The following is a 144,179-nucleotide window of genomic DNA, read 5'->3' as shown; positions in this document are numbered from 1 at the left end:
GAAAAATAGTCTGGAGCCCCAAAACATAACACAGTTTATAAACTTTTAAAAGTTTTAATATTTTTTTAATTTTACCTGTTTTTTTAATTTTACCTGTTACAACAAGTGTGCATGTGTAGGCCTACTTTGAAATAAATTAAACACTGAACTATGCCCCTAGAAGCCTCCAGCTTCTAACGTATCATCCTGTTACATTAGAAGCTGGAGGCTTCTAACGTAACAGGGTAGATTTTTTTGATGGGCAGAGTTCTTTATGTTCTGACGATGCCTTAGCGATGAAATTTTAAGGGGTGTTAGCCGCAGGTGTCCCTCATTTGCAGCTTTAATTTTGTTCACCTGTACCCCCCAATCTTGAGTAATTGGGGTTCAGGTACTAGAAGCCTCCAGCAATGTGTAACAGGGTAGATTATTTTGATGGGCAGAGTTCTTTATTTTCTGACGATGCCTTAGCGATTCAATTGTAGGTGGTGTTAGCCATAAGTGTCCCCCACTTGCACCTCTATTTTGGTCACCTGTACTGCCTCCCCCCTGTTCCAGAGAAATTGGGGTTCAGATGCTAGATGCTTCCAGCAATGTGTAACAGGGTAGATTTTTTTGATAGGCAGAGTTTTTATGAATTTTTAGGAGGTGTTAGCAACAGGTGTCCCGTACTTGCACCTCAAATTTTTTTCACCTGTACCCCCGTTTCCAGATAAATTGGGGTTTAGGTGCTAGAAGCCTCCAACAATGTGTAACAGGGTAGGGGTTTTTTGATGGGTGGAGTTTTTATGAGGTGTTAGCCACAGGTGTCCCCCACTTGCACCTCTAATTTTGTTCACCTGTACCCCCTTCCTGTTCCAGAGAAATTGGGGTTCAGGTGCCTCCAGCAATGTGTAACGGTAGATTTTTTTGATGGGCAGAGTTTTTTATGTTCTGATGATAGCCTAACAATTAAATTTTAGGGGGTGTTAGTCACAGGTGTCCCCCACTTGCACCTACATTTTTGGTTTTGTACATCTCCCCATTCCAGAGGAATTGGGGTTCAAAGGAGGGGGATGTCATTGTACACACCCATTTGTACACGCCCCGTGGTAGATTTATTTCACTGGTAGATTTTTTTCATTAGAACACCGGATAGGGAATCCCCCTCCTCTGCAGTGTCTTGGGAGGAAGGGGATCCCCCATCAGAGATCTCCCCGCGGCAGCCGAAGGGAGCCACAACAAGGAGGCTGAAGAGCCGCAGGTTGCAGACCCCTGGCCTAGGTGATCGAGAATTAGGGGGCGGTGCTTCACCCCTTTTTTTTTAAAGGGGTGTTGCACTTAAAAAAAAAAACAAACACACAGAATTTTTACTCTACATAAAAGGATTGTCTACCCTTTTATGTAAAGTGGAAATTGTGAGTTTAGGAACGCTTTAACTATCCCAAATTATAAAGGGATTTAGTTTGGTGGAGGAACGTGCCCAGTGATGTCATAGCCAACATTCCTAACATATTTTCATGTGTCATTTGAGACTTTTACCTTATCTATCAGCACTACCTAATGCAAGAGGCTCTTACACATTACCCTCGCAAAATATGAATCAAATTCACGATTCATGGGCTCAGGATTTAAAAAATATTCAATTTTTAAGAAGTAATTAAAATAATTCAATGTTAACAAAATATTTAGAAACTGAACAGATATACAGAATACTCACAGCATCAATAATTTCTTTTTGTATTGGACAGCCAACTGACTGTTTCAGATTATTTGCCTAAATATTTATTGAATATTTTTATTTTCTGAGATTTGTTGTTTTATACATATTATGTTGTAGAACTGTAAACCTGAAAGTAAAAGTTTGAATGTAAATGTACCCTTAAATTCAGTTTTCCTTTTCCTTTTTACAGATTTATAATCCCAAAATTCAGAACAACATTGTGCTACCCTATGTAAACATCTGAAGCTCCTGCGATGCATGCATGTTGTCTTTCTCTAATACTTAGGTATTGCCACAGCCTGAGTAGAAAAGCCTGTGTCCTGACAGCATTCTGCTTAGTGGGAGTTTTCCATTGTGTGGAAGCAAACAGTGATCCCTTTGCAGAACTCTGACTTGTCAGCTGCTGAGTCAAATGAATCATTCTTCAATCACCATAGATCATTAGCATTTAACTTCATGATTGCACATCTATATGTCTAACTTGCTAGGAGGACCTTTGCACAGAGAACAAGGGTCCCACTCTGCAGCTGTTAGCAGGGAACAGGCTTTTCTACTCATACTGTGGCTGCCTTTTTAAAATAAACATTGATTCAGATGCAACTGGAATGTATTTAGCCAATGTGAACTAAAGATTTAGTTGTTTTTTTTAGATGACTTTTTATTTTTTTAAAATTATTAGCTGAAGTCCACAAAGGATGGACCTGCGGTTAGAGCACATGGCAGGAAAGGGAATTGAGCCCCATGACATCAAGCACAAACCAAATTTCTGGCACAATTAAAAGCAACTATACATCTATAACATACACATTAAATTAAGATGTGGCTATGTATAATAAAAACAATAAATTCAGTGTATATTTCCCTTTGTATATGGAAAGTAGCATTAGCACACACCTTAGTATGTTAGCAAGCATGGTTGCCTTAGTTGACATGGTTAGTGAGAAGAAGCACATGGAGGGTTTGGTCTAAATAAATAGTAGTTGGAAATATAAGAAAAATTCCAAATGGTTATGCCCTAGGTGCAAAATTTCCTTCTTAAGCCCCGGGATTAGCAGCTAGTATTTTAGAGAAATTGGGATCTATTCCGGTTTTAAAGAGTCTAAAGTCTTTGTACATTTTCTAAATGACTGCTCACGTGATGGAGATTTGAGTGATACAAACATTAAACATATGTTAACTAGGAGCCAGAGCACTTTCCTCAGGAAATTCAGGAGGAAGAATGTGACTAGCAAGGGAAGGAGAAAGTGATGTCACTACAGGCTGGGCTGGTTGGCTCCCCAAGTAAAGAAAATACAAGTTAGGGAAATTAGTGACAGCATGGTCAATCAACATGGAAGAACAAGATAGACATCAGTTACAGGAAAATTTTACATTTATAAGGTGTATGGACATCCTAATATTTTAATAATAACACACATTTTTGCAGCTCTGTAATCATTAATAAATTAATACTATTTGCTTGTTTATTCTGAAAGGATGATCCATCATATGCACGTATCTTTAGTAAATAATGCTCATTGCTGTAAGCAAAGCCTGGATTTCCAGCATGGATATCTTTGTGGTTTCTTTTCACAGAATACAATACAGAATAACATTTCTCCACCATCCCCTGTGAAAGTAATACCATGTTTTGTTCAGAAATAAAATATGTATTTAGGACTAGGTAATGTTAATTTAAGGACTAAGGATTGTAGATAAAAAATATTTTGCCTACAACAATTCCTTTAGGTCAGAGGTTAGCAAACTTTTGTGGCCACTAGGCTATTTCAGGGGTGGGCAGGAGCACACTAGGCCGGACTCTCTCTCGAGTCCCGCTCTAATGGCTCTGCCCCCACCTGGAACACCCCCTGAAGGGAAATCCCTCTCCTCCATATGCAATGCGGAGAAGATGGATTTCCCTTCAGACGGCGTTCCCTGTTTATCCCAGCGGCGGAAGTGTTAATGCCGGCCGCGGTAAATAGGGGAGCCACAGCAAGAGGAGGCTCAAGAGCTGCATTCAGCTTCGGATGTCCAGTGGCTCCCGCTTTGGTAGTTTGTTCTTGCCTAACGCCCCCTGGCCAATCCGGCCGGCAACCTGCGGCTACGGAGTTGTGGGTTGCCCGCCGGAATTAGGCCGGATCAGCCAGGGGGCGTTAGGCCGGAACAAACTACCGGCTAGGCCGTATCTGTCATAAAGGCGGGAGTTTGCCGACTTCTGCTTTGGGTCTATACTATTCATTCTATTACCTGTTCTCCTTTGGACAAACAAAGTTCGGCAACCTTGGACTTTTTTTCACGATTGACTTGATCAGCCCCCTTGTGAGTACTCAAACTGCAGCAGAAATTGTGATTGATTGTCATAACAGTCAAGTATACTCTTATTTTATTGATAATCTTCTCTGTCCAACACAGAGTTAACTTTTAGTTACCAATATTTTCTTTTTAACAGTCAACTTACTTGCAACTATCTAGTGTATGGAACACACAATCTGTATGCCAGGTTGGAGAACTTCAGGGGGGTTTCACACCAGCCCAACCTTTAGTTTAGCACAGTTGTGCAATCTCTTATTTTGTACTAAAATTGCTTACTCTGATTTCACTGCACACTGTAACATTGTCATATTGTTCATTAGAAACTGCTGTCAGATAGAGCTTACCTGATATTATGCACAGCACCCAGCCAGCCCTCAGATGAGCCAGGATTTGACACCATTGCATAGAGAAGCACAAACACTCAAAAAGTGGGTTTAAAATAGGTTATGTAATGAACCTCACTCACAAAGACAAAAACAAAAAAGAATGGCAGATTTGTAAGTAAAGTTTGGTAATCAAACATGAAAAAGCAACAAATAGCTAAATCTCTTAACCCAACAATTCTTTGCATTCAAGTACAGACAGACTAAATATACTATGTATATATATTTACTAGTTAAATTATAATTAATGTATTTAATCCCTCACCAGTCTTTGTTTATCATTCTAGGTTGGCCCTGAACCATAATGCGTTTTTGGCACTATCAATTTCAAAGGAGTTTATTGTTGCATTTAAATGAAGCATTTGAGTCTCTCTTCATTTTGTTTACAAAGAGTGAATTAAAATATCCCTCTATTAACTTTTCCAACTGTGTTTATTACATTTACTCTTTAATCAGCGTGCTTACAGTAATATATGGTAACTAGGAACCCCTATATGATTAATGTGGATCATAAGGAATTGATTATCTTTAATTTTGTTTAGGTATATAGTAAACTACCATTGCTTAAAAAACTCAATTCAGTGGGTTTTTTTCCCACGCTCTATTGTGTGTTTTCACTTGATTTTACCAACATATGTATGGGTTTTTATCATGGTGTGTCTATCATGTTGCCTATTTATACATTGCTTTGTAAGTGGTGATTTCCCGCAGATCTTTTAGAACCTCCACAGAAAATCAGCATCGTAAAAAAGAGTGTGAACAAGCTATTAATCTGTTCTTACACTCTTCAGTTACTTTTCCAGACAATTGCTCACTCCTAACTTGGATTGAATTGCTCTAATATTCTGTAATACTACCTTAAGGCTACATTCACACTAGAGACTGCACAAGTTGCATTCCAACAGAACAATTCAGTGGTAATATATGGACTTCACATAATCAGTGGGCTGTTGCTGTGCTTCATAGCCAGAGGACTCTTGTGGACATGTAGGGATTGGTATCAGGAGACAACACCAGGGACATTACCAGGTAGGTATTTTTTCCCCAATTATATGGGCACTCCATCTGTGGACCATTGTGTTTCAGTCTAGTAAAAGAAATGTTTAGAGGAGTCATACAATTTTCTGAAGATCAATAATTAATGTACAGCGCTGCGTAATATGTTGGCGCTATATAAATCCTGTTTAATAATAATAATAATAATAATAATAATAATATGCAACAATAAAAATTTACTATGTGTTGTAGAGCAGAATGACTTTTAGTCATAGACCCTTGCTACTATTTTGCTACTTAAGACCAGACCAATTGAGTTGGTAATAGCAAGGTACAAATTAGTTGGCAAATCACCTAGTACCAGATTTATAATGGCATGACTATGACAGCTATGCCCTCTAAGATTGTAATAAAACTACAGCACAGCAATGAATTCCTACTACGTCATACTTCTGCTGCTCACCACTTATAAATTGTCAGTTAACCACTTTATGTTACAATATAACAATATTGGCCAAAAGTGGTTTGTACCTCACCAATGGCTGGATTAGTGCTTTGTGCACATCCACACCAACTGTTTTGTGCCACCCACCAGCCCACCCACTCCCGACATACACTGCACTGGGAAAGAGAGGTAGAAAGAGACGATTTGCCAACTGAACATTAGTACATTTAAAGCTGAAGACTAGATGAGACTAACTCTCATGCTACAATGCTAACATATGGGATGTAGCTGAATGGACCTAAAGTAGAAGAAATGCAGCTACACAACATAATTTTCCACCAACAACACACCAACACCAACAAATCCATTCCAGGTTTGCAGGCTCAAACATGTTCTACCACTTTAGTCTATCTTTTTCGTTCTTGGAGAGCTTTAATAAATCAGGCCCATTGGACAGTAACACACTCCTGTCATTGTGTTGCACTGTATAATTTCTGTGCATTGACAGTCATTGAAGAATAGGCCGTCCCAATGCACTACATATTAAAGCATAACATGACATGCGTTAACTTGTGTGCGTTTACTCAACACATGGGAACTAAAAACTGTAAATCATCTCTTAAGGAGTTCTTTTAGCCAATGTGATTCTCATTTTTTAAATTGATTGTAGTTTTTTTTTAATAATAAACCTTATTTTTTTTCTGAGCACATGGATATAGATAGACATGTTTATGTATTGACTATGCTTAGAGGCCTTTACATCTTGGTACTTTGTTACAGTTGCACCCTATAATGGTTAGTTCAACTTACACTTTCAAAAATTTAATGGTAAGAAATATAAATGAAAAGCAGAAGAAGTGTTCAATCAGACCTTGCAGAATTGCTGAGAGGCTGATGAGACTATTCCACCGCATGTCCTGTATGGTTACACTTGCAGGACAAAATTTACATTTACCCGCTTAATAGTTTGTGCTGTGATTATTTCACTTTAGAAGCTCTGAGTAACAGCAAAGAAACAAGTCTATGAGAAAACCAGAACTGCACATATGACACATATACGCTAAATTCTAGAAATGCCAACTAGAAAAAAAATAAATGAAGAAAAAGTTTTACAGGCTATCAAGGGAAGAGTTTAAATGGCAAATAGTAAATATCATGTGCTGTCATGATACAGAAAGCATCAATAATCAATATAATAGTCAGAAGAGCAATACTAGGTTGAAACCTATAGCAACCAATTAAAAGCATGCCCAATATATTAGGTTTATTGCAGTTAAGTCGAACAGCTGTTAAACAGTCACTTTTAGCAAAACTTCTGACTTTTATAAGCTGTTTTAAGCAATAACTGAAAACATTCAGAAAGTTATTAAAACTATCCAGCAAACACTAAAATTGGAATAACCACTAAACCTACCTGGATCTGACATGTGCTGTTTAAATTTATCTTTCAATTCATTCTTGTTTGGCTTGGAGTGGCATGGCGAATCTGAAATGTTTGTAGTCCTGCTATTTTAAGGCTTTTGGTATGTAAGAAACAGTACGAAGCATGCATGGGAAGGGGTGTGTTTGGGAATACATCTTCTGAATCACATACAGGGGATCTCAAGTCACTGGCAAGAAATACAATTACATTCAACATCCTCATCTTTTTTAAAACTTGTTACAGATAGTTCTATGCCCTTTGATATCCTGAGACTTAAATACGCTCTACCCACCCACCACTCCCTTTATTACTTACAGGTTAAATCCACTTTTTTTGGACCTCAGGCTAGGCAACCAAATTTGGTACTCCCAGGTTTTGCAACTACTGGGTGAAGCCGCATCCAGACACTCTATATCCTATTATTATTCTTTGTTAAGAGACATCCCTACTGATACAGTTTCGGTGCTACCTTCTGTACGCCGCTGGGCTTCCTTTCTAAAAAACGTCCTATTCAGACACTCTTGAACTTTTGGAATTTTCTTGGTCATGTATCCGCAAAATAATAACTAGTGAACAGTGGCGGGACATTCAATTTAAAATAATACATAGAGCATACTATGCATTCAACATACCCCCTAATCCCCAAAATTCGGCATCTAGGTTAACAGCGTGCCCTAAGTGCAGCCTGGCTTTGGCCCCTCTAGAACATTTATTGTGGGATTGTCCTATTATTTCCAGGTTTTGGACTAAAGTTTTTGTTTTCTCATACTCATTCACTGGACAAAATCGTCCATTTTGGCCCCAATTACTTCATGGCACCATAGGGGGTACACCTACTACTGAATCATCAGTGACCAAATTCGAACACCTCTGTCTCTTAGCAGCAAAAAAGTGTATCCTTAAGGTGTGTCTGGAACCCAATCCCACAGGTATCTCCCAGATGATGCAATATCTCCAAGATTTATTGATTATAGATAAAACTGAAGCCACTCAGCACCGGGATACTTATCCACAAAAATTGTTTGGCACTTGGATGCCCTATTTGCCGTACCTTATCCCCATCCCAGCTGCAGGAAATGATAGAACTTTTCCGGCACACCACATGGAATGATCGCAGGGCCTTAGGTGCTTCCTAAATAGGGACAGGTCCAGCCCATCACTTCTATAAGAAATTGTTATTCGTCCAGGCAGGTGATTACCTAGTACTGTATTTGAATGCTGAAATTGTTGTAAACTTATTTTGACCATCTTGTATAGGCGAGACAATATGTTTTAGTAAGGTATCTGATTTTAGTTTATTGTTTTTTTGAAAGGGGTTTTTGTTTTATGGTTTACCCTTTTGTTTAGTTATTTTGTTTTTTGTTAAAAATGTATACTGTACTGTACGAAAACGGAAAATAGAGGCGGGGCAGTAGTAGTTACATGTGTCTGAATTGTACTGGCTTTTATGCATTACCAATTTGATTGTTGTCACTACTTTCTGCCAATTAAGATATGTTTAAAAAAAAAATAAACTTGTTACAGACCTCATTGATAAGCACTGTTCCTTTGTCAGACTGTGCAGGTAAATTATCCAATCTTTATAATGTGAAATGTGAAGTTTGGGAAACAACTCAGACTGCAGCAGTACGGCTTTCATTCAAAACACCGCTTTTTATTTATAAACTAAACAAAACTGCTTCATCTCAGCCACAAAAGAAAACAATATAAAAAATAGGAGGCTTACTATAGCCTAGTGGTGTGAAATTTCCGCAGTCCATCAGCATGACCCCATGGTAAGGGGAAGTCCAATCTAGGTCTCTTGTGTAGGTCCAATCCCCCAGCCTGGGGTTTCCACAGTCCAACAAACAAACAAAAGATCCACATTCACAGGAGCCCCTACTAGTTTGAACTTCCTACAAGCTCGCTCACTCACAGGCCACTTCCTCCCACACCATTTACACACTTGGACCACTTATGGGCTCTCCACCTTCCTGTCGGGCAGGTTCATTTCCTGGTCTGGATTTTTGATGAACTGAAGAGGCCCACCCAATCCTTCTCCTTCAGTCCGGAGTCCGGGTCCCTTGACAACTAGGAGAAAAAAAAAAACAGCAACATCGTTGCCTAATATAAAAATAGTCCCAAACTCCTTACTAAACACACCAGATCAATGTGACCCGCATCCAGATATAGGGTATTATACCTGTTATCCAGGATCCAACCCTGTGATCCTGTACAGAAAGGACATTGGTACTCCCTCCTAAAAAAAAAAAAAAAAAAATGATAGAATTTTTAATAGCATCTACTGAATGTTTATGATCAGGTGCACATATCTGCACTTCACATTATTGTTCATTGACATGATTCCTAACTGAGTGAGAATCCTATAAAATATGAACGTGGCACATAAGACTAATGTACACCTGCCCTGTGTTCTTTGTGCCATTCTGAACCCACAAAACACTATGCACATAAATTACAATTAGTTTACAGGAAGACTTATGAAGGATTATGAGTGCATACCATTGTGGAACACAATTTGCTATCAGTAAAAAATATTATGGCAAAAACAAACATTTGTCATGCATCATTTTCTATTTAACACTGTGGGTACACATTCTGCTAATGATACTGGAATAATACTGTTTATGGAAAAACAAAACATACTGTAATGTATCACTTTTGACTGACCAATCTGCTTAAAAATGTCTCCCACTTGTAGTTGTATAAAGAAATCCACTTGTATGAAGACCTTATGGGACACCAGCAAACACTTTAAAATTTAGTAAATAAAGCTGTTTGGAAAGACTATTAAATTGCTCATGTAATAATAAACAGTAGGTTTTTTATGTTTACATGTTTTATTCTTTAGCAGCCCTTTGGCTTTACCAAAAACCTTAAAATAATTTTAAACCATTTAACTCTAAAAATTACAGACAACTAATAATAAATAATAAATAATCTTTGGTATCTGGTCATGTTTAAGGATGTTTCAGAAGATTAAGATGCCTAAAGGATTTTAGATGCATGTCTGCAAGTCTAACCACCCTCTAATTCCTATCCCTAAGTCAGCCTTACCTTCAGTCTTCCACAACTGTACAGGCTCTTTTTCTATACTGAAAATTCATACTCTGATTCTACTGCATCCTGTTTGCTTCTCCTAATGTGCATTATAAACTAAGTCAAAGAAAAGCCCATCTCATTTTCTGGCTGGACGAGTTTCAGAGGCATCTGGCCTTTTTCCCAGCCTTACTGTACCTGACTCACTATTTGAATTCATTGCATTTGAGTTATTCCAATTATGGAGGCACAATGACACTTGGAGCTTCTTGAACAGTCTTCTATTTTTATAAAGCTATGTACAACCCCCTCCACTACCCATGATCTGCTGCATTACAGAAAGTCATTATTTAAAATCTCATTAAAATTTTGGTAAATGAGGGGAAGAAGAAAGAAAGAAAATAAAATATAGGCATTTATTAAATATCAGTTTATTGCTCTCAGCTGTACAAAGAAAATGCACAAGGCCAGTGACATGCAAAGAGCATAAAAAGATAGCTGACTTGGGCTGGCCAGTTATTTCACGTGAGAGTGGTGACAGGTGATTTGGCTGGGAACAGTATTTCTTGGAAGACAATACATCATAAACTGCAGTAGGACCCCAGACAGTAAATAGTTATATTCCCATAAGGCTTCATTGTGATTTCAGCAGAATCCTAGACCATGCACTTTAACAAGCAAAAAGATTCTAGTGGCATTAATGAAAGTGTTGTTAGAGCACTAAATAACAGTTTTTTGGGGGGTAGCACTGAGAGCATTGGATGTGTACAAACTCATGGTGGTGGATAAGTTTAGCTAAATGCTTTCCTCCTCTTGTAGCTTTGGTTGAACCTTATCTACTGAATTTATATAGCGCCAACATATTACGCAGCGCTGTACATTAAATAGGGGTTGCAAATGACAGACTAATACAGACAGTGATACAGGAGAGAGGACCCTGCCCCGAAGAGCTTACAATCTAGTAGACATTGTTTTTAAACCAGGGCAATTCGGTTACAGTCTAAACTGGCTACAAAATAGTTACTGAATTTAAAATATCATAGTCACTTATGAGTGCAATAAAAGGTTTATTTAAAGTGAACAATAGGCTACAAGTGCAAATGTTTATCTATGTATCATGTCAGTATAAGAAAGTTTTACAGCTGGATTATTTCTGTCTGAGAAGCTTGAATACACTTGATGAGTGACATTTCTTGAAAATGACATTTATATCATTACTGTATTTATCTTCATGACTATTTTGCTACTTTTACAACTTGTTCCTGGATAACAAGAAGAAACTATACACACAAGCAGTGTTTAGTTAGCAGTGATGATTTGCTTCATTTAAATCCGTGTAACCCAAACAGCATCACTATATACAAGCAAATCAACTATACACAAAGTGAATCTAATGTCATAACATTACTAGATAGGGTAGGGTATGGCACTGTCTGTGGGTAAATACCCCCATTAAACCTTGTCTTGGAGACACAGCAGGAAGTAAAATGAAAGAAAATGAATGAAAGTAAGAAGTTCCCTATTAGATAGATAACAGGAATCAACACTGGAACAGCCTAAATTGATTTAGTAAATCAACCCTATTGTGTTTTTTCTATGCATGATTACATGGCAAGGTCTGTTTTCACTGGAGTGTAAAGGGATGGAGAAAAATAAGGATAAGGTTGTATATTTCAGCACGTAGCACTTTGATAAATTTGTTGGAATGGCCTGTCTGAATTGACCTCTTAGCATCTGAGTGTAAGATGACCCTTGCTTTTTCAGCTGCTATTATAGTGAACATGTTTGCAGTAGGTCAAATATCTCTTGTGTATTCACTTTGCACTCTCAACCTGCAGCTATTTAATTTCCATCAGTTTGCTACCATGTAATACTGAGACAGTATTTTAGGTCAAAACGTTTTAGAATAGGTAAAGTACGGAAGTTAAATTCCTTTTTAGGAGTTATCTGCATTACCCTCTCTTATTTTACTGTAATTGAGATGTCGAGTTAATATTGATGCCTAAAAACCACATTGACAATGTTTCTCCAGTATGGTCTGTCCTTTTTTAGGGTCTTCTGCATTTGTCTTTTGCTTTGGCCTCTAACTGGAAGCCATAGTTTCTTAAGCCTTTTGGATAGACACTTAAGTTTGATTCAGACTAACTTTTCCCATCAATAACTACATACCTAGTGTCACCCAAATGGCAATAAATATAGGCCAATTTTTAGAAGAGACATCAGTTTAACATGTCTAAAATGAAACATGTAATAAGTACTTGTTTCCCATTAAATGTATCAGCAATGCCATTTTTTTTATCTCTGAATCTTGACTATGCTTCAAGATTGTAAACTCTTAAGGGCAGGGTCCTCTCCTCCTCCTGTGTTTCTGTCTGTATTTGTCTGTCATTGACAACCCCTATTTAATGTACAGTGGTGCGTAATAGGTTGGCGCTAAATAAATCCTGTTTATTTAAAATAATAATAATAATAATATGCTAGATAATACAATGTCATCAAGCAGTTGGTCATGGCTGCCTAATTTCTGCACACAGGTTCTTTGGAATGGGAGTTAACAAATACCAAGGCACACACAATAGCTGTGTTGGCGAGTATAGGGTTTTTTTTTTTTTTATTTATTTGCTGTTGTTTACGTTTTATTGTATTTGAAAGAAGGTAATATACTGTACATTGCATAGTCCAATGGGAATGGAATGTGATAAGATAAAGGGTAGAAGATTGAAAATTCAGAAGAACGAAAAAGAAGCGGAAGTCAGAAAATTGGGGGTAGGGTATAAATGTATTTGAACCATGGATATGGATCGTGGTGTAAATAATTGTGTGTTTCCCAATCCAAATATACCCCTGGAAGTTAGTTCTCCCTGTCCACCAGGGTAAACAGTGAAAGAATTTAAAGATTTCAACTGTGAGGTGGTGAAAAAAAGAAATTAGTTTTCCGGCTACAGGGTGATCACAGAGGAACATAACTGCCCTGTTACCACCCAAACATTTGCTTCCTTTTTCTCCCCACAGATCAGTTACCCTTTCTAAATAAATTGGCTGGGAGTTATTGTATCACACGTAACAAATGTTTGGATTTATGCTGATTGATTTTTCATTTAAGAAACATAGAATGATTATTGGACTGTGATTGAGGAGGAGGATGATTGGGTGAAAAATACCTTCATTCTAGAGTTCAGTTTTAATGTTCTAGGATCCCTTCCCAACATGAACATGATAACTCATAGAGTATCTAAGATATTTTGGTCCAGATGGTCAGAGAAGAGCTTTTCTTCAAGGAACATATTGAGCAGTAATTTAAAACAGGGAGCAGACAAGGACTAAACAGCACATAGCAACTGTGTTTACACTTGCAGTTCCTCACCAAGCAATGTCTGTGACACAGATGGTCACTTTACTTTCTTATGGGTATGAGACACGACTGCAGTAGTGTCCAGTGGCACTGGCTAATCAATGCCAATTCCAATTGGGAATCCTCCAACTTTAGCAATGTTCAGAATTTCAGGCACCCACTATAGACCAGGTTTCTTCCACTATGGCTTCCTACAATCAGTTGACTCTCCTCTTCCCCAACTCACCTCTTGGTTTCTTAGGCCTTATAATTTGCAAAAAATAATGGATGTTGAACGCATTCGTTAGAAAGTGTGATCATTATTTATGAAAATGTGGTTTCCCACGTGTCCAACTGTTTTTCTGTTTACCAAATTATTATTTTCTTTCTTGTTTAGGTTAACCATAAGTATTAACCAAGTAAGAACCATGAGATAAATTTTCTTTTATAACCCGGAAACGTTTGGATAGTGCTAAAGTCAGGTATTATCAATGATCCTGACAATGAAGGGATCCTCTTAATTCTGCATGTTCAGTTCATACTATCCTCTCTTATGTGTTTTTCTTCTTGTAGAAGGTCGCATGTGGTTTTCCAGCTGTTGTGGCCACAGATGTCTTCCCTCTGACAAATAAGGCATTATGCATTTTATTTGCTTATTTGTTCACACAGTTTTGTCCTGTAAGTCACATTTTTCCCTCACATAACAACATCATCTGTCATCAAATATTTAGTAAAAATGAGAAACCTAATAAGATAAATTGTCAGCACAGGTATCAACGCAAGCAAACAAATGTCACCAAACATCAGTTGCAGTGCAGCCTGTAGTGGCTTTTGAATTTTACTTTATCAGCTTGTCTTTTGTTTGTCATTATCAATGGCAATGATACCTACATGTATCTACTTTATGAGGGGGAATTGCAGCACATTTAATACAGCCAATTATAAAACCTCTACAAACACAAAAATGCAAATCACAACGTGGCTATGGTGAATGCCAAACTGCATGCACTTGAGGCTCAAATCTCAAAAGTAGCATGCAAAATTTTCAGAACAAAATGGCTCTTGATAGGGTGCTCACGTCATGGTCACCCTCCAACAAAAAGATATAGAAAAATGCACCAAAACTATTCACAACATTGAAGGACTGTATATACTGGATATACTTAAACCTTTTGCCTGTGTAAGTCCAGCGTAGATTTTCTGCTTGAACGAGCATCAAGTAAGATGATCATTAGTAGTGAGGATGCACCAAGAGACACATCTAAATATGGACACTGATATGTCACTGAAAAGTGATTAAATATGAATTCATACCTCTTAGAAACAGGATACTAGTGGACTTACAGAACAAGTCTAGTGGAATGTGACTTTTTGCTATACTATGGCCTGGATAGTTGAGAACATTCACAAACAGACCCCTTCATTGTTTTTTTGTGCTTCCTGGTAAGCCTGAAAAAAAAAGATTGTATTTACTTTATTTTAGATGTAATATATTAATATGGAAACAGTAAACTTCTTTGTATAAGTTACTTACCGATTTAAAGGATTTGTTCTGTGTTTGGGTATAGAGGGGCTGTGACTTGGGAGTTAGAAGTGTGTGATTTACATTCTTGTGAATGCTAGAGGCTACAAAGTAAACACAGCTTTATTTGACACAGCTCCTGACTTGTTGAGGAAAGATGTGTTTTTAGTTTAGATAGCTGACTGGCATGTTAAAGCAGCACTCACTAACTCTGCTGACTTTCCTTACTAATGAGTCAACTTGCTATGTGTGTAGTAAAAATAAAGAGGCATGCCACAAGACCTTGTAATGACTTTTAGGAAATGTGTCAAAATGTACCATAAAATACTGTATATTGTAAACATATGAATAAAATAACTGTGGTATTTTATAATGTTTCTTTGATGTAGATAATATTATAACTTTTAACAATATTATGCATTTAATAAACACTGCTATTTTTTTTACAGCTCTTTAATATACATATATATTTATATCTTTAATATCTGCATATTTAGTATATTGTCATATTACCTCAAGCTGAAATCTGGGGAAAATAAACATGTATTCATTTCCCCAATGAAAGGGTTAACTGGTTGTTTTATCTAGGTAATGATGAATAAGGAGAAAACTGTACCCTCTCCTTCCCTGTCTGATGCTTTTGAATGTGGGCAGGCCATTAGTTTCTCCCTGTACATTGCAAGACTGCAGGACCGCTGGTCCTGAATTTTACAGAATGACTTTAATGTTTCAACTAGTGAAGGATAAAAAAGCTTTAGGGGAGCAGTCATTTTGAAATGGGGAGTAAGGTACAAATATCCTCTTCATCATCAGTCCCTACGCAAAATGAGCATGGGTTTAGTTTTACCTGTCTCTCGGTGGTGCCTTTACTCTTATTTTGTCCCTACTATAGTTATTGCTAAGCTATTTCTCCACTTGAAAGATCCTCCAAACAGGAAGCGAAAAGAATGAACCCCAATAAGGACAAAAGCAGCCATAAAAACTTTACAGAGGCTCTGACCTTTGCCTTGTGCGATCCAAAACAAAATAGAAATTAAATTGGTTGGATTAGGGATATAATGCAAATACCTTATTAAACTGTGCAAAAAAAACAACAAAAAAACCTTACTTCTGTTTCCAGTTTATACTCTTGCATTATATAATATGTTGGTGATGTATGAATACTGGATAATAATATGTAATAATAATTACGTAATAATAATATGTAATAATAATTACATATAGAGGCCCTTACTATGGCTAAGTATTACTGCACAGTGCTTGTGTATTGCTGATCGGCTTTTATCACTACATGTCTCCAGACAAATACACTATACAATCTGCATGTTGTAAGGATATGAAATGCCCACACTATTACAAGCTGCCATTGAACATTTGTGAACTTTTGCCTAGAGTTTTGGTCACAAGAGACAATCAGGAACAGGGCTTTTGCATTATTAACAATGAAGATGTGTTTTCAATATGTATGTGATTTGATACTTCAGACACATCCTTTATTAATTTGTATAAATTATCAATTTAAATCATGGGTCCAATTAAAATCTCTATTTGTCATTACAGGGGCACTGGAAAGGCCTGTTTTACAACTGTAGGAAGTTGTAAATTGCCTTCTAATTTGGGAACCTGCATGAAGCAGCCCCCGGTACCACCCTCCCTGTTTAGTTTTGATATACTAGGTTTATTTTGTGTATGTCCATATTGCATAGGATGATGTTAGTGCCACTATTTATTTGTCTCTTATATATATATATTTTTTTTTCTTGTGTTTAAATAGGCTTTTAGAGTTTGAATGGATTGGAACAATAGGTAAGATTATCAGATATGATCATTCATTGCAATGGTTTATTTAACTAAAAAAAGATGTTGTCATAGGTTTTCTTTTTTATGTTGAAACAATGCCTCCAAATATCAGTGACACACGTTTGGTGGTCCTCTCCCTTATAATTTCCAGGCAATGGAATGACTATGCCCACCCCTGCTGCTTACACTGTGCTGTAAGAAAACACAGCCCACATGCTGTCACAGTCTTTGGTGGGTCCATCTGGAAGGGACCACACTAACACAGTAAGGTATAACGGAGTCATGAAGAATTCCAGCGGTTGTAAGATGTAGTCTCACTTTAGAAATCAAAATAAACTTTACAACACAGAGCAAAATACAATGAATCACTTTTAGACATACAGTGCCATTTCAGTTGTGTAATATGGCTAGGGTAATGCAAGATAATTGGTGTCTTGCTGGCAAAACTGACCATCAAAGATTAGGTTGTCATCAGGTTATAATGAGAGGCACCATCAACCTATTATGGTCAGTCCACTTGGCACTATGCTCTGCTCCTTTAACTCCCATTGCAGTGTGCAAAGTAGACTGCAAAATATATTTACAGCATTCAAACTATATACCAGGAATAGTTTCAATGTATTTAGCAAACTAATTAATATGAACTTGTTATATAAAGGTTTGTGATTATCTAGATGACATAACCTTTTATACCATTGCAAAAAAATATAATTTAAATTTGTATTTGTTCAGTACCATGGACAGGGAAACTACACTAAATTAAATAAAATATATTGAATGAGTATTTACAAGCAAATTCTTGTATATTATAATTAGCTTTCATACTGGTACTGGAATATATGCATTAAGGCTGCAGAACATTGATAATATATTAGATATTTTATTAGCAGTAAATAGATAAATAAAAAATTATTCCCTCCTCTGTAAAGATTGAAATGAATATCTACATAAGAACAGCTGAAGTGCATGTTTTAGCATTTTTTTTAAATATATACCTTTGCTATACATAGTGTATCTAAACCTATATCTAACCCAAGAAAAAAAATGTAATATAATTCACCTTGTAATGATGTAATGCCTACAACAGCTTTCTTTTTATGTCTTTTTTTTTCTTCCTGCCACTAACACACTTTCACTCTTACAGTCATACTGCATTGATGGCGGAGCAGTGTTGTCACAATTATAATAATCTTCTCATCATCTCAATGAGTATCTTCTTAAGAATTGGCAATCAGTTCTCTGTTTTCACAGAATTGGGAACTATGCAAACTGATACCTGTCAGCACAGGCAGAGAGTTATTAGCTCACCAGGTATTTTTCAGCACAGAAACAGCAAAACACTTAGAGAAAAATATAACAAAAAACAAGGAAACAAACAAAAAAAGATGATTGTTATAGTTACCAGCTAACTTTCAGGTAGGCTTTACATCTGTGGCTTGCATTGAACCATAATAAAATCCCCGTTCTGATGTAAATCTGTGCAATGCAGAGTAACCCATTATTAGCACAGGTGCAAATAAAAAATGCATATTTATAGGACAGGGTTGGGGTGGTGGGAAGGTGGGTAAGTAAGAAGTAGGCCCGGACATTAGATCAAGTTCAGGGCTGGTGGATTTGCTGAGAAACGCGTGGGGTGGAGCACAATGGGTGCTGTGAAAAGATGGGGAGGCGACATTAGGTGCATATGCATTAAAATTTTTAGTCGAAAGCTCAATAAAGCTGTTGTGTTTTGATTTTAAAATCTTTAAAGGTTTTGGACAAGGCATACCAAGAGCTACTTCACAGCCAGAGACATGTTTTTTTCAGAGGTTATCTCCTTTCTCAGACTGTCATCCCATTCTGCAATGTGCATTGTAGATCCAATACTTTTAAAGATATCAAGATCAAATCATGACTGATGTGACTCTATCTTCAAAAGGAAACAAACACCAAAACAGACAGTTTCCAAATCCTTTCCTAAAAAGTAAACACAAAAAAGTTTAGACTTTAGCTGCAATTTAATGAACATTTAGAAAAAGTTCCAAATTCTGGTGGCATTGATTTTTGAATAGCAATTTATATTTTACTTAAGCCATAGCTCTTTTATAAAAGTCAAAAATAAAACATTAAAGGTCCATGGCTATTGTTGTCCACCTTTGTGCCTTTTAGACCAGGAGTTTCCCAAGAAGATATGGCAGGTGGCAGAATGGTGGAGATGGGCCTACATGCATGAGTGCTTACAAAGACTACCTCTGAATAGGAAAGGCTATTCAGTTTCCATATATTTGGGTGATATTAGATATATTCTTCTGGAGAGTGAATGTGGCAATCCCGAGGGTCTATTACATCTAATTTCCACAAAGATGCATAGATTCCTGATGTGTTTTTCTTTTCATCTTCCGCTAAGTGTTCTACAAGGTAAACTACATACAGCATATTTACTAGGTCTGCAAACAGCAGCATCTATTCATACCAAGGCTCAGCAAGGAATGAGAGAAGTCATGTGAGCGGAAATAGGAAACTCAATATTGTATAAGGAACTCTTTCACCTTATCAGATCATCACACACAAAGGGGGTTTCAGCTTTTTGCCTTAATAGAGATAAAACAGAAAAACAAAAATGTAAAAATAAAACTCTGGTGCACATACTTAAAAACTGGTCTACAACAAAAACTATGTGATTGTACAACAATGTATTTCAGTTGGATGTAAAATTATCTTTCTAAAAAAAAATTCAAATAATTTGTCTGCCATCCTGCAGCACCTCCACCAAGAATCTCATGCACAGTCTTTGCACTTATAAGTGCCCACCAGGATGCCCCAGAAGTGACATCGCTACCCCTATAAGGAAACTACCCTTTATCAATCATCAGCACATAGTAAAGAAGTTCTGGCTTAATATCAAATAATTGCAGTTGTCAAGCACTTGTTTATATTGCCTATTACCTGTATACACAATGCAAATATAGGACCTAATAATGGTAATTGTTTGTACGTAAAAGTCTAACTTCAAGAAAAATAAACTACCCTTGCAGTGGGGCTCCTCTGCTTTGCAAAGGGTTAAATGCTCTTTTACCATTATACCATTTTACATTATAGGCAGCATGGTGGCTTAGAGGATAGCCTGGCCTTTGCAGCGCTAGGTCCCAGGTTAGAATTTCAGCCAGGACACTATCTGCATGGGGTTTACAGGTTCTCCCTGTGTTTGTGTTGGTTTCCTCCCACATTCCAAAAACAGGTTAATTGGCTTCTCCCCAAAATTGTCCTTAGACTGAATTAAAGACATATGACTATGGTAGGGACGTTAGATTGTGAGCTATTTGAGGGACATCTAGTGACATGACTATGGACTTTGTACAAGGCTGTGTAATATGTCTCGCTATATAAATCCTGTGTATTAATAATAATACTTACTATATCTATCACTCCAGTAGATTCTTCCTTTTTTGCAACCCAGTCCCTTCTCCAAGGTGCTCCATGCTACAGGACATGTGTTTTCTTATTAGAACAAAGTTCTAATTACACTGACAGAGGAACACAGTAGTCATAGAGCCCTTGCAGCCATTTTGCTCCATATGTTTCTAGGCCAGCATCACCCAGAATATTATATTTCAGTTTGGGATAGAAGACTACAGAATAAGAGTAAATATGGGCAGGTTTGCAATTTAAGGATTTTTGTGTGGAAATTATACTTGCTACAGTTGAAGGGACAATTCCACCACTTGTTCTGATGATAATTTTCAGGGGAGGAATTTCCCCTCATTTTTGGGAAATTTTCTTGTTTGTGTATAGGACAACAGTTTACATTTAAGATTCCAATTACTGTACAAAATATAAATTATTTAAAAAAGAATGAGGTTCCTAATTCCACTTTGACTGAAGTTGGCTTCTATTACTAAAAAACAAATCGATAAAAGACCTATGTATTAGAAATGGAATCTTCTAACCCAATGTATCCTCTGCTACCCAACAAAACTTTGGATACATTTTATGGACTCAAGACCAGAATTACTGATTTGTAAAGAGATTATTATTTTATTTTTGTAATGAATGTTGATAGAGTGGTTTAGCAAGCATAAATCATAGGTGTGGGAATAGGATATAGCTGAGGCAGATTGTTTCTAATGTTTAGTGCATGCAAACAGACTGGAATGTTACGTCTTGTCTGTAGGTGGTGTTTAAAAGCAAAAATTACTATGTACATCCAAGTGCAGAGTACAAAAACACTTGACCTTTAGCTTGCCATGAATCCACAGTGCTGTTCCATCATGCTGCTGACCAGTATACCTGGTAATTCACATTCTAACAGCATTACTTACAGTTTTTGATGGAGTCTCGCAGACAAATTGTGTTCATAGGTGGCTAAGCCCTCATACTGTTTTTCATTAAAGTGTATTTCTAGCTAACCTTCTTTTTAGTTATGGATAAAATTGTGAGGGTTTACAAATCCTGTTTTTATTCCAGACTGTGTCCCATATACAGATGAATAATCTCTCTTTCTCTATTTGTCCTGATGACTATTCACATTTTATGGTTGTCAGGGGACCAGGAGGTGAGGGTAAGGACATTCATTACACTGACAATTGTCTAAGCAGGGATTTTTCATCCCAGAGGTACAAGTAAAACTCGGTACAAGTAAAACAACAGGATCTAAAGTGGAAATATGGGCAAAATAAAAAATACATATAAAAAAAAATACACTGAGTGCTAAATATCTAAAAAAATCTAAATATCTAAAAAATATATAAATTCATGTAACTGCAGCTGAGAAAAAAATATTTCTTCCTACAGTGAAATCCCCAAATTTAAGGAGAAAAGCACACATGTTATGTTCCCTCCAGGAATGAAGAATATTACTATTTCTACAAAGGTGTAGGGACCTACCTTGCTTTTCCCCTGTTCTCCCTCTTACACAATATTCGTGCTGCTGTCTATAAATAAATTGAAGGAATTGCTCTGTCACAATGCCAAGGGCAATTCTGACAGTTATATACTGTAGTTAGCTGTGTGTGACAGTGAGAACTTTATATTGTTGGGTGATAGTGACAACTGTATAAACAAACAGTAACCACTGTCACAACAGGACTGGAATCTAGAAAAACATGTGAAAAGAAAGCCTATAGAATATTTAACTAGCCAACAATGGCTGGGACCATGGAACACAGTAGCATTTGGTCATTGTACTAAAGAACGGGTATTCAATATGAAGAGTTCATGAAGTTCCATAAACTAATTTAGCAAGTAGCAGAGGAACCTGCTAACCTCTGATGGATCTTTTCTACGAGTACTATACAAAATACTATATGATGGGAGATGAAACAGCCTAGTATTTAAAAGCTGGTAATATGAGGCAAAACACAGAAAATGCCTTTGGATGTTCACACATTTTCCCAGTCTCTCAGTGTAACATGGTATGAGTTTCATCAGTCTCTGATTTATCACAGCTATTATTTATAAAAAGCTAGACAATTGATATATATTAAAAAATGGCCAATGAGAATGCTACTCTGGTTTACGCCCTCATACTTGGATTAGGTACAAGCTCTAAACTAATGAAGGCATAAGACATGTAAGCTCATTGACCAGGTAAACAGTATGGAATATTCCTACTGGCTGCTGGCTGTAAGGGGGAATCGATTATATAAGACCGAGGAATCATCTTCAATCTCTGGAGATCAGTCTCTTCTCACCAAGTAGTGAGATGTCCCAACAGCAAACGAGGGACAATCTCCCCAATTAGAATACAAACATCAATATAACCCCAGCAGGACCTCTTGTTCTATCCAATTCATTCTCTATAACTGGAGCTGGAGTTGGGCTTTAAATATATTTTCCCATAGCAACCAAATAAAATTAAATCTTCTGAACATTAAACAGTAACATAAAGATTCTAGGTGTTTACCATGGGTTACATCATTGATTAAGGTCATTATATTCCATTTTAAAATGTTTAAATATTCATTTATTTTTAAAAATACATTTTATTGTGGTTAACCATCAGTAATATAATTACCAGCAAAATAATTGAACATGACTGAAAACAAGAAATAATACAGTCTTTTAGTGCAAAGAAAATGATTACAAGATCACACATATAAACAATGAATAATTGCTCTTGCACTTTTTCTTATTTCGTTACCCAGACATTTCACAGAAAACATTCATTTTATACCATCAGTATCAGGTTAGTATTTAGTCATTTACAACACTTTGATCAGTGGATGTCTTTCTAGGGAAATATTCATTTTAACTGCACAATAGTTGTTACAGAAAACCTGAACCTAGATATGACTATAACATATTAGATTTACCATTAAATAGCATTAAATATCATCATACAATCATCTGTAGTCATGCCCAAATTGTCCAACAAAAGACATTTTGTCTAAGGTTTCTATCTGAAATTATTTTCATTTCAAGCTCTACAACACAGCTATAGTAAAGGATTATTTGACATTTATTCCCCTCCTTTTATGAAAAATATTGCAGTGGAAATTAATACATTTTGTAGGTCACTTGATTTGGAAAATGACATAACCACAATGACATAACCGTTTGTTATAACACAATGAAGTTACTGTCAGGCTTGTAGAGTTCTGTTGTGTTCATTGGTGAAGGTAGACAATACAGCAGATTGTCCGAGCATTGGTGACCTGGGGATGGAATTATGGTGTGGGCACCATGTACCATGTCCCATTTATTGACACTGGTACTGGGGATTTCTGTACAGTTCAGTGTTTCAGAGGTGAAAGTAGAGAACTGTGGTATAGGGCATGAACTACCAAACTCACAGCAGAAAAGTTCAAGTATTAAAATGAAATGCCCTTAACATAATGACATGAGGGTGATTCTTAGGATGGGTAAGATGTGAGGTAATAACGATGTTATGCGCCTGGTTTATTAAAGCTCTCCAAGGCTGGAGAGGATACACTTTCATCAGTGAAGCTGGGTGACCTAGAAAACCTGGAATGGATTTCCTAACAGTCACCTGCTATTTGTTAGCAAATGTTTTCAATCCCGGACCGGATCCATTCCAGGTGTGCTGGATCACACAGCTTCACTGACAAAAGTGTATTCTCTCCAGCCTTGAAAAGCTTTATTAAACTTAGGCCCTATAGGTGCAACATATGAATTGCAGTGATAGCAATACTAGACCAGTAGATGGTCTTTATCTACATACTTGTGAAGGTTGGTGACTCAAGGCTTTGAAGCAAAATCATTTTATTTTGGGCCTGATTTATTAAAGCTTTCAAAAACTGTAGAATTTAGTATCTTGGGAGAACCTGTGTGATCCAGCAAACACAGAATGGATTTCCTAACATTAATTTGCTATCGGTTCGTAAATGTTTTAAATACTGTATCAGATACATTTCAGGTTTGCTGGTTCGCCCAGGATAGCCTATCTTCTCCAGTCTTGAAGAGCTTTAAAACATCAGGTCCAATACTTAGCTGAAGCTCTTACCAATTTTTATTGCTCTTAGAACATCTTAATCCATAAATTCTTGGGATTCAAATTCTTTAAATGATTGACCAAATGCATACACAAAGTTCAGGATGTTATCGGTACTGTAAACCCTAACTGAATGATATATATAAAAAATATAGTTTGCTAAAGCACTGTATACATTAAACCTTTTTTAAAATAAAATATTGTTTGGACCTGTTTTTCATCTTTTATTGCATCGTATTGCAGCTGATCTCTATATTGTTTTTTCCTATTTTTCATTCTTTGCTGATGTATGCTGTGTACTTGATCCTTTGCGGTCTTGCTGCCTGTCTACATACATTCTGCTCTGAAGTAATTGCTCAAAGTCATCCAGGTAAGATCCTTGATTGTGACAACAGTGAACCATGCATACACCATTAGAAAGAGAGAGAGTTTGTATAATATGAAAAATACATATATTGTAATTGTCATGTAACCCAGGGTTCCTGACTTGTAAAATCTTGTAATAAATATTGCTTAAATATGCCAGCTTGACCTTAATTAGCCCCCTTTCTGACAGAATCCATAGTGTGTAGATTTTCCGTGTCTTTTGGATCTGGTACAAGATACTCAGTGGCAAGAAAATCTAGGTAACCAGATTAGGGAATTTTAACACTGGTGAGTGGCTGCTTTTGATGCTGGCAGGGAAAGCAAAACAATAGTCTGCATTCATTAGTAAATGCAGGAACTATCCAATAGCCTACATTTGGAAAAAAGGATACAAACATTTTTAAAAAGTTCTTTGTTCTAGTTCCTATGTCACCAACAACCAGCCTCCAAAAACTGAGATCAGCCATATCTTTTATGCTCATGTGTCAGTAAATTTAACTAGGACTAGGTAGGGAGATAAACTGGACAAACACTTCACAAGCAGTGAGTCTCTAGCTAAATACGTTGGTGCTTTTATTTTAGTGTACAGCATCAGGAACCCTAAACTATTCTTTAACATTTTTCCCGATAGCTTTGGTCAGACCTCAGTCTGCATGCATCTTGTAAAGCTGTCTTAACAGCCCAGTCATCAACACATACTTTTAAAATGGTGGCATTTCAGCACACAGAAGCAAAATAATATACTCCCCAGCAAGTAGCATGATAATATAAGTCATCAGCTTAAGAGATAACTCTTCATTTAATATATCTTGGGACACTGGTACTAAGAGATACCAATTAGGTTTTAAATAGAAATTCTTCTATCTGCCCTTACTTTTCTTGTGGTCTGAGATCTTTTTCACAGACCCAGGCTATTGCTTTATTTGCATTTATCCTGTCTACATTGTACTCTGTGCACCATGTGCTGTAGGCCAGGACTGAAAAAGCAAAGGGAGCATCTGCTCTACACACCTGTTTGTTTCAGAGTGTTTTCAATGCTGAAGGCATAAAAGTTGATTTCTTTACTGCACTTGTACATTCACCTTGCATGAAAATAAGTAATCCCTGACATCCTCTTACCCTTATTTAAAAAAAAAAAACAAATCTGGAAAGCAAAACAGTAAGGAATTCTTGCTGCTTCCTTGAACTTAGTCATGGTCTGCCTACATATGCAGAGATCATGAATCCTCTTTACTAGATAACTAGTGGGTGGCATGGTGGCTCAGGGGTTTGCACTCCGCCCTTTGCTAGCTGCTAGGTCCTAGGTTCAAATCTCAGCCAGTACACTATCTGCATGGATTTTGCAGGTTTTCTCCGGGTACTCTGTTTTCCTCCCACATCCCCTCCTCCTGTATCCCTGTCTGTATTAGTCTGTCATTTGCAATCCCTATTTAATGTACAGAGCTGCGTAATATGTTGGCGCTATATAAATCCTGTTTAATAATAATAATAATAATCCCAAAGACATGTAGTGAGGTTAAATGGCTTCCCCCCAAAATACTGACCTTAGACTACATTAATGACATGACTATGGTAGGGACATTAGATTGTAAGCTCCTTTGAGGGACTGTTAGTGACGTGACTACTTTGTACAGCGCTGCGTAATATGATGCCGCTATATAAATACTGTATAATAATAATAAATAGTAGTAAGAAAACGTTCTTGCAGCCATTGAAAGAAGTTTGGGGTTGTGTCTGGAAATGTCTGAACGTCAGTGTAGGGGAATACACAATATTAGCTAAGTATGTGAAAGCATGCTTTACTGCTGCCTTGAGAAACACAATCTGTTCTTCAATGTTGCACTTCTCTAGGGCAATAAGTGAGACCATGATACCCTTTCTGGTATTTGTAGTAGGTACATCACTACCATATGAATTGTTTTTCTGCATTCTTCTAATGACACAGTAAACAGTTACAAAGCAAATACTTATACGTTGGTGGCAATTTTAGTCAGGTCACATATACTTGTAAGGTACCTGCCTAACTATTACTAGAGCCATATTACTGGAACACTGTCTCATGCACAGGATGGCAGGGCAATTTAATAAAAACCAGGCTGTCCTTGCAATTTCAAGATAGTTGCTAGAAATAAAATTTGGTTTGTGTTGGTGGTTCATCACCAACTTAGGGGTCTAATTTTGCCAATATTTTAGGTTTTAAATACTGAACCAGTGATCCCTTTTCTTAAATATCTCTATATGCTTAAGTAGAAGGCAATTCTGGGTATGGAGCTCTATGGAACTATAAAAAGGGTTATCTGGAAGCACACACAGTTCCTTTTGTATAGTGTACAGGGAAAATGTGTTTAAAATGTTTATGCATTGGTATGTTATGCCAGACAAATTGCATGAGATATATCCTACTGCTAATCTTTGCTAAAGATGTTGGTCCCAAAAGGACTCCCTGTATCATATATTGTAAACCTGTCCAGGTATTATTAACCTTTGTTCCTGAATAGCAGATCATTCCAGTAGACTAGATCCTCTAAACCCCTGAGGCTACCTATTTAGGGATTATCAATGCATTAGTTCTGACAACAGTTGAATACCTAATTAGTAAAAGTGAGCTGGTATGCATACATTTGAGCTACTTATTTGTGTAAAGGATGTTTCACTATTAGAACTGCCAACTGCCCAATGCCTGATAACTGATAGACACCAGAAGCTTTGGGCCACTTTAGATCAACCTATAGTCTAATGACCACTTTGAGGAGGGGAAACCTCCAATATTGTGCCTCACTGTGCGACTCCATTCCTCTTTTTTATCTCTCAGTTCTTTTTTTCTGCTTTTTTTAAATTTCTCTTTACCCCCTCTAGAAAGGTGAAAGAACTCCATCAGTTCATTCTTTGTATCTTGGCTACTATTATGCCCTGTCACCTTTGGCAATGTTGGAGTTTTTGGTAGGGTTTCCCATAGGAAATTTACTATAAATATTTTAGTATGTTTTGATTTTTTTCACTGTTCTTTCTATGTTTTTGACTATTTTCAAATTTTAATTATAAATGTAAATAAAAAATAAAACAATGTTTATGCATTTTATGCAAATTGCTTTCTTAATAAACACATGTTTGCATGATCAATGCCATTTACAGATGGAATAGTCTGGTTTCAAAGGCTGAAAGTGCAGGGGGAATTGATGTACCCACAAATTATAAGACAACAGGGATGACACGGTCCATAGAGATTGATTTACTAAAGGAGAAGAGACTGGTATGGTTTATCCATGGTATAGGATGGAGATGTGTTTACTTTTATATTTTCAATGATATACAACAAATGTTCATACTTTTGTAATAAAAATTAGTGTTCTAAAAATATCTTTTTATTAAAAAGATGATTTTTAAGAAAAAAGAGACTGTATTGTGCAGTGGGCTTTCTACCTGTTTGCTTTAAAAGAATACACTGAACTGCTAATGCACATTTATTATTATTATATTATTATTATTAATATTAAACAGGATTTATATAGCCCCAACATATTACGCAGCGCTGTACATTAAATAGGGGTTGCAAATGACAGACTAATACAGACAGTGATACAGGAGGAGAGGACCCTGCCCCAAAGAGCTTACAATCTAGTAGGTGGGGGAATTTACACACAATAGGAGGAGGATATGTAGTGGGTAGGAAGTAGTGATGGTTTCAAAAGACATAAGAAGATGGATAGGCAAGTTTGAAAAAATGGGTTTTGAGTGCTCTTTTAAATGAGCAAAAAGTAGAAGCAAGCCAAAAAGGACGAGGAAGACAATTCCAGAGAGTCGGGGCAGCTCTAGAGAAGTCTTGTATCCGTGCGTGTGATGAGGTTATGAGTGAGGAAGTCATTAGTAGGTCATTGGAGGAGTGGAGAGAGCAGCTGGGGGAGTACATTTCATTGTACAATCTTGGTACATTTCTGTATCAGGACAAAGGAACTCTCATGCGACCCCACTGGAGTCATGTTATCATAAATGGCTTGGCCATCAGCAAAGCCATTGATGATGGCCAAAAACTCCAAACCCAAAAGATGACTGGAGGATGATGAAAGCACCAGTGTTAAAGGAGAGCCCAGACATCCCAGTACTCCAGGGGTTTCTTTTGTGTAGTGGGTGTGCCATAATGTGCTAATATAGTGTATATATGTCTGCTTTAAATTCCCTTTATACATGATCTAGTATTTAAAGTAAAGAAGTTTCACCTTATTTACTTTATGTTTCCAGTCTCTATCACGCTAGTAAATGAGAGGATGCCAAGTTTATTTATAAGTGATAGCATTCCATAACTAAAGCAATGTAAATCTTGTATAAAGCAGTACTGGAAAATAATTTACAATTCACTGTATGTTCTCAGAACTATAATAAATACATTGTAGTAAGAAGACATAGTGATTGGTATGTAAAATGATACAGTATGTTAATAAGTCAACGTGTAGGGGTGCCAAATATGGGAGGTTTGATGACAAGATGTATGGAGTTTTTAGGTTTTTTTTTTACTGAAATATTATACCATAGCCAAGTGTTTCAGGGCTCTTCCAATGGACAATATTCAGGGTTTATATTCTGGCAGGCTGCCCAGAACAGCTCTTGACTGACAACATGAGCAGAAGTTTTATAATAATAAGTTAACACCGAGCCTTACTGAATGTATGCAGTTTATGTAAAATTACCTGTTTAGTTTATGTAACCAATAACATGAAAATATGAAAACACCATGAAATACAGGTAATAATTTGATATAAAAAGAATATTTACATACAGTGTTAATTCACAGAAGTGCCTTCATATTAAACTCAGGCTCGTCTACTATGCTGATAATGAGCATACCAACAAAAAGAGGAACCCAAGTGAGCAAAGGGATAACCTCCCTTGTCCTGCTGTTCCCTCAGTGTCCAACTAACAAGCTTTAGAGCTGGTTCATTGTTTGCTAAAGGATTGGATTCATAAAACTGACTGCATAGTATTCATTTTGTACACAGCAAACCGTATCATGAATATATTTCAAATGTGCATTTACCTTCATGGCTAGGAATTGGTATGTAGTAGCCACCTATCATCTAATAACTGTTTGCTATTTATGTTTTATTAAAATTCATTTTTTTAGACCTGCATTGCACAAACTGGATTGCCCTTTTGATGAAAAAATAGTCCAAACAACCTTGCTGTAGCCCTTTCACTCCGGAATCAGCTGGATACAGTTCTGAATTGTTGGAGCCACATTCCAGAAAGCCAAGAGTGAAAAGGTAGCTAGTGGGAAGTATTATATGACATCATGCTGCATGAGTAACCAATAAGGCTCTCCCAGCACCTGATTCCAAAAGGAGCAAATCTTATGTCATTGCTCGAGTCACCTGATGGCTATTTAGTGCAAGTAAATTTGTCTGCATATTATAAGACTTTAAAAATTTGCAGTTTTCATTATCTCTATTTGAAACCATGTCCCTTTTTTATTTTTATGACTGGTGACACTGATGACACTTTTTCATTATGTTTATTGGATGTGCTTTATGTACTCCTCCTGGGATGTCGTTTTACTGCAACACACGAGCCACACAAGACAGGAAACTGAATGATAACATTTATTAAAAAGTAATTTTATCTCAAGTACATTTTTCAGTTACAGGTAAAAACAGAGGCTGTGCTTAAAAAGAATCATAGGAATTGCATCTTCTTCAACTTGATTTACTACTTTGTACATCACTGGTCCCAGTGCCCAGTGCTGCTCCAGCTAAAAAGAACTGTCATGTGAAACTTGTATGTTGTTTTTGAGATGTAAGACTAGATTGTGCATTTCTGTGATTCCTATTCTCCAGCTCAGTTCCCCTTCAAAAACAAGGCAGTAAAGGCAACTCACATATTTTTAGTGCTCTTTTTTTTTCTTGGAATACTTACCAACTTCTAACATGTTTTTAGAATACAGTAAAAGGGATCCTAGTTCTTTGTACATTTAACATAAAGTCTAATTTCTCTCTAAAATGAGAAAATGATACCTGTGCAATGACAGGTGGACTACCCTAAGTATTCATACGCTACCATACTACCACTAAAGTTGGTGCTGGGTAAGTCAACTTCTCCCCAATTCTGTAATATCAGCAGTGAGAAGACTGAACCTTTAGAACCAGAACAGCCACAATAATATCCCTTGTGAGTGCCTGGTCTTGTAATCCCATTATATCTCTGCAAATATCAGAGAACCCACATTACCTTAAACTAGATCCAGCCAAAGTACATTTTTGCTAGAATTGTAATTCTCCAAATATTACTTAAAAATTCAATGAACCAAGCAAACAGTGGGTGCTGTCAAAGGACATTAGCAAACGGAATAAAATGTGTGGGTGAGCAATTTGGATAGAACTCCAGAGAAGACTTGGCAACACAATTATCCTCTAAATGAAGACGACAGTGATTGGCTACACAGCTCTCATTGTAATTGGTTCTCTCCAGTCACACCCATGAGACCAGTTTTATCCAATCAAATGTGGAAAGGAAATAAATTGGCACCGATTTCATATGTATGTAAAAGGGCATTGACTATGCTAAATATCTCAGACCCAGAACTCCACATTTTTAGGTGCCAGCTAATGTGAAACATATTTTTCTGGAAAAAAAAATATCAAAAAAGAGAGACAGTGTCATTTTGTTGGAAAAGTTTAACTTAAAGACATTGTCATACCCTTCAACAGAAAGTTAAAATTTTACATTAAATCTAATAAATTTATAAAACACTTGTGCGGCTATAAAAAAAAAACAAAAAAAAAAAACGAAAATATCTCTTATTAGTTATGTGAATAGACATACCTGATTACCCAGGCTTACTGTGATTCTATCAGAATTGTACCAACCATCCACCCAGCTACCGCAGGAGAAATTTACTGATTATTAAATCAATGTGCTATTAAATCTGTTTGATGACTTATTGATGTAGTCAGAATAGTTGCTGCCAACTAAATAAAAAGTGTTGTCTCATGGTCCATGGAACATCCAACTTTTCAGTGGAACATAAAATGCAATTTCTGACCCTCCCTTACAGCACTTAGAACCCAAAAGGGAAAAGCATACAAACATAGATCCCATTCAGCAGGACCACCTGGCCAGTCCCAGCATCAGCTTGAAAACCAATTCCCAACTTTAGCAAGAGTCTGCCTGCAAAGATAGAAAGCTCATTCATGACTCAGTGACATTCTTGTGATTACACTGAAGGCATTTTCTGCACTAGAAAGAGAATATGCAATATGCTTGTATAAAGGTGTATAATAAATGATGCTGAAATAATGTGCATAGCTACACATACACACAGGAAAATATATATTAGATGGGAGATACATGAAAAGTATTAATTGATCAGATATAGAAGATATTTGCATAGACAGATAGATAGATAGATAGATAGATAGATAGATAGATAGATAGATAGATAGATAGATAGATAGATAGAAATATAGATAGCTAGATAGATAATTAGATGTAGGTTGATATTTGCATATTTAAAAATTGCAAATTGTTAATCCATGTTAGCATATGTACTCACTGCACTGTGGAGATTAATAAATGGATGAATAGATAGATGTAGATGAGACAGAATCAGCAGCAGGCAGTAATTACAAAAATACACAGGGAAAGCTGAATAAATTTCCATGATACATGCAGAGCCCTGAGCCTTTCCAGGGTGTCCCATACCAGCAGACACCTGAGAAAGTTGGACCGATCCATTGACAGCCAGCCACTCTCTAGAGCCGTATGAACCTAGGAGACCTCCCTAGACCATCTGTGATTCTTCTAAAACTTTTCTCCTGCAGCAGAAACTCTCCAACAACTTTTCAGCAAACCCAGGATAGGAGATCTGCTTTAGCAAATTGGATCTTTTTTTCTCTCTTTCTAAATGAAGTTTTTTTTTTTCTTGACTGAGGAATGAAAGAGTATAGGTGATGGGGAGGCAGAGAAGGAGAGGTTGGGACAGTGAAAAGGGGAGGGTGAAAGGGGACCGAGAGTGTCAAGCTTAGGAAAGGGACCCTACAGGAGAAGGAGGGGTTTGGTGGGATGGGGAGAGGGTAGAGAGGAGTGGAGGGGCTCAGATTTCAGCACTGCTGGGGGCAGGGGAGGACTAAGATGTGGGCATATACGTTGACTTCAAGGCACTCAGGACTATAACTTCAGTACCTTGGCCCAGAGCAGGTAGTACTAAGTTCTGCTGGGGCCTGGTACTGGATTCTCCCTCTTTTCCCAAGAAATCGGCTGCATGAGGACACATTAACTTTTGGGGACAGCCAACCTCCTCTCCTCCCCTCTTCTTCTTTTTTCCCACAAAGGTTCTGCATGTCTAACATTTAGACATGTTCAGATTTGTGGATTCAAGGACACTAGTGCTGTTCGCAGCCACCCAAGTCATATTATTAGCGCTTGTACGATGCCAAGACGAAGAAGATGTCCGTAAGTGCAAACTTCATTTTAACTATTGAAACTTTTTTGGTTGAGATTAACTTTTTACTTTGATTGCATTTGCTAGAAGAATTGTGGGTACCTGTGGCATTTAGTTGTAATTCTCTCCTAGCAGAGAAGGGATTTATATTAAGCAGACAATTCATTGTGATTGCAGTTGTAGTCCGTAATTGCTTCTCATTAGGGTACAAGTGCAGGAATGTTCCTCAAGGTTAATGCATCCTCTGTACTGACAGCATCCTGCAGCGCTCACTGTACTTGGCAACTGTAGCGCAGATCGGACTGACTGCTATATCAGAACACTGAGCTGCTGATATATCAGTACACTGAGCTGCTGGTATATCAGTACACTGAGCTGCTGTTCAATCGGTACACTGAGCTGCTTCTTCATCAGAACACTGAGCTGCTGCATAAGCAGTACTCTGAACTTAATCAGAACACCAAGTTGCTGTTCATTCAGATTTGTGAGCTGCATATTTATCAATGCATTGATCTTCTTCTCCATCAGAACTCTTAACTGCTAGCTCTGACTAGAACAATATCAGAGGTCTAAAAGGAGTTTTACTACTGCAGGCAAAGTGGTTAGTAACTGACCTCTAGTGCAGCCTCAATCAGAAATGATATACTTATTTTTTATAATGTCATTTGAAAATCCTTCATTTATTTTCCAGTTGTGGTAGTGAGTGGAAACTAAAGGAGTTACAAAAGATACATTTATTGACACTGGGCTATTTCAGAGGTTGAAATTCCAATGTTTCCACTGAGACCAAATTTCAGCATTGATTGATAGTAAAAGCCTAAAGGAGCAAGACAGTCTAGAGGCCACATAGACATTTAGGCTGCAGGTTAAGTGTAGTGGGGAATATACAGTGTGCTGAGTGCAGGAGCTGCATTCTTTCACAAACTGAAGGAACACTGAAACCTCCTGAGACATTCTGAATGTTGAAAAGCATTCCTGGGTCACACATTTGCTACCAGAAGAAACCCTAAAATAGCTTCAGTTCATACTAAGCCATTGTGTAATACTGGAAGCCATGCAATTTTTTGGGTAGATTTATTGGTTTAGTTTTAAGACTACAGTGAAATGTAGTAACCCATAGGAACCTATCATAACTTAGCAGCCAATGGCTTTACAGAAAGCAAACTTCAAAGGAACAAAGGTGAACATTCTTTGATTGCTACTGCAGCACTGTTTTTGCATCCTGATACTAAGTTAGTCAAATGACATCAAAAAATTTTATTTTGTCAAATATTTCATTGATATTTGATCAAGTAGATTGTGTATTAGCTAATTTAAAAAAAATAAAATATATGTATATATATATATATATTTATATTTATGGCATTTATGTATCTCCATACTAAAATTACTCGAATATTTGTAAAACTGGCAAAAAATTAGTGGAATATATGAGAAAACACCTGGCTACGGAAATAGTCTGGGCAATTCTTCTAGATCAATGCTGGAAGCTTTATTTCTTAGCAGAAATGCTTTAACTTGCTTGGGCAGGTCCCCAATGTTAAGAAAAAAAATTCTTTTACGAGCCTTTTAAGTCTTTGCATACTACAGATTGTAAAACCATTGCAGAGAGAGTATGGAAAAGGCATGTTGTCTTGACTATTTGCCACTTTTTAGCTGGAAGCAGTCTCTTCTTCCATAAAGAATTTCTTTTTTTTTTTAAGAAACTGACATCTGCAAAATATTGAAATAAGTGTACAATATCCTGCAGAAGCCAACTACAAAGATTTAGAATTAGAGGCTCCTCTAGAAAGATCTGTAAAAACATATCTATAGACACATTTTTGCAACATGGAAAATCTAAAAATGTAACAAGTTATCATGTATACAAAATGTCCAGGAAGGGTAAGAGACCTTTCAGAGAATTGTAGCATTAGTGTTTAGGTGAGCAAAGGCCTAGATGGGGTGAGATGTGGGATTTGGGGAAATGAACCTGCTGTGAATTAAAAAAACATTTTTTATGTAACTATATCGATTGAATCAATTTTGTAAGGAGCCTACTCAGAATCCTTGGCATGCTAGGCATGTTTGAAGTGAGTTAGCATTTAAGACTTGTAAATAGGGTTTAGCTGGGAGATGTAGACTTATTTGAAGACTCCAATTGACTATTGTGATGGTTTATTTGCTCTACAGGGATTGGCAGCAATGGGTTCCAGATGGAGCTGAAATGCTGCCCATATTTATTTAAACTGGCCCCTGACAGTGAAATGTGAATTGAAACCTCTGTGTATTTTACAGAAAGGCCCATTCATTAAGGGTCCTCTGGGCTACCCAAGTCTAAGCATGGGACCTAAAGGGAGCTGCACTCAATATAATGAAGGGCAATTCATGGGAACAATGCTCCCATCATACCCCATTTGTCATTTTACAACGTTTATTATTGTTTATGTTTTCCTAAGGAAATTTACTTATGCAGACATGCTTCATATGTTGCCTTGTTTAACTACATCTTCTTCTTACAGCTATTGCACATTTGCATCTGATGGACACAGTATTAAAATATTACTTAATTTGCTTTTTACTTTTTTATTAGCAAAAGTGAATAAAAGGCCTTATGGATACTTATAAACACTTTTCCCGATGACCTTAAAGAAACTTTCTGTTATGAAGGAGGAGCCATAGTTCATGCTGTAACATTATATTACAACTTCCTTTAATTCAGGCCAACAAATATTCTGCTTGGGTATTCTCCTCCCTCTTACCCCAAGCAGCCCCTTTACAATCTGAAGTTAGGTCATCCTCCTCTGTCTGGTACAACACTGCCCCTCACTGGTAAATTACAGCATTACACACAAATTTAATCCACCTGCTGCTTCTAATGCAACTAATTCAATAAACTATTATTATTAAAGCCAATTTAAAACTAATTTATAAGTAATTCTGCATAGGTTTGCAAATAATTTTTATACACATAATATGTTTACTCAATTCTCTAAATATGTCATATATGTATATATACATATGCACTTGTGTATATATTATAAATGCTGCAATATATGACAATTTTATATGACTATTGTATTATATTTTACATTTTATATCTGCCTCTGCTCTCCTTTCTGCTGCCTCTTTCTATACTTATAACCCCCCTTCCCCTTTGCACCTTGGCACAGTGGATGCAGGGAGCTGCGTGCAGGATGGGCAGAGGTATAGTGACAAAGATGTCTGGAAACCCGAACCCTGCCAAATCTGTGTATGTGACACTGGGACTATTCTGTGAGATGAGATAATCTGCGAGGAAAATAAAGACTGCCCCAATGCTGAGATCCCATTTGGAGAGTGCTGCCCCATCTGCCCAACTGAATCGTCCACCACCAGTGGTCGTAATTTATTTATTTGTCTTCCATAAATAAATTACATGTTTGTGCCTATGGATGGAATACCTTTCTCTAATAGACTGGGCATCCATGGGTACCATCAGCGATTAAAAAGACCATCTTGTGCTTAGTCTTCTGCCTTTAGAATTTTCAACCTTTGCCAAGTTTACTAACCTATGTACAAGCGTACTACAAATGAAAAGGCTGAATATATATATATATATATATATATATATATAGCCTTAATAGTACAGCTGTGTACAAGGAAGTCAAAGTTTTGCTACTTTTTAATTAAAGATTATACTAGGGTAGGAATAGTACTGTGTCCTTTTGATGCCTTCTGTTAAAACCACAGCTCTGTACTCCTGCGGTTTCTGTTGGCAGCCAGAGTGCAAGCACACAGAGCACAAAACCACGTGTAGCTATAAATATGAAAGACACATTAACCTATTTATGTAGTTTGTTTAAAAGGCAGAAGATATATAATCACAAAGGGACCCTTTTTAATAGCTTATCTGCAGAACTAGCACTGTGATTGTTGCACCTAAGATTACAAGCTCATATGATTAATGAGCTGTATCCTTGTGTATAATATGCAGTGCTATGTGCAGGTTGAATTAACATCTGTAATCATAATAACCATTGTTTGTATTTCTTTGTAACTAATAATTTCTCTCTTGCTTCTTGTTTAACTGTTCATGTGAAAAATTGCAACTAAGAGCCAGATAAACTAACCCACTTTCATATTGTACCAGAAACAAAAGCTCTTTTCATTTTTCTTTACAATCTTGCACTGACCCTGTGCTGCAGAGCTCTGCAAGCAAAAATGTATAGGCATGTAGCACCTCCATTGTTATGTAGGCGTGTGCTGGAACACTGGTGTAGTAACGGAAGTCCTGTGTCATGTGATTTAACACTTACCTTCTTCAATTGAAGAAGGCCTTCAATGTATCTGACTTTTGTCTATGTTTTGTTCTCTGTGTTTAATTGTAGTGTTTTATGTTTTGTCATGCCTCAATATAAATCACTCTATAATAATACTTTTCTTTTTGCATTTTCTTATAACAGGGAAAGAAATACTAAAGGTAAATAGATTTTCATCATTTTTTTCAAGAGAGTAAAAATTAACTGTAGAATAATAAGCAATAAGGCCCAAATCTAGGATCCAGTGACTTAAATTCTAAAATATTATTTGTCATGTGTTATTAGATATGAGAACTATAATTGTCAAACTATAAATGCTGATCCAAAGTTATGTGATAATCACTAATAAAAATCCATTATGTTTTACTGTAATATGTCTTTGTTATATTAGTTATACTCATGAATAAGCCAACGGGGCTAAGTGATGTTCAGTTATCCTACTGACATAGATTAACCCTACTAATATTGTGTTTCTTGTTCATTTAATTAATATTTTCCTGATCTTCTAGGGACAGAAAGGCGAACCTGGTGATATTAAAGATGTAAGTACTTCATATTTTTTTATAAAGGTGTTACACTTTCATACAGTTTTATTTTTAGAGAAAAAATAGCAGGAACCTTTTTTTTTTAATACATTTGTGTTTTATTTGTACAGATTGTAGGACCAAGAGGACCTCCAGGACCACAGGTATAATAAACCATTTTCAAAAGCCCAAATACATGATTAGAAATTTTCCTTTCCTGTCTCCCTTTTTATGAACATTTAATTAATATATATTATTGTTGTTTATCAGGGGCCTGCTGGTGAACAAGGTGCAAGAGGCGATCGTGGAGAAAAAGGCGAAAAAGTAAGGAAAATAAGTGTATTGGTAATTTAGCAATGGTTTAAATATGCAGAAATTAGATCAAATATAATAAAATTTAGACCTATATATACCAAACTTAGTTAAGCAGCTTGCTGTAGATAGATGGACATTTGTGAATAGTTAGCTCCTTTAAATTTGCATACATACCTTCAGCAATATGCGTTTGTTTTGTATATTGAAAATTTTAAACTGTACATTTTTTATGACCTGAAAATAATGTACCCACTTTATGTACCATTAAGGGTGCTCCCGGACCCCGTGGAAGAGATGGCGAACCCGGTACTCCTGGAAACCCAGGACCCGCTGGCCCACCTGGACCTCCCGGACCCCCTGGCCTTGGCGGAGTAAGTAGGCTAATTTCTGACAACCAGCCTATTCCACAAAGCCACAGAGTTCACAACACAGGGTCATATCAAACTGGGACATTTACTCTACATGGCTAAACCAACCTGACAGTGCTGAAAGACTTTGCTGTTACAAAGTAGCTCATAACAGTCACTCTTTGTAATCAGGCAGTTTGTTTGCATTCCTCTGACACAAAATATCTTCTCTGCCCAGAAAGTTTTTTTTCTTCTTTGGCTGGACACTGTACAAGCGGATGATTGTACAACTGCAGACACAGGCAGAGATGCCTCATGATTATCACCAATGTGAAAACCCAAATGAAGACCAAAGTCATGCACTTAGACTTGCTTGCTTTAGTAGGATTGCAGGATTTACAAGGAACTACAATTACACATTGCATATTGTAGTATAGCAAATCTTTTTTTCAAATATTATTTCCAAACATTAAAACAGAAACCTTATACATAAAACCCTTTTACAGTTTTCCAATATATAAGATGTAATAGAAAATGCCCTAGGGTTCACCCACCAAAAAACGTGCAATGCATTTACTTCATATATCCAGTAATGGTATGGTTAAGGGTACATGTTTAATACTTCTTCCTTAACTGAAATCATTTGACAGTGATTCAAATAAGCACTATAATATATTTCCATATTACAATATTTATCTTCTAATAGGTTTCCTTTATGGTTACATTTAATTATATAAATGTTGTCTTGCCAAATATGGCCATGTACATGAATAATCATATTCAGGGTTGGGTTTTACCAATAGGCCCTATAGACCTGAGTAATGTAGCAGAGACAAGGGTATTTCAATTTATAGTTATTGGCCAGGCAATTTCCCCATTATTTTAGTCAATGTATTTACACATTGTAACAATATTCTAAGCCAAGTTACAATCAGTAAAGCCAGCAAAGGTTTATTGTAGAAAAGTTAAGAAGTGATCTTACTACAGGGATATGGTTTTGAATATCTAAGGTTGCATACCTACAGAGTCCAGTGAGGGAACTGCTACACATCCCCATATTTAAAATACATTGATGTCCAGGGCCCATTAGAACATTAGAGGATCATTTATTGGCCACAGGTGTAAAACAGCTCAATATCTTTTATATTAAAAATCTGTGTGAGCGTCTTTCTTTTTGGACCGATTAGTTCCAGCTATAGAACTACAGGTCCCAGCACCTCTTATTGAAGGGCCTCAGCTTGCATAAATCAGAGATATACTAATCTTTGTTCAATGCACTTACATGTCTATGCTGCATATCATTTCTCATTATTGTTGTTCATTCAATGCAATGAACTTAGAGCTGCAATGTGACTGTCTACAGCACTGTTTCATTTATTAGGCCTTAGAGAGTTTAAATGTCCCAAGCACAATAGTTACATCATTACAAATTTTAGATACATTTATAAGGTAAAATATATAATTGTTTAATGTTGGGCGGCACTGTGAAGACATATCATGAAGGCTTATTTACCCATGTGAAGACTTGGAAGTGTAAAAATAGATAGAAGCATCTACTGCCAAATGATCATATAAATGTCCTGTATACATAGGATCAGAAGAATAGAAGTGTTAAACACTTCCTGATAAAACATGGAGGCTGCAGTTACTTTGCTTGGCTTTCTTTCTGACCTTCTAGCATGTGTACTGTTAACCCAAAATACAAATGTAGATATGGAGTCAAGACTACTATGAATTTCCTGATCTGCATATTGAGTCAATGGGCCTAATTTATTAAAGCTCTCCAAGGCTGGAGAGGATACACTTTCATCGGTGAAGCTGGGTGATGCAGCAACCCTGGAATGAATTTGGTCTAGGATTGAAAACATTTGCTAACAAATAGCAAATTACTTTTAGGAAATCCATTTCACGTTTGCTGGATCACCCAGCTTCACTGATGAAAGTGTAACCTCTCCAGTCTTGGAGAGCTTTAATAAATCTGGCCAAGTGACAGAGAGGAGTGAACTGAGATGGTCAGTATACCAGCTATGCAATGAGCACAGCCATGTTCCTCCAGGAACTGTATGTTTAGGCAGTACTTAAACATAATTGTATGCTGATATAATATAATGTAAAGTTACCAAGCTAGACAGCTTCCATTAGGATTAGGGAGAACTCTTTAGATTTTGGTACTTTTTAAGATAACTTACCCATAAACACAGTTTTCCCGTTTACTTCTAACTTGGATAAGTGATGTTCTGAAACTTAGAACAACTATTTAGAAATTACTTTCTATTGTTCTATCAGACCCAAATAGGGCAATATATGTGTAAGGAGTGGCCCCTGACCACTTTATACCGTTGTTGGCCACTCTTTCTCCCATGCCTTACATTATAACAGTGGAGAAAGGAGTATATGGTGGTCAAGGTGTAATTTTTGCACAGATCCTGTGACTTTTCCCTAAAAAGAAAGCTGGTATTTTGCCACACTAGGCCATGACTTAGTCTTTCCCAAAATATGTACAGAAATGTAAGGACTGCTATTGTTAAGCTTTCTTTCTATAAGTGCAATATGCCTTACTGTCTTCAAAATTTTTGGCATTGCTGCATCTTCTGAATCCAGTCTGCCTTTACCTATATGCACAGATGTCCCAGGTTAGTTACTTAATATGTATTAAAGTCAGAACATTAGCATGGCAGTCAAACAACTTGCATTTTTAGAAGGCCAGTAAAGTCATTCTCTAAATTTCTCCCACATCATGATTCTTGGGGAGCTATCTAATAAGAAATGCTTTGCAATTGTTTCTTAAAAGAGCAAACATTCCAAGAATTACCGAAATTCACAGCTCTCAAGATATCAGTACATGCCCAGGACAATAGATGACATAGGGAAGAAAAAAATCTAACACAGAAACTCATTTTAGTGCTGCAGGGAATTCTGGAGTTGTGTATATCTATTATAGATTTACAGGTAAACAATGCAATGAATACTGAGTTATGTTTATAAACTCTAACTGGGATATTTGTTTCTGCAGAGCTTTGCTGCTCAGATGACAGGAGGCTTTGATGAGAAAGCTGGCGGTGCACAGATGGGTGTTATGCAAGGACCAATGGTAAGAATAACATCAGTGCCCTCTGCCTGTAATACACTAAGACTAGAGAAAAAGAAACGCGTGGCCAATCAGAATCCTGCATCTCTACTTTTAGAGATATTCAAAAATGTGAATATTTTATTTAGATAGTGAATCAAATTTTACAATTTTAGATATGACTGTTAGAGGATGCTGCTTTAAGAAGATCACATTGTTTGTTACTTTTATTGCAGTATATATTTTGTGTGCCGCATTCAAACACAGGCTTTATATCCAATTATATATTTTCAGTTAGTTTATATATTTATTTAAATTCAAAACTGATGTGATTTCCAAATGTTTTCATGTTAGCTCTTTTTTCTTTTTTGAATTGAATATACAAAAGTGCCAATTATTTGCCTTGTATGTGCCTTTTAGTTTTAGTCCATATATTAGCCAAGCATTCAGCTTCTTGGCTATTAATATACTGGCATGGTTAGTACAAATAAAATGTATTACTAATATTGATAATAGTAGAGGACCACAAGTTGGCAACCCTGTCTTCACATGATTCAGGTTTCAAAGCCAAAGTGGTCAGTTACCAAGCTAGGCCATGAGGACAGAGAAGGGTCTTTCGACTTGAGCTCCAAGATTTCGCTCTGCAGTGCTGTTACAGACAGGTTAGCACAAGAATGATGTCTGGTGGGCTAACTGAATATGTTACCCCTTCAGGCCAAATTACAGGTTTCTGTCAAGCTTCTAACAAGCTTTCAGTATTGCTTTTATATTTATTCAGAATTGCAGTGGATACATCATAGGCCAAGTCAATCCATGACTCTCAATTTCCTTGGACACAAGTTTCCTACTCATGTTTTAACTAAATGCATTTTTGTTTGTTTGGACGAACATGAGCAGCACATTACAAAAAGCACAATGTCTGCAGTGTCCCAACAAATAACCAGTCTAACTTATAACAACTTTACATCTACACAAATTGGACACAATGACTTTAATTATTTCCTTTCCTTACCAAGTCACGCATAAACAAAACCAATAAAAGCAACCACAAAACTGTAAACATAATGGCCGATTTGTAAAGAGCTGGACTGGGTTTCTCCTAAACATCCAGACATCGGCTGCTGCTTCATAGAATCCCCACTAAATTCCTCCAGGAAATGTCTACACTCTAGCATTTCTTGGCAGGCAGTAAATGAAATCTAGAGCTGGTAAACATGGCTGCTGTCCAGCCCAAAGCCTCTAAGAAGCTGTGCTAAATAAATATAGATGTGTTACTGAGTATAAATAAAAAGCATACAGTTACAGACCAGCAGTGCTATACAGAAAGCCATTCATTCTCTTTTCAAATAAGACTTCACTATCTGGGTTGTAATTTAATTATGTTTTATTTATATCATAGGGCCCCATGGGACCAAGAGGACCCCCTGGACCATCAGGTGGCCCTGTAAGTATACACATTATTTACATTTATTAAAATACTTATTTAATTTGTATGTTTAATAATTGGTTACTAACTTTAATTGGTTTATTTTTTAGGGACCTCAAGGTTTCCAAGGAAATCCCGGTGAACCTGGTGAACCTGGTGCTGCTGTAAGTAATATTTTATGTGTAATTAAACCTTAAATGCCTAGTTATTCATGTACACAAATGAACCTAAAATCAAAATGGTAATATATTGAAATTTAGCAGTCCATAGATGGTGACTGCATTATTTTTTAGGATTCTTTTATTTTCACTAGTAACACACCTCTTGTCTTAGGGTGACAATACTAACTTATTGTACTGTACCAAGGTGAAAAAGTATATTAATCCTGCAGAACACCACCCCATCTTTTTATCTTTATACCCTAGGGAAGATGTCTTGTAATTCGCAGGACAGGGCTGATAAATGTAAAAATATCTTTTATATCAAGTACTTATATCAAACTAAAATAACAAAAAATAAACACGTTCAGTGTTATATTAAACAGACCAAAATAATTACTATACTAAATAATACATTAACATATTGCAAGTCAATAAATGCAGAACATCCATTACCTACAGTGTATACACATAAGTACATGCATATATGTAGTACCTTTATGTATTGGACTTTTAAAAACTGTCATTAACAATGTACTTACTGTATCAAACTTTTACACAATTAGAATGCAATCTTCAGTACAGTGATTTCGTCCACTGAGCAAAGCAGTGCTGGTGACACCTTGTCTGCATTCATGATTGGAGATACAGTACATTTTCATGGAACATTTGAGTTATGGCTTCAACATGACATTCACATTGTATGGTCCCAATGGCAGGCATAGACTGTCTCATGATGTCTGTTGAATACTGTAAAGCATGATAATGGTGTGTGGGTGTTTTAAATGAGCCATGCACCACTTAAAAAATCATTTATTCACAGTTTTTGCCTGTGCAAGTTCCTTTTTGGTGCACTGTGGATCTCCACTAGCTTTAATATAAAGTTTCTAAACAACTTGTACAGATAGTCAATAGACATTTTCTAGGATTGGAAAGTAAACCTGGAATAGAAATTCAAACCTCCGGACAGTGGAGGGGGAACTTCTGTATAACTTGCCTTGTTCCTTTAATTGTGTTTGTATTATTCTCAGACTTTAATTTTCTTTCTTGTTTAGGGCCCAATGGGTCCCCGTGGTCCTCCTGGCCCTTCTGGAAAACCTGGTGATGATGTAAGTTTTATGATTTTTGTATTTCATTAATTCACAAATATGTGTAATAGTAGTGACAGGGCAGCCATACTAAGCATAAAGTAGGGTGTATGCCAAGAAAAGTTCTGTTTTTAGCTAACAGTGTATGATCAGAATTGAAATGGTGATCCCTGTCATTTGTCTATGGTTAGCCTATGTCTTGGGTAGAAAATCTTCTTGGGGAGATTGATATCCAACTATACAGGTGTATGATGACTCCACCTGTCTGTAAATGTGTTTATTATATAAACATTTCTCTGGTCATCTCTATGATCTAGAGTTTAGTAAGATCTTCAATGGTTGGTCTTCTGTATGGACCAATATGAACATGTTTGGCAGAGTTGGAAATAATTTAGGACATAGCTTATGATGTAGTAATGATGTTCTAAAATAACCCAGTTAAGAACAAAAGACCAAACTGATCTTTCATTATTTCATTTAGGGTGAAGCTGGAAAACCTGGCAAATCTGGTGAACGTGGACCCCCAGGACCTCAGGTAAAAAGATTTTTATTAAATAAATAAAAATATATCAAAAAATAAGGTGGCCCCTTAGTAGCAGTTGTTATTATAGAATTATGGTTTCAATCACATAGAACAGATACCAGATGGCTCACTATATTGCCAGCATGAAGATGGTCATTGGAGGAGCTTGTGCCATTTGTCTGACCATAAGTCCAGTGATCTACATATCATTAGGGAAGTATTCCATGAACCACTGGTGAAATATAACAAAACATATGGAATATAGTATGCTAGTGGACTATGGATACTGCTATGGTAAATGGTGGAAATAATTCAATAGTTTGCCTGAATCAATGATGTGTAGACCTAGCTTTTGAGTCCATAATGGAGTAGAACATTCCAAATTTGACCTTAGTTTAAAATTTTGTATATATTTTACCAAATTCCCTATTACACATACATTGCTTATAAAATGGCAAGGAACTCACGTAACCTAACTTAACATAACTTAACTCAAACCTAAAACATTAGTGCTTTAAATGTAAATGATATATACTGAGCATAACCCAATCTTTTTTTATTTTTAGGGTGCTCGTGGATTCCCCGGAACTCCTGGACTTCCTGGTGTAAAAGGACACAGGGTTTGTATTAAAATAGGAATTAGATACTTTTATATAATATTCAGTTCAAGTTGAACCTGTAAATATAATGATATATTTATGATTGCAGGGTTACCCAGGTCTGGATGGCACAAAGGGTGAAGCTGGTGCTGCTGGTGCAAAGGTAGGTACTGCTCGTCTTATTACCATTTAATAGTTTCAGTATAATGGTTCACATAATGCATGCTCTGCTTCTAAACTGGTAATGGTAATTTTCAACATACAAATACACTGTGTGCAAATGTTAAAGTTAAGAATGGTAGTTTGTTCCCAGAGCTGCCTTCATGGGAATTAATAGTAGGCAATGCCTCCACAAACTTAAATAGTACTATCTCTCTCATAGTATAGATACTCACCCACTAAAGACACAAAGCCAACCTTTTATTGTCTTGGTTTTGTTTTTCCTACTATAGTGATTTAGGACATAGTGGGTGTAGTTATTTAAACTTCATGATAACACATCTTATTAAGCTAACCTAATGTTCTTTTTAAAATTATAGGGTGAAAGTGGTGCTGCTGGTGAAGCTGGTGCTCCTGGTCCAATGGTAAGTCAGCTGTTTTGATTCGGCCTTTATTGGCTCTCCATACATACATATGTAATAAATGTGCAATAGGATTCCCCCAAACTTTTAATTTTCTTACAGCAAAGTCGAAAACCTCTAAGAATATATTCTGATTTTGGCTATTGGTGGCTTCTGTTCTCAGACCCCCATAGATTATCCTTTCACATACTTACAAACAGTAAACACAGACAAAATGTAGCACTATATTGAAATCATCCCTGTACAAGATAGATTTAAATTGTCTGCTGTGGATAGTTTATTTAGCAGTTTGCTCCTTGCACTTAATAATTATGGAGTTTATTCTGTCACAGCATCTTCAAGTTCTCTGTAGAGTAATACTATAATATTGTATATGTATTCTTTTAAGACAAGTTTCTGCTTATCAGATGGTTTTTAATAAAATGCTCTGATTTTGTAGGGTCCCCGTGGTCTGCCTGGTGAGAGAGGACGTCCTGGACCTTCTGGTGCTGCTGTAAGTATTAAGAAAATGTCACTGGAATCTAATCTCCAAGGAAGTATGGTATGATAAGGTAGAAGTTCAGATGGCTACTCTTGGGCCAAGAAGCTGTATGGATTATCAAAACCTTCTAGATTTATCCAACCTCTCCAAGTGAAACATATAAATATGTCCAGTAGGCCCTATTGTCAGATTGGGATAAGCATAGGTTGTAGATAGTGGGTAAATGATCCAATCTGACACCAAATTGCTAAAAATAGGACAGAGAATATCCTTTCCGTAGAATGAAAATCATTTATCTAAATGTAATCAAAACCCCATTAAACTAATGCAAATATCTATTACAAGACTGTCAGGCACAAACCTGTGTCTCAGTGTTTTGCCCACAATATGGCTGCTGCCAATGTTTACACAAAGACAATTACAATTTCCTTAAAATAATCCTTTGGATCGGACATCCAAGCCACAGTACAATAATTGTTTTCATAGTACTGCAGTTGCCTCTGACATAGCTTGCAAGGAGCTAGTCTTAAATTACAATTCATACATCTTTGAAGTTACATCTGTGAAACCTGATGTGACTTGTAAAAAGAAAACAATTAGGGGTGTGAATAAGGATTATATTTTTCATTGAACCTGCCTCCTACATGTACAGGCTAGCCACTGGCATGGCAATATGTATTTATATTCACAGTGTGAATATAAATAGTCTGAGACATTTCCAGATTAAAACAAATCATTGTACTGATTGTTAACAAATCTCTGAAGTAACACAGATGAATACAGGAGCTTTCCTGTGTAAATATACAAGAAAGCATTTATAGAAAAATATAAGTTAGCAGAACTCTTCCTAATCCCCTGCAGCTTATAGGTCAATGCTGAACATTATCTTCTCCAGTGACTGTCTATGTGTTGATGGTCTCTGTTTAGGCTTGTTTCCAACATTCCTATCTTACCTGGGTTCACATCTGCCCTCCAATAACCTTCACAAAATCAAATCTAAAAGCTGTAACATAATGTGCCTATAATTCTGATATAGAAGCTGCTCTTGCAGGGAAAAAATACATTACCGGATTCAGATGAATAATAAACAGTGTCTGAATTAAACACGATAAAAGTAATTTAGATCTTCATATTAAAAAAAGGGGTAAAATTACAGCACAATTTTTTTTAAACCGTTGCCTTGATCTTTTTCAAGTTTTGCAGTAGATGCATCATAAAAGATTCAATCAGGTGGTTGGGGGGAGAGTTAAAAATCAGAATTAAAACTACTGAACTATTTGTTCTATCTTTGTTGATAAGATTTCCCATTTCTTCCTGTCCCAGTGACACTCATTATCATGGCAGCAAGTAAGGGGGCATCTCTCCAATTAGAATAGACAATAAAACAAGACAAGTTATTGCTTAAACAAGTTCTAACTCTACCCTGTAAAATGTTTAGTTTAGGAGAATAGATGTTTCAATCCCACTTAGTGGGGCTATAAAAGCCCCACTCAGTCTAGTAAAGGGAATGTTTGCATAGTTTTTTTTAACAATGTTTAAATATTGTCTGGAGCAAAAGTTTCATAAAGTTTTCATGTAAGCTCTAAAATAGTAGATCAAATTTAAGGCATTGCTAAAAATAAAGCAAAATATACTATTTTTATAGGTTTTACTTTTACTGTAAACCTGTTACTGTTTTATTCAACTTGTTCTAAAGCAATTTTGACTCAGACTTTTCGATTTTTAGTGCAATGTTGCATTTCTCTCACTGGGTGGCACTATATTGCCTCAGCAGGGTTCATGTAATGCAGATTGCTGCATGCAGTGATGTCTTTTTACCACTGGATGGCAGTATAGAAGACAGACATTGAAAAAATGGCCTATACCAAGGGGTGCCAAGAATTAAATTCTATTGGGACCATCAACTGAAAACACCAGATACACATCCTTACAAATATTATTTCAATCTAGTAGCTGCAGTATGTGGAGCTTTAAAATGATACAACAGGTGTACATTTACAAGCAGTATACATCAGATATTTCAATGTATAATTTAAGAAATCATGTTATCTGATAAGGATGATTTATTACCTAGCAGAATTAGTTATGTCTTATATACAAAAATAATAAATTTTAGTAAGTCTCCAAACCACAGAATGTACGGAATTTTGCTGTCTACTTTGAATTATCTACAGATGTAAGCCAAATGAATACACGGTAGTGGATTATATAGATCACATTAATAGTAATCTGTCATCCTCACATAGTAAACAGAAGTGAAAGCTTAAACCAAACAACAAAGTCAGTTTAGAGTCATCAAACATTTCTGACATTGTGTATTATTACAGTATATAGCCATGGATGAGATGTAGCTCCCATGGAATGTCCTTCTGTAAAATACAGACAGGCATTCAGATGCTATAAATCTTAGCATAATACAGTAAAGCAATCAATATAATATAAAATATTACCTGATACTAAATAATTATGTTCTCCCTACAGGGTGCTCGTGGTAATGATGGTCTGCCCGGTCCCGCTGGTCCACCTGTAAGTAACGTTTTGTAATATTTTATTTGAATTTAAAATTATTTTAGATCCATATTTTCTAATACATGTATAGGTTAAGGACCTTTCTCTGTGTAGTAAAATATAGGAGTCTCTAGTTCAAGGTAACAGCAGTCCTATTTCAATTTGAAGCCTGAAAATTATAATAAACAATATTTTTTTTTAAAAATTATATAAAAATATGATTCTTATCCAGAATAAATGACATTAATTTACAAAAGTAGTAGAGAATGTTTATTTGGTTTACTGAAATAAAATGCTATGTTTGTGCTATGTTTGTCAATCATCAAATTATATGCAAAGAAATCATTTTTTCAGTTTCCCTTCACATTGGATTTTTAGAATGAACATAGCTTAACCTACTATTTCACTGTACTAAGTGAACATTTTCTACTCTTTCAGTTAGCCTATTTAATGTACAGCTCTGTGTAATATGTTGGCGCTATATAAATCCTATTTAATAATAATAATAATAATATTAATAATAATAATGTCATCTTCACTGAGTTATACCAGACTTCACCAGCAGGTGGAGCTATAGATCAATGAATTGCTTTATTTTATTATTATTATTATTATTATTAATATTATTATTGTTAATACTAGAATATTAATAACATGTATTTATATAGCACTGACATATTATACAACATCTTTTTAACATGAAAGAAAAAAAAACTTAAGCATGCAATGCTTTTTAGGGTATACGGTTTTAAATTATGAGCTTTACTAAGTGTCTACAAGTGTTAGTGATTCAAACTGTACAACAACCAATAAACATTTCTACTGTCCACAGTGCCTGGCCACAAAAAAGTGATCAATTAAACAACAAAATTTGGCTGCAATCAGTGATAATGCATGCCAATATTAAATCTACTTTTCATGAACAAAGACCTGATTGTTATGGCTGCTAATGTACTAAGCTTATTTTAAATAATTAGAGTTGCTTAGAGTTGGCAGCAATAAATGAATCCATTCTGAAGCAGGAGAAGCACTGTGGCACATATTTGTCAGATTGGGTACAATGTATGTGGACTGTACTTGCAGTATTCTCATTTCCTTGACAGCTGTAAAAATACTTAGGGCTGAACAGCTTTAAGATGTGTCTGGCGGCTTGGAATCACAGCTTGTCTTTGTTTACAGGGACCTGTTGGCCCAGCTGGAGCTCCCGGTTTCCCAGGTGCCCCTGGCTCTAAGGTATGTGTTAAGTTACAACAATTTGTCTGCACAGCCGCTCACCATGACATGTAGATTTGCCGTAAACCAGACATCTCAGAGAACCAGACAAAATACATTCCTTAGAAGCAGATACATGAAAACAATTAAAAAGTGCACCATAGGACCTAAACAAATTGTCACAAATGTACTGATGTGCTCCCGATATGTAAAATGATAAAAATCAGTGGTGTGATGTCTGGAATTCCAGAACTGACGCTTAGGGGAACAAATCTGGAAGAATATAAGTAATAGAGACATACATAAAACCTGAAACTTCATATATGACACAAAAAAGGGGGAAATAATATCAATAACCCTCCTCTATAACATGTGTAGGTGTAGAATTTAGATATGGGTACATGTCTTAAAGCAAACTTTATGAACTTTACACCAAAAATGCAAGATTTGCCTATTTATTTCATTACTGCAAGTGCTGCAAACAATACCACACATGTCACGCTTCTAATAGCCACATTTTGGGAATTCTGAGTAGCCTGGATACATTACTATACTGTGATTATCCCACAAGATTTTGGCTATCCCAAATTTCATCAGAATCATGTGACATTATCCCTAACAATAAATAATAGGCAGACCTCGCTTGTAATAAAGGTTCACCAAGGAAACCAGTGAGGACAGAAATATTGGGGCTTATAAGAAACTAATAATAATAATAGTTTCTTGGCACTCTTTGATTTCAATAATAGTGGTGTTTTTCAGTACATATTTAGGTATCCTTTTGATTTGGCAGCATACAAGCCACCATATAGAAGGCTCTCCACTTGAAAAGGTGTTTTTGTAGTGATTTGATTGGTTAGTTATAGCAGATTTCATTATTCTCCCATTAATTATGAGTAATTTAACATTACTTCACATAATATCCGACCTAATAATTTTCTGTCATAGCTCTCTGGGTATTATTATTCTATGGCATTCAGTTTTGTGGTATACAATGAATGTGAGAGCAGAACATTTCTTTTAATAATTGCGCTTTGACCTTACACCAGGGCAGTTCATGGTGGACAAATTCTTCTCTAAGCACTTAAAAGGATTAGAGGGAAGCAGTGGGGGGCAAAGAGGTTCAGGCTAAGGACAAATAGAAGAGCACAAAGAGGTTGGGGAACACATTTCCACAGGCCCCTCAAAGTTTTCAGAGAGGACTTCAATAGGAATCTCTGTTATTTTTGGTCTCAAGTTTGTATTCCCAGGAGTCTCAGTTCAGCGGTGACCATAGTAACCAGACAGCACCGGGCTCTGGCCTGGAATTCCTATAAACAAGGCCCTTTGTCTAAGGAGACAGAGAAAAAAAACATCAGTGCATGAATAAAACAATGACCTTAACAAACTAAGTTCACCAAACTCCATGAGTCACATAGATATTTAACTAAAAGATGCAAAGATCTCAGCAGAAGGAATATTCCGATCTACATGATGCTATTTATCCTAATTTAACACAATGATCACTGTACAAGAGATTCAGTTAGGAAAGCAAACAAAAATAAAGAAAAGATAAAATAAAGAAAAAATACAATTCCTATATCTATAAGAATAGGTATATAGAAGTAAAAACATCTGAAAAGTTGTCTGTGTTCCCTTTTATTTTCTAAGGTGTCAAAAAATATAGGTGGGATGAACCGATTGTACGCCTGGGGCAATACAGACTGTTTTATGTATAATGCAGAGTCTCAGTTTTCTAGTCCTATCATCACATAATAATAATAGGTCACATTTTTAATAGGAATGTTAGCCCTTAAGGTGGTCAAGGAGCAGATACATGTTGTAGTAAGGTAGGCCTCATTAAGAACCTTGACTGCCAGTAGTAACAGTTTAGTTACAAAATACATTTAAAATCAGTCATAAAAAGGGTTTTGAAAACATACATATTGTTTTTTTCACATACATGTCATAGGAAGTGGAAAATATACTGTATTAGTAAATCAGAAAAGGGATGGTGAACGCTGACATAAAGTGTAATACACCAAATGAATCACTAGATGGAGACATCATTCATTTTTCCACAGACCATACGGTAGGAATACTGTTCTGTGATCATAATAAACATAGTGGTCAGCCACAAATCCCCAAGATTAGTTTGGCTGTGTTCATTTTTTTCTGTTCAGAAGTTTCATGTACCTATTTAACAGGAGCACACCTTTTTTTATTATTTTGATGCAATATTATTTTTATGCATTTGATCATTTTATGAATGTTAAAGTAGACGGAGGAAATTTTAAAACTTAGACACTTTTTATCTTTTAGACTATTTACATTTCCTAATGAAGCTATATTAGCCATCATAATAAGGAATATCAGTAAAAGATATAAAAATATATAAGGATAATATTCATTATCTATTTATCATCTCTTTTGCTCAGGGTGAAGCTGGTCCTACTGGCGCTCGTGGTCCTGAGGGTGCTCAGGGTCCTCGTGGAGAGTCTGGAACACCTGGATCACCTGGACCTTCTGGTGCCTCTGTAAGTATCCTGATGATGAAATAGCTCCTATGACACAAGGTTTATAGTGTTAAGGTGTAAGGTAGTATAGTATAAGGTGTTAAGGTCTACCCAGTATTTAGATTACTAAATGTCTAAATAGACATATAGGTTGAGATGTACCTACATGCTTCCTGGCGAAAAATCTTCATCAGAGTCCTCAAAATGGAAGCAGTCAACTGTAGGTCAAATGCCCTTGTTAAAGGATTTCGATGACAAACTAATGCCATTGGCACAAGCTTAAAGCCCATCATTACAAGCCTATAAGGGGCCACTGTCTAGCTAATTTCTCTGCTGCCTTTGTTGTCACACTTAATAATATGAAGATAACTCTGAACACTGAATTATTAACCAGTTCATGAAAAGATTTCTCATAATTCCATGTTAAACATAAAATTCTATGGACATAACAGCAAGGAGGCAAGAAGTCCCCCTCCCACAAGTGTGATAACATTAAAAGATGCAATACATAATGGCTGAAAAGCAAAAGTGACATCAAGCCAATCTTCTATAAAGATGTTTCAAATAGGAGCTGGTTAGGGTATGCTAATGGTAAGCAACACCAAACAAGTAGGATTGTTGTAATGTATATCCTTTAAAATCCAAAAGCTAATATACTGATATACATGTAGTCAAGATCAATTAACACTTGTTGTTTGCTCATTTTTTTCAAGTAAACATTGTAATTTATTAATCATTTGTGTTTGCTTTATAGGGTAACCCTGGTACTGATGGTATCCCCGGATCTAAAGGTTCAACTGTAAGTATCATATGCTATCAAAAGTAATGTAATTTTAAATGATCCTTAGTAGTCATCATTTAATTTATATTAGTATTTCTTACAGCTATGTCATAAACTAAAATATTGTCTTATCCCATAGGGTGCTCCTGGTATTGCTGGTGCTCCTGGTTTCCCTGGCCCACGTGGTCCACCCGGGCCACAGGGTGCAACTGGTCCTCTTGGTCCCAAGGGTCAATCTGTAAGTCCACTATCTACATTATTACTTTACATGCTGCATTTCTTAGGATGATTGGGGCAGATAAAAGTCAAACTTACATAAGACTTAGGACTAAGACTCACTTAGAACAGAAAAAATAACCAGATAAAAAAAGATGGGGTGACATCCTGTGTAAGCTTTGATCTGCTAGAAAGACATCTAATTGGGTTGTCCATGTCTGGACACAATGGGAAAAAAGCACAATTTTCTAAAAAAAAGACAATATATGTCATTTATCTGTAAACATATGACTCTTACTTATGCACACTGTGCTTTTTCTAGACATGTGAATGGAACTTGATAATTTGAAATGCATAGATATGTATTCTAGCAACAGGTCAATAATATGCATCATACAATAACTGATAAATTGCTTCTAATTGTTTTAGGGTGAGCCCGGTGTTGCAGGTTTCAAGGGCGATCAAGGTCCTAAGGGTGAAATTGTAAGTATTGAAACCTTAAATATAATTTTATCACTAAAAATGACTTTATGCATACTTAAAAAATGTAAACATCAACTACAGACACAGTTAAATATACAAACAAAAACTGTAAAACTGGACATCTTAAAATTGTCTTTTGTCTCCATTACTTTTGCAATTAAGTTGTAATATATGAAGTAGGGCAAACTTTATTATCATGTCTTCTGAAACCATACGAGGCAATAAAGCTTAGTTCATTTAAAATCATGTACAGTGCTAACTGTACTTTAGCATTTTCAATCTCAAAAATTCTTGCTAAGATTTTATTATTAGCATTATCATATTCTGCAACAGTTTATAGCAAACATGCATACATTAACATTAGTTTAAGTGACTGATAGTGTTCAGAATTGTTAAAGTTTCAGAGGAACATTACAGACCTTAATAGCCAAGTCACATAATATTGCACACCACTTTGCATTTTTTATTATTTATGGGTCTGTCTATTAAATTTCAGGGGCCTTCAGGTCCTCAGGGTGCTCCTGGCCCAGCTGGTGAAGAAGGTAAAAGAGGTCCCCGTGGTGAGCCTGGCGCAGCTGGTCCACTTGGTCCTCCTGGTGAAAGAGTAAGTTATTATAGTTATTAAAGTGTTAAGGGCTAAATCTGAAAATAACAAATAATGAACTAATCATACAGCATAATCTCTGTAGCTCTTTTGAATCTTAAAATTATGCTTATCTTTAGTTATTATTTTCTATCACATGTTACTTAATATCCAAAATACATAAGTCGATTATTTATATTCTCTTCTACACACTGTAACCATATAATACATCTGTTTTTGTGCTGCCCTTTATCTATCTATATTGTACAAATAATTATTATTATTGCACTAATTAATTATTATATTATTAGGTTTTAACTATTCTGTTATATTTTTCTTCACTAGGGTGCACCCGGTAACCGTGGTTTCCCTGGTCAAGATGGTCTTGCCGGTCCCAAGGTAAGAGCATCAACAAAATAGGAAGTGTTGAGATGCCACGTAATACTAAATTGTTCAGTGGCAGAGTTTATGTAGCTAAGCAAGTATTTTTTTCAAGATTACTATATTTCTAATACAAGCCTTTTGATTCCTATTGACAAATTCCCTCTGTTCTTAGGGTGCTCCTGGAGATCGTGGTGTCCCTGGTCTTTCTGGTCCAAAGGGAGCTAATGGGGATCCTGGCCGTCCTGGTGAACCTGGTCTCCCAGGTGCTAGAGTAAGTACAAATAAGTTGCTCAGGGTTGATATTAAATTGTATAAGTATGGAAATCGATGCTGTAATATTCAATTTCAGTACCTAAATCTTTTGATGTACATCAACACATAATATCCACACAGTGTTGCATGTTTACGGAAGATTATATCCATTACACCCAATTTTAACTTCAACTATCTTGTCTCCTAAATTGCAGCCTATTCGTTATTTTTATATATATATTTTTGATAAATAACATTAAACATAAACAGTAGATGACAGTAGAAGACCTAAATAAAACAAAGCAATTTAGGGTACAGTTGGCTGGAATACATGAACTATTCCCAGACAACTTTCTATAATGATACGCAAATCTAGAATGCTTGGCTGCTTGCAGATTGAACAGCAAGGGTCCCATATTTTGGAGACGATCCTGCCCAGGTTATCCTCAGGATATGATTTGTTGACACAAACATCTACATTTATATTCAGTCTAATTTCCTATGCATTGGTTGCAAGAAAATTGAAACCTTTGCCAATTGCTTGGGAAAATACAACATTTAGGCACACCTATTTAATGATCCTAAACTCACAACTGATTTAAACTAATAATGGTGAAAATTTGCATGTAGGATAAATTCATTTAAATTACATTTTCTTTTTTAAAATAGGGTCTTACTGGTCGCCCTGGTGATGCTGGTCCCCAAGGAAAAGTTGGTGCAACTGTAAGTATATTTAAATCTCTAATTTAATATATACCTTTGCTCAAATATCCTTATGTATGATTGCTTAAATAGGAAGTCAATAAAAAATACCGGACTGATGAATGACTCGATATTGTTGCTTTTAGGGTGCTGCTGGTGAAGATGGTCGTCCAGGACCTCCTGGCCCACAGGGTGCTCGCGGACAACCTGGTGTCATGGGTTTCCCAGGACCTAAGGGTGCTAATGTAAGAAAACATCCACATATTTTACCTTAAACATGCATATCAGTATACCTATGTGACCAATTAGTAGTACCCAAAGTTCAGTATAGGAATTAAAATAATATAGGATAAAAACATGTAGCAATATGTAGAATAGAATTTCTGTATAGGTATCATTTCCCTGTTCAATCATAACTGTCATTAGCCTGTTGGGTTATGATCTGTATTCTATTCAAGGAAAAATGCAGATACTCTTTCAAAGTGAGAAAAAAACTGACAGTGATAGTTATACAAGCCAACACAAAAATACTTCAGGAGAAGTGCAGCTTAAAGTACACTTGTACAGATACACTTGTGGTTACTATGGCAGCTTTACTACTTTTTTGTTGCTTCTGCTTTATAAAATAAATGGGATATCATGCCATTTTTATTCAGGGACAAAGGAAGAACACCTATACTTAGGGGAAATTTAGAAAAAATAAGCTAAAGATAAAACATTCTCCTCCTTTGCTGTTAGATATGGACTTGTGAAAAGGCAGTGGTACATTTTTTCTTAGAAGTTGCTCCTTATTAAATCATTACCTTCAAAATATTGTAAGATAAGTAATAAACCATATAGGGAATGAAAAATAAACATTTAGGCACTGGAAAATGTAAGAATAATTGATTTCCTCTTGAGGCTTGATGAGGCTGGAGCTCTGACTATTACCATAATGGTTCATATTTCAGGGCTTGAGTAGTTTTCTAATGGTCTCTCAAATAAAAGCCTTCCAGGCTCAAGAAAAAATAATTGTGAGATGAGATGCTTTTTTTCCCTCCTTAGAATAATGTCATCTCAGACACAAACTTATGATGTTCTATGTCCTATTGATGTCACCAGTGTCATAGATGAACCTATAATAGATATGCCCCTGATAATAGTGAAACATATTTAAATGGAGCCACAGGGGTTCAGGTTGTCAATAGATAAAATGGCAGTGCATACATTCAAAATTTATAATATAGAAGACCATGTCAGTTTATTTTGGCCTATTGTATGGTATTAGTTGTTTTACTAATATTGATAATTATATTCATAATACAACATATTTTTGTATTGTTTTCTAACAGGGAGAACCTGGCAAGGCTGGTGAGAAAGGATTGGTTGGTGCTCCTGGTCTAAGAGTAAGTACATATACTTTTTAGGAAAAAATACTTTTTATTTGAAATAATTGAAGAAGACAAATGTTTTCATAAAAATCATGGCTATTTTCAATAGTGCAGGCCATTTGACCCTTCCTTTCTAAATACTTTTTTTTGCTAAACTTTTTTAAGGGAACATGTAGAAAGGGTAGACATTGGATTAGAAGGGGAAATAGGGAAGAGAAAAGGATTCCTGTTGAAGAGGCGGAAGCTTTGATGGCATGCATGCTCACATTGCCATTCCCCTAAATTATCAAATTTTTAGTTTTTAGTATTTGGTTAAAGATGGTTATATTAAAACTAACAATAAACATTTTCTCTTTAAGGGTCTTCCTGGAAAAGATGGTGAAACTGGTTCTCAAGGCCCACCTGGTCCAGCTGTAAGTTATAATTAATTTTCTCTTACTTTTAGTAAAGTTTTAGTTTAACTTGTTCATGGTAGTTGTACTTTATCCATCCAAATAGAACAGTATTTTCAGTGTCATCCTTTGAAAAAAAACATTTACACATTGCATAATATCATTATGCATTTTAGTTACGCACTTTAGTTCCAAGGCCTTCTGTTGAGCCCTTTCACTAAATCATCACAAAGAACAGTAATCTCAAAGAGCACTTATTGATTAATATAGCTTAAATTGCTCTGGAGGTTATGAAGTAGGCCTTTATCTTGACTCTTGCTACCAGATGCTGGAGTTGAAGGTGTGTATAATAAGCTTGCGAAAAACATTGATTCATCAAAAAAGCATCCATTTTGCTTAAGTGGTGTTGTGCTAAAGTGAAAGCTTTGATTTTCCAGTACTGCAGTTTTAGATATATGCTTTTATCCAATGACCATGGAAATATAGAAACTCTTTAGGTTAGTCCAACAATGTACTAATATTCAACTTAAAGTTTATTTAAATGAATGTATTTCTACTGTTAGACATTTAAAGCATTGTCATACTAATTACTGTATCTCCTTCAAGGGTCCTGCTGGAGAAAGAGGTGAACAAGGTGCTCCTGGTCCTTCTGGCTTCCAGGTAAGTCAATGTAGATGCTGCAATTGTTTCCATTAATAATTTATAAAACTGTGTGTATTTTTAAGTCATTAAATTAAAAAATGTATTGATTTTTTCCTCTGTATTTACCAGGGTCTTCCCGGACCTCCAGGTCCTCCTGGTGAGGGTGGCAAACCAGGTGACCAGGTCAGTAATTTTTAATTTGTAACACCAAATATTGTGATAACGAGCTACAGTTAAGGAAGTGTATTATTCCTTCAAGTTATTAACAGCTATGGACACACCATCACTGATCCATAAATCTCCAGCGATTCACATAACTGTCCTGTAATGGATTATTCACTGTTTATGTATTCTAGTCATACATACTGTGATAGCTCCGTAGTTTATGGCAGAAAATCACAGTTGGCAAACAAAATATACCCCAATTCTTTAAAATTGCATTTTTAGTACTGAATGTGCTGATAAATGTAATCAAAAAGTATGGCAATAACTGATAAATAAATAAATATATATATATATATATATATATATATATATATATATATATATAGGTATTTTCTGGGCAGAAATAAAAACTGACAGCAAAACCTATTCAGCAGTGTCGCAAATATAATACAAGTTTAATTGTTGAACTTCCTTCTGTTTTTTTCCACATGCTGGAAAAAGTTTTCACAATTTACTCTATGTTTGCCCAGACAGAAGATCTTCAATCTACTGTAGTTATTTCATTATGTGGTCATTGTATCAGTAGGTGACCACTTACTCTATTACTGTAAATAACATTTTGTCATTCATTTTTGATTGACATTTGTAACTTTCAATTGGAATCCATTTAAAAATTAGTAAAAGTATCTCATACTCTAGTTTATGTTATGGTCACACATATTTTACTATTATATAGCATGCACATCATTAGTATTTAGGAATTAGAATTTCTTTTACAATACTTTGGCATTTATTTGACATTTTCATTATTACTTTTTATTCTAGGGTGTTCCAGGAGAAGCTGGTGCTCCCGGTCTTGTAGGCCCAAGAGTAAGTACACATTTATATGAAGTCTCATTATTAGAAATAAGAAGAAATTGACTTCTTCCATACAACTATGTGGATGAAAAAAACCTTAATAAAGCTAATATTTCTACCTTATAGGGTGAACGTGGTTTCCCAGGTGAACGTGGCTCTTCTGGTCCTCAAGGTCTCCAAGGTCCTCGTGGTCTCCCTGGTACTCCTGGTACTGATGGTCCTAAAGTAAGTAGAAGGCATCATTCTAATGTTCATTACTTACATACCTGATACTGAATATGCACAGAAAGTGTTTTATGAAACAATTTTTTAATAAATGCTTTTTTAACAGGGTGCTACTGGTCCATCTGGTCCTAATGGTGCCCAAGGTCCACCTGGTCTTCAAGGTATGCCTGGTGAGAGAGGAACTAGCGGTATCCCTGGACCTAAAGGTGACAGAGTGAGTAATCAAATTCTATTTTTATTTGTGGCCATCCAAATTACATTTTGATGATTCCTGTACTTATATATTGGATTAAGACATCCAATCTTAATCTTTTAGATCTTTGCCAAAGTAGGTCACATAAGTCTTCAATATTCAAGAGCAGGCATGTTCAAAAAATTACTTGTACCAGGTCTGACCATCTTCATCAGCCTTTTTCAACCATGATAACATAGAGGAACCTTAGAATAATTTTCGGATCTCAGAGAACTGCTACTTAAAATTACACTTCATGGTAAATTTGGTGGATCAATAGGTTGAATACATTATGATAATCAGCAAAAGAATGTAGAATACTTAGCATATATTACTGGTAGAAGAACTCCTTTAGCTTTGCAAGTAGAGGGAAAAGGGACCCTTACATTAATGATCAGTGAAAAGAATGCCCTCTTATATTATTAGGTAAGTAAATAGTAAGAAGAATGTCCTCTACTTTGGTAGTGAGTGTTGTGCTCTGTTACAGTATAAAGCAGCTAAAGAGGGTATTAGTGCCAGTGGTTTGATGTTCATTGCTCGGGGAACCTAGCTCCCCTAAAATCCTCTAAGATCCCGCTTAATCCTGTTTGAAAAAGCTGATCCAGGTAATGGGATCAATCTAAAGGGCTTGTTAGGAGGTACCATTGTGAAATCTACTAAAACAGCTTAACACACTTTTTTATATCTACAGTACACTCCCACTTTGTATTAAGTACTTGTCACTAAGGACCAAGCTAATGTTGTGTACTAATGTTCAGCTATGCTGATATTCAGAGGTTCATGAAGACACAGTTTACTGGTTACTATTTGCACCCAGTAAATTGCATTTTAAATTATTGGTCATAAAATCTATTTTGTTTGTACTAAAAGGTTGTGGGCTTTTTTTTATCATTATCAAAGCAAATCAAATATTTTTTATTTTTGTTGTGAATAGGGTGACTCTGGTGAGAAAGGCCCCGAAGGTGCTCCAGGAAAGGATGGTGCTAGAGTAAGTATTAATATTTTAACTCAATTCCTTAACGTAACTTAATTGCTTAGTAGTACATAAAACTTTATTACGGTTTTGTTAAATGCATAGAAAAAATTTGATATGTGTACAGTTTGCACAAGACTCTACCTGAAGGAAACATTGCATATCATTGAAAATATTTCATATCAATTTACACTACAAAAATTACAGTCCAAAGATAGTATCCTGAGGAGAGATTTCTTGTGTCGTTGTTACAGTAAATGCTTACATTTAGTTCTAAAAATGGCTTTTAAACACTTAAAGTGTTCCTATATTTTGTAATGGAAGTGTATTATGAGATATCATGTTCTAGTATTATAGTTAAAAGAAACATGTACTACCAAAAGGGATGCAAAATGTTATTGCATCTATATGTAACTTATTTTATTAATCATTTTCTTTTGTAGGGTTTGACTGGTCCTATTGGTCCACCTGGTCCATCTGGTCCTAATGGCGAGAAAGTAAGTAAAATTTAATGAACAGATTTGTTTCATGTGAAAAAAAAACAACATGCACATTATATAGATCAATTGATATTGGGCTTTGTAATGTGACAAGAGTCCCATAATAAACAACAATAACACAATCATCCTTTCATTTAGTTGGCTGTCTCATTAAAGTTTAGAAATGTATTATTGTTTGATAGCACAGCACCACAGAACCTTCAGAAACAGGTAGATAGGACGATAAGATAAGAATCATTATTAGCTCATGTTTCACTATTTTATACCTTAAATTAGTTTTATTGTTTCAGCTGTATTGAATTGACATTAACACAAATGACATTATCATCAATTATATTATATATGCTATCTAAAAAAACACATTAGAACCAGATATCTGTGCACAATGTGCTGATATTTTAAATGTGGCTTAGACTTATTTAGTTCCCTGCCACATATTTGCTGCAATCTGTAGACCTCTAACTGTTTAGAATCTTTAAACCCTTTAACAGTATTCCAATAAATTTACATGGAAATTGCAAGGAGATATCCAAAAGAAAAACCTACAAGTGCATTGCACAGATATGCACAGCTTTGTACAATTTTTATGTAAGAAACAATATATCTTTAAAAATTATCTTCAGCAATAGACAAAGAATGGTGTAAAGAAACATACAGCAGTATAAATATTAATTTAGTTTAAATATAGTTTACAATAGGAAGTTACAGGTAGATAAAATGTAAGTGACATAGAGTAAGAATGTTATTTATTATAATTGATTGCATTGTGGTAACTTTGGAAAATTAATCTGTACATTTTGTTTTTATCTTTTAGGGAGAGTCTGGTCCTCCTGGCCCAGCCGGTATTGTTGGTGCTCGTGGTGCTCCTGTAAGTTTCTTTTAATAATATGTATATGATAATAATATAGTGTATAAGTCAAATAGTATTGTGGCTAAAATATCTAGCATTGAAGTGTCAGGAGTAAGGGTTCCTTCAGAAGTGCTGTGAGGTTGTGGTGTGGTTACCACTTCCTTACACCTGTGAACCATGCCAGAGGTTCAGATGGTACATGTAGTGTATCACCTGTGGTTGCCCATAGGTAATGAATGGGGGTTGCACAAAGGTCTGTTCCCACCTCTGAACTGCCTTAGACCTGGCTTTGAATGACCAATTGCATGCCATTTGTATTGGTTTTCAGTACTCCATACATGTTCTACTACTAAATACATATAGTGGGTTAGTTAGTAAATTCATCTCAGTATGAATTCCTTCATGCAGAAAAAGCCCAAAAATTTACTTTCATATGCTAATTTCATCATTAAAATCCAGCAGATAATCGCAATGATGCGACTCTCCAAAAGTACTTAAGTTGACTGATTAACACAAATAGAAAGTGTATTTTTGGTTGGCTTCTTGGTTTAACCATTTGTAGGCTACTAAGAGTTTTACTAGTACCAGCCAATTTATTTCTAAAGAAACACTTTGGGTATGAATAATATTTCAGTAAAATGGTGCACCACAGGTATACTATAAACAAAATTTTGTATTACCAAAATGTATACCTTATAACTAATAATAACCTAATAATTAATCATGTATATGTTTTCTTTATAGGGTGATCGTGGTGAGACTGGCCCTCCTGGTCCTGCTGGTTTCGCTGGCCCACCAGTAAGTAGAAAAAGCTATACAATAATTTCCTTTTATATTGTAATGCCTTTTTTAAAGTGGACTCTTCATAAGTGTAGTCTTTTAGGTTGAAACCCTCAATGGTATCTTACATCTCCTAATGAACCTTGTCTTCTGGGAAATTTTTCTGTTTTAAGCCAACTTTGGATTTGGGTGTTCACTCATTGCATTGTCCACAATGTAAAGTAAATATAAAATCCAAAAAATAATTGTGGCACTATCTCATAACATTCATAGCAGGTGTTTAGACATCCACATGTCGCAGTCTAGATCACATTGACTCTGACTACCAAGAACATTTTGCCATTTCATTTCATTAGAGACTGGGTTTATTGTGTTTAATCAGACATGTTTACACTAATAGATTACACATATGCCATATTCTAATTTATTTCTCTATCAATTGCTCTGCTCTGCTGTCTGCCATTGTAGAAGGTGTCCTGAGATATCTATGTCTTTTTCTTACAGGGTGCTGATGGTCAGCCTGGTCTTAAAGGTGAACATGGAGAGGCAGGTCAGAAGGGTGATGCTGGTGCCCCAGGTCCTCAAGGTCCATCTGGTGCTCCTGGTCCTCAGGTTTGTTTGTTTCCCTTCATAAATGTCTGTATTTATAGTAACAATATAGAAAACATCATAATACAATATTTTTTTTTTTAACTCCAGGGCCCAACTGGTGTTACTGGTCCCAAAGGAGCTCGTGGTGCCCAAGGTCCAGCTGTAAGTATGCCTTTTTTTTAACTGGTTGAAACCTATTGGTCTTGAACAACATGTGGATTTCGGTATTTATATTCACATTGTAAGATTGTTAAGGAATTAATACTGTTACAAATATCTAATTAATACACATTAGATCCATAAACAGAATATTATTCAGATATTTAAGCAATACCTACTTCTATGAAAGTTACCTTAAAAGATTGAATAGGTCATAACTTATAGTAAACAGAATACAGTTTAAAAATACCACTTAGTAATGCTAAGCATGTGTTTTAGGAGCAAACATTAAACTGACTTGCTGTGTGAACAGTTCAAATAATGCTAGAAAAGCTCCCAACCTATTATTTTTCTCAGTCTCACCCCCACTGTATTCCCCACTACTCCTATATGCCCTGATTTAATTGACCTGCCATAATTATTCTAAAAAAGCATATACAGAGACTGCAGTTAAAGACCTTCAAAAATTGTCTGGCCACCTCTGGTTTAATACATTCTGAATCACTGACCTAACAAAAGTTTGCAGACAATGTCTTCTATTTTAAATTTTCCTTTATGGATTAGCATGCTTGCTTTGAATCACTGACTTAAAGCAAATCTACTGGACCAACATAACAGCAAAGCCACAGACATTTTCATAGGGAGGTCTATAATGAAAGCAGCTGTTCATACCCTCCATTTTAACCCTGTAAAAAGGACAATATTAAGGTCATATATATATTTAAATGATGTACTGATGTTTTTACTTATCTGTTCATACAGAGGACACTATTTTACAATTATTAACTGTCTGCAATTTCTCATTTATAGGGTGCTACCGGATTCCCTGGTGCTGCAGGCAGAGTTGGTCCACCCGGTCCCAATGTAAGTCACTTCACTGATGAGTAAAATGAATGTATTAATAAATATGCATTGTTTTTCACCATTTAGTGGACTTTCAAATGGCAAGATTTGCACCTTGACCACCTTAGGCCTTTCTGCTTCCCACACCGCCACCTAGTTAAAATGATGTGATATATACCAACATCATCTGACTTTGCTTAATATAACACATTCAGCTTCTGACTGTAACTAACTGATTTAGTATGCTGATTGTTATATATACTACTTGTTATATAGAAAAGCTACATGTGGCTTTACACAAGCAGTCATAAACATTTTTGTCATTTAGCCACTGACAGTCCCAAGTTATTTTGGGTAAAGCAAGCCTTAGTGATCAAAGCCTAAACCCTAGGCCCAGGCATTTCTTAATCTTTAACTGTGTTGGGCATACACATACAAAAATATTTAAGAAATACTTGCATTGCTTAAAATGCAGAATAAGCTACTTTGTACAGTTGTGCTTTGAATCTTCTGACAAAAAGCAAAATACTTACCATTATATTTAATAATTAGAAAATATCATAAAGTGTGTGCTGAATCACAATGTTTTGAATAAAACTGTTTCATGTTATGCTAATCTATAGCTCTTGGTACAGGCATCATAGATCACATGTCTCTTGCTGCTAGTCATTTCTTCAGAAAGTCTAATATTTTCAGTCAACAGGGATAAGAAAGTGTCCAAGAGGTTAACTTTGACTACTTAGATAATAGCAAAATATACATAGAAGTAAGGCTTTTTTAATTAGAACACACAATAGTAAGATGTATTACAAAGTTTTTTATATATAGGGATAAGTTGTCTAACGAAATAGTTGCAGCAGCAAATAAAACAACCTTGAATTAAATAATATCTGGAGTAAAAAACATTACATTTAAATGTAACTATTGATTTCTTATTTATTATAATTTAATCTTACCTATTTTTATCCAATTTTTATAGGGTAACCCTGGACCCCCTGGTCCTCCTGGAGCTTCTGGCAAAGATGGACCAAAGGGTGCTCGTGGTGATGGTGGTCCTCCTGGCCGTGCTGGTGATCCTGGTCTGCAAGGTCCTGCTGGTGCTCCTGGTGAGAAGGGAGAGCCTGGTGAAGATGGTCCTTCTGTGAGTATAAATAACATTAAAACCCAAAAATTACCATTGGGAACATAGAGTAATAAATTAAAATCTGGTGACTTAATAATATGGATCACCAAGTATTACATATATAAGTAATCTTCTTGTTAGTATATATAATTGGTCAGTCTGTAGTTTTGCTACTTACATAGGCCTATCTTGCTACTGTGGCAGCTCTATAATTCTGTTGTTATTCTCATTCATTAGGGTCCCGATGGTCCCCCTGGTCCTCAAGGTTTGGCTGGACAGCGTGGTATTGTTGGTTTGCCTGGTCAACGTGGTGAGAGAGGTTTCCCTGGTCTTCCTGGACCTTCTGTAAGTATAGAATAAAATATAAAACAATAATAATAAATAATAATCACAGCAAACAGAAAAGTTGTTCTGATAGTCAAAACGCCAACCCTTCCCAAGAGCCAAAACTTGCTCACTTTTGTCTGGATGGGCCACTAAGAAAGTGGGTAGGAAATTGCTGAATCTTTGCCTATCAACATGGTCTGATGTGGATCATAACTACAAACTTTAGAGGCTGTTTTAGGGATGTGCAGACACCTTTAAGGACCTGTATTTGCATATTCTATAGAATCTTTAAATGATGTGACCAACTAAGAGAGATCTAGACATTTAAAGTGTATCTCTAAATCCTTTTTTAAAGTTAAATGGAGCAATGCTAAAACCCCTCCCAGCATTTTTTAATGTTGTCTATCTCCCTGTTGAACAGAAAGTAAGAATGGAACTTTGTATTTGAGACCTGCAAAGCAGTGAAACCTGACAAGGACTCTATCTTTCCCCATTCTAGCAAAATTGTTTAGTCTTGCTTTTAAAGAGTTTCTTTTAGTTTTTGTCTGGTAAAAATGTTGTGCCCAGAAGCCAGTAAGGGTGAATCTCAGAGTTTAGGGCATCCATGCAATGTTCTAATCCTTACCTACTTATTCAAAAATAAAAAAAACTTCTATATAACCTTTCATTGTGTACTTTTTTGTCATTTGCCATCCACATTCACCACTTATTGTAAGGATGGAGGCTATTATGGCTGCAAATCAGTAATATGCTAGTAAACTTTTCCATTATTGCTTATCAAAAACAAGTATATAACAAGGATATGATAGAAATTTAATTATTTTCATTTACCATTGTTCCCAGCTACCATTTATATTGCTTACTTAGTAAGATGGAAGTCATTGTGTCACAGTTAATTTACAATTGTACTGCTGCCATTCTATATCATTTTCATGAATACAATTGTATTTTGTAGGGTGAACCTGGTAAGCAAGGAAGCCCAGGAGGTGCTGGAGACCGTGGTCCCCCTGGCCCTGTTGGCCCACCTGGTTTAACTGGACCTTCTGGAGAGCCTGGACGTGAAGTAAATACTCTTTGTTATAACCAATAAATGCTTGGAATCCAGTTCCAGTTTTGCAAAATGTATTTTTTAGAACAATTATTAGGGGTAACATACAACCCTCTTTAACTCTACATATATATTGTTCTCATCCCCTGGTCACCAAACCCAAGTACTATTTATTTTAAATTCGGGAATTATTAAAAAAGTTCTAGCAGGTAATTTATTCTATTCAAACCAAACTAGACTTGTTTTAATCATTTAGAATAACAGGGGGTTCTTCAATACCATTTACCTATATTTACTGGGTATTGACAGTAAATTTACAATCCATCAAAGAAACTTTATATACAATACAGTACATTGTATTTGGTAAACATAGCATTAGGTAGTCCAGGGGCCTAGACTTGTTTGCCCATTCATAAACTGACTTGTTTGCCCATTCATAAACTTTTATGGTTAAAAAATAGTACATATTATTGGAAAACACTAAACAAAATGTAAGTCCGGGAAAAAAATAATTATAATAGTATGTATTGGTTTAAAAGTGCCTATGCTAAGATATTTGCTATATAGAGATAGATATAGAGATATAGATATTTAACTATCAAGAATCACACAGTAGCTGTTTTTGTTATCAGTGTGGCTATATAAAATACAAGTTCCCTAAATACAAAAAGACAGTCATGTAGTCATAAAGTACAATCATATTAATTATTTTTATGAAAATTTGTTATTGAAATATACTTTATACTAAATTGTTTACCTTCCTATAGGGAAACCCTGGATCTGATGGTCCTCCTGGTCGTGATGGTGCTGCTGGTGTGAAGGTGAGGCTCTGACTTAAACTTTTATGGAAAACCCTCAGGAATGGTCTGAGTGTATATCAGGATAATATTTCTGCATGAAATAAATTTATTAGTTTCCTGAGTCAGTAATAAGTCTAGACCCATTTATTCATAGTTTTCAAAGACTTTGGACATCAAGATAAACCTTTCACAATGCCATCAGTTTTGGCTTAGATAAAAACACAAGGCTAACGCTAAACCAGACAAAAACATTACTTGTGGATCACATTAGTTGCAATATTGATTTTGCCATACCTTATCCAGAAATACATACCACAGCTTAACCACTCTTAGGGCCTGTGTGCGATGGGCTTTGCATCCCTATACAAATCTATGGCAACCCAAAACCTGCATGAAGCAGGTCAAATGCAGATCATAAGGAAATCAAATGCAGGTCAATGTCAATGAATTCTGAATGACTCAAGAAACTTCTCATACCGATATCAAACCATATGCACAAGCCCAAAACCTGTCAACAGGATAATAATTTGTCCTTTAAATTTAAATATATACAAAACAACATGAAGCACACAAACATTGTCATATAGATTACAGCTGATACAATGAGGAAATTAGAAATGCTACATAATGTATTTTACTACAAAGTCTGTCTGTAATCAAATGACTCAAAATCCTCCCTCCTAATTATATACACATGGTCTAGATTCCTATGTTTATAATCCCAAAGCTTTCACAAACCAAATATTAGAATAGGTCGTACCATTTATTGGTTTTAGCAGACCCAGTACCAATAATCTTATAATCATAATCTCATAATCATAATCACATCATAATCTCAAATATAATTTCTTCTATTCAAGGGTGACCGTGGTGAGACTGGCCCTGTAGGTGCTCCTGGTGCTCCTGGTGCCCCTGGTGCTCCTGGCCCTGTTGGTCCAACTGGTAAACAAGGAGATAGAGGTGAATCTGTAAGTATTTTTTTAATTACCTAACAAAAACTATATATTTTGTGTAAAAAATTGGTTGGTCATATTATATTGGTCATATTATATTGTTTCACATTGCTGAGAAAATCCTTGACAAGCATCTAAATTGTACTATTGACAATGATACTTATGTAAGGTTATGCAGCTAGGACAAGTCATACATTAGTATTGAGAAAAAAAATATTATCACATAAACCATAACTGTCATTATAAACTGTCAATTTATAATAAAGAAGGAGAAGATTTTAGATTAAATTGTTATATCCCAAGTCAAGTGATATTAGAATATGGCCTATTTTAGAAATAGTGGCATTTAAAGAGCCAGAAATTTTGGGGGCAGGTATGACTACATAATCTATTGAAATGCCATATATTTTGAATTGAGATTATGCTTGTATTTAATGAATATTTTATTTAATAAAATCTTCATGTTCTGTTTTAGGGTGCCCAAGGTCCTTTGGGTCCAGCTGGTCCAGCTGGAGCTCGTGGTCTGCCAGTAAGTAATGTTCAAGATTATGCATTCTTTTAATTTACATTCAGAATTTTATAGGTAAATACTTATTATTGCCTATAGAATATAAGCACATAAGAATTTTTCATACTCAGACATATAGAGTGGCTTCCCATAGCCACCACTGGGACCCATAATAATTTTAGTTTGCTACTTGATGCAATCTTTATATAGTCCAACCTATTCTCCAAGTTGCACTGATGTTCACTCTTTACTGGGCAGATGTCAGTTAGTAGTAACTGTTCTAAACTTCTGAGATGATCTGTCTCTGTATGAGACTATTTACTATATTATTTTAAATTTTGCATGTATAATTAACTACATATCAAAAAACAAAACACTGCAACATACCAAATGTGTTTATAACATTTCTAAATGTAGTTATGGTCATATTATTTTGCTCTTTGTGTTCAGTGTTTCTGTAACACCATGTTGTTTTTTAGGGTCCTCAAGGCCCACGTGGTGATAAAGGTGAAGCTGGTGAGGCAGGAGAAAGAGGTCAGAAGGGTCACAGAGGTTTCACTGGTCTTCAGGGTCTGCCTGGACCTCCTGTAAGTAAAATTGCCAAAATATTTGCATATTATTATGTCCACCTTTTTAAATCAAAACATATTTTTTATATACACAAAAAAAAATTAGGTAAATAATTCTAGCTTATTATAATATGTAAAAATCAGCTGAATACCATATTGCCACAAGGCGACAACTGTATGTCATTTTTCTGATATAAATTGGATATTTTGATACCCAATCACAATGATCATTCTTTTAATGTTAGAAATAGAATATTATGTGATTTTAAAAATAGTACATTTAATTACCTACTGCAAAGGGATAAGATGGCAACTAATAATCATTAAATTGTTGGCATGGAATACATGACAAAGGATTGCTAGAGCACTATAGGATGACTGAATACACAGCACAGGAAATGGTGCTTATCATGACCGATGAAAACCTCCTATTGAGCCATCAATCCAAGGGGATGGGTCACTGTTGTGATGTTGCATTGAGTTCTATAAACAGCTGACCTAAATAAGACATAATGCTAAACATGTAAAGAAGAATACAGTGCCACCTACCCGTTGTGAAGAAGAGTTTACCAGATAAATATAAAATTGATAAATTGATCTAAACTTTATTTTTTTTTACCACATAGGGTACTCCTGGTGATCAAGGTGCTACTGGTCCTGCTGGCCCTGGTGGTCCAAGAGTAAGCATAAATTTAACTAAAAATACATTACTAATAATATTAATTCTACTATTACACATACTGAGCATTGTCATTTTAATTGTGCCTTGATTGTTTTAGGGTCCTCCTGGTCCCACTGGTCCTTCTGGCAAAGATGGTTCCAACGGTCTGCCTGGTCCAATTGGTCCACCTGGTCCACGTGGTCGTGGTGGTGAAACTGGTCCTGCTGTAAGTAAAAACACAAAGCTTTATGTTCTAGGTATCCAAATATAAATGTACAGAACCTTTACCTGTCTTGAGAGTATTATTTTATTTGGTAGGCAATACCAAATGTTGTAAATAAAGTAAACATTAGGTTATAACAGACTATAACAAACTAAAAGTACAATTATTAATTTTAACTTGCATATTCCATTAGGGTCCTCCTGGTCAACCTGGTCCACCTGGTCCTCCTGGTCCTCCCGGCCCTGGCATTGATATGTCTGCATTTGCTGGCCTGTCTCAGCCTGAGAAAGGACCCGATCCCCTTCGTTACATGCGTGCTGACCAAGCTTCAAGCAATCTCCGCCAACATGATGTTGAGGTTGATGCTACTTTGAAATCACTGAACAGCCAAATTGAGAGCATTCGTAGCCCAGATGGTACCAAGAAGAACCCAGCTCGTACCTGCCGTGACCTGAAATTGTGCCACCCCGAATGGAAGAGCGGTACGTGCAAATCAGTCACCAAAGTATTTGGAATACCAAACATCAGAGACATTAATATTTATTTAATGATGGCTATTTATTAACTGTATTAAATATCCACCTTTTACACTCTATATTGCATACATTACATACAGTATAGCTAAATCTTAGATCAAATCATCTAGATTTTCAGCAAATGGGCTGTATAGCTTGGATAAAACATAGGAAAGCAAAGTTGTGTCATGATTACTAACTTCCTAGGCAACTGCATTTCCTGTTAGCCTATTTGAAGCAGAAAAAATAATAAACTAGGTTATACCTCATACAAATGTAGGCCATTATAGATCCAAATGCTTAAATACAAATAGATCTGATCTTCAGAGTGCAGTAATACATGACAACTAATAAGTTTTCATTTTACCCTGTTAGGACAGTTAAGAATTCTGATTGGGTGCTATAGATTCTCTGTTTGAGACCCCTGTGTTTATGTGATACATAATTCTAGGATTTTGTTTGGAATAATTCAGACACATACTAATTAAATTTATCTTACCTTTCAAATAATCTGTTTTTTCAATTACTACATTTGTAAGTACATTTTTTCAACCAACTATTGAAAATTTTCTTTTTATCCAGGTGAGTACTGGATTGACCCCAACCAGGGCTGCACAGTTGATGCTATCAAGGTCTTCTGTAACATGGAAACTGGAGAAACATGTGTAAACCCAACTCCAAGCAAGATTCCCAAGAAGAACTGGTGGACAAGCAAGACCAAGGAGAAGAAGCACATCTGGTTCGGAGAGACAATCAATGGTGGTTTCCATGTAAGTACAATTTTCTCTTGTTGGTAATTTTTTTTAAAGCATTGTTTTGAAACATTTCCTCTGATTGATGTGTGTTGTTTAAATTGTCACCAACCAACAATTGTGTTACTTTTATTATTGCAGTTCGGTTATGGTGATGACAGCTCAGCACCCAACACTGCCAACATCCAGATGACCTTCCTGCGCCTTCTGTCCACGGATGCATCTCAGAACATCACCTACCACTGCAAGAAAAGCATTGCTTTCATGGATGAGGCATCAGGCAACCTGAAGAAGGCTCTCCTCCTCCAGGGCTCCAATGATGTAGAGATCAGAGCTGAAGGCAGCAGCAGATTCACATACAATACTTTGGAAGATGGTTGCAAGGTAAATGTAAAAAAAAAATGTTTCAGAAAAACGGTAAATGCTGAAGCTGACTTCCAGACATTAATAAACAAATACAATAGATATAAGGCTTTAAGAAGCTTTTTTACCTGAATTTCTGACCATACAGTTGTGAGTTACATCCTCTATTACACAAAACAGGAAGAATTACAGCACTCACTGCTATGGTTAGATGATACCATGGTGTCATCTCTCCAGCTTGAGCCTGCTGATTGAAGAAGTAGCATCAGAAGAATATGGTCATCCATCTGCTCTCTTTTGCTGTCAACATATTCCTTGTCAACATATTTGAATGCATCTCCCTTATTGGTACAAAACCTTCCTATCTGAGGTGGTTTTACTCACACAGGGTTAGCTACAACTGCATCATTTAGTAGGCAGTCAAGAGAGTGGAATAATGTCCAGCACATACCTGCCTTCATAACATAATATGATAAATGCTTATTTATTTTATTAATATTATTGTGCAGCAGCAAATATTATATTCTGTATAAAACTAACCAATATTTTCATATCTTTTTTAGAAACACACTGGCAAATGGGGCAAGACAGTTATTGAATACAGGACACAGAAAACTTCCCGCCTGCCCATAGTGGACATTGCACCTATGGATATCGGTGGAGCTGATCAGGAATTTGGCGTTGACATTGGCCCAGTTTGCTTCTTGTAAAAACCAAAAAGTAAATAAAATAAATAAAAACCCTAAGGACCTGAGTACTTTCCAATCACTTTTAGGACTTCTGCACTGAATGGCTGAACCGACCCCAAATTTCCATTCATCCACGCGCTTACATTTTGGACATTTTTATTTTGAATTGCAAGGCCAGAACTGGGCAGACTGCGGAATAAAATCATGGTATTATTTATTTATTGTCTTCCTGTAAGACCTATGGGTCAGGTGAAGGTGTGACACTAACTGGCATGATTGAAGGTCCCTCTAAACTGATGTACGAAGTGCAGTTTAAAGCATCCCTCCCCCCCTCACAGTGTATACCAGCAGAAGTACTGTGTGTCATTGAATGAAATGGTGCTATTGTTGTAAAAAAGTTTGTATTTTGTAACATCAACTGATATAAAAAATAACTTTTTTTGGAAAGTACAAGTTGATCTGAGCTTTGTTCTTTTTTTATTTTATTATATTGTAGATAGCAAAGAAAAGTTCCAGGATTTTGAGTTTGTCTGCCCTTTGTTTTTTATTTCCAGTACAAGAAGGAAGTTTAGGGCAAAATCTACAACTTCCCAGGCTTAAGCTACCTCACACTAACTAAAAAATAAAAAAAAAGTAGAAAGACACATGTGTAATCTTGAAGCTGAACTAAACATACAGTAGGAGCTACAGAATCGTGGATGGAAAGATCATGGGACGTTATGCCAAGATAAGGTACTTACCTTATGTTTCTGGGTTCTTAATTTAGTCGAAGACTAAACAGATGGATCAAAGATCGAGGATCATGATGAATCAGTGGTGTAGAGAATGGTAACCATAAGTTTTGCTGTTTTGTGGTGGAACTTGGACAATGCCAAAGTTTAGCAGCTAGAGACATTAAAATCAGTATTGTTGTAGGCAAGTGGATGATTTATCTTATTCAGGTTAAAGCCATTCAAAAGTATTTCTTTGTTGTTTTATTCCAAATTATGTATGTGAATTACTGATTCCTGTATCCTTTCTCTAAAAAAAAACAAAAAAAAAAAAACTAAACATCATCAAGTTACTCTTTGTAAAAATGACAAGGGACAAACAGGTAGACATTTTTGGCCCAGAGGGGGTGGGGGAAGCAAAACAAGAACAGTTAAAGAAATAATATGTACTATTTTGTATATGTAAAATAGGTATTTTTTTTTTATTTTGCAATACTGATTTTTCAGCATGGTAGGCTAGCGAACATGCCCAACACCAACACTAATCTTTCTTGTGAAATAATTGTCTTACTGTATCCTATTTTCTCATTTTCCCACCCCTCCTACTCCTCCGCAATAAAGATAGAAAGCTTTTTCTATTAAAAAAAAAAATAAAACACATTTTGTTGGATTTTTTTTATTTGTATGAAATTCCATCCTATGATGTAATCTTTGTTGAATGATGTTAATCTTATCTGGGATATTTCATGACAGAACGAAACAACACAAATAAAAATTTTAATTAAAAAAATAATCATCAGGCTTCTTATTTTAATGGGATTTTATGTGATGCCTCACCTCTTTTAAGATTTAAAGGTTGAGAATCAATAACAAAATAATAACCTAGAAGAACACAGGGCTAAGCCTCAAACTAGATCTCTAAAGTCAGTAAGAGGACCAAACAATTCTGGTCTTAAGAGTGCAACTTAACCAATTAGTATAAAAAGGCTGCTAGTGGGCAACAGTTAAAAAATTATTTGTAATATAAATATTAAAATTATTTAAGGAGAAGAAACTGTATGATTTTGTTGTGTTTTACAGTGTATTATGTAAAATGAGGTGATGATAAAATGCCATTAATGAAAGCTGTGATCTGTTACATCTACATTGCAAAAAGCTTGTCTGACTTTTAATGTACACATTTCATATTTCATTTATTTTAAGAAAAGGTACGAATACTGAGTGGGTTGGGGGCTAAAACTTTTGCCTCCGTCAAATCATAAAAACAAAGTCTTGAAAAGACTGCATACTTTCATGTGAAGTATTTTTTCTCTCAGTTTCACCCATTTTGCTCTGAGGCATGTATATTTGGTGTAAATGCAATTTGCTGATATGGAAAAACCCATGCAGCCATGGAAAGAACTAAAGCCAGGTACACTCATTTTGAGATGCATTTACCATTCTTTGCATACCATTCTTTGACATACAATGACACTAATACTTCAAGTGAATCAGTTATTCTGAAGTCCTTCTGCCTTTAGTGGCTGTGCTCTTAGTAGCTTTGGAAGCCTATATATTTCTTTGGATGCAGGTAATAAAAGAATTAAAGATAGTTAGGATTTTTATTCCTCTTATATTCAATCATGGTAAACAAAGGTCATTTCATAGTTTGTGATGTTGATCATTGAGATAAGGAGTGACCTATAAGAGTGTTAAAGAAGGCAAATTCCATGTCTTCTATTAACTACTCTGCTTGTATATGACAGCTGTCATACTTTGTATAGGACAGGGTGAAAAAGCTTATACTGCCATACCCTCTGCAATCCTCTGTCCTGACAACCCTGAGTTACAATACTATGCTGTAATTTATTGGTATTTGCAACAAAGTCAGTACCCAAGCCAAATGGGCAACTTGAGATGCTGTATGTCCTTCTACACATTAAAAATGCAAACACTTTACCCAAACATATGCTTCAAGTTCTAGGGCTATGATTTGTGAATCCTGGCCCAAAACATTTTCAAATTTAGCAGAAACAAACACTTCAGAAAGACATCTCAAACAATGAACATAAAATACTTATTTTATTGGGAGAAAAAACAATGTAAAAAGGTAATACAATCAGAAAACATAGTTTCATTTTCCTGCCTATTCTGAACTATTTGAAAATGAAATCCTAGTGGAACTATTGATCACCACACACCAATTGTTGAAAGGAAAGGAAATACCATGGAAAAAACAAACAAACAAAAAAAAAAAACAGGATGCATTTGCAAACCTACTTTTGAAAGTGCAGGTGACTAGGATCTATGCAGAATCAATATTTTTAAAGTCATTAGGCCTGATTTATTGAAGCTCTCCAAGGCCAGAGAGGATACTCTTTCATCAGTGAAGCTGTGTGATCCAGCAAACATGGAATTGCTCTGATCCAGGAATGAAAACATTTGCTAGCAAATTACTTTGCAGAATTCCATTTCAGGTTTGCTGGATGACCCAGCATCACTGATGAAAATATATAATATCCAGACAGTAAACCTGGAATGGATTTCTTCAGTCATTGCTGGATCACCAAGCTTCACTGAATAAAGTGTATCCTCTCCAGCCTTGAAGGGCTTTAATAAATGATGCCCACTGACCCAGAACTCTTTAAATCAAGACTTTACATGATGCTTGCAGTCAATGACTCAAATCAATGACTCAAATGGGATACATTCCAGTGTGTTTATTAAAATGCATTGCTTTAAGGCAGCCCATTATTAATCTCTTATATTATTTTTAATAAACGCAACACACCACACATACAGAAGGTGTATTGATATGGGTGCTCAAAAACTCATGTTTTAGTGTATGTTACCATAAAGCATAAGTGTGTAAATGACACCTCCGATGAAAATACCAATTAAGTTTAAAAGGAATACACGGAAACAAGACTTCCTGCACAGCATTTTTTTTCATTCTCTTATAACTGTAGTGCAACAAGTCACCTAAAATCACTGTGTTGCTGGTAATCTGGTAGTCTTGGAACACCAACTGCAGATTTACATGAATACACAAGCTAGGTATTCCAAGCTTTCCCTATATGCTCCTTTTCTAGACAGACAGAGAGAGCGAAGGCAGTGGCACAAAAACAAGTAAACAAATTTCTGCAGTTCTGATCCCAAATAAATATAATTTATTTGCAGAATATCTTGTTAAACTTGATTTTAATTAGGGAAAACCTGTTATGAAAGAAATAAACTGGCTGCTATAGCTTACGTTTTTCTAAAAGCACTAGTTGACTGGCTTTCTCTGGTTTCAACACTGCATCAGTGGCCGAGAGCAAGCATACAGTTAGTGAAAGCATAGTGGCTTTATTATGTAAAAACTGGAGACGTATGCCAAATCAGATGTAATTTTTGGAAGGCTTTTTAAGTGAAAGTAGACATCTGATTATTTGTATAAGTAGGATCTAAGTTTTCCCTATTCTCCATTTTTTTTATAAATAAGCCCGACTATTCGTGCACAATTTCCTGGATGTAATAAATCATAAACCCCACCTGCTACATATATTAAAAAAAAAAAAAAAAAACATGGTGAATGGAACCACAGCCTCTAAAAAACCCAAGGCCAGTCAAGATAATAATATATTGTGATACATCATGGCAGAATAAACAGTAAAAAGTGCAAGTCCAAAATTTTAATGCATATATGCCTAATAAACCAAGGAGTTGGAAATCCTAAACCATTGCCTCAACTCCCAGAACAAATCTACAACATAAATTAAAAGTCTCCTTAACTATAAATTAGTATTGTACACAAGTGCTCCCCCAGCTAATAGGGGGATGAAATAAGTTTTAAACTAGTGCATATTTGCTGCATTTACTTACAATTCTATAAAAATAAAGACAGCAAATAACACATTTAAGTGCAACTAAACATAATGCCATATTGTGCTTTCTTTCATAAAAGTATTGCCAACATTTTTCTATAAACAACTCACCAAGTTATTGAGTGATTAAGCAAAAATTCTACAATTAAAAGGAACCATCTGCGCACACTACAGTTTTTTTTTATGTAAACATGCACTCGGGGCCTCCACAGTGGTATTAGGTTAATGCACTCAGGAGTAAAATGACTGGTAAGGGATGTGGATAATGTTATTACATAGTCTCAATAAAGTTTATAATGCATGATGGTCAACTAGTAGTGTTGAGTTTGCCCCACAGTCAATATATTGGTACGTCTCCAAAGAGCTCTGGGATGTGTGCCCAATGTAGGAAAACTTCACCGATGTTCTACAAGGGAAAATCAAAAGTTATTTTTTCAAAAAGTCACAAACCTAAAAATAAACATTGCATGTCATGCAAGACTATTCATCTTTATTAGTATACCAAAACATTCAAGTTTTAAATTGTTTTTCCCTGTTCCTGTTTTTTTCTAATTTTAATCTGACACAGGAAAGCAAGTGTGCAGATTTTGAACCTTGAAAAATGTACCTTCTGAAAAATAGCAGTGCAATTCCTTGTTTGGAAGGTTGCCTTGGTGTTTCTGTGTCTACAGTGTCACAGCTGTATATCAGCACTGTGAGATGATCTAGGGCACTTCTGCCTTGGATCAAAGGTGTATCAAGGTGTTTTGGTGTTAGATTTGGTGATTTTGTTGCTGTGCTGCTTGGTACTCCTCTTGCTAAAGTTTATGACATATAAAATGCAAACTTCTGCTTACACACAGGACAACGTGCAGAAAAGTCAATAATGGGGGAAAGTCTATCTGCAGGCCACAGACAATACTGGCAACAAGTTTTTTCCCCTGTACCCACTTTTTGCACAAAGCTTCTAAGGATCTGTTCTCTTCTTTCGGAAAAAGCGAAAAAAATAAAAAATAAAAACACATTTAGCTTAACAGTCTAGCTAGTTTATGGTGCTTATCATCAATGCTATTAACTGTAAAGCCAGTTAAATATATAGTTTACCATGTTCATTTAATAATTTTACAGTAAATGCACAACTATAATAGGTAGTATATGTTCATGAATGTATATGATCAGAGAACCGCTCCAAAGACATAGATAAACAAGAACAAGATCTGTGCAAATGCAGATCTTTTAATAATAGGAATTGTTTGTAAAATTAGAAGACTCTGAGAAGAAAACAGGAAGCTGCTGTACAACATAAAAGAAAATCTAAAAGCAGGAAATAGCTACTGTTCATGTATTGTGTCAGCTGCCAAGCTACATGCATAATCAGACATGCATAGATGTTTCTGTACAAGCATTTGTAATAAGTGTATTAAAACCTCGGGCCCAAGAACAATCCTTTTTGAAATACTTTAAAAAGCTTTTTGCACAGCATTCCAGCAGCATATGGATAATGTTGCACAAACGTCCACAAATATTCACTAAACTAAAAAAAAAAAAAATTATCTTTGGATCCATTCACATCTTCCCATTGAAGCAAGATGCTTTAATAAACGTAGACTTTAATAGGTGTTGCATTAAGGCGGCTCATTCAGATTGGTCACCTGATGCAATTAGGACCTAGTAATTTTTTTACAATGCAGTGCAGCAAAACATACAGTTGTGTCTTATGCACTGCAATGTACAAAAGTTGAGCTGTGTTACTTTAAATAGATGGGTGCCTTGTGTTATTGCAAGGCACATCACTGAAAAGGTGAATTTAGACCCTTAATGTACCTATGTTTTGGATATATGCACTTCTAGTCGGGTTGCTAGCTGCAGTGCTCAAACAATACATCGTGTAGTGTCCCTGTCCCTCCATGGATTCTAAGCAACAAGCCACATGCATGTGAAATCTCAATGGTGGGAATAAGCCATATTCATTAATTCAGTGACACCCTAAAAAAGACAATTTCCTCATATGAAACGAGAAAACATTCCCCAAATTATTCTGTATTTTTAGTTTAATACTGCTTTTATTTTTTTTTGAAAGAACAGTTAAAGAAATACTTGCTAGATCTTGTATTTCAGAAATCTGTTTCATATGCATTTTAATGTTTCTTGTTCATATATTCTTGTAACAAGTGAAGCAGTACATACCTCACAAATACAACAATGTTGTGCACTTTCACTGAAGATAATGTGCAAAAGTTGCTAGTGGGAAAAAGAAAAAAAAATTAAAAAATAAAGCCACAGCTTTTTGCTCAAATATAGACTTTATTACATAGTGAAATGTAATATTAAAACATTGTTATGTAAGAAATTATACAACTAGCAACCCCAACAGCTGCACATAGTAAAAGCCATTAAAAAACGTATTGTATGAGCTTTATAAATCAAAGTATTCCCCTGTGCAAAAACTACAAAGTTTTGCATGTTGTTTGTGGAACACACATTGATGTTAATTACAATCTAGGTGTTCCAAACACAGTCATAGAGAAACACTAATGTGGTCAAATTTTGGTGAAAGGCAATTAGTCTGCCTTTTTTGCCTGTAACTATATAAACTACATACAAACTCCATGATGCTAGTATACTAGTTCTGAGCATCATACCCACGACCCAACAATCATAACAGGAGTGTTAATTTTTAAAGTGAACCTACACTCAAAAAGTGAGTATTTACTATGACAGGGTTCTCCCTGGGCCCTTTTAGCTGGGCGCACCACCCGGCACTTTTTAGCACCCACCCGGCTGTTTTTGGGTGGTTACTGAAGCGTTTGGTCACAATACAGGTGCTGCCACCCACCTACAATTTCTTCCCACCTGGCTTAAAAAAATTTCTGGTTTGAGCACTGCTATGATGTATAAAGCTGCGTACACACGTCCAATTTTTATCGTTGTAAATGAACGACGAACGAACGATTGGCCAAAAATCGTTTGTAAAAAAAGTAACCAACGACGCCGACGAACGAGGATAGTCGTTGGAAATGAACGACCGGACCAGCGGATCGGATTGGACGACGATCGTTGACCATCTATCGTGTGTACGGTCATTCAGTGATCGTGTATGTTCTGAGCATGCGTGATGAACGAACATTTGATCGATACAGGCTGTATTGTGTATGTGTATATATTCATATATATATATATATATTCATATATATATATATTCACAGGCACTGCCATCTTCCTTCTTCCTCTCTTCCGCGCATTCCAATCTTTAGCCATCTTGATTGGTAGGGCCGGGATAAGGTAAATCCTGCACAGGCACTCGCGAGTTTATTAATTCCATAAGCGAAGCCAGGACTGCTAGGCATCCCTGTCAACAAACACTGAGCTACGCATGTGCAGCTCAGCAAAACCTGACTGGGATCAGGACAGGGATCAGGTAGGCCAGAATAGCTATGGACATTGCCTGTCTATTTCTGTAATTACCACCTGCCTGATTGCAAAATTTCAAAGTAGGACTTAAGCTCCACTGTAGGGCACTACAAACAATACTGGTAAATAGGGATTTACCCTCTGTTTTCCATGTTTTGGACACTGCTTTAAGTGTTCAGTTCCTCTTTAAGCCACTACTTGTAAAAACTTATTTATAAACAATCCAATTTTATGAACATACAGACGAAGTTATCAAGGCTTCAAAAAATCCCTCACAACATTTATCGGAGTATGTCTTAACAAGGACCTGAATTACAGCCTTGTGCTATCAATTGTGGTCCTAAATAGCAGAGCATAGGATACTATGTGGAATCATTCTATGTCACCCTGTGGCAATAAAGAGCTAATTTACCCAGTACCTCTATCTGAGGCAGGCAATAGAAAATATCAGAGCAAGAATCATCTAGAAATTCCTCTGCAACACTGACCTGGAACTAACAACCGTCTGCTAACATCAGAAGCTCCTAATCTGCATATTTGGTCTAAGACAGAACACAGAATTGCAGCCACTGTATCCAAAAACAAATACTTTAAGAAGAGAAAGCAACCACAATAGTACCTCTATGTATGTTTTGAACATAAATATATACAGCAAAACGCTGTCTTAATTGGTTGCTAGGTTCTAAGACAGAAGAGTGCTCTACACTCTACACATATTAATTTCTAATTTCTAATTACTCTAAAGAGTAAGCCACTGGCCCTACTTACCTACTATGTTGCAAAAAGCTTCATCAACATTTAGAACATTTAGGCTTTAGAATTAAGATATAATACTTACTATAAATAGGAAAGGCTTCCACCCAGCTCCAGTTTGACTGTGAAATTCACCTGAGAGATACAAAATTCAATTAATAAAATAGCATCTGCATATTGTAGTTTTCTAATATTATCAGAACCCAGATTAAACAGAAAACCAGGGCATTTACTGGAGCATACAATTATATTGCATTCTTTTTAAATGACTCCCATCTGGAAACAGTGCAAGTGTAATATCTAACTGATGTCTTTTGGAGCAGATTTTCTTTTTAAATCAACAATGGTCTGTGCATGAGTATTCGTGTTTTGGCAATAGAGATGAGAAAGAGACCAGGCAGTCCCTACACCTGCCAATCTTATTGAAACAATACTGTAATACTGTTTAACAAGGGTTTCTAACTGGGCTGATTTGTTTGTTATCTGGAGCCATTGGGGGCTTAACCACAGTCATCAGTAGTCCAGTTTAGTTATGCTGAGATGCTGTTAACTAATTTATATGGACACCTTGACAATGAGTCAATCTGTTTGACTACACACAGAGACAGAACTGCAAGGCAACACAAGCCAAGAAAAATTCAGATGATTTACCAATTTCTCGCTGAGTGGCTGAACAACTGACACATTTGTCTGCTGTTGAGTTCCAATAACAGTGTTCATGTATTGTACTTGGCTAATCAGGCTATCCACAGATATTGAATAAAAGTTGGAATTGGTGAACCCCAGGGTACTCTGCAATACAAAAAACAAGTGTATAAATATATAAAAGCACAGCAGACAAAAGTAGTCAAAAGTGCCCTTCATTGTCTTATTGGTACTGATTCATAACAGCAATCAAGCTTTTTTCCACCTTTATTCTTAAAGAGTATCTCCTATATAGTTGTATCTTTTGTTTTGGGTAAATAAAATAATTATAACCTTTGTCATTTTTTGGAAAATTCAAATTGGAAAACATCTGTCTCAGATACATAACAGAAAATGAGAGGAGATATCTCCATATCAATATGAAATCCCCAATTAGACAGTTGTCAAACAGGTGTCTCTATTAGACGATTACTTTTCCATAGTGGCATGTGGGGGGGGGGGGTGTCATGTTTTTTAGAAGCTATGTACAACATGCTGCCAGGCTCTTCCATCTTTCTGCATTGCTTAGAAGAGCACAGAGACCCAGGAATGACAGTCACTAGGTCTAAACTAATTTACGTGATCAAAATGGAAAAGTTTTATTCATTTCATTTCAGAATGTTAATGAGGGGTAAAAGTCAGAACTATGGAAGGCAAGCAGACTAAACTTTAATAACCTTTTTGGTTGGTTAGAAATTGACCGTACATTTAATGGGGCTGCATTTCTATTTATCGTAAAAAAAAAAAAAAAAAAAGGTAATTACCGTCATAGCAAGGTTGACAATGGAATTTTCCTTATCAAACCACACTTTTACCATTCGAATGCCGCCATCCTGCACCCCCACAGTGCGTGGAAACAGAAAGAACACTACCAATCCACATATTAAGAGACACATCAGTATCGACAGCACAACATAAAGCTTTCTGTTAAGAAATAAACACAAAACAAAATGCATATTGAGTTGTGTTGGGTACATGTTTTTTTAAGAATTATTATTGCACCAAAGCAGCAACGATTCAAAAAGTATGGCTATACATAAAAGAATAATGTAAAGGTAATTTTCTTCCAATTATAAACAACAATCTATTTTGCAAATTATGTTTTCTGCTCATTTGTTGACTGTAACTGTAGGACAGAGACGTGTTTATTTGGTATTAATAGATTCGTATGTTGAGGTGCATTTTTAACAGAAGTTAGGAATACAAAAACTTTTATTTGTATGTAAGATTGCTTTTTAAAAAGTGTTTTTGAGTAGATAATTAGAAGATAACGTAACTATTGGCCTCAGTGGATTTTGTCTTGCATAGCAAGGTGGTCCATGATGACAGGAACAAAGATAGCATTATATGGAAAACTAGCACCAGGATATGATAAAGCTGTGCTGTATTACTACCATTACAGATAGAGGATGTACAGATGTTTAAAAGTAACTAGAAATAAAAAAAATGTGATTTAAAGAATTTTATTTTACATTTCCATAGAAAGAGTACACTTACGTCCTCTGGGGCTGCAGTCTCTGATCGCTGTAGGGTATTAATGCAACCAACTCGTTCACTTGCTCTGTAGTAAAGCAAAAATACACATAATATATTTTACAAGTATACAAATAATTATAAAAGCTACCAAGATAGGATGAACTTCTACTTCTAGGATGAACTTCTATATACTCTATCAAAAAATGTATGAGCTGTTGAAGCTTTTGGACCTAATGATATGTCAGTGAAGGGATTTATTTCAAAACTAAATAGCCATTAATGTTAGTTTTACCCAATTCCTAAAATGTCCCATAAGCTTTTATCATGCTAAATAAAACGTGTAAATGGCATGTTGTTTTCAGTCTTTTTTTAATTTAGATTTTATTACAAAAGAGTCCCTGGAAATCCTAAAATAAAGGAACTTTTAGGCATTTGCCTCGTACAATTTTGCACTTCCATGCTGTTATGCAGAATTCACTTCCTTCTTGTAGGGAAGTAGTCATACTGACACACCGCACAAGCAGTGTGCTTGCTGTTACTTTAAAGAAGAAGGTCCAGAGAATTGAGTTTCTGAGTTTTCTGCATAGAGATAGGAAATGTTTGAAATGGGCTGGAAGTGTTCATCAAAGAACCAAAAAAGAAATTAAACTTGAAAATGTATTTTATGGGGAAAACATGGCAATAAATATGATCAAAATCTAGAATTAGCACATTTTTTTCTTACTATATATTATAGAGATATTGTCACTTTGCCGATTTAGTGTCTGTGTAAAGCCGTAACTTGCTTCCACGATGCTGACTTCTCCCTTGCTATTACTCTGTCAAAGTGAGCACAAAATTTTTAGTACTTCCTAATGTAGAGGAGCAAATGACAATACAGAGCTTGGACGCAAACAGCTGGAAACCCTGAAGTACTTAACTGGGTGGTTTTACAGCTGTTTAGATCACTTCTGCATTACAGAGGAGAACCAACTGAGTAATCTTGAAACAAGCTCATGTCTTTTGCTGCTCTGAGCTTGTTTTAACCTTTTTGATTCCCCTGATCTGTGAGAGGCTTCCTTGGCAGTCAAAAAGGTAAATATTTCAAACTAAGAATTCTTTCTCAGGAGTAAACACCACCATTTGTGTGTTATTATGTTATTACCAATATTATTGTTATTACCGATTCAGAAGAAGTCTTGGTGTGTTACTAGACACTTCATTCCCTTGACTTTGGGGCTAAACCCTGCCATTATCTAATCTCCAGGTAAAAAAAAAAAAAAAAAAGAATCCTTACTGCACACAGAAAATTAGGAAGACTGTTAATGGTAAACCATAACCAGTAAATGCCATTTGAAATTACCTGTTGGAATGCATCCAGTTCCCTGACAGGAAGGACATGTAATGCTGTCCCGACCAGTAAACTCAACATAAGGAAACTGTGCAATATCTTCTTCTCCGTCTCTTCCATCCAACAAATCATCCTCTTCCACATTTGTGTTACTAGCCTGCTTCATGGATGTTACACAACTGGTATACGCAGATATTGTTGACCCCATTGTCTTTGTTCAGCATCTGTTTTGAAAATAATTACAAAAGGAATGAAAGTGTCAGGGACTGATGTAGGTGGCTCCAAAATGAAAGTGTTCTTAAAACCTAATAAAAGGTGTTATAATGTTCTGGTACATACACAATTCTTTTAAATATGATCAGTAGTTGCACAACACTTTTAAATGCATTTTGCCCTAATAAACTGGGGACCTGCTAGGACAATAGAATAGAACAAATCTAAAAGTGCTGTGTTAAAAAAGCTTTTACTGCAGTAAATATCTTGTTTGTTACACTCTTATGTATTGCATTATGGAACATAATTGACCAGTACACCCATTAAACAAAAAATTAAATAAAGAAATATTAATCAAAGATGAAAAAAGATGGAAAAGCATACATATTATTATTATTATTAATAAATAATAACAGTATTTATATAGCGCCAATATACATTATATAGGGTTACAAATGACAGACAGTCAAATACAGTGACACAGGAGGAGTGGACCCTGTCCCGAAGAGCTTACAATCTAAAAGGTGGGGAAAGAGCATACAATAGGAAGGGGATATGGAATGGTGGGCGAGTAGTGAGGGTTTAGGAGGAAAACAGAAGATGGATAAGCAAGTTTGAAATGATGGATTTTACAGGCTCTTTTAAACAAGCAGAAAGTAGAAGCAAGCCGAATAGGATGTGAAAGACCATTCCAGAGAGTCAGGGCAGCTCTAGAAAAGTCTAGAGTTGTGTGTGTGATGAGGTTATGAGTGAGGAACTCATTAGTAGGTCATTGGAGTAGCAAAGACAGCGCATAATTTAGCACAATAGATAGACTAATCCTGCAGCTAAGAGATGTAAGGAAAATAATAGGCATAGCCTAACGGTGTCAGAGTAAGAGCCTGTGTCAATAGGGTTTGGGTTTGTATGGATGGTATCAGTTTTGGTATGTTTCTAAGATCATAAGAGTGTTAATTAATTCATGCATTTCACCTGCAGTTAACCTTATTCTGACTTGCTTCACCTGGGTTTTCTATTTACATAAATGTAAGTCTGACTTGCATTTGACCTATTTCAAGTGGGTTTACCTATCCCATAGACTTCATTCTGACCTGCAATTGAGCTGTTTAAGTGGGTTTAACTACCTGATTGCATAGTTGCACAGCAGATATAAACATCACTAAAGTGTATTCCAGAGTGGGACATTGCTGAATTTAGGGCAGATTATGCATTTATGGTGAGTTAGGAAGCCAAAAAATAAAGCTTCCCTAAGACAACACAACACACATTATTATACAACACAGAGTACTAGTACATTACACACTGTACTTGGTCATGTGTAAATGGGACCAAATACTTCAAGAATATCTGTGCTGTGAGAAATATAAGGGGTCAAAATAGTTACTTCTCTGAAAATGCTAGATGCCTGGCTGTCATGATGATCCAATAGTGCCAGCATTTTCTGTGTCACTGAACTTGATGGGGCATATATATCTGTTTCGGCTTTCAACCTGAAGTTGTACCCTGCAGTATTGAGGACATTGCTGTAGATGAAGTTCGGTCTACCAGAGTAAGGGAGATTTTAGGTTAGAAACCTGACCAAGGGTTTACATTTTTGTTTGTTAATAGCACAGAAGAGTTCTCGCAGGAGAAATCAGGAAAATTTTATATACAATCCAATAGCACGAAAATGTTGAAATTGTACGACAAAGAAGATTTTCTTTAGAGAAGAAGAAAACCTTTCAGATAACCATTTAGTTCTATCAGTATATGAATGCTATTTTTGTCATTTGGAACATGTTTTTAAGTGGGAAGTCCAAGAAACAGGCGGTATTAGTGAACGCCATGTACCTTTCCGAATTTTATAACCTGTGTTTCATTCTCTTTTATAAGCCCTTGCGTGCTCCCAAATAATCAGAGCGTAAGCACCTGTAACCGCAACCACAGCAATCCAAGAAAAGAACCAAAGCTTTTCAGAATGCTTCTAATGAGGTCTGTAGCCTTTTGTTCATGCAACCAGAAAAAAATATTTCTGATAACAGCAGAGCAAAGTTTGTTTGACTTGGATTCCTGTACACTTTCATTCAGGACTCAATCTTCCAACTAAAAGAATTTAGCCAACAGAACATAAAATTGACAGGATTAAAATTCAATCAGGGCGCATGACATACTGTATCCAACATGTAATTTAAATTATAAATATTCCTCTAAAAGTACCTGAAGCAAGAGAAAAGGGATGAGAAGATGATATTGCACTTTAGTTGCAAAAAAAAAATTGACAGTAATCCTTAAATGTATAACTCCACAACATGCTAATTATTCTGTTTTGCCTAAACCAGCTATACTATAATATGCTTTGTTTTCTGTATAGTCTCTTACCAAGTAATAATACTGACACATGCCGCTGGTGAGATAGTTTGGGTGTAACTTGCATTCTTGCTAGGTGCTTACACATTGTACTGCTAAAATGATACTGCTTTATGGATAATTCAAATGCATCATTTTGCTGAATGAAAATATTTAAAAATACAAATCTAATTATTATGTTGTTAGTTCAATTCCATGAAAATCTGTTAAAGAGAAACCATATGAATCCATTCACCCTTAATTATGTGAGCTACCAAGTGTGTTGCAATGCAGAAAAGCAGTCACAAGCACCCTGCAATATATGCAATGTATTATTAGCTCTAATTAGTTCATTACCAATTTTTACCTTGCAAATCAGAAATTGTGTAGATAATGCCTATCACAAAAAAACTCTTACCGAGCTCCCTTGGAAGTAAATGTGCAGAGATCCTGAGTCAGTGTTCCTCTCAGAAAGTCAAGTTTAGCTGCAAAAAACAGTTTTCCCTGGTTTTTCCTTTTCCCTCATCAATGTGTTGACATTAAATAAAAACAGACCCGCACTAAAGTGTACCACCACCACCAGTGCTCCAAGGTGAAAACATCTGATTTGTTTTCTTAAACTGTGAACAATGACAGTTTGATAAAAAATATCAGCCAAAGTGTGTTTATAGCAAAATTATTAATATTATTATTAAACAGGATTCATATAGTGCCAACATATTACACAGCATTGTACATTAAATAGGGGTTGCAAATAACAGACATAATTAGACAGTGACACAAGAGGAGAGGACCCTGCCCCTAAGAGCTTACAATCTAAGTGGTGCAGAAGCAGAATGCAATTGGGGGGGATATGGATTGGTGGGCGAGTAGTGAGGGTTTTAAAGGACAGAACAAGATGAGTAGGCAATTTAAAAAAAATGAGTTTTAAGGGCTCTTTTAACCCCCTAGCATTCTGTCCATATTTCCACGCAAAAAGCGTTACGGAAATTTATTTTACATTGTAGGCCTGTAATTCTTAGGCATAAATCACTGAAATATGTCCAATATTTAATAAATTTATTATTAAACTATGAACAAAAAAAACAAAACACTCTGATGAAAATCTGATGAAATAAAAAAAATAGTGATACATGTAATATAACTGTACCGTAGCATATATATTATATATATAATTTTTTATATATATTATATCAAGATTTCTTTGTATTGGACTCAATACAGCTATTTTGTATTGAATCTAATACAAAATTATTTGAACTTCCCGCCACTCTTTCCGCCCGCACCAACGTCACTGGGAAACCCCGGAGATCATCTCTGCATTTCCCGGCTGGAGATCGGAGGGAGAAGACTTATCCCCAGGACCTGCGGGGACCAGCAACGGATCAAGGTAAGTGGTTTTTTAATCTTTTTACTGACCCCGAGTGTGACTCAGGATTATCGCTTTTTGTATGGAAAATCCACCCAGAGTCACACTCGGGATTACCGCTATGGGGGGGGGGGTTAAAGGAGCAAAAATTAGGAGCAAGCCAAATGGGAAATGGAAGACCATTCCAGAGAGTCAGGGCAGCTGTAGAAAAGTCTTGGAGATGTGGGATTTAGGAGGGAGTCAAATGTTGAAGAGAGGCTGTGTGAGTTGTTAGCTTGAGAGGAGAAAAAATTTTGCTTAAAAATATATTTCAGCATACCATAAAGTATGTACTGTAAGAAAAATGTTCCCATCCCAACCTGACTGAGTTTAGAGAGGATTTGCAAAGAACAATGGGAAAAAATCCCCCAATCCAGGTGTGCAAATTCCCTATCCAGGTGTTGCATCATACCCAAAAATACTCAAGGCTGAAGTTACTACCATCAGACTGTAACATAACAAAATTGAAATAAGTGAAGGCATCTGAATACTTTCTGAAGCCACTGTATATACATACACCCCCCACCTTTTTCTCCAATAATATGGCTTCAGATTTTTGAATATTAGTAGTATAGATTGCTCCTTGGTCCTCAGAATTCAGTTGACAATTCTTCTAAAGTTTCCTTCCCCATACTGCAAAACTCCATAACAGCACTTCTCAATCTGTCACTATTTCTTATCATTCCTCCTCCAAGCACAGATTATTTGCTTGTTATTATATAACATATTAACATAGGCAACATTCCTCCCTGGTTACACCTCCACACCTTGGTAATTACCAGCCATCCTTATTGTTCCTCGACTTCAGCTGTACTTTGCCTCCCTCCCCTTATGACTTGTACTTTATATGGATTTTCCATCAGCACATTGTCACCAACACAAATAAACAAATCTACCTAGAGCCTATACAGACCACAAAACAAACCTATACAGACCACAAAACAGAGGTTCCAACAGCTTCCTACAGGTTAAGGCTAGAAATACACTTCAAAAATTATTATAGCCAGAGGATCAGTATGACAGCCAGGTAAAATATTTAGGAAAGGTCAATGGCAGTCTTCATACTGCCTTCAGCATAGCCATCTCTTAAAAAGAAACAAATATTAATCCTAAAGCGGAACTCCAGAAATACAACAAACTTTGCAGTGCCCCACAAAGCAAGGGTAATTGCTCCTTTAGGTCTAGGGTACCTAAAAAAATTACTTTACTTACCTTATCCCTCGCTCTCTCTGCAGCCATCGCGCCCCTCTTTATTATGACAGACAGGTAGAATGTCAACTACAATCCAGAACTATTGGTCTTATATTGTAACTGATGACTTCAGAGCTTGCAACCACCACAGAGAGAGTTGACAAGAAGGTTTCCAAATAATACATAGTTGCAAGAAAGGAGAAAGCGTGTGGGTGATGTTGAATAAGGCAAGTAAAAGGTGTTTTTGTGATACCCTAGACATAAATAAGTATTTACCTATTGCAGTGCAGGCTACACCACACTGCCCAGGTTTATTTTTTTTTTGTTTGTGGAGTTAGGCTTTAAGTTATTAATGTTAAATGGTAATAATGAATAAAAATAGCTATAGTCTATTTATATTTTCTTCAACCCGCAAAACCTGATTAAACTGGAGTGTTATCAAAAAAAAGCCTGGTTGGGACACATGTAGTCAGCACATTAGGACACACAGTGTTACACAATGAAGCCATTAGACCTTTGTCATCAAATGAAAAGCAACCAGTATTTGTCCTGCAGCTGATTGTAGCTACATTACTTCCCAAATTCAATGCAACACAGCAAATCTGCTACCAAGAGAATAAAAGTCTCTTTGGAAATGTGGGTTTAAAAAATTAAAAGTCTGATGATTTATCCACTTTCCAATGTAAAAAATGTCTGTTACTGAATATCGAGAAGGATTGGTTTATATTGAGAAAAGGAGATTTATTGTAATGTATATTGTTTTGTATACTTATTTTTGCATTTAATATGCTGGGAATTAAAACTAACATTCATAAAGTCATAAATCATTTTATTCTTTTACTATGCAAATATGTAACATTGCATATCAGATTGTTAAGTTTTACTGCCTCCACTTGATTGACTTTACTGCCTCAAGCCACATGAATTGAATTTGCTGTGTTGACATATATATTTCTTTTTACCAATGAAGCTAAAATATTTAATTTGTGTGTATTTAATGTGTGTTGCAGTGTCTTAGACCTATTAAACACAGCACATTTTTGCAGCACGTTGGTGTAAACTGGACCTATAAAATACATGTATAAAAAAAAAAAAGTGTGGTGTACAGCACTCGTTCAATCCCACTACTGGAAACAATTACCGAAAAATTGTTTCCAGCGACAGAAACCTGGTGTGTGTCCCACTTTACAAAAGATCAGGCAGGTGGTTACTGCTAAAAGAGACAGGCGATGTCCCTTCTCCAATAACTCGACTTACCTGCCTAATCGCTCTGGTGAAATGCGACAAAAGCCAAGCTGTGCATGCGCATAGTCAAGCTGAGTCAGCTTTGGTTGACTGTGAAACCTGACAATCTTAGCTTCCCTTGCATGTGTCAGGAATGAATGCTGGCATCGGCACGGCACGGCCAATCAAGATGACCGAAGTGGAAGAAAAATGGAAGATGGCAGTGTCCTGCAATGGAATGTGGATAAGTAAGTCACAGGGCTTTAGTTTCAGCTTTATTTAGCACTTGAATCTGATCAGTAACTGATCAATGAAGAGTCCCAAAACTGCACACCTGTAAATGATATTCTGTCCTTCTGAAGTGATGAGATTTCTGAACAGACTTGTTATTTATACACAAGACATTATTTATATACATTACACTGATATTTACCAACACGCCTGATCAGTATACCCTAAAATCATTTGCCTACTATTGTTTGGTTAACAATTTCTCTTTGGATCAGGAAGCTGAACTTGAAATGAAATTCAGTGTGGGATGAAAGACACAAGAAAAAAGTGTGGTGTGTGACAAGCTAGCACTGAGTGAAAGTATTGCAATGCATAAAGTGCTGCGTAATATACTGCCGTACCTTGCACAAATGTACAGGCTTATCTCCTATACATTATCCCTGGCCTGCCACCCTGGCCTGGGTATCAGACCCAGAAACTTCTGCCTACCATTAGAATTAAGTGCTTCCAATCTTGGAGGCTCAGCATTACCTGGGGGTGATATCTGCACGAAGCAAAGTACAGCACCCAATCTAAAAGTGTGCAATGAAAACGGAAAGATTTAATTTAATAATTGGCATATTGATGAGGGGGAAAGCAAAATAATACCGCTTTATGGTAGATTTAGGAGATTCTGCTCCTATTCATTTAATGGCATATCGTTATATCATTTATCAATATACAAAAATATTTAGTCTAGCTAATACATGTATTTTTGAGCAGTTAATTCATATATTTAACAAAGTAGTTAATACAGATATTGCAGTGTAGTTATATATTTTAGTGTAGTTAGTACATATGTTTTAGTGTAAATAATGAATATATATTAGAGTAGTAAATACAGATATTTGTAGAGAGTCAGAGGGAATATGGCATGGAGTAACAACCTGGTATGGCCATGCTGTGTGACTACCAGAAAGCAGTGTCAGACACCGGGCACTGCGCTCCCCATCCGCCCCACTGACAGGCACTGCATTGCTCTACATTGGTATGACGGACAGACAGCGACTGTGAGGAGACCGGTGACGTCACTTACCTGATGGTCAGGGTTGGCGGGCGCCCAGTGTCCCGCACGGTGTTGATATTTGGAGTTGCGGATAATAAAGTATATCATAGAGGAAAAAAAAAAAAAAACACTCGTACACAGGAGAAGCCGGAATCCCGCCCCCTGTTGTGTAATTACCTCGTGACCGGAATCGGAAGCGCAATATTTGTTTACTAGCGCCTTGTGACTGGTTGTCGGTGATGTGTAAGGGGAGGAGAGAGATCTGTGTGAGCTCTGTGGAGCGGAGCTTCTCTATCTTGAGGCACAATTTCTTCCTTCGATGTGGCTGACACTTTTTTTTTTAAAGCAGTACTTGGCTACATTTGTAATGTACAGCGTGAAGTATGATATGTCTGTATATGACAGGGCCATGGCACCACTCCTATAGAATATAGGGACTACTTCAGTTTTGGGTTTCTTTCACTGCAGCTGACTTTGTTTGTTGTGATTACTCCACAGGGTACTGACATACATTCCATCCCAGTTAGCATGGCGGTTGTATGGTACACATGTACATTACAGTACCATGCTAATATTTATTATAAAAAAGCAGCATTGAGCATTATAGTGTGCTGCTATGCATTCCTCAAAATAGATCAAGTGCAATTTTTGGAGCACGGTGAAGCTAGGAATGGGCAGCCCCAAATCAGTGCATGGTACATTAACCTCATAGCAACTATTAGAAAATGTTTGGCCATGCATTATAAAGGAGTGCACATTACCTGCATTACTGTATATTGCAGAGGTAGACAAACTCCAACCTTTAGGCCGGATACAGCCTAGCCAGTATTCCAGTCCAGCCTAAGGCCCCCTAGTTATTTATTCTTGGATCCGGCCTAATTGAATTGTCACGTTATTATGAGTTCCCGCAATATTTCCGGGAGGTTGACCTTAAACGTTGTGTCTTCAACCCCGAATGGACTGACAAATTATTCCTTGTCCAACACAGCAACAAAGCCCTGTGTTTAGTGTGCAACAACACCAACAGCACTTTCAAGCGGACGAATCTCAAGGGGCATATCAATGCCAAGCACGCGTGCCCTGTACTGAGACTACACCGCAGATGAGCGGAAGACTGAGGCTGGAAAAAACCTTTACTTGGACACCTTGTTTCTTCTGGCCTAGTGTGCCTTCTTGACCTCCTGAAATGGCCTAGTAGTCCAAAAAGTTTGCCAACCTCTGGTCTATTGTAATGCTGACATGACAATGACTTCAATCAGTACAAAAAGTGGGTTAGCATAGGGAAACAGAAATTTGTGCTTTAGTGCAGTGGTTGCCAACCCTTTCGGACCCATGGACCGCTAAATTTACCGTCTCTAAAACATGCATGCGCGGGGAGCTGGGTGTCACTTAAAGGGAAAGAAACTTCCCTCATAGTGATGTCATGATGCCAGAACCCACCCACTCTCCCATCTCAGGTCTGAGCCTGAAGACGAGTGCCCAGAGACACAACCTGCCCACTTCCCTGAGCCTGCGATATGTACAGGGGACATGGTCTGTGGCCCTGGCCAGTGTGCCCTCTTCTCCTGACCCCGCTTGGAGGTGCACCAGCCAGGGCCGTGCACCACTCGTTGGCGACCGCTGCATTAGTGTGTGGACAATAGGTGCTGCAATGCAACACATGACTGGGAAAATGAAACCGCATAAAAGACAGATTTTGTTTACTGAGACAACTATTTTGCAAAACTAGCCTTTGTACAGCCATCCCACGATGTTACACACTCAGTCACCGAATGGCTGCTATTTTTTAATGGGAAGAATACAGTGAGATGCGTTCTCACATCCCCTTTCTACAATAACTAAATCAGCACTGTCTTTGCCAGTGGTAGCCATGCAGTGGTCAGTGAGAAAATTTTGGTGATCCACGGAAAAATTGGGACTTTATTTGCAATTTTTATGTTTTATTAATAAAACAAATAATATTCTGATAAATTCTTATATTCTGCATGACAATTTTCACCTTTATATTGCATTAAATTCACGAACTGTTAGAGATGGAAAAATAAGGGAGGTGCAGCATGACGTCAGCGTAGTTGCCGAGCCATACACTTCAGTAGTGTTTTCACCATTACAACAGTCACCCCCCCGCTCTGCGATTCTCAACTGATTGTTTTTTTTTATCTGTTTATCAGATGATCCTTTAGGTAAGTATGACCTTAACTGTGTATTTTCTTTGCCTGTTATTTTTAATGACATCAAATAGTTTGACTTTGATAACTATCATTTCTTGTTTAGTCCTAGATTCAAATGAAATAAACCCATACTGAGTGAGAAAAAACAAATATTTTGCATTTCTTTAGTAAGTATTTTGCATTTAGTAAATATTATTGCATATAGTATTTTTTATTTAGTAAATATTTTGCATTTCTTTACCAAAGATAATGCAACTAATGATAATAGTACCAATAGTAATACTTCACTTAACCATGAGCTGATCAATGAATCAGAGCCTCCACAGTCCTCGTCAGGAAGATCATTATTTTACAAATGTATTTATCTTTTTTAAAAAAATTCATAAGAATTGTCCGTGGGATTTAAAATTATGAATTTAGTGGTCCTTGAGGTCCGAAAGGTTGGGGGCCACTGGTCTTTGCAACAACCTTAAATTCTGGTGTAAATGCAAGCATTTATTAATAGTTGCTTCCATTGGCAATTATTAGGCATCCAGAGATCTTGGTGAGCCCATAGAGTCGTAAAAGGTTTTATCCGACTGTGACTCCTCTAACAGATTTTCTCTTTCTCTTCATGTGATGATCTAGTCACATTGATTAAAAAGACATAGTTTGCCACCAAGCTATCCTGATTATCCTTTATTGCAAATAAATTAGACAACATTCTGATCCTGAAGTCCATAGCTGACCTGTTTCATCTTATACGGTCATAGAGATAACAAACACAGGCCATTGTCTTAGTTCCTGGGTAGTTAAAAATACAGTGCCATACCTAATTAACTAGTCTTGATCAGAACTAAATGCATGCAACATTTTTTTTGATCATCTGCCAAGCCAATAATTTGGGGGACTCCTTGGATGAATGCAACTCACTTCCGCAGCTAAGTATTTTTGTTATATCTAACTCTTTGTTACTACATTGTTTTATCTGTCTTTATTATTAAATAGTATAATCTTTAAATTTTACTTGCAAGTCTCTGTGTTATCTCTCTTTGTACACTTCAAATTTAATTATATTCGTGACATAACAACCGTTCAGCTGTAAAACATACAGCTATGAAATGGCATGGGATGGGACTCTGGGTGTGTACTGAGCCTGTCGCTATGAGATTATACTGACCATGATCCAAACTGACACCGGGCTTCTGTGCCTATCCCTGAAACATCCCTTCCCTTTTAATTTTTATACTTTCACTGAAGACATGGGGGAATTGAGGAGACACAGAAAGAATCAAAGGCACAGCTGACATGGGGGTCACTGAAGACAAAGGGAACACAGGAAGAGCAAAGGAACAATGAAACAGACAGGGAAACAACAGACTGTTAAATCCTAGTCTAGCACTTGAATGATTCTCTTGCATAAAAAATAGATTATATAATAATAGTTGGGAAAGACATGGAATCTGCAGCAAAAGATCATGATTAGAAGATGATCCAATTCGTTGACGAATGTAGCGAAAAGCAAATCAAAGTAAGTTTGAAAATATTCTAAATGAAAATGCCTGTCGTTCAAAACATTGGACATGTTCTAACATCAACTGGTTTGAAAGTAGATCGCAAAAAAGTTTGAGCTGTGCACGGAAATGCCTACTCTTGCAATTGGTCAAGGGAGTTGTGCAATTTCTCGGTATGGTTGATTACCTTTCCAAATTTTGTAATATGTCTCTGATTTGTGTAAGCCTTTAAAACAATTAACACATAAAAATGTGAACAGGCACACAGGAGGCAGCATTCCAGACAGTAAAAATGTCTAATACACTGCTACTCTCAAATACTTTAACCCAGATGTAGCATTAGTGTTACATCTTGTGATGCTTGTACATGTGACCCCTTGTACATGCTCTTATTATATCTTGTCTGGACTACTTTAACATCCTCTCCTCTCCTCTATGGTATTCCACTGACCCGACTCTCTGCTCTACAATCTATTATGAAGGCTGCAGCTAGACTAATCCATCTTTCCCACCACTCCTCTTCTGCTGCCTCTCTTTGTAGTTCTCTTCATTGGCTTCCATTGCACCTTAGAATCAAATTCAAGCTCCTGTGCTTTGCCTTCAGATCTCTCCAGAGTTCTTATCCCACTTACCTTTCTGACCTGTTAAAAAAAATACTCCCCTATTCACTCTCTTCGCTCCTCCAATGACCTACTAATGACTTCCTCACTTATAACCCTATTACACACACAGTTCCAAGACTTTTCTAGATCTGCCCCAACTCTCTGGAATGATCTTCCTCGTCCTATTCGGCTTGCTCTTACTTTCTGCTCATTAAAAAGAGCCCTTAAACCCCACTTTTTCAAACTTGCCTACCCTTCTTCTTCTGTCTCTTAAACCCTCACTACTTACCACCACTCCATGTCTCCCCTCTTATTGTGTATTACTTCCCCCACCTCCTAGATTGTAAGCTCTTCAGGGCAGGGTCCTTTTAACCTCCTGTGTCACTGTCTGTATCCGTCTGTCATTTGCAATCCCTATTTAATGTACAGCGTCGCGTTATGGCTCAAAATTGATATGATTGAGAAACAGGCAAAATTAGGGTTGACAAAGCACCAGGACCTGATGGATTACATCCACGTGTCATCAAAGAGCTGAGCTCAATTGTTTCAAAGCCATTTCTTCTAATTTTTCTTCCCAACTATTCACAGAAGTTTAGGATAGAAAGGAATTCTTCACTATAAGGTCTGTGAAAATGTGGAATAGGCTCCCTCAAGAAGTAGTTTCAGCAAGTTCTATAGATTGCTTTAAGGAAAAGTTGGATGCTTTTCTTGAAGGACAGAATATAACCGGGAATTAAAGCTTTAAGGTAAAGATAACAGATTGGTTATCCAGGGAACATCTGATTGCCTCATGGAATCGGTAAGGATTTTTTTTTCCACTAGTGGAACAAAATGTACCAGGGTTTTTTGCTTTCCACTGGATCAACTGTCCATAGGGTTTTATATCTGGGATAAGTTTATTGCCCTAGGGGTTAAACTTGAGGAACTTATGTCGTTTTGCAACCTGACTTACTATGTAAGTATGTAAAATGATGGCGCTATATGAATTCTGTTTATTAATATTATTATTGCTATTGTTATTAAAAATGTTAATAATGCTTCAGAAACCAACCTTAGACATCGTTTGGATTGGACAAGAAAATCTCTATGTCAGTTATTTTCCTACTGTTGGAAAACATGTAGCCAACACTGTTTGAAGATGTAAAACCTTTTGTACTTCATGAATAAATGCATTGTGTTCTTTATCTACAGTTTGTTTGAATGATGCCTTATATTGTTTTAATATACAATTTAAAAAAAAAAATTATACAGGTAGTCCTCGGGTTATAGACATCCAACATATGGACGCCTCCTAGATATGAACAGGGCTTCCCTGCTCACTCCTGTGCAGAATGGAGGCTTGGGTGGTTTGCATGAGTTGCAGAAGAAATCTTTTCCTGAACACTGCTGAGGTTGTGGGTAATCTTAAGGATTGAGCTCTTTCTGCAGCCTCTTGTAACTCTATTTAATGACCAAGACAAACTCTGCAGTTGTTTCTTTTTGCAAATTAAAGCACAGCTTGCTCCAGAAGGGTATTGATTGTCTAGGCTCCATAAAGATTTTATACAGTAACTGACACCATGCTGCCTAATAATATGTTGAGACAAACATCTGTCCTAATTACATTTATTAAAATAATGTACCTCTTCCGACTTACATACAAAATCAACTTAAGAACAAACCTACAGTCCCTATCTCATATGTAACTACCTGTATATAAAAAAAGATGTGTAACATGGTCTGACAACAGAAAGAAACATTGCAACCACATGCAATTCTATATAGATTAGTCAAAAATAGGCATAGACTTTGGTTAATAGCTACCTGTGGACTATTTTTAACTCAAAGCCCATTTTGCAAGGTATGACATCCCAGACATATTATTCTCTGAAAGTGCTGCCCAGTTCAATCTCAATGGGTTTAAACAATACAGTAAAATGTGGGATTTTCTACATGAGACCTCATCACCTAGATATCCTCAAGTCAATAGTAAAACAGAATCAACATCAAGAACAGCCAAGAGACTGATGCATGAATAAAGACAGGCTGGAACAGATATTTATCCAAGCTTGACATAATTTAGAAATATACCTGACCAAGGCCTGGAGAGTTGTCCAACACAAAGACTAATGAGCAGACGCACCAGAACTCCATTACCAAGTATGAGTTACATGTTAAAACCAATGCTGGTGGAGAATAGCACAGATAAACTGCAGAGGAAAATTGGCAAGCACCTTACTATAGCAAAGAATCTTCAAAAGTAAAAGTTGTGCAAAAAATAGGACATAAAGAGACATTTAAGAAAGACAGGTGAAGGTGGAGAGTAAGAATGAGGCCAAGTAAATAAGATTTTGGTTTTTTACAACTGTTGCACTACATCTGCAGATACAGAAACATCAGAAAAAGTGTAAGCTGAAGAGCAGACAGTGACAGAAAGCAGAGAGATTGAGACTGGCAATTGCTGTTCAGCAGTACCACATAGATGTGAAGAGACCTCATATGTTACACAAGCAGGATGAACAATCAGAAAACCAGCCTATGTTTAGAGTCATTTACAGTTCAAAACAGCTAAAGCTCCTTTGATATCTATCCTATTTACCAATAGTAATGTCTCCTTTTTGTTTTATTTAAAACGAGAAAAGAATAGCAATATGTTTAAATGTAATTTTCCCACTTGGTGTCTTACTACTATAAGGACTAGGTTGTTTGTTAAGAAACGTGTTGGTTCCTGGGTCTGCATGATTATAGGCCATGTGGATCATGCTGCATTTTCATTAAAAAACTTAGTTCCTACAATACCATGTGTTTCAGCATTTTTAAATAAAAGTAACTACTTAAATGAGAGGGGCCAGCAGGGTGCTTTCTATAGCTTCCTGAAAACATCATAGCATCCTGCCTCAGTACTCCTTTTATCAGGCCCTTAGCCCTGATGCCAGTAGTGAGCTGACCCTTGGAGGGAACTGAGAAAATATCAAAATGCCTTGATGGGTAGATGTGAGCTGGGAGAAGTAGACATTCTTAGGCATTCAGAATAGTCTAGGTAACTTACTTACATAAAACTGGGCTGTAATTGAAAAACATAAAGACTAAAGCTACGTGCACACTTCCAATTATTATCGTTTGTAAACGAACGACGAACGATCATGCACGATATCTGCGAACGATCGTATAGCACCGATCCTGTACATACAGATAACGACACGATCGTTCAAAGATATTGTACACATGTATATATCTGCATAAGGCAACATGACCTCTTCAAGTACTTCATGTATTCAAACTGATCCATGATCCCTGGGATATGTGATAAATAGGTCCTAGGTCCAACACCATAGAGAAATAATCCAATAATATAATGCTTGCACCACCATGGTTCACAATGTACCATGGCTTGAATTCAGTGTTTGGGGGTCACCTGGCAAACTGTCTGAGGTCCTGAAACCCAAGAAGAGCATTCTTGCTTTTTTCAGTCCACAAAATGTTGCATTGGGCAGCACAGTGGCTCAGAGGATAGCACTTTGGCCTTTGCAGCACTAGGTCCCTGGTTTGAATCAGCCAGGACACTATCTGCATGGAGTTTGCAGGTTCTCCGTGTGTTTGTGTGGGTTTCCCCCTGGGTACTCTCGTTTCCTCCCACATTCCAAAAACATGCAATTAGGTTAATGGGCTTCCTCACAAAATTGACCTTAGACTGTATAAAAGACATATGACTGAGGTAGGATCATTAGATTCTGAGCTCTTTTAAGGGACAGCTAGTGACATAACTATGGTCTTTCTAAAGCGCTACGTAATATGTCGGTGCTAAATAAATTCTGTGTAATATTAATAAATAATCTTTTCTCTTTAGGCCAATCAATGTGTTCTTTGTCAAACTGTAACCTCTTCTGCACATGTCTTTTTTCAACAATGAGACTTTGCAGGGGCTTTTTGCCGATAGCTTGGCTTTGCATAGCCTAAAATTTTATTTTTCAGTTCAGATACATACATTTGATACATTTTTTATTCATGTTTTGAATTGGAATAGAATGTGCAGTGCTCCCAATAGATTTGTATATATGAAAATAAAACCTATTAAAAGGATTTTGAGCTTTTTTCACTTTTTAAAACAGAGAGGAACTTGACAAAGTGACTGTTAAATTAATAAAATCACTGAAGATGCTGATTGAACAGTAGACATAATCCTAACAAGAGCTGGCTGGGCAGGGGACAAGATATGGGAAGAGTCTATCTTTGCTGATTTCTGCTGCATGTTATGCCTGATAACCTAGGAGTTTTTTGTTTTAAAGTGTTGTGCTACTGCTTGCCTTATTCTCCCTGGATTGATCAGTATGTGCAGGTAGTATATAGTGACGAAAAGAAGCAATTATTTTAAATATCTAGTATCCAATCTCTCAGAAATCAGACATATACCTCGAGATCTAATTTGTACCCCAGGGACCTACAGGAGAAAATATGTGAAAATCTGAACTCCCCTATCCATGAGACTGTTTCAGTGACCATTAGGGGTGGCAATTGGTCATCAACGAAAAATGTTGAACTGTCGTCAGGTGTGTGCATTAGCAGTATCAATACTAATAACGCCATCTGTTTTTTTTCCTTCTACTCTAGTGCAAGCAGGCACAGCCTACATGAGAGTGGCAAACCCACTCTGAATTCAGGAGCAGTACAGCATGACCACACCATCAACAGACACTTGCTTGTGTCCCTCTTATGTATAAAGCTGTATAAAAAAATATGTATATTTAAAAATCAAGTGTTTTACTGCATTCAACACTTTATCTAAACTTCGATTTAGTTTGTTATTTTAATAGGCACAATTAAGCCTCCTAGTCTGCATTACTGGAGCATGGTAGAGGCTTGCCCTTTCCCTATAAATGTAGTGCTATAATATGTTCCTCTTTTCTATCTCAGAAAAATGGGAGGTATGACTAAGAAAAAATTAACAATTTTAATAGTTACATACTGCAGCATATCATTTATTATGAAATGAGTTCACAGCTATACATTAACAGAAAGGCATAGAGAAAAATGTTTGGTTAATTTATGTGATATATCTGCCTTATACATGGACTTGTAAACCCATGGCTGTTGGTACTTTTAACCTAATTGGTAATCAAGCACTGGTTTAATGGAAATCTATTGCAATCATTATCTAAGAGCCAGGTATATCTAAAGTAAACCAATGTATGCGTGTTTTATAACAAAGCCAATTCAGTTTCAAACCTGCTACTGTAAGACTGTGTTGGGTACCATTTAAACTTAGTACCATTGCAATACTTGCACTATAATACACCCAATGCTGTGTGTTGTGGTAAAGTACAGTAGAACATGGGGTCTGGTAACACAACTCATAACTGTTAATAAGCCCTTAATGGTATGATAATATAGTAAACCTATGAAAGCCAAACTATTTTGTGGCCCACTGGACATTTCAATGGACTACTCTTGAAGCTTTTCTTTTTAGAAATTTGACCACTACTGCTCTGCTATATTAAATAATTTTGTTGCATTACTATTATCCAATATTTATATAGCGCCCACACGCAGCCCTTTACAAAGTTCATAGTCAAATCACTAGCTGTCCCTCAAAGGGGCTCACAATCTAATGTCCCTACCATAGTCATATGTCATTAACACAGCCCAAGGTGAATTTGGGGGGAGGCAAATTAAAAAACGAAAGTTGCATGTAATTTAAATTGAATAAATATCAAAATTCATGTAAATAACCAATTTTTTCCCTTATTACAAAATAAACAGAAGAAAATGGATATGTACATAACATAAAATACTTCTGATTTTGTGTTTTATGTTCATGGATTGTATGTTTTACATTTAGTGTTTTTAACGTTTTGTTCCACTAGATGGAGCCAAATGAAAACTTTACTTAGATGTTTGATGAAACTTGACCATGGCCAGAGTTGAGAAAGACTGCCTTATCCCTCGCCATAGCCAATCCTATTTAACTCCACAAATATTTTTTTTTTTTTTTTAACTCCTAAATAAAACACTGACGCCATCTTGTGGGTTAAATTGGTCATAGCAGTCCCCTTTTTATTACCAAAATAACATTAACAACAATTTAACCATATAATAATCACATTAACCACACCGACTCGGGGACAGATTGTGGGTATCCTCCTCACTTTTTCTTGCCCCCACAACAACCTAGTGTCATGCGGAGCTCCCCCTTACTAGGAACTCTTCTACTCTGCTGAGCTCCCACCTCTGCTCTAGTTTTGTATCCTTCCTTACTCCTAAAGTCTCATGGACCTACCCCTCAACGCCTACTGCTATGACAACTCCCCCCCCCCTTTTTCTTAAAAACAATCAAAAAAGGGAGGGTGGGTGGTAAAGTTCCTTCAGCACTCTGGTCAAATTTCTGACCAGCCCCGTTTTGGGACCCTCCTTTATCACTTAGCCCTTCAGCCCAACCACTTGCTGACCCTCCCCAAAAACCCCCTACACATTTTTCTAAGTATTACTAAAGCATGTTTTTTTCTGAACCTTTTTTGACTAAATAAATAAATCCTTCTTTATTTTACTAGTTTATTTACATGCATCTTTTCCCAGACTCTGCTGATCAGAATAGGAGGTTTTACTAGTTTATTTACATGCATCTTTTCCCAGACTCTGCTGATCAGAATAGGAGGGTTTTAGTGCTGTCAATCAAGAAAGCATAAGAAAGAACTTAGTATTGCCAGGGGTTGTTTAACAAGATACAGAGGAATAGGGATCCACACGGTCCAGTAGGGACATTTTCTGTGGACAGGCTTTGACAATACTCTGTGTAGTGTATGGGACAACATTATAAAGACAACTGAACATGAAATAAACCTATATATTTTAAAGTGACCCCGTCAATCATTTAGCCTTTGAAACACTGCAGGTTTAACGGTGTTAAATATCTAGGACAGGGGTGCAAACTATGGCCCCGAAAGGAATCCTAAATATGAATTGCAGCTGGCCCGCTGCTGCATTGAGATAGCGCCGCTACTACAATTTCCGGCATCACTCGCCGGCCTCTCTGCCTATAGGTGGCCCCACATTGGACTGTTTTATAGATGCAGGGAATTGTAGTAGTGGTGCTATTTCACTTTTGAGCCCATGACTTTATCTAAGTTTTTAATTTTGGCCCACTGTGTATTTGAGTTTGACACCCCTGATATAGGAAGAGGCAAACCAATAGTAAGTTTTGGGATGTGGGAAGAATCCCACTCCCTCCAGGCAATATTGTCCTAGCTAGATAAAAACCTGGGACCACAATGCTGCAAAAAGATAGGGCTAGCCACCAGTTTGGAAGACTTTCTTGTCAGTGCCCTCACTTCTTGGTAGAGAAGTGGATGCCTAACCCACAGTATGTGTGGGGACAGAACTTTGCAGAAGAGAAACAAACACACTGGAATATAGAGGCACACTGTGCAGGATTACTGCTAAACAGAATTACACAGACTCATGTATTAGTGATGGTAATCTGAATATCCAGAGTACAAATTTGCCGTTGTGTCATTTTAAAAAAGAATGAACTATTTAGAAGCCTACACCTAATCACAACCATGCATGTGCACTGCTCATCTCAGCAGATAAATAGGGAAGGTATGACCACAGTGGGACAAAGAAACCTGAAGGACATGAAAGTCAGCAAGGCAGCATTAGAGTTGCTGAAATAGGCAACCAGCAGTGCCTAGGGAGTACGGAAGAAAGAGCAGAAATGTGAACTAGTGGACACCAGGACCTATGGAAGACAATGGGAACCACAGAAGAATATAGAAGCCTTTGACACTTGACTTGACTTGCACTACAAATGAGGGAACAGCCTGACTTCACTTTAGGTATGTTTCTAAGAACTGTTTCATAGAGCATGGTAGAAGCTAAAATTCTTATGTGATAAATATTTTGGATAGCCACAGTATAAAGGATGATGCTGAGGTGTGGTAATAATGAATGAAGTTTAGGCTGAACTTTTTTCTTTAAACTCCTACATCACTATTCTGATTTTAAATGTGTAGTTCTTTTTTTGAGGGCTTTAATGTACTCACCTACTCACCTACTACCTATCCACTTGTCTGGAAGAAGTGTGCCTAACACAGTATATTAGATTATACAGTTCTTTCTAGTAATTCTTCTAGGACATTTTAAACATGGAGTGACTTCATACCTCTGTACAGCATCATCCAATGTAGTGTTGATACAAGATCCACTTCTTCTGCACCATTACCATCACGTAAAAAAAATATGTTTTTATGCATGACACATAGGGAAACAGGAAACCATAGCAGTCAAACACCACATTCTGGAAAAAACCAAAGCAGAAGAGGTAGACAAGACACACACTGGTCCACCTTTAGCAGGTACAGCACCATGTGGATAGACTGTAAGCAGACAAGGGGCAAATAATAAAGGTAACCAATTGCAGATCTGTGAATCTTGTTTGTTTGTGAAATAATAACAGGTGACCTAGAAACACCAGCACATAGACTTCAATTAAATGTAAAAACACATAAAGCCCTATTAGTCTCCAAAAAGCAGACAGAATTTAAAGGGAATTGGTATGTCACAAGATGCTTATCTGGCTGGCAATCCCATGATCTTTACCACCTCAGTATAACACTCTGTTCCTTATATCCAGCTGTGTGGCATGCAGCAACAAGGAGGACTAAAAACTATCAGCAACTTCTGCTTCCCTTTGGTTGTGCAACATGATATGTGCCTTCCTGGCATCCCCAGCTGAACAGGATTTTAGGAGCAGATTAGTGCCTGGCTTCATCCTACCCTGAAATTGGCTGCTAGGGTTGTTTAGAATTAGGCTGGGATGACCTGCTCCTGGTGTGTTTTTTGTTAGATTTACTGACTTTGCCTGTTTGCCTGACCCTGCGAGTTTATACTGTCTGGACTTACCTTTTGCCTGTGACCCGGACTCTGCTTTCGTCTTTGCCCTTAAATACCTCGTCTGGTGGTCTGATTACCCAAGTATGACTGCCGCAATGTTTGCTACTGCATTATCTCTGGGCGCCTGGTCCTTTGTCAGTCTTTCGAATGCCATCCCTTGCACACAGAAATACTGGGGGCAACCGTGTGCTGGGTGGTGCTATTAGCTTTCTGAGCAGGGCTTGCTATAGGCAGAGACAAAATCGTTAGATTGGGGGACTGGTAGAAGAACCCGGAAGAATAGGAAGAAGATGGCGGAGCCTGGTGCCCAGCCCAGACTGGAATGAAGTAGAAAGACGGGACACAGTAGGACCAGCAGGATTAGGTATACAGAGAATTCAATGTTTCTTTTACTTATAGTTCCGCTTTAGGAGATATGATATCTCAAATAAAAAACAACCATGACGCATGAAAGGTATGATTCTTGTTAGGAAGAATGTGGCTAGTCAGATATTAAACATTACTCATCCAGATACACAAACCTCTTGCTCTTTTAATAATTCCTGAGAGCAGAACCAGTATATTATGGCACATGCAGATCATGAAAATTACAAAATAAACCATTAGTTTTTGTCTGCCACGTACAAATGTTATTCTGATAATCTGACCTGTTGCTGAACCAAAGCTAATATCATTCAAGTATCCCATAGAGCAATTTTCCACACATAGTACTCAAGTAAGGATTTTGTTTTTTAACTGGTGCATATTAAAGGGCACCTTTACTGTAAAAAAAATTCTCATATGCTTCATATATATATTAGAAGATATTCTCTAGTAGACTGGACTGTAACTTTTCATATGTGCACACAGTTATGTTGCAGATTATTTTGTTAGCAAGTGACAAGTTTGGTTTGATCCTGCCAATGTGGGCTGTAGCACTATGGACCTATCAGCACTGTATGCCCTAGAAAGCTTCAACATTTTCCCTTCTCCCTGGAGCTGATACCTCACCACTTTTGCTGTATAAGATTCTTCTAAGTAGTGTTCTGTGTTTAAAAGCTTCCTTCAGGATTGCAATGAAACAACATTACACTGGGCCTGATTTAATAAAGCTCTCCAAGACTGCAGTAGATAGACTGTTATGGGTGAATCTGGGCGATCTAGCAAACCTAAAATAGGTCTAATCTGCATATGATGTCATTTAAAGCAACCCTAACACAAGATGTTGCAAATTACCATTTGTCCCTTTTTGTATTCTTAGGGAACTAAAATCAGCTTTATTTTACTTTCTTCCCTTCTATCCTTTCCTTTTGATTTTTGTTTGTTTGTGTCACATTAAAAAAGTGAATTTTTTAAAGGGCCTTTATTTCATTTGTAAGGATTTTGCATTGAATACTATAATTGTTATTTACAATATTATTTTAAGCAGGATCAAATAAAATGTATATATTTTATTTACAGTAACACTATTTGTTTTTAAAACCAAGATTGGTTAATGTTTTAGTTTCTTGTTTGCCTATAAGTTAAACACAAAAAAAAAAAAGAAAATCACAAATGAGTATTACTTTGTTATTCTAAACAACTACCGTATTTTTCGGACCATAAGACGCTTATACACTTTTTTTCCTCCTAAAGTGGGGGGAAAATCAGGGTGCGTCTTATGGTCCGAATGCAGAAGTACAGGGGCATATTTTTTTACTTACCTGTGTCCCCGCCGGTCCCCGGCTGCGCCGATCTCTGCCTGTTCTGTGATCCAGCGTGCCGCACTTGTGCCCGCCCACGAAGGCGGCGCCGATTGATTTGATGAATGCCGATCGGCGCCGCCTTCATGGACGGGCACAAGTGCCGCACGCTGGATCTCAGGGGAACACAGGAGGAAAACAGACAGAGGCTGACAGCAGCCAGTGTCTGTGTTCCTCCTCTGTGTTCCCCTGTGTACCAGCGTGCGGCACTTGTGCCCGCCCACGAAGGCGCCGCCGATTGATTTGATGAATGCCGATCGGCGCCGCCTTCGTGGGCGGGCACAAGTGCCGCACGCTGGATCTCAGGGGAAATCAATTTTTTTTGTTCTTGTTTTCCCTTGTGCGGAAAACCTGGTGCGTCTTATAGTCCGGAGCGTCTTATGGTCCGAAAAATACGGTATATAGTTATTGTTAATAAACGTATAATGCAAATGTGATAATTTTTATGGTCATAAAGGTTATACATTTATGATAACTAGTTAATTTTAGCAAAATGTATGGACCTTGCCATAATAAATTTTATTGTCTCCTATTGTTTCTGGGTCTTTGCAAAATAAAACAAAAAAACAAAACTGGGCTGTAGGCTTTTATTTTTTATTTCTTTAAAAAAAAAACTTAGCTACACCTTTTAAAGCTTCTACTGAAGCAGAACTAAATATTAAAAATAAAAAAATTGGGCCAGGCAGGTGCTTTATTGCAGAAGGGACAGGTAATACCTGCCTTATTGCGATTTTTTTTTTATTTTCACTAACCTCTCCTCACTTCAATGCAGGCTTTCATCTTCTTCTGTTCCTCTTCCAGGTTTCAGATCTTCCCCCATCTCGATTGGCCAAGCTGGGATGATGTAACTCCTGTGAATGTATATGGGAGTTAATTCATTCCCTGCAGCCCCTGGGGATGCACAGCTCAGTGTACTCCAACAAAAAAGATTGCAAACAGGCAGGTAAGTATGTTTTATTCCTGAAGGGACATCACCTGTGCCTTCTGCAATAAAAACTTTGCCTGAATTTAGTTTTATCCTTTGTGACATGGCAGTTGGTGGAATGAGACAGTAGATGCACTCCTAGAGGATTCAATAGGTTATTTCTTATATTTATGTTTAAAGAGAAACTAAACTCAATAAATTAAAAAAAAAAGGGTGTTGCACTTTAAAAAAACAAAAAAAAAAACAAACAGAATTTTTACTTTACATAAAAGGGTTTTCTACACTTTTATGTTAAGTGAAAATTCTGAGTTTAGGTACACTTTAATTTACACATTCCATGTCAAAGATTGAACCATGAGAGAGGGTATATGTCACATGGTAATGTCTAAATATAAGCATTTATAAGTACACATTGGTCCTAATTTAGATACTACCCTGGGGTTTATGCATGGCAATATCACTATAATAACTGTTTTTTCATAACATTTATAAAAAGGTATAAATCTAATTTTACAAGCACAAAATGGCTTCTATTGTACCAATCTATTTAATGTACAGCACTGCCTAATATGTTGGAGCTATATAAATCCTGTGTAATATTATTAACAATGATGAATAATGATGAAGAAGCCGGAGGAAGAGAAGAAGATGGCGATGCCCGGAGCGCCGGCTCCAGGACGAATGTCGGGACGACGCGGGACCTCATGCAAAATGCCCCCAGAGGGACTGCCCTGCAGGATGAAGCCCTTAGATAGTGTATATATATATGTTCCCCCTTTAAATATCTCAACAAAATTAAGTACTGACAGTGATATTTTTTTGCAGTAACAGATACATTTTCACTTCAAGCTATGGTGGATCTACCCACAATATTTCTCCTTTCCAAGCAGTACTGACAAACAAAGATTTAGCAGATTGTTGAAAGATCTTTAAAAACAGCTGTTTCTGCCAAAAAGGTAAAAACAAAACAACATAAGTAAAAAAAAGTGAGAAAGTTTATTACCTAAGAAACAGGGAAATGGCCTCTGAGATTGGAGGTGGGAAAAAGAGTCACAGAATTGTGAATTAAATTAAAACTATTTGATAGTGATTTAGAAAGCTGAGGTGCACATTTAGTCTCATCTCCAGTGTAAAACAGAATTGACATTTGTGTTTTAAATAATTTTCTCTCCTGAGTATTTTTAAAGTTTCCTTGAAAAACTAAAATGATTATGTCCCATATAGAGTGGTCAGGTTGTGAAGACTTATGTCCCAAATGTGTCCAAATACCCCTCTATAGTTTCTTGAAAAAAAAACTTGTCACCTGCAAGGACCTACAAAAATGTCTTATATATTTGAAGGATTTTTCCATTAGAAATGTTAACATCATTCTTACTTTAATGGTGGTGATATGCAGCCTACACATTGTAATCTGCAGTTTAAACAATACATAAACATATCAGAATTTAGATACAGATTAATTTTATAACAATATAACATAATATCATTTTGTAACAAAATATTCAGGAAGTTTCTTTTTTCTTTCTGTCAAAACCCACAGTAAACACACATTAGATATGTATTGATGTTTATTAGGTCAACCCTATATATGTATATATGCCACATATGTAATGATGTTTGTTAGGTTAACTCTTTTCCTAAATAAAAACTAGAATTGAGCAGAATAGAGTGGGGACCTCCAACATAATAAACAGAAGCCTTGCTGCCCAACCTGATAGTACTTTGTTTTTACTTGTAAAAAGCTTTTCTTAAAAGCAGGTAAACATGTATTGCAATATCAAGCAGATAAGAAACTCAATGAAAATGTGAAGGGTAAACAAAAAACCATAGACAGCATATAAATAACAGTACAAGGGAGGCTAACAAATGTGTGACATTTCCTAGAGTAAGAAAAAAAAAACAAACTAAAAAGAAAGAAAACATACTTGCAAATTATTGTTTGAGGTCAGTCAAGACCACCAAATGTTTTAAGCTGCGTACACACCTGCAATTTTTCTCGTTGGAAAGGATCTTTCACGATCCTTTCCAACGAGAACAGACTGCAGGATGCATGAACGATGCTGTACATACAGCACCGTTCATGCTCTATGGAGAGGGGAGGCGGAGAGCGACGGAGCGGCACCCACTGTACACACGGCAGATTTTCGCCCGATAATTGGCCGATACCGATTATCGGGCGAGAAAAATTTGCCGTGTGTACGCAGCTTTATACATAGGCTTGTCTGCAAGGGAGGGAGGTATGGAACAAGAATGGACAGAGAGGGAGAAAAGAAGGAAATACTAAGTATAAGGACAGGACCTATACACCAAATTCTCACCAAAACATTACATTTCTAAATTGTTGTATGTACTACATTTTCTTTTAGTTTTTTTTAGTTCACCCACTGGACTTTCTTCAATGGAGATCCAAAGATGGCAACTATTGTAGCTCACAATGTGTATATAAACATTTTCCGGGGCAGGGTAGAATTTAAAATGGACTTGTACGGAAGATTATGGAGGCTTCCTAATTCTAAAGAATGCAACTTTTCTGGGTGTAAAGCTTATCTTTTTTTGGTAGTTTTAATCACACACCTGAAACATACTAGTAGCATATGTACAGCACTGCGTAATATGATGTTGCAATATAAATCCTGTTTTTTATTATTATTATTATTATTATTATTAATATTAATAATAATAATAATAATAATACCTGTGGTATTAAACTTAGAGGATCAGAACACCTACATAAAGATCAGTTGTGGCAGCTTAAATAATCTCCCAGTGATGTGTCCAAAGACCCTTCTACAATTTACATACCCGTAAAAAAAATGTTTAATATTTTATAATGCATTAATGAAAAAAAGAAAAGAATACTAAAACAACTGTAGAGTCCCCTTAAAGATTGGATGCAGACTTTGGAGTAATAAACCCCAAAGATTGACAACAATATATTACTTTGAATAAAACATGTTAGAGATTTATTGTCAAGCGTCAAGGGCTTCAAAAGTAGTTAAATCTGCCAGCTAGTATTGATTGACTTTTTGAAAGGAAAAGATAATAGTTGTACTTTATATTTTGGCATTTGAGTAACATGATTAAAATATCTGTGCACTCTGCTTTAACAGTGCTGAATTCTGTTTAGATATATTTTATTTTCATTGACTTTCGGAGGGTTACTTAACTTTTCATATTAATCCAACAAGGTTTTGATTGCCTAATTATAACATGTATGATGATGAAGATATAAACACATAGATGAACATATATTTAAAGAGAAACTGTATATAAAATTATGTAGCACGTGCCACAAATATAATAATATATTTTGACTTTTTTTTATCAACATAATGTTTAGATCTGCCCACATGGGCTTACTGTATGTAGCAATGCAGAATCACATTGTTCTTTCTACCTGCTAAGCCTCATTGTAGCTGGGCACAGGAGAAACCATAAGTGCTGGTATCCTGTGCTTTATAACGTAATACAGTGTAATGGATTGAACAGAGATCAATTAGGAATACAGAGAGATTTATGTAAATGATTTTAATATGTATGTACAATTGATGTGGTTAGTCAATTAATAACTGTTTTAATAAAAAAAAATAGATTTTCAGTCTCCTAAAGTCCCTATTTTTTTTTTTAAATAACAAAATAAACATATATCCTTGAGGATGAGGCAAAATTGTGTTGAAAGCACATAGATGGAGTGTTTTCAACTATTTAGATAGAAATATCAGCTAAAACCCCAGGAGCCTACAGGAAAATGTAGTTACCAACATGTCAGCTGTGTGATGTTCCAGTGGCATGGTAGTGCTCTTATCCAGAAACATTACACAGGCCTTCAAAAATCAATGACTTTAATGAATTAAAAATTTACATCTATTTTTCCCATCATGTAGGTTTTTCCTCAAAACACAAATAGAAAAATCTAGAGAAAAATGCTTTAATCTCCAGTAAGAATTTATTCATTTGCATGACTTCCTTATTCCTGATGTATTTGTTTATTCAAATTTTAAGAAAAACATCTATATTAGAACCAGTAAAAATAGAATAAAACAATATTAAAAACTGGTTTCTACACATTTACTAAATGGCAATTTTTGTTTTTCCACAGTTTATTGCCAGAGTTAATAACAGTCTGTGACCCTGGTACCTCCTTTCCATTTCTTTAATACTCTGATGGAAAATCTTGCCTTGCTTTTTTCTCATCACACCAAAGTTCTTTGTGAAGTAGTCAAGGTCAGGGTGGAGGAAATGCAGACTTGAGGCTCATTGAACAACCCAGTACTTCTAATTGTCAACATATTGTCAGGGATGGCTTCAAAGTTTGGGTCCATATGGTTACCAAGGAATTTGGTGACCACTTCCTTAAACAGAAGCCAAGCTCCTTTTTCCTTCTCATCTATTTTTGTTTTATGTTGTGGATCTTTCATAAGTTTGTGGAAGTCAGAACTAAAAAAAAGCCCCTCTGTCAACATCTCTGATAAAGCCGGGAACTTATTTCTCAGGTAATTGAAAAGCACTTACCTTCACTTGAACCCCTTGACATTACAAGAGTAAAAATAACAGTCATCACTGTGATTGCAGTGCTTCCTCCAGACCATATGCCCCCGAAACAAAACAAAAATAATACCTTGTTACCACTGTCACTGTGTAACTTGAGGATTTCGAAGCTGTGTAACAAAAACTCAGGTGAAGCACAACAATTTTGAGTAGCCATAGCACAGCAATTAAGACCTTGTTCCTTTATCTTGAACACTGCCCTTTGCATGCCCTTTTTCGTATTTATTGCTCTCTCATGACTCCTGCTGGTTGAAAAAGAAACTATTCAGTCACTTTGGTTAGAAAATGTCTAAAAACTCTGAGTACAGTTCGGACCATAAGGTATTAATACTAAGAGGAAAAGTTAAACATGGCAATATGTGGGAAAGCCTTACATGATGTGAAACAATGAATTTCATTTTCAGATTCAACGCTTAAAAAAACATAAGAATCAGTGAAAGCTTTGGAAGAATGTTTCCATCGCAGGCCTGTGCTACTTATAATCAACAGAGAGGGGACAAGAGATTTTAAGGATGAAATTCTCTTTTTCTGAACTCCCAGCAAATAACTAAATACATATATAAAACCATAAACCATATACATTTTGACTGAAGGATTTGTGTTTCGTTAAGGGCCTAACATTTTAATGTTGAAGTGAACCTTCCCTTACTACCACCTTGTGAAAGGACTCAGAAAATGAATAGCAGCACACTAATAGGCTCCTTGGGATGCTTCTCCTCCCCCCGCTTCTTTAGCTCTGATGTGAACAATATACTACGAGAGGCCTAGCTAGATACCAAGTGAAATACAGATTTGTGATGCATTAATTTTGTTTCTCTCATATTGCCACATTAAAAGGTATTGGAAATAATTAATGCCAGGATAGTTTAGTTGGAGTTTGGCTTTAAATAATATATATTTTTCACATGTTGGTAGTCACATGACTACCTCCTGATCCAGAAATGTGGAATAGGTTTTTTAATGCCATGTCATTGTCATAAGATTGTTGCTATTTATCATAACGAACGGCATAAGCTTTCCTAAAGTATTGAATCCAAGCAGTGGCTAGGCTTAATATAGACCTCCTCTAAAGTTGTGGATTTTGTGACAATGCTAGGCTTTAGACTTGGTTTTGCCTCACTGGTAAGAGTTCATAAGCTAATTTCAGTCTGCATTATTTCAGGTGAAGGCGGAAAAGGAAAACAGGAACAAGGCAACAAGCCAGATCTTTTTAATAAAATGTCAGATAGGATTTCAATGCCAAATATTGGAGCTGGCCAAGTCCCAAATGGTTCATACACTCAGCAATTGACAGTGCACCAAGCAAAGTTTCTACCCGGTGATATAATGACATTGTACTACTTTATAAACGCTACCTGACGGCTTTTCTAACACAAAGGAGAAAAATCAAGGCATTACAGTCAATGGGTATTTCAGAACATCAGTGGTTTATTTGATTAAATTATGTAGCTTAAATATGAAAACAGGAAAAAATAGACATAAGACGGAAAAAGGGTTCATATATTGACAGAATGTAGAACCAGATACATCAAGAGTACCATACAAAAATGTATTACGAAAATGAGAAGACTGAAGAGAAATCCATTTGTTTCCAAGACAACCCGGAGCCGTATCTTTCCTGCCCTCTTATGTTGTAAACAAGTAGTAGAGGAACAAAACAGGTTGAATTCTCTCAGCGGTACAAAATAAGTTATTTTGTCTGCTAAACCTTTTGAAATCTTTCAAGGCTGAAAACATGTCCTAATGGCTGCTTTCGTCTGATGGGTGAATATAGCTCGTTGTCTGGTCCATTTTTCTCTTGGTTCCATTATAACTTTCTGTGGGCATTAATTAAAGCTTGGAGAGTTCATCTTGAATTTTTTGAAAAGAATTCCATGAAATAAAGTGTTTTGTGAATGCCCCATGATTATATTGGCTCTCCTGTTACCATTCAAAAAAGCAGTTGTGTAAAACTCTTGAACAGACTTGGACCTCCTTGGCATGAAGAGCCAAATGTGCATACTGCATGGCTCATAAGTCTGGCTTATTGTTCTTCTGAATGGGCTATTTTGCTACCAAGCACACCTTTGTTTTTATAGAAACATTTGAGTGTTTGGAAAACAAGTTGGAATGCACCATTGCAATGAAAGATTTTCAAGGATCTTTAAAAAAAGTTTCTATTCAGTTTACAGATGTCTGTTCTCCATCAGGATAGAGATTGCATTGAATTTTTATGTTATAAAATTGAATTTTAATAATAAAATTATTTCTACAGTTTGCTAATTATGTGTCGAAAAAAACATAAATAATAAAAATATTTTACTATATTCTCTACTAAACAGAAATCAGAGTCTGTCAAAATGGCAACAATAATGTATTTTAGGGCTAGGACTTTGTCTGTACCTCTTTTTAGCCCACCTATTTTGGTTGGTAAACTCAAATTTGCAAACATATCAAAAAAACTTTTAAGTAAACATTATGGGACTTTTAAGGTATGTATTAAAAAATTACATCTTTTTTAATACATGTCCAAAATAAGATACCATTCCAAAGTATATGACAAATACAGAATATTCAAAATTCATACAAAGCATGTTTCTGAAAGATTAAAAAAAGGTCTTACAGAATAGGTGCCAGGGATTCAAATCCCCCTAGTGAATAAGCAGAAGGAACTGGACTTTTTCAAGATATGTGGGGTCTGAAATTTTTATAAATACGGTGTATGAGGCGTCACCTATCAAAATTAAACAAGCATTCTAAGCCCCTCAGAAAGAAAGTTGTGAACGCCAATGGAACCAAAAAAATTCAATTTTGGTATTGCACTTTAAGAGGGGGATGGATTTCAAATGAACTAGAATTGAATAAGAACTGACCAACCCAGCAAATCCAAGCCCAGAGCCAACTGTTTGATTCCTAACAAGGAACAATAAAAGTATATTGTAGGTAACTCTAGCAAATGTAGGAGTCTAACTGCATGCGTATAAAATTATAAAGCGGTTACACAAACTGAAACTCCTTGATTTGTTGCCAGGAAAATGTTTGCTGTTAAAAAAGAACCTTGGAGCAAGAGCACAGTTTGCTTTGGAACTTATAGACAAAGAGCAGGCTGGAACAATGGAACAATATGCTGTGGCCCGATGAATCATGGAGTTGTCTGTTCACAGTAACTGTTTACATATTTGGTCATTTTTGGAGATAAACCCTATACCATATGCAAAGCACTGTGATGAAAATGATAGTTTGGAGATACTTTGTTGCTGTAGGGTCTGGTTAGCATGCAGTCAATAAGTCAGCTATGAATTCCGTAATATATGAAGGTGTGCTTAATAAGAATGTAAGATCATCTGTCCAAAAGTTACAACACAAACTGATTTTTTCCAACACACCAATCCAGAGGGGTAAAGAAACAACTAGTTAGTTGTTTTAAACACATTTACATATTTCTGCACATGGCTCACCTGTATCTGTTGAAAAGAAAATATCTACATAATTATGTTCTATAATATTTATAATTATGAATATTATACAACCATGTTATATGTCATATCCATGTATATATATCGCAAAATGAAGGTTTATACACAATTATAAGAAGTAACACAAACAGTTTAGTTAAGTAGGGAAACATAAAATGCACAGCAATATTGTCAGGTACATTTGTTTCTCTTATATCTGCCATGATTGCCACATTAAAAGGTATTGGAAATTGGATAGATTAGTTGGAGTTCAGCTTTAAAGAATATATATTTTCATGTGTTGGTCGTGCAACCATCCCACTCCTGATCCTGGAATGGATCCTATCACCCCTCTCTATCCACCCTGTCATATATCAACCACTCGCAAGGGCTAGTATAATTTTTTTTCTACATTCCTTTGATTAAAAAGGCCACAATGTTCTTTATTATCCCTTAGAGGTTCCAATAGTAATTAGGTCTGTGCTGGGAAACTGGCTATCTATTTATGTCACTTCTGCTACATTCCTAGAATCTTATTGATTGGGACCCTCCAGGAGTAAACAGATAACTATATTTAAATACATACACTCATACCTTAATGCATTGTAATTTTACCTAATTATTGGGAACATAACATATAATATATACATATAAAACTTGAGGAATAAGTAATCTTCCATATTTGTTCTGTAACAAATTACTTTGCCATGCTTTGTATATAATTTTTTTTTCTTTTTCCAAAGATATAATTTTGTCATAATCATGTCTGCCCCTAGTAAATCAAAGCTTACTATAGTGACCTGTGGTTTTAACATGGCTGTGTGTGTGTGTATATATATATATATATATATATATATATATACAATTGGAACACATCATCATAGATTATTTTTTTAGCCAGATTATATGAAAGTTCGTTTTAAGTGGAACTTTAGTCCCTTTATGTGGGTACAATTTTGTAACATTATGCACAATGTATTATGAAAGTTACCTTGCACAAGGTTGCTCTCCAGCTCAGAACTATAGTTTTCAGTCTTCCTTCAGGTTTGATGTCTTTGGCCACATGATTAGCATGTGCAGCTCAGTGTTGACAAGCAGGTTTATAGAAGAACAAGAAGTTTATGATAGTAGGTACCTAAAAAAAGTATTTTGTCATACAAATGTCTACCTGTCAGCAATTTTTTATGGTTGTGAAAACACATTTGCTTTTAATATATCATATTCAGCTTTCTTACTCTTTTTATGGTAACTTATTTATTTTAATGTGTCAGACATCTTCTAATATGCAACCAATCTGAACTTGAAAACACCTGAAAATATATTAATAATCAACACTACTACCTTTCTATGTGGTAGTGTTAAATAATATTATAGGATTTCAATCTTGTAATCATGGTCACTTGTAGTGTTACCAGTATGTAGCTTTTCCATCAAGCTGCTTCAGATCTGCTGCTTGCAGTACCTCCAACACATGGTTCTCCCTGCCTTGCAACAGCTTGCTATGCTTTGATTCAACACTTTGGATATAGGCTGTCAATATACAGGTTCTCTATTCCGGGGGTCTTCTCCGAGTTCGGAGATTTTGAGCAACCATTTTTCTCAGGAGGCAGTGGTAAGGTATTGTATAGTCATCAACCCCTGCAAGAATTGGATGAAAGCTGGGATCCAAGTATATTTCTTTAAAAAATTCTTCATTTTTCTGAACTTTTAATAAGCATATTTCAGGTGGTGTCAGTACAGTACTGAATCTGTCTAATCATACATGTTTCTGGTGGTGTCTAAAGTACTAATTGTATATTTGCTGTGTGTTTCTAATGTGAGTCAAATGTCATAAATGGTTCTATTTATGTGAGCATGTTTTTGTCAATGTGCGCTGTATGTGAATTTGCAGACATGTTTCTGAATATACCATTATTATACTGATTGTGCCTGGTTGACATGCTTTTGGTGAGTAATCAAGCTACTGATAATCTCTCTGTGGACATATTTCTGGTTGTGTCACCATGATACTGACTCTGTTTTTGTGGACATGACTGCAACCATGCATGAGTTGCAGGGGCAACCAAAAGGGAAATTGGGGAATAGGATGGTAGCTGAGTTAAGAGGAAAAAGGGATAAATCTGGCCATGACCATGCTTCGTCTCCAACTGTTGACTGTCGCTATTGCGTGTGTAGCCGAAAGCTTTTTTCTGGGAATCGCCTGCAGCAAAGCCCATCATCCTTTGTAGGATGCTTAAATAAACACAAACAGTCCTTAGATGCTTTGCATCTTCCTTCATTTACATTAACCTTGTTTATTTGTGATAATATTATTTACAGTTTATCATTAAAGTCTTATTAATATACCTGGGACCTGTCATCATACAGAATTATATTTTAGCCAGATCATTCATGAAAAGTTCCCCCAATGCAAAGTGACAGCATATTTGACTATACAATTTTTCAGCTTCACTGTAATCTTCCTATTAGTAATCTATTGATCTAATGTGTCAGGTGTGTTTTTTTAATTTGGAACCAATCTGAATCTGACATTTAAAACATGTAATTATCCCACTCTACCAATTTTCTTTATGTAAAGTAGTTTCTAAGCTTGTAAATTCTTAAGCACAGCATTTTCAAAGAAAAGACCATACAGTTTAATATATGTGTAAAATATCATCGTAACTACTAGATATTTGAATAAAGAAATTATTCTTTACATCTATTAAAATGTGACATGCAAAAGCCCACAGGCTTTGCAGTCATATTCCGTTTAAAGTAGCTTCAACAAACTTAGAGCTTCCTGAGCTCTCCAGGCTTTTTCTCCCAATCCATACCATTGGTCAATTAACCAGTAATAATGCTTTGAGAGGGGAAAAGTTACCCTTGTTATTTTTTCAAAAAGTACGGATTCTTGAACACTCTGCAAATCCTGAAAGCATTGAGCAAACGTCAACCACTAATTTAGGTAGAGTAATGGCAAATGATACTACTGTATATGTGTCCATCAGCCAAACACAGTTTTATAACTCACGTTGCTCTTAGGTTTGTCAGCTTTACATTTGTAAATGAAACTAGGTTAAAGGGGACATCTTCCAATAGACTGTTTTTACTCCATGAAGTGCTGACACAGTCAGGAATAAAAAACACAGTGTTCAGACATTTTAAGCTGAATGGGAAGAAAATGTAGGCAGGTGGCAGCCCCTGTATAGTGACCTAACTCTTTAGTAACCACCCAAAAACCATCGGGTGGTTACTGAAAGATGTCGGTTGCACCACCCGACACCTTTCAGTAACCACCCAACTGTTTAACCCAGCTCAGTTAAAAGAGGCTGGTGAGAACACTGACAAAGTTAAGCCTTTGACCACTTAACCAGAAACTGGATAATATATTTTGTCTGTGTACTGCACCAAAAAAAAACAGGTTGCCTAAATGCAATGCATGACCTCATAGCAACTATTAGAAAATGTTTGGCCATGCATTATAAAGGAGTGCACATTACCTGCATTACTGTATATTGCAGAGGTAGACAAACTCCATCCTTTAGGCCGGATACAGCCTAGCCAGTATTCCAGTCCAGCCTAAGGCCCCCTAGTTATTTATTGTTGGATCCGGCCTAATTGAATTGTCACGTTATTATGGGTTCCCACAATATCTCCGGGAGGTTGACCTTAAACGTTGTGTCTTCAACCCCGAATGGACTGACAAATTATTCTTTGTCCAACACAGCAACAAAGCCTTGTGTTTAGTGTGCAACACCAACAGCACTTTCAAGCGGACGAATCTCAAGGGGCATATCAATGCCAAGCACGCGTCCCCTGTACTGAGACTACACCACAGATGAGCGGAAGACTGAGGCTGGAAAAAACCTTTCCTTTGACACCTTGTTTCTTCTGGCCTAGTGTGCCTTCTTGACCTCCTGAAATGGCATAGTAGTCCAAAAAGTTTGCCAACCTCTGGTCTATTGTAATGCTGACATGACAATGACTTCAATCAGTACAAAAAATGGGTTAGCATAGGGCAGGGGTCTGCAACCTGCGGCTCCGGAGCCACATGCGGCTCTTCAGCCTCCTTGTTGTGGCTCCCTTCGGCTGCCGCGGGGAGATCTCTGCAGAACAGAGAGCAGGTGTGCGCTAATTAATTGCTATGATCTCATCATTGACAGCTTAACAGATCCTCCTTAATCGCGCAGCTGAAACCTAATCGCCTTCATTGGCAGATTCTCCCCTATTGCTCATTATTATCAAGGCAGGAATCCGGCTGGCAGTGAAGGGCGAGTGTACGAGCACACTCGACTCCGGCCCGTGGGAAAACCGGCTCGCTGGAGGCGCGAACGTATGCGCGTCGAGCAAGCGTGCATTTCATTGATGAATCAGGGCCACAGACTGATCTGACCCATAGTTTAAACAAGGACATTCAGTTGACTGATGGCAAATAACACTGCTTCATCAATATCAGGTTGATAAATTAGTATGGAGACATTCTTCATATGTTACATAAGTGGCTTCTGACCATGAAAAACATGCTGCCTAAAGACCATGGGGCTTTACCTGTGTACGCAGCTACATCAGGTGCATCAGGTGATCAAATGACGAATGGCCAAACCAAATCCCTGGACTCTTTTGCAGTATGAAACCTTTTTTTAGAGGGACCATGACTTTAGGAAGGGGGAAATATATTGACCATCCAGGACCCAGCCCTGGTGTGCTGCACAATGGAAACATGAGGGGATCATTATAAAAAAAGTAACATCTGTGGCTAATGTGGTTGGAATAAGTAAATGGATTTACCTGGGACACAGGAGAGGTAAACCCTGAAATCAGGAAATAGAGCAGTGTTCCTGCTGTTTGCTATGTGAAGTGCAGTCTCCAGCTTGTTGTTATGTCAAGCACTAGGGTTTCTGTTTGTTCACAGCCCATCTAATTATTACATATTTATTATAAGAGATAAAATACATGGGCAACTAATTAATTGTGTAACCACTTAAGTGGGATTCACACTGCTTGTTATCATGCATTGCATTTAGGCAACCTGTTTTTTTTTGGTGCAGTACACAGACAAAATATATTATCCAGTTTCTGGTTAAGTGGTCAAAGGCTTAACTTTGTCAGTGTTCTCACCAGCCTCTTTTAACTGAGCTGGGTTAAACAGTTGGGTGGTTACTGAAAGGTGTCGGGTGGTGCAACCGACATCTTTCAGTAACCACCCGATGGTTTTTGGGTGGTTACTAAAGAGTTAGGTCACTATACAGGGGCTGCCACCTGCCTACATTTTCTTAAAATGTGTGAACACTGTGTTTTTTAGTCCTGACTGTGTCACCACTTCATGGAGGAAAACAGTCTATTGGAAGATGTCCCCTTTAACCTAGTTTAATTTACAAATGTAAAGCTGACAAACCTAAGAGCAACGTGAGTTATAAAACTGTGTTTGGCTGATGGACACATATACAGTAGTATCATTTGCCATTACACTACCTAAATTAGTGGTTGACGTTTGCTCAATGCTTTCAGGATTTGCAGAGTGTTCAAGAATCCGTGCTTTCTGAAAAAATAACAAGGGTAACTTTTCACCTCTCGAAGCATTATTACTGGTTAATTGACCAATGGTATGGATTGGGAGAAAAAGCCTAGAGAGTTTAGGAAGCTCTAAGTTTGTTGAAGCTACTTTAAACGGAATATGACTGCAAAGCCTGTGGGCTTTTGCATGTCACATTTTAATAGATGTAAAGAATAATTTCTTTATTCAAATATCTAGTAGTTACGATGATACTTTACACATATATAAAACTGTATGGTCTTTTCTTTGAAAATGCTGCGTTTAATAATTTACAAGCTTAGAAACTACTTTACATAAAGAAAATTGGTAGAGTGGGATAATTACATGTTTTAAATGTCAGATTCAGATTGGTTGCAAATTAAAAAAAACACACCTGACACATTAGATCAATAAATTACTATAAGAAAAATTACAGTGGAGCTGAAAAATTGTATAGTCAAATATGCTGTCACTTTGCATTGGGGGAACTTTTCATGAATGATCTGGCTAAAAATATAATTCTGTATGATGACAGGTTCCAGTTATATTAATAAGACTTTAATGATAAAATGTAAATATTATTATTACAAATACACTGGGTAAATGTAAATGAAGGAAGATGCAAAGCATCTAAGGACTGGTTGTTGTTTATTTAGGCATCCTACAAAGGATGATGAGCTTTGCTGTAGGCGATTCCCAGATTAAAGCCTTCGGCTACACACGCAGTAGCAACAGTCAACAGTTGGAGATGAAGCATGGTCATGGCCAGTTTATCCCTTTTTCCCCTTAACTCAGTCAGTATCATGGTGACACAACCAGAAATATGTCCACAGAGACATTATCAGTAGCTTGATTAGTCACCAAAAGCATGTCAACCAGGCACAATCAGTACCATTATGGCATATTCAGAAACATGTCTGCAGATTCACATACAGCGCACATTGACAAAAACATGCTCACATAAATAGAACCATACTGACATTTGACTCACATTAGAAACACACAGCAAATATACAATTAGTACTTTACACACCACCAGAAACATGTATGATTAGACAGATTCAGTACTGTACTGATACCACCCGAAATATGCTTATTAAAAGTTCAGAAAAATAAACATTTTTTTAAAGAAATATACTTGGATCCCAGCTTTCATCCAATTCTTGCAGGGGTTGATGACTCTACAATACCTTACCACTGCCTCCTGAGAAAACTGGTTGCTCAAAATCTCCGAACTCGGAGAAGACCTCTGGGATAGAGAACCTATATATTGACAGCCTATATTCAAAGTGTTGGATCAAAGCATAGCAAGCTGTTGCAAGGCAGGAAGAACCATGTGTTGGAGGTACTGCAAGCAGCAGATCTGAAGCAGCTTGATGGAAAAGCTACTTACTGGTAGCACTACAAATGACCATGATTACAAGATTGAAATCCTATAATATTATTCAACACTACCACATAGAAAGGTGGTAGTGTTGATTATTAATATATTTCCAGGTGTTTTCAAGTTCAGATTGGTTGCATATTAGAAGATGTCTGACACATTAAAATAAATAAGTTACCATAAAAAGACTAAGAAAGCTGAATACGATATATTAAAAGCAAATGTGTTTTCACAACCATAAAAAAGTGCTGACAAGTAGACGTTTGTATGACAAAATACATTTTATAAGTACCTACTATCATAAACTTCTAACCTGCTTGTCAACACTTTTTTGTTTACCTGTACAATCATGTGGCCAAAGACATCAAACCTGAAGGAAGACTGAAAACTAAAGTTCTGAGCTGGAGAGTAACTTTCATAATACATTGTGCATAATGTTACAAAATTGTACCCACATAAAGGGAGTAAAGTTCCACTTAAAAAAAAATTTCATATATAATCTGGCTAAAAAAAATTAATCTATGATGATGTGTTCCCATTGTATATATATATATATATATATATACACACACACAAATATTATATATGTTGCAAAGATGCAGGATTAAGAGGATAAAATGAAACATGAAAGAAAAACAACATAGATATATGTTTGCTGTTTAGAAAAATCAGTATTTTTCTTGCCAAATGATTTCCTGTAGTACTCAGGCCCTCATTAACTAAATGGAAGGTTGCTGTAGACAAATATGTAGGAATGCCATGTTAAAACCACAGGTCACTATAGTAAGCTTTGATTTACTAGGGGCAGACATGATTATGACAAAATTATATCTTTGGAAAAAGAAAAAAAATTATATACAAAGCATGGCAAAGTAATTTGTTACAGAACAAATATGGAAGATTACTTATTCCTCAATTTGTATATGTATATATTATATGTTATGTTCCCAATAATTAGGTAAAGTTACAATGCATTAAGGTATGAGTGTATGTATTTAGTTATAGTTATCTGTTTACTCCGGAGGGTCCCAATCAATAAGATTCTAGGAAAATAGCAGAAGTGACATAAATAGATAGCCACAGTTTCCCAGCACAGACCTAATTACTATTGGAACCTTTAGGGATAATAAACAACATTGTGGCCTTTTTAATCAAAGGAATGAAGAAATAAATTATGCTAGCCCTTGGGAGTGGTTGATATATGACAGGGCGGATAGAGAGGGGTGATAGACCCCATCATGATTCCCTGGCACTTAGTTAAATTACCCCTGCTGTGCTTTCCCAACAACTCCAGACACCTCAGTCCAAAATTTCTACATCAAAAGTGAATTTGAGTTTTCAACTAATTACTGTATTTTAAATAAACCAACCCAATCTTGGGAATGCATTAGCCAATAAGTATAAAAGAAATCCATTAGCCAATCCAAAGTCTCCAATGAACTGGGGGCTGTGAGTTAATTAGTTAAGTAAAGTAGAGACAGAGAAAATTGAGGTAAGTAGTTAGGGAATCAGAGAGATAGAGACAGCACCTGGAGTACTCTATAATATCATCACAGGTAGCTATACCATATTCCTGAATGTTTCTGTATTTTATTTTGTTGTGTATATGTATATGTTGTTATTGTGTCAATATACTGTATTATAGTTTAGGCGGTTAAGGTACTAACAACCATCTTTTCTTTTATTTGTAATCTTTGTTGATTTGAGTTCCTATATGTACCTGACAATATTGCTGTGCATTTTATGTTTCCCTACTTAACTAAACTGTTTGTGTTACTTCCTATAATTGTGTATAAACCTTCATTTTGCGATATATATACATGGATATGACATATAACTTGGTTGTATAATATTCATATTTATAAATATTATAGAACATAATTATGTAGATATTTTCTTTTCAACAGATACAGGTGAGTCATGTGCAGAAATATGTAAATGTGTTTAAAACAACTAACTAGTTGTTCCTTTACCTCTCTGGATTGGTGTGTTGAAAAAAATTAGTTTGTGTTGTAACTTTTGGACAGATGATCTTACATTCTTATTAAGCACACCTTCATATATTACGGAATTCATAGCTGACTTATTGACTACATGCTAACCAGACCCCTAAAGCAACAAAGTATCTCCAAACTATCATTTTCATCACAGTGCTTTGCATATAGTATAGGGTTTATCTCCAAAAATGACCAAATATGCAAACAATTACCGTGGACAGACAACTCCATGATTCATCGGGCCACAGCATATTGTTCCATTGTTCCAGCCTGCTCTTTGTCTATAAGTTCCAAAGCAAACTGTGCTCTTGCTCCAAGGTTCTTTTTTAACAGCAAACATTTTCCTGGCAACAAATCAAGCAGTTTTAGTTTGTGTAACTGCTTTATAATTTTATACGCATGCAGTTAGACTCCTACATTTGCTAGAGTTACCTACAATATACTTTTATTGTTCCTTGTTAGGAATCAAACAGTTGGCTCTGGGCTTGGATTTGCTGGGTGGGTCAGTTTTTATTCAATTCTATATTATGTTGAAATCCATCCTCCTCCTAAAGTGCATAAACAAAATTCAATTATTTGGGTTCCATTGGGGTTCACAACTTTCTTTCTGAGGGGCTTAGAATGCTTGTTTAATTTTGATAGGTGACGCCTCATACGCTGTATATAAAAAAATTTCAGACCCCACATATCTTGAAAAAGACCAGTTCCTTCTGCTTATTCACTAGGGAGATTCGAATCCCTGGCACCTATTCTGCAACACCTTATTTTAATCTTTCAGAAACACGCTTTGTATGAATTTTGAATAATCTGTAATTGTCATATACTTTGGAATGGTATCCTATTTTTGGACATGTATTAATAAAGATGTAATTTTTTAATACATACCTTAAAAGTCCCAAAATGTTTACTTAAAAGTTTTTTTGATATGTTTGCAATTTTGAGTTTACCAACCAAAATAGGTGGGCTAAAAAGAGGTACAGACAAAGTCCTAGCCCTAAAATACATTATTGTTGCCATTTTGACAGACTGTGATTTCTGTTGAGTAGAGAATATAGTAAAATATTTTTATTATTTATGTTTTTCTTGACATAATTAGCAAACAGTAGAAATAATTTTATTATTAAAATTCACCTTTATAACATAAAAATTCAATGCAATCTCTATCTTGATGGAGAATAGACATCTGTAAACTGAATAGAAACTTTTTTTTAAAGATCCTTGAAAATCTATCATTGCAATGGTGCATTCCAACTTGTTTTCCAAACACTCAAATGTTTCTATGAAAACAAAGGTGTGCTTGGTAGCAAAATAGCCCATTCAGAAGAACAATAAGCCAGACTTATGAGCCATGCAGAATGCACATTTGGCTCTTCAAGCCAAGGAGGTCCAAGTCTGTTCAAGAGTTTTACACAACTGCTTTTTTTTGAATGGTAACAGGAGAGCCAATATAATCATGGGGCATTCACAAAACACTTTATTTCATGGAATTCTTTTAAAAAAATTCAAGATGAACTCTCAAAGCTTTAATTAATGCCCACAGAAAGTTTTAATGGAACCAAGAGAAAGATGGACCAGACAGCGAGCTATATTCACCTATCAGACGAAAGCAGTCGTTAGGACATGTTTTCAGCCTTGAAAGATTTCAAAAGGTTTAGCAGACAAAATAACTTATTTTGTACTGCTGAGAGAATTCAACCTGTTTTGTTCCTCTACTACTTGTTTACAACATAAGAGGGCAGGAAAGATACGGCTCCCAGTTGTCTTGGAAACAAATGGATTTCTGTTCAGTCTTCTCATTTTCGTAATACATTTTTGTATGGTACTCTAGATGTATCTGGTTCTACATTCTGTCATTATATAAACCCTTTTTCCGTCTTATGTCTATTTTTTCCTGTTTTCATATTTAAGCTACATAAGTTAATCAAATAAACCATTGATTTTCTGAAATACCTATTGACTGTAGGAAACCATCCACTGCCCACACATTTTAATCTCATGCCTTGATTTTTCTCCTTTGTGTTAGAAGAGCCATCTGCTAGCGTTTATAAAGTAGTACAATGCCATTACATCAACAGGTAGAGATTTTGCTGTGTGCACTGTCAATTTTTGAGCAGATGAACCATTTGGGACTTGGCCAGCTCCAATATTTGGCCTTGAAATCCTGTCTGCCATTTTATTAAAAAAATCTGACTTGTTGCCTTGTTCCTGTTTTCCTTTTCCGCCTTCACCTGAAATAATGCAGACTGAAATTAGTTTGTGAACTCTTACCAGTGGGGCAAAACCAAGTCTAAAGCCTAGCATTGTCACAAAATCCACAACTTTGAAAGAGGTCTATAATAAGCCTAGCCAATGCTTGGATTCAATACTTTAGGAAAACTTATGACGTCCGTGATGATAAATAGCAACAACCTTATGACAATGACATTGCATTAAAAAAATCCATTCCAGGATCAGGAGTGGGATGGTTGCACTACCAACACATGAAAAATATATATTCTTTAAAGCTGAACTCCAACTAAACTATCCTTGCATTAATTATTTCCAATACCTTTTAATGTGGCAGTCATGGCAGATATAAGAGAAACAAATTAATGCAGCACTGTTCTTAATACATATCAAAACTTTTGATTTTAAGGCAGTAAGAATCTGTATTTCACTTGGTATCTAGCTAGGCCCCTTGCAGTATTTTGTTCACATCAGAGCTAAAGGAGCAGGGGAGGAGAAGCATCACAAGGAGCCTATTAGTGTGCTGCTATTCATTTTCTGAGTCCTTTCACAAGGTGGTGGTAAGGGAAAGTTCACTTCAACATTAAAATGTGAGGCCCTTAACAGAAACACAAATCCTTCAGGCAAAATGTATGTGTTTTTTTTTATTTAGTTATTTGCTGGGAGTTCAGAAAAAGAGAATTTAATCCTTAAAATCTCTTGTCCCCTCTCTGTTGATTATAAGTAACACAGGCCTGCGATGGAAAAAATTCTTCCAAAGTTTTCACTGATTCTTATGTTTATTGAGGCTTTGCCCCTGATTCATCAAGCAGAATCGGATGATCGCTCGCGCATTCGTATTCGCGATCCGAAATCGTATGCCGTCGCGCTATTCAACAACTGAAAAAGCTCGCGGCCGGAGCCGCGCATCTCCGACAGCTTTACACTGGCGAGCTTGCATTAAAAGTCACTGTTCCCCTAAAATCCGGCTGGCAGTGAGGAGGCGAGTGTACGCGCACACTGGAGTCCGGACCGCGGTAAACCGCGATCGCTGGCCGCGCGTACTTTCGCGCTTCCAGCGAGCGCGGATTTTATTGATGAATAAGGGGCTTTGAATCTGAAAATGAACTTCATTGTTTCCCATCACGTAAGGCTTTCCCACATATTGCCATATTTAACTTTTCCTCTTAGTATTATTACCTTATGGTCCGAACTGTACTCAGAGTATTTAGACATTTTCTAACCAAAGTGACTGAATAGTTTCTTTTTCAACCAGCAGGAGTCACGAGAGAGCAATAAATAAGAAAAAGGGCATGCAAAGGCAGTGTTCAAGATAAAGGAACAAGGTCTTAATTGCTGTGCTATGGCTACTTAAAATTGTTGTGCTTCACCTGACAGTTTTTGTTACACAGCTTCGAAATCCTCAAGTTACACAGTGACACTGGTAACAAGGTATTATTTTTGTTTTGTTTCGGGGTGCTTATGGTCTGGAGGAAGCACTGCAAACACAGTGATGACTGGTATTTTTACTCTTGTAATGTCAAGGGGTTCAAGTGAAGGTAAGTGCTTTTCAATTACCTGAGAAATAAGGTCCCGGCTATATCAGAGAAGTTGAAAGACGGAATTGTTTTTTAGTTCTGACTTCCACAAACTTATAAAAGATCTACAACATAAAACAAAAATAGATGAGAAAGAAAAAGGAGCTTGGCTTCTGTTTAAGGAAGTGGTCACCAAATTCCTTGGTAACCATATGGACCCAAACTTTGACGCCATCCCTGACAATATGTTGTCAAATAGAAGTACCGGGTTGTTCAATGAGCCTCAAGCTGCATTTCCTCCACTCTGATTTGGACTACTTCACAGAGAACTTGGGTGCGATGAGAAAAGAGCAAGGCAAGTTTTCCATCAGAGTATTAAAGAAATGGAAAGGAGGTACCTATTTTTTAAATAATAAAATAAACATATATGGCTCTTTGGGGATGAGGCAAAATTATACTGAAAGCACATAGATGGAGTGTATTCAACTATTTAGATAGAAATATCAGATAAAACCCCTGAGGCTTACAGGGAAATGTAGTTACCAACATGTCAGCTGTGTGATGTTCCAGTGGCATGGTAAGGCTCTTATCCAGAAACATTACACAGGCCTTCAATCTCCAGTAGGAATTTATTCAATTTTCATTTGCATGACTTCCTAATTCCTGACCTATTTGTTTATTCAAATTTTAATAATAGTCTTCATTGTAACTTATTTTCAAGACAAACATCCAAATTAGTAAAAAATGATAAACAGAATAAAACATAAACAACAAAATAAAAATTAAAAAACTGGTTTCTACACATGTACTCAATGGCAATTTTTGTTTTTCCACAGTTAATAACAATCATGCGCCCCTGGTACCTCCTTTCCATTTCTTTAATACTCTGATGGAAATATTGCCTTGCTCTTTTCTCATCGCACCAAAGTTCTCTGTGAAGTAGTCCAAATCAGAGTGGAGGAAATGCAGCTTGAGGCTCATTGAACAACCTGGTACTTCAATTTGTCAACATATTGCCCCTGATTCATCAAGCAAAATCGGATTATCGGTCGCGCATTCGTATTAGCGATCCGGAATCGCGCGCGATCGCGCTATTCAACAACCGGAAAAGCTCGCGCACGGAGCCGCGCTTATCCGACAGCTTTTTATAATTGGCAGATTCGCGACCCCTATTGCGCATGGCAGGAATCCGGCCGGCAGATTCAGGATGTGAGTGGACGCGCGCACTCGAGTCCCGGACCGCGGTAATCCGCGATCGCGGGTCGCGCGTATTATCGCGCTTCCAGCGATCGCGGATTTCGATGATGAATCAGGGGCATTGTCAGGGATGGCTTCAAAGTTTGGGTCCATATGGTTACCAAGGAATTTGGTGACCACTTTCTTAAACAGAAGCCAAGCTCCTTTTTCCTTCTCATCTATTTTTGTTTTATGTTGTGGATCTTTCATAAGTTTGTGGAAGTCAAAACTAAAAAACAATTCCCTCTTTCAACAGGATAGCAGCACTTATGGTTTCCCCTGTGCCCAGCTACACTGGGGCTTAGCAGGAAAGCAGAAAGATTGTGCATTGCTGCATACAGTAAGCCCATGTGGGCAGATCTGTACATTTTGTTGATAAAACAAGTCAAAATATATTAATATATTTGTGGCACATGCTACATAATTTTATATACAGTTTCTCTTTAAATATCTGTTCAACTATGTGCTTATATCTTCATCATCATACATGTTATAATTAAGCAATCAAAACCTTGTTGGATTAATATGAAAAGTTAAGTAACCCTCCAAAAGTCAATGAAAATAAAATATATCTAAACAGAATTCAGCACTGTTAAAGCAGAGCGCATAAATATTCTAATCATGTTACTCGAATACCAAAATATAAAGTACAACCATTATCTTTTCCTTTCAAAAAGTCAATCAATACTAGCTGGCAAATTTAACTACTTTTGAAGCCCTTCCTTGGCGCTTGACAATAAATCTCTAACATTTTTTTTTCAAAGTAATATCTTGTTGTCAATCTTTGGGGTTTATTACTCCAAAGTCTGCATCCAATCTTTAAGGGGACTCTACAGTTGTTTTAGTATTCTTTTCTTTTTTTTCATTAATGCAATATAAAATAATAAACATTATTTTACCAGTATGTAGAATGTAGAAGTGGATTTTTGGACACATCACTGGGGGATTATTTAAGCTGCCATTACTGATCTTTATGTAGGCGTTCTGATCCTCTACCTTTAATACCACAGGTATTATTATTAATAATATTATTAATAATAATAATAATAATAATAAACAGGATTTATATAGTACCAACATATTACGCAGTGCTGTACATATGCTACTAGTATGTTTCAGGTGTGTGATTAAAACTACCAAAAAAAAAAAGTGTACACCCAGAAAAATAGCATTCTTTAGAATTAGGAAGCCTCCATAATCTTCTGTACAAGTCCATTTTAAATTCTACCCTGCACTGGAAAATGTTTATATACACATTGTGAGCTAAGATAATTGCCATCTTTGGATCTTCATTGAAGAAAGTCCAGTGGGTGAACTAAAAAAACTAAAAGAAGAAAATGCAGTACATACAACAATTTAGAAATGTAATGTTTTGGTGAGAATTTGGTGTATAGGTCCTGTCCTTATACCTGTATATTTCTGTTTCTAGTTGGTTCATACACAGTATTTCCTTCTTTTCTCCCTCTCTGCCCATTCCTGTTCCCCCAATATACTTTCCATACCTCCCTCCCTTGCAGACAAGCCTACGTGTAAAACATTTGGTGGTCTTAACTGACCTCAAACATTCAAGTATGTTTTCTTTCTTTTTAGTTTTTTTTTTCTTTCTTTCTCACTCTCTAGGAAATGTCACACATTTGTTAGCCTCCCTTGTACTGTTATTTATATGCTGTCTATGGTTTTTTGTTTACCCTTCACATTTTCATTGAGTTTCTTACCTGCCTGATATTGCAATACATGTTTACCTGCTTCTCAAAAAAGCTTTTTACAAGTAAAAACACAGTACTATCAGGTTGGGCAGCAAGGCTTCTGTTTATTATGTTGGAGGTCCCCACTCTATTCTACTTAATTCTAGTTTAATTTCAGAAAAGGGTTAAACTTATAAACATGATTACATATGTGGCATAAATACATATATAGGGTTCACCTAATAAGCATGAATACATATGTAATGTGTGTTTACTGTGGATTTTGAAAGAAAGAAAATAGCACTTTCTGAATCTTTTGGTATAGGTGGAAACTATAAAATTAATCCGTATCTAAATTCTGATATGTTTATGTATTGTTTAAGCTGCAGATTACAATATGTAGGCTGCATATCACCACCATTAAAGTAAGAATGATGTAAACATTTCTAATGGAAAAATCCTTTAAATTTATAAGACGTTTTTTGTACGTCCTTGCAGGTGACAAGTATTTTTTTCAAGAAACTATAGAGGTGTATTTGGACACCTTTGGGACATAATTCCTCCCAACCTGACCACTCTTAAGGGGACATAATGATTTTAGTTCTTCAAATAAAATACTCAGGAGAGAAAATTATTTAAACCACAAATGACAATTCTGTTTTACATTGGAGATAAGACTAAATGTGCACCTCAGCTTTCTAAATCAATATCTGATAGTTTTATTATCATTCACAATTCTGTGACTCTTTTTCCCACCTCCAATCTCAGAGGCCATTTCCCTGTTTCTTATGTAATAAACTTTCTCACTTTTATTTTCTTATGTTGTTTTGTTTTTACCTTTTTGGTAAAATAGCTGTTTTTACAGATCTTTCAACATTCTGCTAAATCATTGTCATAGCTTGAAGTGAAAATATATCTTTTACTGCAAAAAAATATCACTGTCAATACTTAATTCTGTTGAGATATTCAAAGGGGGAACCTAAAAAATTTGCAGAGATTGGAGACATTATCATTCACTATCTAAGGTCTTCATCATAGATGTTATTTTAAACTTATTGACATAATAAAGAGGAACTAAAGTGAAAACTGGAACAAAAAAAATACTCATCTTCAATCCCACAGGGCAGTCCGATCTCTCCGGGGGCATCTTGCATCAGGTCCCGCATCGTCCCGACATTCGTCCTGGAGCCTGCGCTCCAGGCATCACCATCTTCTCTTCTTCCGGCTTCTTCATCTTACCTCACCCGACCCAGGCGTGGGATCAGGTGACATAGGATGAAAAAAAAATTTGCCAATCTCACGGCACATGCATGAGATCTTCAAATTTTTCTGTTTGTGTGAAAAAGACTCCTTTTGCGGATGCTTGAGATGCTCGGGCATACGGAGAAGGAGCACCCAGGAGCCTCCCAGGATGCCTGACATAGGTCACCCGGGAGGCTTTGCATTCCCATTGTCTACTCTTTTATGTAAAGTGAAATTTCTGAGTTTAAGTATGCTTTAGGTTGTTTATAGTAGTGACTATGTACCCCATCATTCAATATCTACTTTTTTACCCTGTTATTTACAGACCACAGTGGAAGCTCAATATCTTTATGCTTGTTGAGTCTGAATGAAACCTCTGATAAGAGATGAGTCTCTCCTGTGATTCATTTGCCTATGTGTTCAGCTTTAGCTCTGTAAACAGGCTTTTTTACAAAAACACCTGAAGAACACATATATTTACATATATTGATTTCTCATGCCTAAAATAAAGTTTCAGTAGTTTTTAGTCCAAAATTATTTTATTTATTATTATTATTGTTAATAATAATACACAGGATTTATATAACTCCAACATATTACGCAGTGCTGTACATTAAATAGATTTGTACAATAGAAGTCATTTTGCTCTTGTAAAATAAAATTTATAAAAAAGTATAAATCTAAATGAAATGAAATGCAAAAGCAAACTGTAATCAGTGGTATTATAGTGATATTGCCATGCATAAACCCCAGGGTAGTATCTAAATTAGGATCAATGTGTACTTATTAATGCTTATACTTAGACATTACCATGTGACACATACCCTCTCTCATTATTCAATCTTTGACATTGAATGTGTAAATTAAAGCGTACCTAAACTCAGAATTTTCACTTTACATAAAAGGGTAGACAACCCTTTTATGCAAAGTAAAAATTCTGTTCGTTTGTTTTTTGTTTTTTTAAGTGCAACACCCTTTTTTTAAATTTATTTAAAAAAAAAGGGTGCAGCACCGCCCCCTTATTCTCAATTGCCTAGGCGATCGAGAATGAATAGGACCGCAAAGCCTCCCAGGATACCTACATCAGGCATCCCGGGAGGCTCTTGGGCACTCCTTCTGTGTATGCCCGGGCATCTCAGGCATACGCAGAAGGAGCCTTTTTGCGCAAAGATAAAAATATCACGCATGCACAGTGAGATAGGAAACATTTTTTTTTCTTCCTACGTCACCTGATCTTGCGTCTGGGTGAGGTGACGTAGGATGAAGAACAGGAAGGAAAAGAGAAGATGGAGGCGCCCGGAGTGCCGGCTCTGGGACGAATGCCGGGACGAAGCAAGACCTGATGAAGAACACCCCTGGAGGGATCGGACTGTCCTGCGGCCTGTTTTGAGTTTAGTTTCTCTTTAAACATAAATATAAGAAATAACCTATTGAATCCTCTAGGAGTGCATATACTGTCTCATTCCACCAACTGCCATGTCACAAAGGACAAAATTAAAATCACGCAAAGTTTTTATTGCAGAAGGCACAGGTGATGTCCCTTTCTGTAATAAAACATACTTACCTGCCTGTTTGCAATCTTTTTTCTTCGAGTACACTGAGCTGTGCATCCCCAGGGGCTGCAGGGAATGAATTAACTCCCATATAAGTGCACAGGAGTTACGTCATCCCAGCTTGGCCAGTCGAGATGGGGGAAGATCTGACATCTAGAAGAGGAACAGAAGAAGATGAAAGCTGCACTGGAGTAAGGAGAGGTTAGTGAAAATAAAAAAAAATGCAATAAGGCAGGTATTACCTGTCCCTTCTGCAATAAAGCACCTGCCTGGCCAAATTTTTTTATTTTTAATATTTAGTTTTGCTTTAGCAGAAGCTTTAAAAAGGTGTAGCTAACTATGTGGTGTAGCTAACTAAAATAAAATACCTACAGCCTACATTTTTTTTTTTTTTTTTTTTTTGCACAGACCCAGAAACAATAGGAGACAAAAAAACCTATTTTGGCAAGGTCCATACATTGGATTTTGCTCAAATTAACTATTATCATAAATGTATAACCCTTATGACCTTTATGACCATAAAAATGATCACATTTGCATTATAAGTTTATTAACAATAACTATATAATTGTTTAGAATAACAAAGTAATACTCATTTGTGATTTTCTTTTTTTTGTGTCTTTATCTTGTAGGCAAACAAGAAACTAGAAACTTTAACCAATCTTGGTTTTTAAAACAAATAGTGTTACTGTAAATAAAATATATACATTTTAATTGATCCTGCTTATAATGATATTGTAAATAACAACTAGAGTATTCAATGCAAATTCCTTACAAATGAAATAAAGGCCCTTTAAAAAAATGCACATGCAAATATATTATTGAAGGTTAAAAAACCAGCAGAAAAATTCTAGAAATAAAAAACAAATAGGAAAAAATAGAAGGTGAGAAAGTAAAATAAAGCTGATTTTAGTTCCCTAAGAATACAAAAGGGGACAAATGGTAATTTGAAACATCTTGTGTTAGGGTTGCTTTAACTGACATCATATGCAGATTAGACCCATTATAGGTTTTCTGGATCGCCCAGGTTCACCCATAACAGTCTATCTACTCCAGTCTTGGAGAGCTTTAATAATTCAGGCCCAGTGTAATGTTGTTACATTGCATTCCTGAAGGAAGCTTCTAAACACAGAACACGTCTTATACAGCAGAAATGGTGAGGTATCAGCTTCAGGGAGAAGGGAAAATGTTGAAGCTTTCTAGGGCATACAGTGCTGATAGGTCCATAGTGCTACAGCCCTCATTGGCAGGATCAAACCAAATTTGTCACTTGCTAACAAAATAATCTGCAACATAACTGTGTGCACATATGTAAAGTTACAGTCCAGTCTACTAGAGAATATCTTCTAATATATATATGAAGTATATGAGAAATTTATTGACAGTATATGTGCCCTTTAATATGCACCAGTTAAAAAACAAAATCCTTACTTGAGTACTATGTGTGGAAACTTGCTCTATGAGATACTTGAATGATATTAGCTTTGGTTCAGCAACAGGTCAGATTATCAGAATAACATTTGTACGTGGCAGACAAAAACTAATGGTTTATTTTGTAATTTTCATGATCTGCATGTGCCATAATATACTGGTTCTGCTCTCAGGAATTATTAAAAGAGCAAGAGGTTTGTGTATCTGGATGAGTAATGTTTAATATCTGACTAGCCACATTCTTCCTAACAAGAATCATACCTTTCATGCGTCATGGTTGTTTTTTATTTGAGATATCATATCTCCTAAAGCGGAACTATAAGTAAAAGAAACATTGAATTCTCTGTATACCTAATCCTGCTGGTCCTACTGTGTCCCGTCTTTCTACTTCATTCCAGTCTGGGCTGGGCACCAGGCTCCGCCATCTTCTTCCTATTCTTCCGGGTTCTTCTACCAGTCCCCCAATCTAACGATTTTGTCTCTGCCTATAGCAAGCCCTGCTCAGAAAGCTAATAGCACCACCCAGCACACGGTTGCCCCCAGTATTTCTGTGTGCAAGGGATGGCATTCGAAAGACTGACAAAGGACCAGGCGCCCAGAGATAATGCAGTAGCAAACATTGCGGCAGTCATACTTGGGTAATCAGACCACCAGACGAGGTATTTAAGGGCAAAGACGAAAGCAGAGTCCGGGTCACAGGCAAAAGGTAAGTCCAGACAGTATAAACTCGCAGGGTCAGGCAAACAGGCAAAGTCAGTAAATCTAACAAAAAACACACCAGGAGCAGGTCATCCCAGCCTAATTCTAAACAACCCTAGCAGCCAATTTCAGGGTAGGATGAAGCCAGGCACTAATCTGCTCCTAAAATCCTGTTCAGCTGGGGATGCCAGGAAGGCACATATCATGTTGCACAACCAAAGGGAAGCAGAAGTTGCTGATAGTTTTTAGTCCTCCTTGTTGCTGCATGCCACACAGCTGGATATAAGGAACAGAGTGTTATACTGAGGTGGTAAAGATCATGGGATTGCCAGCCAGATAAGCATCTTGTGACATACCAATTCCCTTTAAATTCTGTCTGCTTTTTGGAGACTAATAGGGCTTTATGTGTTTTTACATTTAATTGAAGTCTATGTGCTGGTGTTTCTAGGTCACCTGTTATTATTTCACAAACAAACAAGATTCACAGATCTGCAATTGGTTACCTTTATTATTTGCCCCTTGTCTGCTTACAGTCTATCCACATGGTGCTGTACCTGCTAAAGGTGGACCACTGTGTGTCTTGTCTACCTCTGTTCTGCCTTGTTATTTTCCAGAATGTGGTGTTTGACCACTATGGTTTCCTGTTTCCCTATGTGTCATGCATAAAAACAACAGTTTTTATATGTGATGGTAATGGTGCAGAATAGGAACAGATTCCCCTGAAGAAGTGGATCTTGTATCAACACTACATTGGATATTGCTGTACAGAGGTATGAAGTCACTCCATGTTTAAAATGTCCTAGAAGAATTACTAGAAAGAACTGTATAATCTAATATACTGTGTTAGGCACACATCTTCCAGACAAGTGGATAGGTAGGTGAGTAGGTGGGTACATTAAAGCTCTGAAAAAAAGAACTACACATTTAAAATCAGAACAGTGATGTAGGAGTTTAAAGAAAAAAGTTGAGCCTAAACTTCATTCATTATTACCACACCTCAGCATCATCCTTTATACTGTGGCTATCCAAAATATTTATCACATAAGAATTTTAGCTTCTACCATGCTCTATGAAACAGTTCTTAGAAACATACCTAAAGTGAAGTCAGGCTGTTCCCTCATTTGTAGTGCAAGTCAAGTCAAGTGTCAAAGGCTTCTATATTCTTCTGTGGTTCCCATTGTCTTCCATAGGTCCTGGTGTCCACTAGTTCACATTTCTGCTCTTTCTTCCGTACTCCCTAGGCACTGCTGGTTGCCTATTTCAGCAACTCTAATGCTGCCTTGCTGACTTTCATGTCCTTCAGGTTTCTTTGTCCCACTGTGGTCATACCTTCCCTATTTATCTGCTGAGATGAGCAGTGCACATGCATGGTTGTGATTAGGTGTAGGCTTCTAAATAGTTCATTCTTTTTTAAAATGACACAACGGCAAATTTGTACTCTGGATATTCAGATTACCATCACTAATACATGAGTCTGTGTAATTCTGTTTAGCAGTAATCCTGCACAGTGTGCCTCTATATTCCAGTGTGTTTGTTTCTCTTCTGCAAAGTTCTGTCCCCACACATACTGTGGGTTAGGCATCCACTTCTCTACCAAGAAGTGAGGGCACTGACAAGAAAGTCTTCCAAACTGGTGGCTAGCCCTATCTTTTTGCAGCATTGTGGTCCCAGGTTTTTATCTAGCTAGGACAATATTGCCTGGAGGGAGTGGGATTCTTCCCACATCCCAAAACTTACTATTGGTTTGCCTCTTCCTATATCAGGGGTGTCAAACTCAAATACACAGTGGGCCAAAATTAAAAACTTAGATAAAGTCATGGGCTCAAAAGTGAAATAGCACCACTACTACAATTCCCTGCATCTATAAAACAGTCCAATGTGGGGCCACCTATAGGCAGAGAGGCCGGCGAGTGATGCCGGAAATTGTAGTAGCGGCGCTATCTCAATGCAGCAGCGGGCCAGCTGCAATTCATATTTAGGATTCCTTTCGGGGCCATAGTTTGCACCCCTGTCCTAGATATTTAACACCGTTAAACCTGCAGTGTTTCAAAGGCTAAATGATTGACGGGGTCACTTTAAAATATATAGGTTTATTTCATGTTCAGTTGTCTTTATAATGTTGTCCCATACACTACACAGAGTATTGTCAAAGCCTGTCCACAGAAAATGTCCCTACTGGACCGTGTGGATCCCTATTCCTCTGTATCTTGTTAAACAACCCCTGGCAATACTAAGTTCTTTCTTATGCTTTCTTGATTGACAGCACTAAAACCCTCCTAATCTGATCAGCAGAGTCTGGGAGAATATGCATGTAAATAAACTAGTAAAATAAAGAAGGATTTATTTATTTAGTCAAAAAAGGTTCAGAAAAAAACATGCTTTAGTAATACTTAGAAAAATGTGTAGGGGTTTTTTGGGGAGGGTCAGCAAGTGGGTGGGCTGAAGGGCTAAGTGATAAAGGAGGGTCCCAGAAGGGCTGGTCAAAAATTTGACCAGAGTGCTAAAGGAACTTTACCATCCACCCTCCCTTTTTTGATTGTTTTTAAGAAAAAGGGGGAGAGTTGTCATAGCAGTAGGCGTTGAAGGGTAGGTCCATGAGACTTTAGGAGTAAGGAAGGATACAAAACTAGAGGAGAGGTGGGAGCTCAGCAGAGTAATAGAGTTCCTAGTAAGGGGGAGCTCCGCATGACACTAGGTTGTTGTGGGGGCAAGAAAAAGTGAGGAGGATACCTGCAATCTGTCCCCGAGTCGGTGTGGTGAATGTGATTATTATATGGTTAAAATGTTGTTAATGTTATTTTGTTAATAAAAGGGGGGCTGCTATGGCCAATTTAACCCACAAGATGGCGTCAGTGTTTTATTTAAGAGTTTAAAAAAAAAGGTATTTGTGGAGGTTAATAGGATTGGCTATGGCGAGGGATAAGGCAGTCTTTCTCAACTCTGCCATGGTCAAGTTTCATCAAATTTCTAAGTAAAGTATTCATTTGGCTCCATCTAGTGGAACAAAACGTTAAAAACACTAAATGTAAAACGTACAATCCATGAACATAAAACACAAAATCAGAAGTATTTTATGTTATGTACATATCCATTTTCTTCTGTTTATTTTGTAAAAAGGGGAAAAATTGGTTATTTACATGAATTTTGATATTTATTCAATTTAAATTACATGCAACTTTCGTTTTTTAATTTGCCTCCCCCCAAATTCACCTTGGGCTGTGTTAATGGCATATGACTATGATAGGGATGTTAGATTGTGAGCCCCTTTGAGGGACAGCTAGCGATTTGACTATGGACTTTGTAAAGGGCTGCGTAATATGTGGGCGCTATATAAATATTGGATAATAATAATGCAACAAAATGATTTAATATAGCAGAGCAGTAGTGGTCAAACTTCCAAAAAGAAAAGCTTCAAGGGCAGTCCATTGAAATGTCCAGTGGGCCACAAAATAGTCTGGTTTTCATAGGTTTACTATATTATCATAACATTGAAGGCTTATTAACAGTTATGAGTTGTGTTACCAGACCCCATGTTCTACTGTACTTTACCACAACACACAGCAGTGGGTGTATTGTAGTGCAAGTATTGCAATGGTACTAAGTTTAAATGGTACCCAACACAGTGTTACAGTAGCAGGTTTGAAACTGAATTGGCTTTGTAATAAAACATGCATACATTGGTTTACTTTAGATATACCTGGCTCTTAGATAATGATTGCAATAGATTTCCATTAAACCAGTGCTTGATTACCAATTAGGTATAAAGTACCAACTGCCATGGGCTTACAAGTCCATGCATAAGGCAGATATATCACATAAATTAACCAAACATTTTTCTCTATGCCTTTCTGTTAATGTACAGCTGTGAACTCCTTTTAAAATAAATGATTTGCTGCAGTATGTGACTATTAAAATTGTTACATTTTTCTTAGTCATACCTCCCATTTTTCTGAGATAGAAAAGAGGAACATATTATAGCACTACATTTATAGGGAAAGGGCAAGCCTCTACCATGCTCCAGTAATGTAGACTAGGAGCCTTAATTGTGCTTATTAAAATAACAAACTGAATCAAAGTTTAGATAAAATGTTGAATGCAGTAAAACACTTAATTTTTAAATATACATTTTTTTTTATACAGCGTTATACATAAGACCGAGAGGGACAAAAGCAAGTGTCTGTTGATGGTGTGGTCATGCTGTACTGCTCCTGAATTCAGAGTAGGTTTGCCACTCTCATGTAGGCTGTGCCTGCTTGCACTAGAGTAGAAAGAAAAAAAACAGATGGTGTTATTAGTATTGTTACTGCTAACTCACACACCTGAAGACAGTTCGACATTGTTAGTTGATGACCAATTGCCACCCCTAATGGTCACTGAAACAGTCTCATGGATAGGGGAGTTCAGATTTTCACATATCATTTTCTCCTGTAGGTCCCTGGGGTACAAATTAGATCTCGAGGTATATGTCTGATTTCTGAGAGATTGGATACTAGATATTTAAAATAATTGCTCCTTTTCGTCACTATATACTACCTGCACATACTGATCAATCCAGGGAGAATAAGGCAAGCAGTAGCACAACACTTTAAAACAAAAAACTCCTAGGTTATCAGGCCTAACATGCAGCAGAAAACAGCAAAAACAGACTCTTCCCATATCTTGCCCCCTGCCCAGCCAGCTCTTGTTAGGATTATGTCTACTGTTCAATCAGCAACTTCAGTGATTTTATCAATTTAACAGTCACTTTGTCAAGTTCCTGTCTGTTTTAAAAAGTGAATAAAGCTCAAGATCCTTTTAATAGGTTTTATTTTCATATATACAAATCTATTGGGAGCACTGCACATTCTTTTCCAATTCAAAACATGAAGAAAAAATGTATCAAATGTATGAATCTGAACGGAAAAAATGAAATATTAGGCTATGCAAAGCCAAGCTATCAGCAAAAAGCCCCTGCAAAGTCTCAATGTTGAAAAAAGACATGTGCAGAAGAGGTTACAACTTGACAAAGAACACATTGATTGGCCTAAAGAGAAAAGATTGTTTATTAATATTACACAGAATTTATTTAGCACCGACATATTACGTAGCGCTTTGGAAAGCCCAAAGTTATGTCACTAGCTGTCCCCTAAAAGAGCTCAGAATCTAATGATCCTACCTCAGTCATATGTCTTTTATACAGTCTAAGGTCAATTTTGTGAGGAAGCCAATTAACCTAATTCCATGTTTTTGGAATGTGGGAGGAAACGGGAGTACCCAGGGGGAAACCCACACAAACACATGGAGAACCTGCAAACTCCATGCAGATAGTGTCCTGGCTGATTCAAACCAGGGAACTAGTGCTGCAAAGGCCAGAGTGCTATCCTCTGAGCCACTGTGCTGCCCAATGCAACTATTTGTGGACTGAAAAAAGCAACAATGCTCTTCTTGGCTTTCAGGACCTCAGACAGTTTGTCAGGTGACCCCAAACACTGAATTCAAGCCATGGTACATTGTGAAGCATGGTGTTGCAAGCATTATATTATGGGATTATTTATCTATAGTGTTGGACCTAGGACCTATTTATCACATATCCCAGGGATCATGGATCAGTTTGAATACATGAAGTACTTGAAGAGGTCATGTTGCCTTATGCAGAAGGGGAAATACCTTTGAAATAAATGTTTCACTTAGAAAACGACCACAAACACACCAGTGAACAAGCAACGTCTTTGTTCCAAACCAACAAGATTGACGCTAAGTAGTGGCCATCCCAATGCCCAGACCTTAATCTAATAGAATACTTGTGGGGTGACAAAATGGAAAACCAGGAAATGCAGGAGAATTGTGGAATGTAGCTCAATCCTCCTGGGCTGGAATACCTCATCACAGGTGCCAGAAGTTGGTCGACTCCGTCTAACACAGATGTGCAGTAGTTCTCAGAAACAGCGGTAATACAACTAAATATTAGTTCAGTGATTCAAAGGAAGTCTGTAAAGAACAATTGCAGACACTGAGTTTTTTTTAATACTCTGATATTCCATTTTTTTTTACTTTCTGTGAAGGAATACAACATATTTGATACATTTGTCTTCAAGGTTTGAATTGGAATAGAACGTACAGTGTTCCCAAAGCATTTGCATGTATGGAAATAAAAGCTAGTATAATGATTTTGACCTTCATTCCCTTTTTTTAAACACACTACTATTATTCTGATCACAACTGTATGTCTTTAAAAAGGCCCCAAACATAATTAAATATAAAAAAAATACCTGCCACTATTCCATCTTTTGGTGCTGATGTCACCAACATTTTCAGGGCACTCAAATGGCCAAGAAAAGTTAAGTGGCCAGGAGAAAGCATTGACGACATCACCCATACCTTCCAAAAGGTGGGACAAAAGATGATGGCATTCACCATCAATTCCTGTGGATGTGCTCTATTAGGGTTCTGCAACTTTAGATTTTTTAGAGTAACTGCAACTTTAGAGTATGAGGAGCTTAACTAAGGGTTTTAATTGATTCACCCACAGTTTATATTTACTTTAATACCACAAAACTAAAACCTAAGCTTTACTCTGCCCTAAAGTAAAGTACATCAACACTTAAGTCTTTATGTTTTTCAATTACAGCACAGTTTTATGTAAGTAAGTTACCTAGACCATTCTGAATGCCTAAGAATGTCTACTTCTCCCAGCTCACATCTACCCATCAAGGCATTTTGATATTTTCTCAGTTCCCTTCAAGGTTCAGCTCACTACTGGCATCAGGGCTAAGGGCTGATAAAAGGAGTACTGAGGCAGGGTGCTATGGTTTTCAGGAAGCTATAGAAAGCACCCTGCTGGCCCTCTCATTTAAGTAGTTACTTTTATTTAAAAATGCTG

General features: G+C 36.5%; 2 protein-coding genes and 1 long non-coding RNA gene across 6 annotated transcripts; 1 reads left to right on the top strand and 2 right to left on the bottom strand.

Annotated features, from left to right (window-relative positions):
• Window positions 1–8,853: 8,853 nt before the first annotated feature.
• On the bottom strand, window positions 8,854–21,866 carry LOC140321599 (uncharacterized). 2 transcript variants are annotated; one of them, XR_011918984.1, is made up of 3 exons: window positions 21,776–21,866; window positions 9,403–9,459; window positions 8,854–9,290 (listed from the first exon to the last, which is right to left on the bottom strand). It is a non-coding gene; the product is annotated as an uncharacterized lncRNA (long non-coding RNA). The 2 variants fall into 2 exon arrangements; XR_011918983.1 differs by lacking the exon at window positions 21,776–21,866 and adding an exon at window positions 18,315–18,358.
• Window positions 21,867–32,855: 10,989 nt separating this feature from the next.
• Window positions 32,856–74,631, top strand: COL2A1 (collagen type II alpha 1 chain). 2 transcript variants are annotated; one of them, XM_072406643.1, is made up of 54 exons: window positions 32,857–33,146; window positions 36,288–36,494; window positions 37,560–37,576; window positions 37,925–37,957; window positions 38,071–38,103; window positions 38,210–38,263; window positions 38,524–38,625; window positions 41,615–41,692; window positions 43,068–43,112; window positions 43,205–43,258; window positions 44,308–44,361; window positions 44,822–44,875; window positions 45,430–45,483; window positions 45,572–45,625; window positions 46,002–46,046; window positions 46,483–46,536; window positions 49,006–49,050; window positions 50,212–50,265; window positions 52,662–52,760; window positions 53,494–53,538; window positions 53,660–53,758; window positions 54,166–54,219; window positions 54,716–54,823; window positions 55,148–55,201; window positions 55,359–55,457; window positions 56,108–56,161; window positions 56,287–56,385; window positions 57,472–57,525; window positions 57,870–57,923; window positions 58,509–58,562; window positions 58,674–58,727; window positions 59,535–59,579; window positions 59,694–59,792; window positions 59,899–60,006; window positions 60,959–61,012; window positions 61,441–61,494; window positions 62,312–62,365; window positions 63,092–63,145; window positions 63,632–63,739; window positions 63,827–63,880; window positions 64,688–64,741; window positions 65,700–65,861; window positions 66,081–66,188; window positions 67,126–67,233; window positions 67,986–68,039; window positions 68,879–68,986; window positions 69,447–69,500; window positions 69,959–70,066; window positions 70,675–70,728; window positions 70,828–70,935; window positions 71,126–71,414; window positions 72,030–72,217; window positions 72,341–72,583; window positions 73,126–74,631. In XM_072406643.1, the coding sequence occupies exons 8-54, from the start codon at window positions 41,630–41,632 to the stop codon at window positions 73,270–73,272; spliced, it is 3,918 nt and encodes a 1,305-aa protein (XP_072262744.1). In that variant the 5' UTR covers window positions 32,857–33,146; window positions 36,288–36,494; window positions 37,560–37,576; window positions 37,925–37,957; window positions 38,071–38,103; window positions 38,210–38,263; window positions 38,524–38,625; window positions 41,615–41,629; the 3' UTR covers window positions 73,273–74,631. The 2 variants fall into 2 exon arrangements, with proteins under 2 accessions (XP_072262738.1, XP_072262744.1); XM_072406637.1 differs by lacking the exon at window positions 36,288–36,494 and having other exon boundaries at window positions 32,856–33,146.
• A 1,372-nt stretch (window positions 74,632–76,003) lies between these two features.
• TMEM106C (transmembrane protein 106C) lies at window positions 76,004–93,248 on the bottom strand. Of its 2 annotated transcripts, XM_072406634.1 has the most exons (9): window positions 93,107–93,218; window positions 91,834–92,028; window positions 85,452–85,663; window positions 84,131–84,194; window positions 83,398–83,557; window positions 82,601–82,741; window positions 82,035–82,084; window positions 79,973–80,026; window positions 76,004–78,212 (listed from the first exon to the last, which is right to left on the bottom strand). In XM_072406634.1, the coding sequence occupies exons 3-9, from the start codon at window positions 85,645–85,647 to the stop codon at window positions 78,098–78,100; spliced, it is 780 nt and encodes a 259-aa protein (XP_072262735.1). In that variant the 5' UTR covers window positions 85,648–85,663; window positions 91,834–92,028; window positions 93,107–93,218; the 3' UTR covers window positions 76,004–78,097. The 2 variants fall into 2 exon arrangements, with proteins under 2 accessions (XP_072262735.1, XP_072262734.1); XM_072406633.1 differs by lacking the exon at window positions 91,834–92,028 and having other exon boundaries at window positions 93,107–93,248.
• Window positions 93,249–144,179: the final 50,931 nt, after the last annotated feature.

This window comes from Pyxicephalus adspersus, chromosome 1 (assembly GCF_032062135.1).
Source record: "Pyxicephalus adspersus chromosome 1, UCB_Pads_2.0, whole genome shotgun sequence".
NCBI classification, from domain to species: domain Eukaryota; kingdom Metazoa; phylum Chordata; class Amphibia; order Anura; family Pyxicephalidae; genus Pyxicephalus; species Pyxicephalus adspersus.
This window is presented reverse-complemented; position numbering and strand designations above follow the sequence as displayed.

Bases quoted from the DNA above. Each gene is read 5' to 3' on its own strand.
- COL2A1 (XM_072406637.1), top strand. From the start codon at position 33,050: ATGTTCAGATTTGTGGATTCAAGGACACTAGTGCTGTTCGCAGCCACC. The intron at 57,924-58,508 runs GTAAGTTATAAT...ATCTCCTTCAAG, and splicing joins AAGGCCCACCTGGTCCAGCT to GGTCCTGCTGGAGAAAGAGG. The intron at 70,067-70,674 runs GTAAGTAAAATT...TTTACCACATAG, and splicing joins AGGGTCTGCCTGGACCTCCT to GGTACTCCTGGTGATCAAGG.
- TMEM106C (XM_072406633.1), bottom strand. From the start codon at position 85,647: ATGGGGTCAACAATATCTGCGTATACCAGTTGTGTAACATCCATGAAG. The intron at 82,742-83,397 runs GTAATTACCTTT...TTTGTATTGCAG, and splicing joins TTGTCAACCTTGCTATGACG to AGTACCCTGGGGTTCACCAA. The intron at 78,213-79,972 runs GTATGTACTGCT...TTTCCCTTGTAG, and splicing joins AACATTGTTGTATTTGTGAG to AACATCGGTGAAGTTTTCCT.